This window comes from Strongylocentrotus purpuratus, unplaced genomic scaffold, assembly GCF_000002235.5.
Source record: "Strongylocentrotus purpuratus isolate Spur 01 unplaced genomic scaffold, Spur_5.0 spur5_scaffold_14, whole genome shotgun sequence".
NCBI lineage: Eukaryota > Metazoa > Echinodermata > Echinoidea > Camarodonta > Strongylocentrotidae > Strongylocentrotus > Strongylocentrotus purpuratus.
Window position 1 is genome coordinate 8,364,451 of NW_022145599.1, and position 144,179 is coordinate 8,508,629.

The 144,179-nt window shown below is 37.9% G+C and overlaps 6 protein-coding genes and 1 long non-coding RNA gene across 7 annotated transcripts in view; 3 read left to right on the forward strand and 4 right to left on the reverse strand.

Annotated features, from left to right (window-relative positions):
• Window positions 1-4,125: 4,125 nt before the first annotated feature.
• On the reverse strand, window positions 4,126-7,725 carry LOC105445998. Its single transcript, XR_973585.2, has 3 exons — window positions 7,474-7,725; window positions 6,286-6,722; window positions 4,126-4,453 (listed from the first exon to the last, which is right to left on the reverse strand). It is a non-coding gene; the product is annotated as an uncharacterized LOC105445998 (long non-coding RNA).
• Window positions 7,726-7,837: 112 nt separating this feature from the next.
• On the forward strand, window positions 7,838-11,383 carry LOC100891981. The gene is made up of 4 exons (XM_003727078.3): window positions 7,838-8,730; window positions 9,572-9,713; window positions 10,163-10,285; window positions 10,946-11,383. Exons 1-4 carry the CDS (start codon window positions 7,952-7,954, stop codon window positions 11,381-11,383), a joined length of 1,482 nt encoding a protein of 493 aa, XP_003727126.2. The 5' UTR covers window positions 7,838-7,951.
• A 3,936-nt stretch (window positions 11,384-15,319) lies between these two features.
• LOC577320 (charged multivesicular body protein 6) lies at window positions 15,320-21,023 on the reverse strand. The gene is made up of 7 exons (XM_777555.5): window positions 20,909-21,023; window positions 19,210-19,315; window positions 18,631-18,740; window positions 17,715-17,889; window positions 17,005-17,070; window positions 16,445-16,577; window positions 15,320-15,510 (listed from the first exon to the last, which is right to left on the reverse strand). The coding sequence occupies exons 2-7, from the start codon at window positions 19,270-19,272 to the stop codon at window positions 15,437-15,439; spliced, it is 621 nt and encodes a 206-aa protein (XP_782648.1). The 5' UTR covers window positions 19,273-19,315; window positions 20,909-21,023; the 3' UTR covers window positions 15,320-15,436.
• Window positions 21,024-24,769: 3,746 nt separating this feature from the next.
• Window positions 24,770-31,364, reverse strand: LOC765046 (cleavage and polyadenylation specificity factor subunit 4). Its single transcript, XM_030984122.1, has 7 exons — window positions 31,166-31,364; window positions 29,618-29,821; window positions 29,163-29,258; window positions 28,284-28,377; window positions 27,627-27,810; window positions 25,554-25,709; window positions 24,770-25,048 (listed from the first exon to the last, which is right to left on the reverse strand). Exons 1-7 carry the CDS (start codon window positions 31,266-31,268, stop codon window positions 24,917-24,919), a joined length of 969 nt encoding a protein of 322 aa, XP_030839982.1. The 5' UTR covers window positions 31,269-31,364; the 3' UTR covers window positions 24,770-24,916.
• A 3,296-nt stretch (window positions 31,365-34,660) lies between these two features.
• Window positions 34,661-42,299, forward strand: LOC580927 (protoheme IX farnesyltransferase, mitochondrial). Its single transcript, XM_030984123.1, has 7 exons — window positions 34,661-34,760; window positions 38,242-38,361; window positions 38,951-39,299; window positions 39,820-39,944; window positions 40,439-40,509; window positions 41,172-41,404; window positions 41,737-42,299. Exons 2-7 carry the CDS (start codon window positions 38,245-38,247, stop codon window positions 42,159-42,161), a joined length of 1,320 nt encoding a protein of 439 aa, XP_030839983.1. The 5' UTR covers window positions 34,661-34,760; window positions 38,242-38,244; the 3' UTR covers window positions 42,162-42,299.
• A 3,879-nt stretch (window positions 42,300-46,178) lies between these two features.
• LOC581088 (dynein beta chain, ciliary) lies at window positions 46,179-109,741 on the reverse strand. The gene is given in 68 exon segments (XM_030984125.1): window positions 46,179-47,159; window positions 47,743-47,925; window positions 49,041-49,283; window positions 50,122-50,241; window positions 50,659-50,939; window positions 52,065-52,203; window positions 52,851-53,127; window positions 53,347-53,540; window positions 54,204-54,326; window positions 55,088-55,258; window positions 57,536-57,841; window positions 58,102-58,306; window positions 59,115-59,473; window positions 59,990-60,102; window positions 60,771-60,966; window positions 61,454-61,735; window positions 62,055-62,198; window positions 62,870-63,130; window positions 64,006-64,239; window positions 65,229-65,390; window positions 65,951-66,217; window positions 66,881-67,043; window positions 67,767-67,960; window positions 68,539-68,700; window positions 69,207-69,446; window positions 70,073-70,240; window positions 70,735-70,835; window positions 71,522-71,726; window positions 75,274-75,447; window positions 75,973-76,121; window positions 76,706-76,839; window positions 77,575-77,723; window positions 78,767-78,894; window positions 79,597-79,729; window positions 80,161-80,526; window positions 81,012-81,150; window positions 81,722-81,879; window positions 82,481-82,585; window positions 83,200-83,356; window positions 84,159-84,451; window positions 85,771-86,004; window positions 86,906-87,058; window positions 87,985-88,111; window positions 88,863-88,954; window positions 90,052-90,276; window positions 91,060-91,305; window positions 91,966-92,367; window positions 92,901-92,987; window positions 93,429-93,545; window positions 94,517-94,739; window positions 95,322-95,491; window positions 96,044-96,298; window positions 97,432-97,578; window positions 98,066-98,251; window positions 98,895-99,395; window positions 99,696-99,822; window positions 100,332-100,400; window positions 101,997-102,011; window positions 103,314-103,548; window positions 103,551-103,578; window positions 104,126-104,242; window positions 104,608-104,775; window positions 105,242-105,475; window positions 105,961-106,172; window positions 106,715-107,004; window positions 107,319-107,512; window positions 109,049-109,312; window positions 109,314-109,741. Coding segments are annotated over 68 exon segments (13,398 nt in total). The 5' UTR covers window positions 109,398-109,741; the 3' UTR covers window positions 46,179-46,541.
• Window positions 109,742-137,430: 27,689 nt separating this feature from the next.
• LOC574758 (dexamethasone-induced Ras-related protein 1) overlaps window positions 137,431-144,179 on the forward strand; it is a 47,526-nt gene continuing 40,777 nt past the window's right edge. Inside the window, exon 1 of the mRNA XM_775142.5 lies at window positions 137,431-137,899. Within this exon, the coding sequence (XP_780235.3) occupies window positions 137,602-137,899 (298 nt within the window). The 5' untranslated portion in view covers window positions 137,431-137,601. The remainder of the gene's footprint in view (window positions 137,900-144,179) is intronic.

Sequence of the window (144,179 nt, forward strand, 5' to 3'; positions counted from 1 at the left end):
TACAATGGATGGAGAACTGGATAGAAGTCGATAGATATGATAATTTTGGAGCCAATAAAATACGAAGCACGGATTATGATGGTGGCTATATAGATCTTGTGAAATCATCTGCGGAGTTCATAAAACCTGAACAATATTTTAGTAATATCGGGAGTTTGTTGACACTGCTGTACATTCTCTATGGAAGCTGGAAGAAACCTTGTTTCATTGTCTTCCCTCAGTATATCAAATCTGTGCACAGTATGGGAGGAATGTCGCCCTCTACTGTCTAATATCGTATAGGTGGTCAGGTGAATTACAGCATGAAATCAACTGAAGTAGCTGATGAATTCTTTTTATATATATCTATATATATATATATATATATATATAAACATGTATATGTATAAATCACCTTTGATGTATAAAACAAAAATGATATTAAGAAAACAGAATTTGTTTCACAATTTTGGCGGAAAGAACCCAGATGTGTCAGCTTCTAAATGTAAATACATGAACACTGTACATACCTTATTTGGAGAAAAAATGAAAAAAACATTTTGTTTTTTGTGTGTAATTTATGCATTATAAGTGTCCATTTTTTCTATGTTGATAAAAACTGTTCATTGTCACTGGTACATTGTAATACAAAAAAGAGGATTAGTATGACATTATTGTTCATAATGTCATTTGTTTTATGTGTTTTTGTTAAAAATGACAAAATCCAATGCCGAGTTATAAAATAGATGATAAAGCATTGCAAAATCACAGACAGTTGTCATTGTGTCTTTTATTTTTCATTAAAAAATATGAAAATATCGTACAGGTGTGCACATTTATATGCAAAATATTTGCCAATTGAGACTCTTAATTTACTGAACACGTTTCACACACTGAATGCCAGTGCAGACAGGATACACACATTACATAGAATATTTTACAAAATATACCATACAGTGATTACATAAACTGGAAGTAAGCAACATCGTTTAAAGCCCCACTGCACTACATATAGCTACTTGCACCCTCTACATTGTATATATAGCAAACAATACCTAATCAGTGACCATTGGTCCCCCATGCTCCCCTTTTTATTTTTTTTAATTGAGAGCTGATTTGATGAGATAACCACCTGTCAGTGACCCTGCAGGGAGGTCTTATCCCTCTTGGCCAAACTAGTGCAGAGAGGCTTTTAATATTGGATGGGCAAATGGCAGAACAGACTAAAATCATGATTTTGGTACATTGTAATGAGAGGGGAGACAAAAGAGAGAGGGGGAGGAGCTCTAAATTGTTTATTTTTGTACAATGTACCAGTAAAGCAGACAACCATTCGATGAGTTGTATCATAGGCTCATATTTACAAAGAATTTACTCCACTGATATATCATATATATCAGGAGTGGCAATTGTCAAGCTCTCAATTTTAAATGAAATTATGGTAATCTTGTAACAAATTAGTGGGAAGAAAACAAAATCTAGTAATGACTTGAAAAGGATAAATTGATTTAGATACATGTATCTGTTTTTTCGTCTAATTACAGATTTATGGTTTGATAAAGAGGTTGACGCTCGTCGATCTATCACACAGTGGACTACTTGTAGTTACACATCAACCCACTTAAACCTAAAACAATGGCTTTTGCTTTATGAATACTGGCCAATGTTTTCCTTTTTCTTCATAATGTCTTAAATGTCCCATACATTTTTACACAGGTTTTCTACTATTCTAGTTCTATCCCCAAAGGAAATAACAGTTTTACATTTCATTTCAAAGGCAAGTTTATATCACAGTGCTAAAATGTTTGACATTTTATTTGGTTATATACCGGTATATACATGTACAATACATGAAATTGAGTAAAAAACATTAAATAGCAAAACATTTCATAAAGTTCTATAGAAAAATAGAGTAAGTGGAGTAAAGTTGTTCAGCTCTTTCAATTTTCCAAAAATATTATAAAGGAATACTCCTTTTCTTTTTTCAAACTGAACTCTTTGAAAGTATTCACATCTTAAGCACACACATATATGCTTTACAAACCGTAAAAAAACAGAAACTTTCTTGTAAACCATCACAATATTTGACCACACATGATCGAAGGTGGTCATCGTTTACCGGTTTACTATTGATTTCTTTTACTACCAGTAAATAACAAAAATTGGCAGTTGCTCCATAGTTTTGCCCCTAAGTGACAATTAGCTACTTAAACTAAATGAAAGAGAGACATGAAAGACAACTTTTCCCAACTACAGACAATCATAGTACTGCTCTTCACGGAAGAAGAAAAACAAATTGGCATACAGGTAGGGCTACTAGGCAGTTACAGCATCTTCAAATAAAAAATACTACTAAAATATTAGTTCCAGTAACAAGCTATTGCTGATTGTTTGAATTACTCTTTCCTGGGTGATAACTAATAAAGAGGTTCTACATTCTCTATCAAAGCCATTTTTATGCGCCATCATTTTCTGTGAGATTTTTGGAAGTTTGACCAAGCAAATATCTTGCCAGTTTCTGAAGTCAAATGTGCTTTTGACAACAACGTCTGCCAATCTAATAGTAGTGGAAATAACCAGGTTGAACAGATCTTGAATATGTATTGCATTTTTAGGGCACCACAAATTGTTTTCTTAGGTTCTGTGTTTCGTTTTACACTCTTATAAAAATCTGATTTGATCCAAATTCTTTAGAAATATAGCACTCTTAGCAATGGTTATGTGACGTCGTTGTTGTGGTCCTTTACATGTAGGTAATGAAACCTTTCCATTGGCATCTGTCTCCTGCAATCCGGTAGATTGTATTGAGAGGGTGGCCAGAGGGTGTAACCATGGTTACAGATAGCCATGTACATATCCTAGCGATGACCTATAGTGATGATGATGCAATGATGCATCAGCACTTCTAGCAGTGTTTATGAAACTTGAACCACCAGAATATTACGGTACTTGAAGCTAGTTGTGTTGGAAGAACTTCAGACCCATCCAGTTGAGGAAGTAGAAAAATGCTGCCACCGGCATGGCCAATGAAACAAGGATACCATAGTAGAGTAGGTCTGAATCCTCAAGAGAGAAAGACGGGTCAACTACTACATCCTGGAAAAATGAAATAAAGAAATAATAATAGTAAGTATAAAGTATATTTATTAAGCACATAATAAATTGAAAATTTCTCTATTCGCTTTACAATCATGACAAACTTGAATATATAAACAACATAAAAAATAACAAAGTAGATAAGCAAATAACAAAAAACATTCATAAGGAAGTAAACCAATTCACCTATAATTACACCGAAGTAAAAGTATTTGACATTACATATATGACTAATTCAACAAACAGACACCCATGCCATTATGTCCAACCAACCTCCTAACCAGCAAAAGGACAAACATGCAAAGCAGCTCTAGGAAACCCTCAAAAACAAATAAGTTTTCAGGGCTCTTCCAAAGCCGTTGAAGCTCGAAGCTGGTGAGGAAGTTGGTTCAACTAGTCATATTCAAATTAGAAATGTCATAAATTATATCAAGAATTAGGGTGCCACTGTACAATAAACCTATAAATGCCATTATTTTATTTATTCAGGACAGGAGGAAATTGTTCAGCACATTTCATACAAGTTTATGGGACAAGTTAAACTCGATCAAAAATTAAAATTACATGTAGGTGTCTAAATAAATAGGCCCTACATAAACATGTTAAAAAATTAAAATAGAAACAATTGATTTGTGCAATATCTTCCAACACAATTACTCTTAACAGCATTTATAACGATTCAATGCAGTATATTTATCACTTTACAGAGGTGACAAAAAAAAATACCATGATTTCTTTCTCATTTCTCTACAAGTTTACTACATTGATTGATTGAGCTAAAGAATGAAGTAAAACTAAAAGTTTAGTAGTCAAAAGACCACACACATCTAAATTGAGTCTGCTCTTCTACTTCTAAAATCACATCCCAATTAAAGTTGCTCTGTCCCTTATCATATTCTACACAATTTTTACTCACATCCATAACCAGCAAAGGGCGGTGTTCTAAGTGTTTTCATGTAGAACAAATGTGAATTCCTGCAGATCCAACAAAATTTCCAATAGATGGGACACACTGTAACAGAAAGCTAAAGATATCGATGTTTGAACGTAGAGGGATTCAACTAGGACAAAATTTTGATGTAGATGTCGCCGCTGCAAAAGGATGTGCCAGAAACGATTGACAAATTTCCGGACAAGGGTCATGACATATATCCTAGCGATGACCTACAATGATGATGATGCATCAGCACTCCTAGTAGTAATGATGAAACTTAAGCCACCAGAATATTACTTGAAGCTAGTTGTGTTTAAAGAACTTGATACCCATCCAGTTGAGAAAGTAGAAAAATGCTGCCACCGGCATGACCAATGAAATGAGGAAACCAAAAAAGAGTAGGTTTTGATCATACGCATTGAAAGACGGGTCAACTACTACATCCTGGAAAAATGAAATAAAGACATATATTGGCAAAAGTTTTAATACGGATTAGATATTTTTTCTTCCAGTTTTATGCCTTTCAGTTAGAGGTAAAAGACCAGTATTGGAAACGCCCCAATTTCAAAAAAATGAAATAATAATAATAATAGCCTAATAGTCCACTCCAAATTTTATTAAACCGAAACGGAAATTCTTTTTGCCCAATTGATCGTGACTAATACATGAAACTGCCTACTAATTGATATATTTGGTAAATTAGTTTATTCATTGGGACCAAATAGATAATATGCACATGTCGCGCATGTGTGCGTACTAGTCCCATATACATCTTTCTGTGTACAGTGCTTGTAACTTTACAAAGACTGGGCCAAATTTCTTATCATTTTGATGATTCCAGAACCTTGCAGTACACACCAATACTTATATGCTAGATGATCAACCTTTTCTGATTGATTCCACAACGTTTCTTTCACAATGCAATCGCATGACTGGTCTTTACCTTTAACTCGGCTTGTTTAATTTCTTTATTGAAAAGCTAGTCATATTCAAATTAGAAATGTCTTATCAATAATTTGGACGCCACTGCTATAAATGCTATTAATTTAATTGATCAGGAAAGGAGGTTATTGTTCAGAACATTTCATACAAAATACAAGATTATGGGACAAGTTTAAAGATAAACTTTAGTACTGGTAATGCCATTGCATTGTGAAAGAAAAGGTGTGGAAAGGATCAGAAACAGTTGATCATGTAGCATGTAAGTATTGGTGTGCACTGCAAGGTTCTGGAGTCATCAAAATCATAATAAATTTGACCGAATCTTGGTAAAGTAACAAGCACTCACATAGAAAGCTATATATGGGACAACACACATGGTGTCGGGGCTGGTACTACCTTGATTTCCTTGTCTTTCTATGCTCATTACTCAGCCAGTATACATTTTCTTCCAAAATTGTTTGGCACATGTCATTTATTTGTAATCTTGAACATTCAGTGTAAGTTTCGTTTGATTCTGTGAGAATTATTTTTTTTTTTTTACCAGTACTGGAGTTTATCTTTAACTCAATCAAAAATTAAAATTAAAATAAAAAAATAAAAAAATAATAACATAGGCACTAAATAAACATGATAGAATAGAAACAATATGCAATATCTTCCAACACAATTACTCTTAATAGCATTTATAACGTTTTAATGCATTATATTCATCACTTTACTGAGGTGACATAATACCATGATATCTTTCTCACTTCCCTTCAAGTTTACTAGTAAAAGTTTGGTACCGGTAATCAATGAAAAGACAACACACATCTCACTCCAGCAAAGCATGTAGATAGTCAATGCTAATGCGCATTGACCTCTAGCACTGCATGCTTGCTGTGAGGCAGGTATTATTAGACCTATACACATATATACACACCACACAATATTGCATAGACTGCACACAATCATGTCGATGCAGCTGTAAGCAAAGTTTGACACTTGACTTACAATTTGAATTTTTAAATTATTCTTTTTAACATCAGTAAGTTAAAAAAAATGTATTTTACTGCTATTTAGGTGTCATCAATTGTCACTAAAGTACCGATTTTGAGTGAAATCAGTTGAGTTTTGTACAGTGGTGTTTGAAATGTTGAGAATCAAAAGCACATCTTTTACCACACAGCCAGGATAGTGATGCTCCTATGTGTGACACATCTAACTAAGTTTTAACTCTAAATTCGAAGTCTCAAGCTTTTCTACTTCCAAAATAACATCCCAATTAAAGTAAAAAAAAATATGTGCACTTGCTCTGTCCCTTATCATATATATTCTACACAATTTTTACTCACATCCATAACCAGCAAAGGGCGGTGTTCTAAGTGTTTTCATGTAGAACAAATGTGAATTCCTGCAGATCCAACCAAATTTTCGATAGATGGGACACACTGAAACAGAAAGCTAATCAATGTCGATGTTTCAACGTAGAGGGATTCAACTAGGACAAAATTGTGATGTAGATGTCGCCGCTGCTTTATCTCAGGCTGTGCCAGAAACGATTGACAAATTTCTGGACGAGGGTCATATGATATATATATCCTAGCGAGTAGCGATGATGATGAAACTTAAGCCACCAGAATATTACTTGAAGCTAGTTGTGTTTGAAGAGCTTGATACCCATCCAGTTGAGAAAGTAGAAAAATGCTGCCACCGGAATGACCAAAATGAGGAAACCACAAAAGAGTAGGTTTTGATCATACGAAGTGAAAGACGGGTCAACTGCTACATCCTGGAAAAATGAAATAAAGATATAGAGTCTATATTGGCAAAAGTTTTAATATGGATTAGATATTTTTCTTCCAGTTTTATGCCTTTCAGTTAACTCGGCTCGTTTAATTTCTTTATTAAAAAGCTAGTCATATTCAAATCAGAAATGTCTTATCAATAATTTGGACGCCACTGTACAATAAACCTATAAATGCAATTTATTTAATTGATCAGGAAAGGAGGTTATTGTTCAGAACATTTCATACAAGATTATGCCTATGGGACAAGTTAAACTTAAACTCAATCAAAAATTAAAATTAGGCGACCTTAGTATCCCTGACTGACTCAGCAAAGTTTAAAGTAGCACTCCTTCCGAAATAAGTCCACTCTCTGCCACCACGACCTCCAGTTTAAATTCCACCAGGAATCTTTTGGAGGAACAACAACCAAGTACCAAGTAGGTGTCTAATTAGATAAATAAATAATAAAATAGGCCCTACATAAACAGCTATGTGTGAGTAAAAAATTTGGTAATCAATTAAAAAAAAACACCCATCATCTGATCTTCTTCTTCTTCGCTTCCTCCATCAATTCTATTCACTCACTACTCGGGCTTAAAGTTAAATTCTATTTCTAATTCTAACTCTAAAAGTTAGATCTAGTCTCTAGCTCTTCTACTTCCAAAATCACGTCCCAATTAAAAAGTAAAAACATATTTGCATTTGCTCTGTCTCTTATCGTATATTTTCTACACAAATAATAGGTCTACTCACATCCATAACCAACAAGACTTGTGCATTCCTGCAGCTCCAACACAAATATGGGGGACACTGATCTCTACGGAGATCAGTGACACTATAGTGATACAAAAAGCTCACTACCCTCCGACATCCAAAGACATCCAAAGGACCACGAACATTGACACCTTCAAACTCCAAGCAACCAACTTTTTCCGCAACCAAGACTCAAGCAATAAGAACTAAACAAGCACAGTGCGCACCCCTTCATTCCTCCTCGCTTGGTTCCTTACGCCATACGGAACGTTAAGGATTACTCCCGAAGCTAAGAAGAAGAAGAAAAAGCTAAACAATGTCGATGTTTGAACGTAGAGGGATTTTGGTCAGGCTGATACGTAAATAGCAGCACGGTACGGAACTCACAGAATAACTAGCCCTATCGGTTCGGCGTATAATTGGTCACACTGCCGCTGGTTACAACTGTGCAGTCGTTGTTCCAGTGTATAAGACGAACATGGGGAAACCTGGAAAATGTGTCGCTTGTGGCAAGAAATTTCAAACTAAAAATAAGGGATACAAGCGTTTTTCACTGAAGTCACAACTAGGACCAAGTTTTGGGGTAGATGTCGCCGCTGCTTTATCTCAGGCTCTGCCAGATATGATTGACAAATTTCCGGACGAGGGTCATGTTTGTGATTCCTGCTTTCGTCTCCTCAGGACTACACTCAGGCAAAGAGAGCAACTTTTGAAGACAGAAATAGAATGGGAGATGAGATTGAGGAGTGGTCCTCAAGGAAAGCATATGCCCAAATCAAGGGTGAGAGGCAAAACACGTAAAAATGAGAGCAGAACTAGCAAAAGGAAGTTGGAAGAAGTCCAGAATACCATGAATAACCCACAAGATTCAAACTCTCGCTCCGAACGAAGACGAAAACGTATGAAATTGGAGCCGACAGTGGCTGTTCTGTGCAAAAATGGTGGACATAAGAACTACATGAAGAAGTCCATAGCCTACCTCATGCAGTATAGATATCATAAAGCCTTTAGCATCATTATTGCAGAATCGGAAAGGGCAAAGAAAGCATTCATCGGAGTGATGGAGAAAGAGATCCGCAAGGAGGCGTTCTACTTTTGCAAGACGGCTGAGAAACTCTCACAAGAAACTGCAATCAAAAACTTTTCATGGAAGAAAAAGTTGAAGAAGATGGAGCTTGAAATGCCTACATTCTACTCCGCCTGCCATGCTGCCATGGATACAAGAAAAGGGACAGTCATGGCCGATTCTAGGACAAGGTATTGAGAGATCATTTGAGACATCAGTAGAGATGCACGGGCGATATTGGAGACTCCTCCAAGTCTTTCCTATTCGGGAGACTGTTGTCCAGATTTTTGGTAGCCCATTTGGGTGACAGTCTCCCATTTTATTTACCATGTTTTCATTTGCTGCAAAGAGATTAACTCATCTCAAATGGAATATGTGTGAGGCAGAATCCGGATGAAAAATTACCCCTCTTTCCCTTTCATAAGTTTTTGTTATGAATGATCCAGCCGATTCCACTCTTAAAACAAATGGGACTTTGCACTTGGTGAGGCCAATTCTCCGATATTGTTCAATTGGATGACAAAAACTTGCTCATATTTCAAAGTGTTTAGGAATCTCATATTTGATCTGATCTTTGATTTCTTAGGGTCTCTAAAACTTTGGATAATCCGATATATAGTAAATTCAAAAGTTGGCTTAAACTTGAACATTTATCAACAAATGGTTATGGAAGTATTGATGTTCGAATGTGATGCACACATCAGGTGAATAAAGGTCTAAATATAGTGAATCTTCAAGACAAGATACAATTCAAGTGGGTAAGGTAATATACTTCAGAACATAATGTTGAAACATTTTCATATAGTGATTTTCCATACCTGCAATCTAAAGTTGATTACCAAAACTAGAGTGCCTACAATGAGTAGACTACTCTATAAATAGTGGTGGTCTGTTGAATTTCTGATAAGATATATGTTGGCATTTCATTTAATCCATATCCAGCTATCTATGTCTTATGTATGCTGTTCAACTGAAAGAAAAAAAATACTCAAAGAAAATAACTTGGCAATTGTCTTGTTGTGCTATCATTAGTCCTTCTTCCAGAAAGAGGCTCATACGACCAAGGCTAGGACTGATGATGACTCTACCACTCTATGCGAGACGAGAGAGAAAGTTTGGCTTCGTGATGAACATCCTCTCACTCCTGTTCCACAGATACGGCAGTCATGAAAAGGTTTGTTGAAAAAGTATCATGTTTGTTTTGTAATAACATCAACATCGATTATAAAATGTAGTGAATTTAGAAACAAGAATTCTTTTTTGTACACGGTTATATTATATTGAAAAGGGTAAAATTGCAAGCAATTTTCACCAAAATTCTGTATCATATTGTAAAAAAGTTTGAAAATCAGAGGGATTATTATGAAAACTTGTTCTTTACATTATTTTATTGAAATTCTTTATATTTTTATAGCAAATTGAAACCTAAAGGAGTAGACATTGATGCTCATGAATACAAAATGTCTGAAAGCATTGTGGGAACAGTGTTTCATTTTTGATTTTGTTATGATGATTAACAATACATACATGTACCTCATACTAAGACAGAGTTGATATAAAATGAAATATATGACATCTCACTTCAATTTTACAAGTGTGAAAATGTTTTCTCTGTGTTTTTAGATGCTGAAGATCCTTAGACATCTAGGAGTGTGTCATAGGAACTCCCAGCCTCTGATTCGCAAGGTGGATGGCATGAAGGCTGAAGAGTGTGAGAAGCTCTTAGCATGGGCTGTCAAGAATCTGGTAAGGATAGGGCCAAAATAAGATACCATTGTAGTACAGTCAAACCTGCTTTAGTGGCCACCTGTCTACAAAGACCACATTTTTTGTTTCCCTTGAAAATGGTTTCTCATTGAAACATGTACTAAAGGAATCCGTCTACAAAGACCACCTGTCTACAAAGACCACTTTTTGTGTTTCCCTTGGGTGGTCACTATAGGCAGGTTTGACTATTTTTTTCCTCTTTAGGAGTCCGTGGGATGAGAAGAGAGCTTACAATTGCCGTCTCTCCCACATTCCAAATCCTTCATGTATGAAGAAAGTCAAATCGTGCTCTTTGTGACAAACAATTCTTTTTGCTTTTGTTAACTAAATTAGAAGCAGAATGTTTATGTTACAAAGAAAACAAGCACTATTCATTAACCTTTTGTTTTGTTGTGTAAAGGAGGATTCTTCTTGAAAATATTGTCAATAATTGAATTGAATAATAATCAGATACAGCGTAGTTGCAATTACATTTGGGATGAATTTCGGTGAAGAGCATACTGTAGTTTACATCAACATCTGGTGACTTCCAAATATACTTTAATTACAATTACAATAATATTAGATTGACTTAATTACATTTAGCACCTTGAGAAAGAAAATAAAACATAAGAAACTCCTTCTTTCTTTTTGTTCCAGGCTGAAGTTAAGAGCAGGGATGGCGTAGCACCCAAATCATCTCACAAGGGCAAGGTTGCCAAGGCACAGCTTCCTCCAACGGACTCTCACCACTCAGATGACTCGGACAGTGACGATGTCGAGAGCGATAATGAGAATACCATGGTCAATGATGACGATGATGATGGAGAAGATGATGACGATGATGATGATGATTCCAGTTTGTTGAATTTACTATCATCTGATGCATCAGACTCCGGGGAAGATGAGAATGATGGTGGTGATGGTAGTGAGGAGGATGAGGAGGAGGATGGCGGGGAGAGGGGGGTAGATGAGATTGAGGGGGAGGTGAGAGAAGAACAGGTGGAGGTGGAAGGCTGGGTGGATTTCATAGAAGGGGAAGAAGTTGAAATCCAAACTTTGGTGAATATCTCTAAAGCCTTGAAAGAGATGACATAAACATATGAATTTATATCTGCAACTGTGTGACAGAAGATTGTTGTGATGTAATTTATTTATTTTGGAATTCTATTGTAAGTCATGGATATTGATGAAACATTTCATTCTTTCATCACTGTTTTGAAAGTGCAGGGACAAGGGGTATTTGTCATCTTGGCCTTTTCCATTTTTATTTGTTTCTTCAGCTTTACCATATTGTTGGCGACAATAGTCAAATTACTGACTAATCGCCAATAAGCCAAAACACAACAACATGGTGATATAATGTTATAATGTTGCATGTAATGACACTGATGCTATTATTAAGAAATGGTCATGATAATGGTCATGATATTGGTAATGTTGATAATGAAGTTGTTTAGGATTATGATGGAGTGATAACGATGACGATGATAATGACGGACGGTGATGGTGATGATATTGATGATAACAAATATTTTTATTGGAATTTTTTGTAAAAGTTACGATCAATAATTTAATTTGCTCCATTTCTCATTGTAAAGTATCAAAATCATAAGTTCTTGAAAAAAAAGTAATATTGTCTTTACAGAACCAGAAGGGTGTTAATTCATATCATTGTACAACGTGTACACAGAATAATCCCTGCAAACCGTCGTTGCATTCCTTTTGAAAAAGAAGATGATGTAAAACTGTATGGGTAGGTTATAACAACAGACAATGATTAGTGCATTCACAGTGTGTGGGGAGGGGGGGGGGGGTCGGGGGTCAGACCATGCTCAAAATCAAGTTGTCTGAAATTAAGTTTTTAGCACATCAGAAGTACATCTGAATGCCTCGATGTACACTCGCATATCTTCCAAGTATATTGTACATGTTCCTCACAAGCCAATTCTGTTTTCCAGGATTTTATTATTGTGCTACTTCAAAATCCATGTATATGTGTTTGTAAATTAATATGAGGACAAAAATATATTGGTATTATTTTTTACAATAAATCTTTCTTCTTTGGGAAATATGTCTTGAAACCATTCTCTCTTATTGTAATAATGTTTTTGATTAATTTTAATTAGTGTATTTTGTTCTGAATAAGGAAATGGACAGAATGGACCAAATGACATTTCTCATAAGTCCCTTTCCTTGGATTTACGATACAAGAATCAAATATTGATGAATACTCTTCTTCTCAAGTTATGAATATGAACAAATATTACAGATGACAATAATGTAAGTGGTACAATTTATAATTTTAATTACCATTTAAACATGCATTTGCTATTTGCAGCTCTCTATTCAATCAGGAGTTAATACTCACTATATACAGTTTCATGCTGCTAATACATGAAATACACATAACCTACCAGTAAATAATATAATATAACACTTTGCGTGGTGTTTTACATAAAAACAGCAACATGTTTTAGGTTATATGTACGTCTTATAAAATTATGACAACATGATTCAATCACTTTAATGCGCAAGGAAAGAGTACCTTGCAAATAGAGGAATTGGGGAAATATGGAGATCCTTGACACTTTGACAAGTGCAGAAGTTCAAGAGAAGAATATGAAATTACATAATTTGATATTTCAATTCCACATTATTCATTCAATTATTTGTGTATAGCTAGAATATATAAAATCAATCTCCTAAAAACTTAACCTGGCATTCTTTGGAAAAATGCTTTAGGAGTATGAAAAAGAAATTCTATGCAAGTTTATATGCATGTGTTTACTAGCCTACTCGACAAGAAGTTATACCAATCACTTGGAATGTATTCAAAGTGCAATATCTCTTTGTAGAAGAAATATTTGAAGCTTATATTTTCAACGAAGTATCGCCACATGGAACCCCCTTACATCAACAGCAAAATATGTTTTGGTGGATGGTACACTATAAGTGTTTGCTATCATCAATGAACTTGAATACTTCTTTAATATGTAAATGGAAAACAGGATCACACCATTTGAGAACTATTAGTGATGATTATGTTAATGATATTTCTCTATTTATATCACTGTTAAAAATTAAAAATTATCTCCTGAAATCTATCTTTAGATTGCTGAGATGGGATATTAGTAACTAAATTTGCTGCAATATCGAAAACTGGAAGATGAGAAATCTTTTGAATTAACAAGCTTTAGTCAAATACCAAGAAATGAAAAACAAAACAAAAAGATACCATGTTAAATTCACAGGAAATTTTAAGGCTCCCAGACCTACCATCATTTCAGCAAAGTTCAAACTTAAATGTCAAAACAAAAACCATGTAGAGTCAAACCTGTCTATCATGGCCATCGAAGGGTAAGCAGTTGGCCTCTTCAGACAGGTTTCTACAGAACACATTTCTTTTAAGAGGGAGACCTTTTAGTTGCCCACAATAGACAGGTGACCTTTATAGAGAGGTGGCCACTGAGACGGGTTTGACTGTATGTCTACTAAACTGGGATCAAGAAAAAAGACTTACAACATAAAAGTAGATATTATTGCGAACATTTGATGAATATACAGTGTACTACAGACAGATGGGACTACGTGTAACAGGGAATTCAGAACAAATAAGCAGGAATGGTAAGCGTACACCTTTCAAATCACAAAAAAACACACAAAAAAAACAATGTATTCTAGATTTGGAGTTGGGGGGGGGTGGAAGAGTAAATTTAATATTACTTTGAGGACAGAGGTTTCAGAAAAATCTACTTTTCCCTGTCTAAATTTGTGTATATGGTACACTCCACCCTGTGACAATCGCTCTGCGGCCAATTTCCTACATTAACCAAATTCCTAACTTTACCATGGCTGCAGCACTACACCTAAACTTAACACTAAACCGAACCTAAAAGTGGCTAACACCTAATCTCCTAACCCTAGTCCTACTCCTATAACTCTTTGTTGAAATAAAGCAAGGGGCAATTGTCGCAGGAGCAAATGTCGCATCACTTCCTCGTAGCTAGAGGCAATCACTTTGTTTTCACTATCATTCAGGCGTAACCTCTTGGCCAGTATATCTTTGTGCACTCTTCTTCATACTACACTCATAAGAAACATTTTGCTGATACAGGTACAGGTGCATGTATGTTGCATGGGCACTGATGAACTTATCGCTACTCTTTCAATGTCCACTTGTTCACTGCATTTCTGATCAGGTCCAAAAATCATTATAAAGACTAAAGACTTGACTGTGGCTTGTCCTGGGCCAGTATTTAATTCAATACTTAGCATAAGTAAGAAATTTACTAAGTAAATGGCTAAGTTAAGTAATTGACTTATCTCGTATTCAAATCGCATTTTAGACTTATACTTACGTAAGACAAAATCTAAGTAAAATACTTACTGATAAGCATTGTGACGTCACATGGTCAATCAAAAGTAATGCGCAACTGATCGATGCATTGCAATAAATGCGCGCTGATATAATTGTGCGCAGGATATAATACTGCGTAAGAAAACCATATGCCTGCCAATCAAGGCCACCAAATAATTGGCTTAAGTCTGGTATGCAGTTGGCTTAGATTGAAAGTAAAATACTTAGCCAAAAGTGTGAATTGAATACCATAATTGGCTAAGTATTTTATCTAAGCCAAATACTAAGTAAAAAGCTTTAATTTTGTCCTTAAGTATTGAATTGAGTACGGGCCCTGGTGACTACTGAATTCTATTTCCCATAGACTTAATACAGAACCCATCTGGACCGCAAAGGCATTTAGTAATAATGTACAAACAGTGTGTTGAGACTGTGCACATCAGTTAACATAGAATATAACGTTTTGAACATTGACTTGAATGGTGTCATTGCCAAGATGTGACTTCAGGCATATAAATATTTTTTTCTTTGATGAATCACTTGCTTGGACCACCTGATCAGAGTAGAAAGAAAGTAAAGAACCTCCACTGGTTCGATTGAAACTGTTGCATCTTTCATAAAATCTGAATTCTCCATGTGTTCGAGCCTAAATACTCTCAAGCTCAATCATCGACAGGTAATGATGTCCTCTATGTTTGCTCACTTCCAGGCTGAAGGTCAATACTTGCTGATCGATGTATCCAGTTTAGCAAAAGATGAAAAGTTCTCCTACATTTATAAGATGAATATCATCATGACGCTGGCACCAGCTCTGGCTCTTTCCGTTCCCGTCTCTGTTCCTTCTCCCTCTGTTTTTCACTTTCATCTGAGCAAAATAAGGAAAGATTGGAGAGAGAACATATGTTGATTCACTGATTGGAGTGTACTCTTACAAATTTACTTTAATGTCTATGACGTATTGGAATATATTTAGAGCTCACATACATAGGTTACACTTATTTTCCCACCAATGTTGGGACATTAGGCCTAAAAAAAAAAAAGGTGTTGTATTGCCCTTAAGGTGCCAAAACATGGGTCAGTCGGTCGGTCGGAAATCTTTTTTTTCTTTTTTTCCCCGTCTTTGGGCTGATATTTCTCAGTTTACATCGCTTTAATATTTTTTTTGTCTAAAGAACAGAAAAAAAGACAAAAATGTTTTTATAAAAGCCGACCGTAGATTTCAAAATTGTTGGGTCTGTTGCAAAAGGCAATACAATATTTTTTTTTTAGGCCTTAGATCGAAACACAATATTACAACATACCATCTTCATTAAGAAGCTTACCAACATTTGACTTAGATTATTTCTCGTCCAAGTAGATAACTTTTTGCCTTGAAGGAAACCAATCATTTTTGCTTTCAATATAACTTCTGTAAACATAAATTGCAAGCGTCTACTTACTTGCTAAATGAAGGTAAAATTGATTTGTAGGTAGACTACAGGATACATCCACACAAATGCAACCAAATTTACTCTTAGAATGCTGGATTTTTTAAAAATAATTTATTACCGGTAATTAATTCATTTTTTAAAATTTATTCATTCATTTATTCATTTAACTTATTTATATTTTATTTTCTTGTATTATTATCATCATTTTTTTTTTTTTTTTTTTTTGGGGGGGGGGGGGGGGGTTGTCAGCTGACTTTATATAAACATACTTCCTCCAAACAAATAAATTGATGTGACTGGTCCCCTTAAAAACCATCTTATTCTCATTTCAGTAAATTCTATAACACACATTCTTTATGAATGACTCACCGATTTCAGGAAGTTCATCTTGAGGCACAGTAGGTAGGGTGACCTCTGCTTCACCTGTCATCTCTAGAAGCTCAGCCAGCACTGCTTCTTCATCCTCCTCGGTCAATCCACCGGCAAGCAACTCATCAATCTCCTATCATCCCAACAGAAAGAATGGTGAATACATAATAATACACGGTACTACAACTACACTTGCTCACAATATCAACATGTCATCAGGCAAGCAAAATATTCCATTTTGAAAGTAGGGAAACAAATCTGTTAAAAAGATCAGTTACCAAAGATGTAAAAGAAAAAATATTGAATTTTTGTTGAGAAATTTAATCTCATTGTTAATACAAAATAAATATAGATGACCAGCCATAGAAGAGCGAAATTTGTATTTATTTATTTAGACATGTACTATACTACTATATTGTTATAATGAATAACCTCATATCATTGAATACTCAGCTTATTCCTGATTTTGAAATATAAAACTACATAATTCCCTAAAATTGTTCATATTTGTAAATAACAGACGACAATAATTGACATTGACTTTCCATTGGTTTACTCACATTTTGATATTCAATGCCTTCCCTGGTATCATCCATGATCTTCTCTACATCGTCAAGAGACATCATCTGTGGTAAATCATACAAAACAATCATTGATCAATTACTATACTTCATGCTCCCAACTACAGTCAAACTTGTCTATAGCGACAGCACAAAGGAAACACAAAAAGTGGTCTTTGTAGACAGGTTCCTTTAGCACATGTTTCAATGAGAAACCATTTTCAAGGGTAACAAAAAATGTGGTCCTTGTAGACAGGTGGTCATTAAAGCAGGTTTGACTGTATCTACAAATAGAGAGTAACTGTAATCACACAGAACCCACCCGCATGAATTTTTTATCAAATCCATGTACCTCCAGAGTTTGGCTCATTATGGTAAACGTTAAACTTCTCACTATCTTGTTTCTTCTTTTCTCAAAATTTGATCATTAAAAGTAGCACATATGTGTTGATTAAGGAAGACTGGTGACTAAATGGTAATCTGATATATGATCCAGCCTATATTTCCTCAAAAATATAGGGTCGAGGTGAGGATTGTGATTGGATTTAAGGTCAAGTTTCGGGTTAAGACTAGAGATAGATATAGTGAAATGTCCAGGGTTGAAGTTGTGGAGCAATCGTCATTGAAGCATGTGTCATAGAAATGAATTATTTGGAGTTTTCAAAATTAGAAGATTTAAATATGGTTTAATCGATAGCATTATACTGTACCTGGTGCATTTTCTTCAGACAATCATTGCCAGTTTTGAGTCCATCAATGACCTGGTGCTCGATCTGGGCAAATTCTATCTCCGATGTCATCTTCTCCAGGTTGTCTAATTGACTGTCTGTCTTAGCGAGCAGCGATTCCTGATAGCGCTTCTTCTTCAGCAGCGACTTGGCTCTCCTTTTCATGAAAAATGCAAAGAATTACAAATTGGTGAAACACAACAAATCTCTTTGTTAATGACATAATATTGAATAATAAGGTTATAAAACAATTAGAAAAATAGACACTGAACAAGAGGGAAAAGTCTGATAAAAGATAAACATGATTACTCGATGAAAAAAATAACTCTTTTATTACATGTTCTATAACCAATACTTGTGGAGGAATAGAGGACAGCAGAACTTGTGAGAATCTGTCTACTTGACAGAAAAAAAGTAGCCATGAGGTAACAATTAATTATCACATTTTTGGCTTTCAGCAGCAACAACAAAAATAAAAGTACCTTGGTTTGTGAAATTTAATCACCCAACATTGAATATTTTATAACTAGCAACTGAAATTCTTGGGCAGTCATAAAGATCATATAGTAACTCTCAACACATTCAGTGAGTTGGTCTAGCAGTACTGTCAACGATGCAATTAGCTCTTTGTCTTTCTTTTAAACCGATTCCTTGGGACTTCTTGAAAGTGACATTAAAGGTTGGTCCTCAGACGTAAATTATCCTATATCATTGATATACCCCTGTTTCACAAAACTTGTTATCTATAACAAATGCTAAATTTCTACGCAAAATTTGCTCTCAGCCAATCAAATGCCATGATTTCAGTAGCTTACAACAGCTGTTGTAACTTGTTATTGATAACAAGTTTCACGAAATGGGGGCCAGGTTACACACATTCATCAGCTGCAATACTTACTCCTTCTTTCCCTCTTTGAGTAACTTCTTTGCCAGCTCTCTCTCTTTAACTAATGAGGCCTCGATCTTCCTCTGGTACATTTTCATTTTGTCACGTTGCTGCTTCAATTGCTGTTGATGAAGCAAGGTACAGACAAGAAGAAAGAGTAATATGAAGTAAACACCAGTACCTGTTTTCCATTACAGCAATATATTACCTAAATTGCCTCAGAAAAGAAATCAATTTACAAAATATTTACAACTTTTGTGTGAAGTACACATTATGTGTTCAGAAAATTAAACCATCTTGATTAATTTGTGCGTATTCATCATAAACACTTTCAATCAGGTAAAATATGCAACAAAAGACCCATATCCCCCCTCAAATATTGTTTAGTGTAACTTAGTTTTTATAACTACTGATCCCTTAAATATAGCAGTCTTTTAATTCACAATGTCAAGTTTAAAAAGGACCCACAAATTATGAGCATATTAGAGATAACTACAAGTTAGTTTCTTTTTCAACATCAAATCATGTACTTCAAATATCTATTTTTTTTAAGAGAGAGAGAGAGAGAGAGAGAAGAGTTTTCAAACTTACCAGTACAGCCTTATCCTGTTCAGTAACACGTGACTTTTTATTTCCTCCAAATAAATTGCCCATTGTGTTTGTGTATGTAAATCTCAGGTTTATCAGGAGAAACAAACTGTCAACAAAGAAAATATATCAATTATTATTTCTAGTAAAGTAGTCAACAATAGCATGCAAATAAAGGGGTTGGGCCCAAAGTTAAAGGGAGAAGAGGAGAAAATAGATACACTTAGATCACGATTAGGAGAACATTTTTTAATAACAGATGTTGAACCCACTAGTGCTGTAGTCGAATGTTTAACCGTCCGGTATCCGACCGCCCATGGACGGTTTCGTTTTCCCTTTTTTTTTTTTAAATTTTCGATTTATACCCTCCACCTGGCACTATGCCGGGCAATGTCTCCCAGCTCAGTAATCGGTGTGTTGACTCACCACTCGGAAACTAGAACAACACTCCAATTTGTCTGTCATCTTGGTTGAAAGTAATCTTTGTAATAGATCTCAATATGTAGTTTATACTAATAATTCATCCAATTTTTACACATGGCGTATCACAAGGTTCTATCCTAGGTCCTCTACTGTTTTTAATTTACATTAATGATCTTACAGCACACATTCTTCTAAAAACGACATTGTTACTTTTATTTTTGACAAGTTCACAAGCACAAAACGGCACCTTTAACTGCACCTCGCAGTTAAATGAAAGTCCTTCCCGCTTTTTCTTGCTTGCCGGCACACACACACACATTTAAAAAAAATTTTTTTTAATCGTTTAACCGAAAACCGTCCAGTTTTGACTGGCGGTAAAACGGAATTGGAGATATCCGTGATGTTACAGCACTAGAACCAACTGGTCATGACATATTATTTCAATCCTAAAATAATGAGAAAGAATGCATAATCAAATCTCAATGATCGATAGAGCTTATCTGAATCTTTTTCTTTCTTTCTTTCTTTTGTCGATTGTTGAAGTTTGGTGCCCCATCGTCCCCATCAAATAGATTTGCAAAGTTTGAACCTGAAACTAGAACTATATTTCGTTCTTTAACTGTTAACTTAAAAGTTCTTTCTAATCTAATTCAAAAGAATGATTTTAGTGTTACATAAATAAGCGCCAAATAAGCTTCATTCAATCAAAATGTCATTTTGAGTTTTGTGATCCACAAGATCATGAAGATCTAGGCCTAAATCTACTTCATCTAGATTCTAACCTACTTTTCTTCTTCAGTAGCAGTACAGGCCACCGTCAGGTGTATTGTCGTACTGTTGAGGTGCAGTGCAGATGTGTGTACAATGTCTGATAACTCTAGGTACAGTTGACGGAGTGCGAGTAAAAACAGCTACCATTTTAGCAGGGCATAACCAATTCACTACACCTCGGCAATTAGGACTAGATCTATACATGTAAATTTTATCTTCATTCATTCTTAACCTTGTAAATTGCAAAGTAGTGATCACAATCAGATAACTGTAAAGCTCGCATCTAGCATCTCGATATCTCCCTGTCAAATACAAACAACATAGCATGTAGCAATAACAACTTACACGAAAACGATGGGGTGGGACAATATAACAAAAGAAATCACTTTAATATGTTCGACATTTTTCTTTTGAGGTACAAATCAAGTTTCATTCTTTTTCTACATGATCATGCCTCGAATACATTTTTAAAATATATTAAATAATACATCAATTCGGGGTTACTGACCTATTTGATTGTTGTTATGTTAGCAGTGCAGTGATCTGAGAGGCCACACCTCTTTTTCTTTTGCTTGGCTCGTATCAGATTAGTTGTCAATCACCGATTGCATAATGCGTTAAATATAGGTTGGGCGCCTATCTACTGACATATGATGTGAATTTTGGTGACCGATGTGACTGGCATGACTGATAAAATGAACTTGATATAATGTTTGTATTTACAAAATCTGTAATTTTGTTGTTATGTAGGCCTAGGCGTACGTGATCGACATCTCGTTCTCTATATCTCACAAACTATTTTGTTGTCTGTCTCCATGATGCCGTAGTATTGCATGCCCAGTATGTGATGCTCCCGCACCCCCCCCCCCCCCCTATGTATCATCCCCATTTTTGTTCTCTTTCTCTCTCTCTCTCTCTCTCTCTCTCTCTCTCTCTCTCTCTCTCTCTCTCTCTCTCTCTCTCTCTCTCTCTCTCTCTCTCTTCTCTCTCTCTCTCTCTCTCCCTCACTCTCTCTCTCTCTCTCTCCCTTTCTCTTTCTCTTTCACATCTCCTAAAATCGACTCTACTGCATGTTAATGGGAGATTTCTGTGTTCAGAAAGTAGTACTAGCATCTTGAAATATTGATATAATTATGCTAGACAGGGGCACTGGCATTTATTTGTTTAACATTACCTGTGGGCATAATGTATAGATGATTAGATATAAAATCATAATGTCATCATCAATAATACAGCAAATTCTCATATCTTACATGCTAAACAAATTTTTAATTTTCTCATGAATTTATTAAAAAAAATACAAGGTAAAAACATGTTTGTTTTCTTCTTTGAAATAGGACAATCTAGAAAACAAATCTAAGCAACTTCTTCTGTTTATTTTAATTGTTATTTTTCTTCGTTTCAGAACATCGTTTGCTTACACCTGTGACAAATCAACGAGCGATAATTGGGGGACACAATCATTAAAATAATACGTTCATTTTTCAAAACATGATTTTTGCCTCCTGCCCCCTTCTAAAAAATGGTACAGGATAAATAGATTTAGAATTAAGATACTTGTAATAAACAGCAGAACGTGTAACTAAGAACTCACAAGCGCCAAAACCATTATAAACTTCTTACCTATTACATATTTGTGATTGAGCAGACTCGTTAAAAAGAACAAAGGGAGCAAATGAACTTTTATTATAAAATGTTTTATTTCGTTATTTACAATATAAATACAGAAATTTCTTTTTCCTGCTAAATTCCTTACAAGGATCCACATAATTGTTTTGGAAAGCTTGAAACCACAGTTTACTTTGGAACTATCACAAAGATCTAAATACAAGAATTATTAATTCTGATGTAAGTTGCATCATTCTCAAATACATGTTTGCTTTGCAAGGCTATTACGGAATTAAAATAATTCATTATTTTAGTGGAATGCCAATAATTCAAACTTGTCAATCTAATATTTTACTCGGATATACCTTTCATTAAAATGGTTTAGGTAAAAGAAGTTCTACATTCTTATAATGGGTATGATAATATGATTGTCTTAGATATGAATATCAGGAATATAGCTGTAAACTGTAAATGCATAGCAAGGTACTATTGACTTGAACGCTGGTGACAAAGCAGTTTATGGACTACTACATTGTATTTCAAACAATTTCAAAAACTAGGACACATGAACCGATCACATCAACATGTGACCAAAAGGTACTGAATAGTTTCACAATATCCCCCCCTCCCATTGATGTATACATATCTAAATTTACTTGCTCAGAACATGGAACTTGAGCAAATGATATTTGTGTATAAATTAAAATAATGGATGAAGTAACCAAAAATTGTCATATAACTCACAAAAATAGGTTGATTATATCCATTTTAAATAATGTTGCAGAGTATTTGGAACACCGAGAAACATCACAATGCACGTAGGGCAACTGAAGTGTCAATATTGAAACAAAATTAATTGAATTATTCTTCCACAATGCCAACAGTTTCCATTAAACACATTGATGGTCACATAGAAACTAAACAAAATAAAACCAATATCAAGTATTTGACTGCATAAGACATTAAAGCCCCGCTGCACTACTTATAGCTACTTGTGCCCTCGTTATAGCAAACAATGCCTTATCGTTGACCATTGGTCCCCCATGATCCCCTTTTTCTTAAGTTAGTTGAGAGCTTATTTGATGAGATAACCACCTGTCAGTGACCATGCAGGGAGGTATAATCCCTCCTGGCCAAACTAGTGCGGTGAGGCTTAAATGCCAAATAACTCCCACATTTCGGAACTGAAGCGTCATGCTATTTGATTTAACTGGAGGCTCTTGGAACTAAACTTTTTTCACAAAACGTAATGAAAGCTACTTTTGTTCCTTTGCAAAACCCAATACATTTATATTTATGTTGCATTTGGCTAGAGGCAACTAAGACATCATTCATCAGCAGTGATAGATCAACTTGCGCATACAATCAGATAACAAGGTTGAGCTGCCATTACAAGAATGTTGTTTTTTGAAGATTCTTCAAAAATACATCTTCCTGAAAATAAATCACAGTACATTTAAAGCTTGTGTGCTTCTTGTGGTAAATAACAGTTCAAGCTTGTATGCTTCTTGAGGCAAATACATGTTTATAATTTTGTCAAAACAAATTATTTGCCCTTTAATATTTAGTATCATTTCACAAGAATATACCTTTGCATCCTATAAGTTTCATGTATTCATCTCATATTGCCTAAAATAGGGAGGATTCATTTTGCATTGAAACCCTTCAAGACCGGTACACTCTAGAACAATTAGAATCTATTGGATAGGGAGGCGTGAATGGCTAGAGAGATCTGGGCCCCATTTCACATAACTTGTCATCAGTGACAAATGACAGTTTTTGTTATAAGCTAGTGTAAATCGTTGCTTCTGATTGGTTATCAGCAGATTTGTCACTGATTTTTGTCATTTGTCAATGAAACTAGATGGAATTCGACTGCGCGCAGTCGAAGATGATACCTCCGTCATAGAACAATTTTACAAACCAAAACAGAAGAAATTTTTCGAATTCAAGTTCATTTGTAATCCATTGACAGGTTCTCAGAATATCGTGATTACAAGCAATTTCTCATATACATATATGACCCTTTGATCTTTGACCTCATGACCCTAAAATCTACTTAGTTCATTGGCTCTGCAAGATGTCCTGAGTAATCCATCTGTCAGTTCTAATGAGAATGCGTTCACAACCTATTTTTGCATACATAATGAGCCCATGACCTTTGACCTTTGACCTTATGAACCAAGAATCTACTCAGTTCATTGGCTCTGCAAGTAACATACATGACCTAATTTTGGCAGGAATCCATCAATCGGTTCTTGAGAAAACGCAATCATAAGCTGTTTTTGCATACATAATATGCGCTGTGGCCTTTGACCTTTGACCTCGTGACCCCAAAATCTACTAAGTTCATTGGCTCTGCAAGTAACATACATGACCTAAGTTTGGCAGCAATCCATCTATCGGTTCTTGAGATAACGCGATCACGAGCTGTTTTTGCATACATAATGAGCCCTGTGACCTTTAACCTCGTGACCCCAAAATCTAATCAGTTCATTGGCTCTGCAAGATACATACATGACCAAAGTTTGGCAGGAATCCATCAATCGGTTCTTCAGATAACGCGATCACGAGCTGTTTTTGCATACCTAATGAGCCCTGTGACTTTTGACCTTTGACCTCATGACCCCAAAATCTAATCAGTTCATCGGCTCTGCAAGATACATACATGACCAAAGTTTGGCAGGAAGCCATCAATCAGTTCTTCAGATAACGCGATCACAAGAACGGGACGTACGTACGTACATACAGACGTACGTACAGACGTACGTTCGGATGGACGGACGGACAACCGAAAACATAATGCCTCCGGCTACTTCGTAACGTAGGCATAAAAAGGTTTGTGAAACGGGTCCCTGTAGAGAGTTGTAGCAGGAATCAGACAGGGTAGTGCTTGGTTGAGAGGTCATCACTGAGGATGTTGTTGTTGTTGTTGTTGTGGTGGTGGTGGTGCTGCGCTCTGGTTACCTGGTAATGCATTGCTCAGGAATGCTAAATGACCCTTCGGGCAATGGTTGGCAAAATGACCCTTCTCTCCACACTGTCAGGAATTAAGCCAAAAATAACTGATTAGAATGACAACATTAGGCCCATTTACACTTCCTAAACGCCATTTTGAAAAATGGTCGTTTTAGGGGTTTACTCTTTACACTATTGGAAAAACACATGAAAAAACATTGAAATTTGCTCATAAAGTCAAACCTGCTTTAGTGACCACCTGTCTACAAAGGCCACATTTGTCGTTTCCCTTGAAAATGATTTCTCATTGAATCATGTACTAAAGGAACCTGTCTACAAAGGCCACTTTTTGTGTTTCCCTTTGGTGGTTGCTATAGACAGGTTTGACTGTAGCAGTTTTAGGCGAGAGGAGAGTCAGGTGAGCAAAAATCAGTTTCTTGCCAAAGTTTGCTCTTACACTGCGAAAAATCAGTGAGTCTTCAGCAAGCGTTTGAAAAAACAACACTCAGGAGGTGTTTTTTGTTGTGTCTCACTTCATTTGTAAAATCATTTTCTCAACTCGGAGATGAAAATTGAAAATTTCTCACCTTATAGCAAGTGATGTGGTCATACGTCCTTTGACCTCCTTGATGACCTCCTCGACCTCCGTGCCTCGGTTGAAATGGTGCATTTGTCTCTTTGTTCTGTTGAGTGGATTGAGAGTTGATGTCAGAGTTACCTAGAACACGGATCCCTTGTTGCTGCTGGAAAACAGAAATTAGAAAAAAACATTACGATGATAGCTTAAATGAGTGTAAGCAGTGCACTGGAACATTTCAATAAGTATTGTATTGTATTGTATTGTATTTATTTTCCAATCATATTAAAAAAACAAATAACATATGACATAAAACGAAATGAAACATAACAGAATTAAAAAAATAAATTACATGTGTATATAGATTGCTTAAAAATGATTGGCTGGATTGCCCGTTCAGTGTCATAAAAATATATGACACTGTTCTTCCTGGGGGTCCAGGTACAATTAAAAAAAACATTACGTAAATAGAAATTTTAAAAATAATGCACAAGCTGCTGAGTATAACACTTGCATGTCCTCTTTCGTGTTAACCAATGAAACAAAACAATTAAAAGCAAGAAAAGGCTATACATTTACAATTGCTGAGATTTGCGGATAATTAACCCGCTATGCGCGAATCAGTAAGAGGAACGACTGCAAGAAAGAGAGATAGAGAGAGAGAGAGAGAGAGAGAGAGAAAGGGAGAAAGAGAAATGGAGAAGAACTCTCTTGCAAAGCGTGTGGAAGGCACATGTAACGCCTGGCGCGTCCGGGGAAAGAAATCAAAGCAATTGAATAGGTGAATGAACAAGTACAAAATATGCTACCTTATTCACGGATCCCGGACGCGCCCAGCATAACACCATGTAATTCCAAACCCCACGCGAGAGACCCGCCCACTGTGTTGTCTAATTCTCCATCCGACAATCGATCCTCAACTATAAACGTCAATAAACGATTTTCCCTATGAGGCCAAAATTTATACACACGCCATCATCAAACGCTAATTAAAAATGCCATACGCACACCTGACAACAAACTATAGCACCCCAATAGAAGGTACGCAGTGCTTGTTGCCAGCCGGGACAAGTTAAAAAGCTTATCCCAGCTAGCAACGCAAATGAATGCAATTCGCATTCCGACCATTGTGATGCGGCCGCTCGCTATCAGGTGATTACATAGCTTGTCCTAGGGCAGGCATGAGTAAACTTGACCACAAGAGGAAAACGGTGTATTGCCACGTACCAAGCAAAACAAACCCACAAATTTGAGCATTCAGCCATCGTGCAGTAAAAAGAAAGACGAGGCAAAAAATACCATACACTTTCGGGCTACACGAAAGAAAAAGCATCAATAGTTTCAAACAGCAGCTTGATTTACACAATTATGTTTACATACACAAGTAGAACTTAAATACATGTCTACCCTAATTACTAGTAATGTGTCCCCCCCCCCCCCCCCCCCCCCCCCCCCCCCCCCCCCCCCCCACAGCTAAGTGTAACTTCTGGCAAGGCATAATACCACTGAAAGTCTAGGCAAGATCAATTACCTAAGCAATCATTACCTAAAACCACTGCAAGTTCAACATTTTCCATCAAATCAGCAACATCACAATGAATGATGCAATGATCCTGCTATGAAATATGTAGATGATTTGATTTTGGTCTGCAAAAATGTTTCCTTTTTGTATATATTGCAAGAACAATAAATTGAATCCTAAATGTGAATGACTTCACACACATTGATGAATACCATGATATTGACTTAAACTGGCTTGAAATGACGATGAGAGCTAGAAAGAGCAAAGAATGATGATAAAGAAAAATAGATGAAAGAAAAAGAACCTACAAAGTACAAAAAAGCAAGCTCGTGTAGCATAATGAACAAAAAAAAAGACATGGAAGAAGGATAAAAGGGAAGAAAAGAATATTAAAGAGAATGAAGATAAGGAAAAATGAATAGAAGGAAAATAAAACTTTTTATTAAATAGAGGAAACCAAATACAGGTACAGGTATTGAGAGCCAAGAGGGATGTCAATACTGTGTCTGACAACAGAATATACATGTATAAGGGATACAGCTAACCATTGACTCCACTCACCCTTTCTGCAGCTTGTTTCTGGCTGAAGGACATCGGTGGTGCAGCGGTATTATAGGGCTGGACAGGGTTCTTCTTGGGACAATTAATAGCTTTATGACCTGGCTCACCGCAACTGTGACAGTTCCATACCTTCTTCTGACCTATTTCCTTCATATCACCGGGCATTGGTAGGTCGAAGGTTGGACTAGGAGAGAAGTTTGGAATACAACACAATTTTCAAACTCTGATCTTTGTGAATGCAAGAAAAAAAAATCCAGGAAAATCATGCTCTGATAAATAAGCAATATCATCAACTCTACGGTCTACAGATTCTTCTTTGAAAGCTTAGCCAGAACATGTACTGCTAGTCTCTCACCTCCAGTAAAACTTTGGCAAAATGTTAATGAATCATTTTATACTCTGGTATTATATCAAATGAAAGTTTCTTTCTTTTAAATGTAATAGAAGGAACATTGCTTGGTTTGAAAAGAATTCCTGCATTATACTAGGTACATCTTTCCATTTATTTGAATGAAGTATTATGTTAATTGATTCAAAGACAATCACAAGGCAGCCTTTAAAAATGTAACAAATATATAATTCCTTTGAATCCATTTAAAAATATAATATATAATATAATATAATACAATATAATATAATATAACATATAATACTCACTGTACATATTTGCAGTTCGCACCATCGGGACAGAAACCAAGGAGGTAGTTAGGACAGTAAACTCTTCTCACATGGCGATTCTTACAATGAGGACCTGGAAAGTAGATGTTAAAAATATGGGAAGCAAGGCGAAATTACAAATCTGAGATACCATTGAAGAAAATACTGTTATCCTGGGTTGAAGGTCCACTGCACTTTTTGCATCTGCACATGCAGTCAGTTGGGGTGATCTTACGGAGGACTTCCCTTTTAGAGGTCCAGATGACATGGCACCATCACGTACCATAGTACACATTTCCAGCATTATTACAAAGCCCCTACTTGATTTTACACATGAAAGGTGATTAGGGGTACACCACTTCCGGGGTAACTAGTGCAATCAGCTTGAATTGTCAGTTCTCATATAAGGATTTAGATCGATGGAGCACCCCACAGGTCTGTCATTCTGGACTGCTGTGGGACACTATTGGCTGGACTTAAATGACATCGCTGAGTTCTCACCTCAGAGATAGCGTGATCAGGGGAGTGTTTCACAAAGACTAAGATCGATTTTAAGTTAGACTTAACTCTGGCAGGCCGTTCATGCCACTAGTTGCTCTCACCGTTACTCTCTTAATGATGATCTTTAGATTATATTTTTTCCTACAATAATAAACTATAAAACAATGTAAATTCTGTAGATTTGTGACCACGATTGGTACGTCCCTTGAGAAACCAATGCCAGTAAATGATGAGAGAAAATAGTGGCATGAACAGCCTGCCAAGGTTAAGTCCAACTTAAAGTCAATCTTAGTCTTTGTGAAACACTCCCCTGGCGTGCTCTGGAGCGCGCTATCACTTGTAAGGAGGACAAGGTCTAGGATGTGAAGATAAATTTACCATGTTTACAGAAGCCCCTGTCATACCAAGGACAATCCTTCCTCTTTGTATCAGGATCAATGTGAAGGAATGGACAATCTTTGTTGCTGCACATACCTGAATACAATGAAAATAAGAAAGATAACCAGTTTCTGTGTCACTTCATTTTCAATCTATGTCCAATAACTGATGGGTACGAGCAAGTACTTTTACCTAATGATATGTTACACTTCGAGATTAATGTCTGTACTAAATGGTAGTTTATCATTGAAACGGTAAACATCTAGTGTAGATATTTCTGGATTATCACACGCTTGTCACTAAAACTTCCATTTAAGGGAATATGTAGAGACTTTCTATCCATAAATACCACAATTTTCTCTTGAAAGACCGTCTACATGTTAGACTGCAAATGTATCTTTAACAAAAAATTCATGCTCTAATACTCTACATTTTGAAAAGAACACCCAACTTACCGAATTTGGCAAAAAAGAAACACTCAGGCATCTTCGTCATGTCAAACTGGTGGAGAAATTCACACTCGTCGCCTTTCTTGCACAAGCCTCTCAGCCAATGCTTGCACACGACGGCCTTGTCTCCCTTGACATGTCTGAACGGACACAGAGCTGCTTTTATACAAGAATGATTCTTGTAGTACTGGCATACTGCAGAGTTGGACTCTGTAAAACACAAAAATTACAACATTAAAATTTAAATAAATGTCATTCATTTTAACAAGCATAGAGTAAAGTACCCGGTAATCGGTCAGCTCCGGTTTTCGGCCAATTGGTTGGATACATGGTAAAATCACTTTAAAATACATTGCATAATAGCATAACACATATCCCACACATACCATACTATGCCAGTGTCACTGAAGAACCACATTTGCAATGAAAAATATATCCTAAAATATCACATTTTAGCGATGTAATCGGCGGTCCCGCTACCCAAATCTGAAAAATCGAGTTTCTTACGCGTGTATGTAAGAAATATGGGTACCATAAAATGAGCTTTATTTCAAGTATTTTTCAGATATAGAGCCCGATTTTGTGCTGGTCGCAAGCTCAAAAGTATCTCATCGCATGTATTAAATCAATGCAGCCGCACACCGCGACGCACACACGATATGTCTGTCTAATTCAGATTCCAACTTCCGATCACCGCTGTGCCTGTATTCGGCCAGGCGAGCACCCGGGAGCTCCGGCGTGGGATACCTGCTCCGCCCGCTTGTGCTATACATCAGCGCAGAAACGCACGGCGCGCGCGAGCGCTTCCTATTGACTTTGTACATGCGGCCGTAAACTGAAACGCTCGGCCGATAACCGGCTCCAAAACAGTGAAAATTGAAATGAATATTGTCATGGCAATTCGTGATTTTTTTTTGGGATTCTTTTTTTGTTTAAATAATAATAATATTTGCTTCATGATTTGAACAAGAAATGATAATAAATAGGAAGTAAAGAGTCCAATAAATAGGATTTTGTCTTAAGTGGCCGAAAACCGGGTACTTTACTCTACAAATTGTTCTCTCCGTATCTTCACATTTTAATATCTTTAAAAAAAACGTAAGTGGGGTGAATATTATTTGGGCGCTAGTGTAGCAAGGTATCCAAAATATAGCCTACTAAAACAGACCTCAAATTCTAGACCCCAAATTTCGTGTTTATCATTATCTCTAGGGTTAGGGTTAGGGTTAGGGTTAGGGTTAGGGTTAGGGTTCTAGGGTTAGGGTTAGGGTTACGGTTACGGTTCTAGGGTTAGGGTTAGGGTTAGGGTAATGATGACCACAAAATTTGGGGTCTGTTTTAGTAGGCTATATTTTGGATACCTTGCTACACTAGCGCCATTATTTGTTTATATATCCATAGAAAAGGCAAAATAATAGGGAAAATACTGACATACGGTCTTGACTAATTCATTTCATTAGAATTGAATAGGGCCTAGCTAGGGGCCGTACGCTCGACATCGATATAAACGAATGGGACCGAAGTAAACATTCTGGGCCTGGGAGCCCGACTTACTGTCCATGCCAGAAAAGGGAAGTGGTAAGGTCCCAAGCTGCATGTTAATCTGCATCTCCACCTCAAAATGTACATTTTCAACGTTAGCTACAATAGCCTGCATGATTGTGGATGAAATCAACAATTTCTGAAGTTCAGATCCAATTTCTCTTCTCTAACAAACACAGACACAGATTTTATCGAAGAATAGCAATCCAAGTCGTCCCTGCGACTGAATTAAAAAAGGCCAGCAAAATTTCGACCGCACTGAAAATAACAAACTATCGTTGTAAATTATTGTGTGATCCCAATTAATTCATAATAATTTAAGAGCAAATGGGCATTCACTACTCATGCACTTGATTCAATTTTCAATTAATATTTGTGAAAGTGTGCAAAGAAAATAGGCCCACTCTTTGGTAATAAGTGCTCTTTCCCCTTCTGATAAGTGCCACTCCTCACCTCTGATAAGTGCCCCCTTTTATTTCGTCCTGTACGTGCCACTTTTTTCTTTCTGATAAGTGCCCTTTTCCTTCTGAAAAGTGCCCTTTTCCTTCTGATAATTGCCCTTTTCTTTCTGATAAATGCCCCTTTTTCTTATAACAAGACCCTTGCACCTTCCCTTCTCAAATTATGCACCTTCTGATTAAAATCTCATATGCGAGCCCCTTTTCCTTTGACAAGTGCCCATTTTCCTTTGTAATAAGTGCCCCTTTCCATTCTCACAAGTGCACCTATTCATCTCAGGTGAATGCCCCTTTTCAGGTACAAGAAGTGCCCCTTACCATCTGTAATAATTGCCCCTTCATCTCTTATAATTGTCTCTTTTCAAATGTCCCTTATATTTCGACAAGTGCCTTTTTTCCTTTTCAATGATTAGATCGTTTTTAAAACCCCGTCAGGATTGTTCTTCCTTTTGTATAAGATGTAATTTTTTTGCACTGCGACCTCACAAATCTTTAAAAATTTACTCGCTTCACTCGCTCGCAAATTAATATTCAGGCCAACACAAGTGATCGACTGCAAAAAGAGAAATAAACATTGAAATCATCCTGATAATGTAATCACAATGTAAGGTAGGCTAACGTGGGAATATACCAATGTCTAAAAGTGGTATATTTTCGCTTTGAGATTTCCCTTTGAAGGTGCCCCTTTTTTCTCTCAAGAAAGTGCCTTTTTTGTTGCTGCCCCCCCCCCCCCCACACACACACACTTTGTAAGACGCTCCGCCGCCCCTGGCAAGGGGTCAAATCTAATAAGTTAAATGGGGCGATTATTTCGGAACTGCTCCCAAGATAATTTATTGGAAAATATTGTCAGTTCTTTGTGTATTCGTATTTTCTGAATACTTAATAGGATGTATAGCACGAGAAACAGGTGCATAGGCAGGGTTTTTTTCAAAGGGGGGGGTTAAAATTTGAAAATCGTGACTCAGCCAGCTGCTGAATAAGCGGGGGGGGGGGGGGGGAGGGGGGTAAGAGCACTTTTTTCCCCCTGAACATTTGATCGATCGATATTTCGTTCCGTCGGGGGGGGGGGGGGTTAGGTCACCAACCCCCCCCCCCTCCCCACCCTGCGTACGCGCCTGACTAGATATAATAGATCGTATTCATTTTTTAGCACTTTTTTTTCCCCCTGAATATTTGACGGATCGATATTTCGTTCCGTCGGGGGGGGGGGGGGGTAAGGTCACCCCCCTTCCCCCCCACCCACCCTGCGTACGCGCCTGACTAGATATATACTAGATCTTATTTATTTCATGTTGATGTCAATGTGAATGACATCTCCACTTTTGTCTGTTTTAATTCAAAAGCTGTGTCGGCAGGCGCGCCGGAAGCAGTTTGGGATTGGGGGGGGGGGGGGCAAACATTCCAGGGGGCTCACCTTCCAGGGGCAGTGACGTAATGAAAAAAAAACGTTCGGAAGGGGGGGGGGGGCAGACGAAAAATCTGCATCACCACCAGTCTTACACGTTACATGCAGGTCCCGCGGAACGTTTTAAAGTGGAGTATTAACGATCAGGTAGTGCGTAAATTGGCGTGGGGTCCAGGGCATGAGCCTCGGCAGGGGGTCGAGGGGCTAAGTCCCCGGAAGCTCAGCTTGTTTTTAGGCATTTACTATACGGTTAAATGAGCAACCATGGGCTCTCTTTAAGGCCATTGAAGTGTTCCAGGGAGGGGAGAGCCCCCAGAAGCTCAGAGGTTTTAATATTTAATTACGGTCGGATGAGCATCCAGGGGCCGCCTTAGGGCCCTTGGTGGGGTCCAGGGGGCAGAGCCCCCGGAAGCTCAGGGGTTTTAGGTATTTAATTACGGTCAGATGAGCATCCAGGGGCCCGCCATAGGGACCTTGGTGGGGTCCAGGGGGCAGAGCCCCCGGACGCTCAGGGGTTTTAGGTATTTAATTACGGTCAGATGAGCATCCAGGGGCCCACCTTAGAGCCCTTGGTGGGGTCCAGGGAGGCATAACCCCCGGAAGCTCGGGGCTTTTAGGCATTTAATTACGGTCAGATGATATTTTTTATACCTTATTTGTGACATTGGCAGGTCACTTATTTTTTTCTCCGTCTTTCTTTCTTTTTCTCTTTAACATACTTTTTCAAAAAGTGAGTGGGAGGGGGGGGGGGGGGGGGAAGGGCTCGAGCCCAGTCACTCTGCAGACCATGACATTAAGGCTTCTAAATATTTAAGCGTATTTTTCGCCCGACTGTAATTTGGGAATTTCTTATTTTCCAACAAACGCATAAACGCATATGACTTACCAAAAAAAGGAGAAAAAATACCGGAAAATCATGTCATAACAGCAACATTTGTAAATTACTGGTATCGAATAAGAAATACACCCCCCATCAGTACGCCAGCGTTCAGGGGCTCATGTCTTCTCACCCTTATAACAAACAAAAACAGAAACGCTTTCCCATTCTCACACAATATGTCCACGATATGCGCGTATATAAAGACCTCCATTGATAAATATCGTATAGGTGGCATGCGCAATGTTTATGAAATTTAATTCCTGTGAACTTTCCTTTTCTTTGAATGGAATTGTATATGTGATTTAATTCAGGTTTTTATTATTTTCAATCTTGTGGGTTAAAAATACAAACCATGTTTACTCCTTTACTGCTTCTTTTTTTTTTTTTGGAGGGGGGGGGGGCGGTTTTTTTTTTTTGGGGGGGGGGGCAAAAATGCGTTTTGCCCCCCCCCCCCACTTTTTTGTTTGGGGGGAACTGCCCATCCCCCCCCCCCCCCCCACACTTCCGGCGCCTATGTGTGTCGGTTATGAGCTTGTATATAATTTCCATTTATTTTCATCAGTTATCAAATTTCAAGTATATATTTTTATTTCAATTTAACTAACTTCACTTCTAAATTGCTTTCCAAAAAAAAAGGCATCGAGTTACTAGAAATTCGGGACCGAGCAGTCGCTACCGAGCTGTATCTTACGAGTTGTGTAAGATCTGGAGACACGAGATTTTTGCCGTAAATCTCGAGTCTTGCAAATATATTATGTTACGAGATTATTCGCAAGATTGATCCAATGGAAATTGTGTAACGCACGTAACGCGTAACGAGGATGGATCTTTCAACTTAGTTCTTGGAAACCTACACAATTCGTAAGTTTGTCATCATTGTATTTCTTATAAATATATATGAAAATATAGAATTAGATTATTGTGGTGTGGTCTTCAGTGTGTATTAACAGTTCAAGTTCAAGCGAAAGCCAAAACGAGAAAACTTTGCCTTTGCTTTTGTCTTTTTTTTTAAAGGATCGCGAAGGCTTAGCCCGGCCCAGCGGAGCTCTGTCGGCCTCTCCCAGGCCAGAGCTTTCGGGCACTATTTCCGCGGAGCTCCGTCGAGTTCCGACATGGCGGAGATATTCTTGATTTAGAGTAAAAATGCATTTGTAGGCCAGCATAGCACTTAGTGCTGTAGCCCGGAAGGCTTACCGGGTTCCAACCCGCCGGGTTGAGCATTTCGGGCCGGACCAGTTCCGGGCCGAACTGTAGCCAGAATTAGATCAACTCGGTAACAAAAACCCGGCAGTAAAAAAGAGTTTTTAAATAGCTCATTGTTCGTTATCTACTTATCTTTCATCACCATAAAACCTGTCAAAAGTAACTGTAAACAAAATTTATACAGCATGATGGCTCGATCTTTTACATATGTTGACCTGTCTTTGCAATAGACACAGCACACATAGATTTTGTGTTGTGTGTTCAAGTGTCTACATGTATATGTATCTCCCTAGCCCTGGCCCTGCCTGCAAGTGATGTGACTGATCAGCTTACTGTACTGACCAATCAGAAAGTTTCCCCCGAGTGGGCGGAGAGTGAAACCAGCATAAATTAAAGTTCAGTGATTGCTGGCACAGTAGAACAGACGATTCATAAATTATGAAGTTTGTTGACCTAGCTGATAGACGAGTGAATGGCAAATTTACATAATGTGTATGAGAGTGGGTATGTGAAAATTTGTTTATGCCTGAGGTGGAGGCTGAGCTGAGATGAAGGCGGCAGAGAGTTAAATTAAAGAGTAATTCCATCACCAAAATACTTCCTGACAAGCGGATTCAATTAGCAAACAAGATAATTATTGGGGTCCATTCTCTCTCTTATTTTCTCTCTGCCTTAATTCTCAACCAAAATTGAACAAAAAGATTTAGCCCAGATTAGAAGAAAAAAGAAGAAAAAAATGATAAGATTGTGAAATGTTGATAGTCTTTAGAGATGAGAAGGAAAAGGTTATCTTCATCATCATTCTTCCTTCCATCTTTATCTTTTTCAATTCTATTTATTCATCTTCCGAATGTGTTATAAACCTTCCCCCCCCCCCTCAAATCAATTTGATCTTCTTTCTTAAAAAAAAAAAAAAAGTACAGAATTATTTACGTAATGTAGTTTTTCTCACGTTTCCTTTTCTTTCTTAAGTTTCTTTCATTGTGTCTCTCGATCCCCCCCCAAAAAAAATTCATTCACATCTGATATATCTCTTTCACTATCATGTCACAGAAATTTAGAATACAAAACATTCCCTGTCAAAGATTAATGCATGCCAGACAGCTTGGGCCCAGCTGGGTGTAACATTACACCGCGGTTTCTTTGAACAGGGTTCAAAGGTTCAAAGGTTCAACAAGCAGCCTTTGTCCTGCTATGCGCAAATTCCAAAATATATGCAAATATCAGTTAAGCTATATCATGTGCTACATTGTGATTATTGTTTTTAATTGGCAGACAAACTGACCAATCATAGTAGAGCATGTTGTATGGGCACTCTGACAGGGAAATGAGCTATTTTTAGGATGCCTACATACATGTACATGTAGCTAGCGTTATGCTTCATCTTTTTAGGGAGTGGATTAAGGGTGATAATTTATGCTGACCTGGGACTTATATCTGGACTCACAGACAGCATGATAAACAAAATGAAGCGATGTGCCCTCCATTCAGGACAAGGTCGGTAGATCACACAAGATGTGTTTGTAGTAGCTTTCAAATAGAATCTAGTCAATATTATTTCAGTCCAACTCTCACCGGGTTACCGGACCTTTCCGGGTCCCGTTAAGAAATTTGGAAAATTGCCGGGTCGGGCCGGGTCCGGGTTTTGGGTTCCGAGCTACAGCACTAATAGCACTAATCATCATATTCAGCGCGCAGCGGGGCAACACCGACACAGAAATTCTTTAATAAAACTGACATCTTCACCAAACTCAGATGGGAGGAATTAGGAATCAAATTTCATTAACTTAAGAAGTTCAGGGACCCGTTCCTAGAAACCGTCATTATCTAAATTCTTGACTATCCCATTGAAATGCATGTTCATTCTATAATACACTTTTCAATGGGATAGTCAAGAAGTTAGACTTATGACGGTTTCTAGGAACGGGCCCCTGGTGAAGTTCTGCAATTTCTAAATTCTGGTTTTCATTTTTTTTTCTCACTGTAAGTGTAAATAGACTACTCAGACAGTAGGGGCGCTGGTCCGCATAAACAAGGATAACCTCGTAAACAGGGACAAATTTTCACAGCCTTTTTTTCAGCAGCGCTCTGCAGGTTTTTGGTTCCTGAACCGGGCGCTGGCGATGCGAAAAACAGATTCTGTGTAAGAAAATAACCCCAGTTCACCATCTACTTTTATGTGGTGTCCGTCTTCCTGAGGATTTATAGCTCATAATGTGAAAGTCTCTGTACAAATTCAATGTAAAATGCATCAAGAAAATCATTGCGGAATCCGTTTTTCGCATCGCCAACGGAACGCCCAGATCGATAATGTGAAACGTCTGCGAAAAAGCGGACGATCCTTATTCCCGGACAAGCACCCCCTACTGCCAATCAAGTAAAAACTTTAAAAGTTTGTCCCAGACCATGATCACCCTGGTCATTCATTCATGTTTCAACTTCAAAGTCATAATGTAGATTATGATATTGATATCACCCAGCCTTAATTGGCACCCATACTCGGACTCCTGCGTGATGTGAAGAGGCAGGTAAACAGAACCTGAAATGAGTCAGAAATCATCCCTTCCCGCACATGACGAACATTGCACAGTGGCCGTGGAATTCTCCTTTCTTCTCATAAAATAAAAGGAACTTTGAAATAAGTATAAAATGCAAGATTTTGCGACCGAAGTGATAGGCCTGTCCTGTGCATACCTATACCTTTCACTAGACCAAAAATTTCAGTCTCTGATATCGCAGTTGTTCCGCTGAGATTACATCTGGCTCCTCTGACCGCCTCTGACAAATGTCAATTTTATCAAAGAAATTTATCAAAGAATGACCCATACCAGACGGTTATTTCTGTCTAACCTTGCTCATGTTCCTGATGAAAATGAGATGATATGTGATTTACAAGACAAAAGTGTTTATCTCTGCGAAGAGGTTGGACATGGCGGGAAACAAAAGTAACAACGTATATACAAAGTGGCCAATGTCACATTGCCAATTTGATGCAGACTTTACAGCAGTAGCGATTGGTATAGTGTAAATAGTGCACCCCCATAAATTAATGGGTACCCTAAATTAACACGTTGGATTGATTGTGCAGTAAGATCTAGCTCTTAAATGTAAAAGCCTCTTATATAATCATCCTCTTTAGGCTATGGCTGTTCGGCAGCTGAACATGAAGCTGGCCTCAGCTCTTGGAACTCATATACGCAGAGGGAAACTAATAAACAAAAGTGGTCTTCTGTCCCCTGTGTCTTCATGTCTATTTCAGGTAAGTTATGAGGACTGCTGCTAATGGAATATTTGGGAAACTGACTTAAATCCATTCTGAAATTGTTTATCAATTCTGGGTATTTGCACTAGCAAAATAACAATCTTTTTTTTTCCATTGCAGATTAAACTGTATTTAGCTGTAAATTATATTCACTGAAAATAACAACTTTTTTGGAATTGTGGTCTGAACTACTTTCTTGATTTCCTTAATTCCTTATCTTACTTTGCTCAAGACTCTATTTCCTAGCTATTGCTATTGCTACTATTCCCTACCAAAAACAGTCTGGCAGAATCTCATTTGTATTTTTTAACAGACAGTGTGTGTTTTGTTGAATGAGATTTACCATCATGATCAGACATCAACATTATTGAAATGTTCTAAAAAGATAAAACATTTTATTAACATATTATATGTTGTATTCAATTTCATGCTAAATCTTTGAAGAATAATGTATAAACAGTGTCACTTTAGCCTTATAGGGATCCCACCCATTTGTTTGTAAGGAGAACATTTTGAATGTGTATTATCATCATTTATTTCATCATATTTATTTTTGTTCCCAACATCTTGACATGGCATGATGCAGTGTCAAGCCCTTCACAAATCGTCCACATCGAGCAGCCATTATCAGAAGCAACAGCTCCAACATGCAACCACTGCAGCAGCAACAGCACCAGCAACAAAACCACACCTTAAAGACTCTGAATCCTCTCAAGAGGTTCTCAAGCCTCAGTCTGGACTTAATGAGAGGGTAGAGAAAGCCATACAGAGCACGGTGGACCAGGTTTCACCATGTCCTATTGAACCCAAAGATGGGAACAAAGCGGAGGGCATAGAGGTAGGAGTGGAAGAGGAGGTGAGGTGGAGGGAACAGACTGTCAAGCTCTCGGAGCTATCTTCAATCTATATGCAACTATCCAAGAGCAGGTTGACTAGTAAGTATCTTTTCTACTCGTTTTTGTTTGTGATAATCAATAGCTTAGATAGTGCTATAATGTTGTTATATCATCTGTTTGAAATCCTATGAGCAATGTTTGTTTAAATGATTTAAAAACCAAACAATTACTTTTAGCATGAATTTGTCCGTATTGAATTTAATCTAACAACCATATTAACTTGTGTGAGACTAGGTTGATCTACCAACTACAGTGCATGCAAAATATTGCCAGACATAAGATGAAGAGATTGTTGGGCCAATCTAATGGACGAGTTAACCATTAAGATGTAAAAAAAATTGATACTGATCGTTGAAATGTAATTCATACCTTTTGAATGCTAGCTATAAACAAAAAATCTTGAATGAAATACACGTTTCTTTTACTTTCACATTCCATCAAAAGTAGGTTGAGTAAAATTGATATCGAACCCCAAATCAGTGAAGGCATGGGGCAAGTGCATGAATATGATGTATTGTTCTCATCCAGGCTATTTTCTTTCTTGAATGTTTTTAATTAGGTCTGGTAGTAATATCTGCCCTAGCTGGCTATGGCATGGCTCCTGGAGTCTTTGATATTACTACGTGTGCATTGATGGGACTAGGGACATTTCTTACCTCATGTTCAGCGAATACAGTCAACCAGGTAAAACAATCAATTAAACGTCATTTTTGTTTGTTTTTGAATTTTTTTTTTTTTTTTTTTGTGGGGGGGGGGGGGTGATTTTCTTTCTTTTTTTGTTCACACATTTCTTGACACTAAGAAGGAAATGTTAAACTTCCAATATCATTTTGATAAGAATGAAATGTAGTTGTTAGAAAGGAGGAGCACTGTAATATATTGGTGGAAGCCTTTGACTTTGATCCTGGTATCGATTCTTGCTCGGTGTTTATATCCTTGGACAATATGTTTAATCCACACCATCCCTCTTGACCCACTGTGGTATAGAATGGGTACATGACAATACGGAGATAATCACAGTTACATGGCCCTCTGGAAGATCACAGTTTTTATTCTGATGTGGCTTCCATGGGTAATTAAGTCATGCTCTTACTATTAAATACAAATCATCTGCATATAGGTACAGACACAAAGTAGTTACTGATTCAGTGTTTTCTTGTTAATCTGATTTCTTTCAGTTTTGCGAAGTGCCATATGATTCTCAGATGGCCAGGACAAGGAATCGGGTACTAGTTAGAGGATTGATCAGGTATGTTGCTGTGGTCTAGGACTTAAAGTGAGAAAAAAGATGTGAAGCTCACTTGGGAAAGTATGATCAAATGATACCAAGTAATCATTTTTTTTAATTTTTATTATTATTCCATGTAATTTAATTACTAAGAATACTTGTTGCTTTCAGCTTGGATGATACACTCTGTTAGGAATGATAAATACACAAGTCATATAATGTAGCTTGATATCATTTCAATCACTACAGACCCCATTGATATATACGACCTTTGTTAATTTGATGCATTGAAATAGCAAATTTTGAATGTGATGTTATTGAGATTGATCTGGCCCTGTGTTATAAAGAGTTGCGATTGATCCAAATCAATGGCAAGTCCTCTGACCAAGCACAATTTTGCAGTCCTTTATCTCTTATGTTCATAGTTGCCATTGATATCATTTGCAAAGAAAATTGTGATTAAACATAGTTTTGTATAAGACGGGGTTCTAATTTGATCTGAAATATACTAAGAAAATTGGCTTACAAATGAAAAGTAATCATATTTCTTATAAAATAGATGATTACATTACATCTCACAAAATTCAGCTGTCATTTCAGATTCAGGTTTCATCTTTGATGTAATGAATCACACTATCAGCCAACTTGTAAATTTTATTTTCATTTTTCATTTTTCTTTGCAGTCCTCTTCATGCATTCACCTTTGCATCCGTAGTGGGCGTTTCAGGTGTAGCACTACTCGCCACTACAGTGAACCCACTGTCAGCAGCAGTAGCAGCATCCTCCTGGGCCCTGTATGTCCTAGTCTACACCCCAATGAAGCGCTACAGTATAGTCAATACATGGGTTGGTGCGGTGGTCGGGGCTCTTCCTCCAGTCATTGGTTGGGCTGCATGCTGTGGTTCATTAGGACCTGGTAAGCCTTTCATCTCATTCTTACTGGATTATGCCTAAATTTACTCCAGCAACGTTGTTCCACAATCTACTTCTAATATAATACCTCACTTCAACTCTCGAGGCTATATCTAATTGCAACCCAAACCGTAATCATGTATTTTTTGACAACAAATAAAGTTTTGAGGAATTGAAAACAGAGCAAATGCCCATCTTTAGCCATTAAATGTGGTTTGTGTATGTTAATCCACAGGGAATTATACCATCGGATGGAAAACATTGATTACTACTTAAACTTACTTGAGTTTTAAATATTATTAATCATGTTGTGTTAATGCATTTAATTCTTCCCAGGTGCTCTGCTGATGGCTGGCTATCTCTACAGCTGGCAGTTTCCTCACTTCAATGCTCTCAGCTGGAACCTCCGCAGTGACTACTCCCGGGGTGGCTACCGCATGATGGCCACCACGGACCCTGGACTGTGCCGGCGGGTTGCCCTGCGTCACTGCTTTGGCTTGATAGGCCTATGCACCCTGGCCCCCATCTTTGACCTCACCACCTGGACCTTCGCTGTGGACTCTTTACCCCTCAACCTCTGGTTGACGTACCTGGGATATAAGTTCTACAGGGATGCGGACAGCAAGTCGGCGAGACAGCTCTTCAAGTTTACACTTCTCCATCTACCTCTCTTGATGCTTCTGCTGTTGATCAGCAAGAAGGAATTGCACGATTGGGACAAGAATCCTGCTCTTCCCGAAGGCTTGCATAAAGTTGCTTGATGACGATTGTCCACTGTGATGTCCCAATGGACAATCTGGAGTTGAGGAACATTGGCTTGGTGGTGTCAGTGACATGATCCACATCAAAACCCTGTCCTTACAGCACTGTGCCTTTGAGGAAAGAATTGTCTTTCGTGGATCTGCCGGTCTTCGCTGGAGTGATGTGTCATCTTCAATCTTTGGCTGTTTGTTTAAATCCAGCCAGTGAATGAATTTGCTGGATTTTACTTTGGTAATGGTATACACTACCCACCGAGGACAAGGCTGCAATTGTCTGTTATGCCCTGATGGAGAATCCTACACCCTCACAGACACCCCCACCGAGGCACTGAAAATGCAGTCTATGCGCTCATTCAACTCTATTAATAACAGAAGGATATTGCATTGTTGCAGTTGGTGCTTCATAGACTGCATTGTGAAATGGCTTCTCATTCAAGTGCCTGTGCTGTTTTTGCAAGTGTTTAAAAACGTTTCCTGCCCTAGTCTCTCCCCAAAGCCCTAGTACAGCCAACTTATTTTATGGTACCCTGTTCATCTTTGTTTGAAGATGAAAAAAGTAATAGTTTACCAAATGTCATGGTTCCATTCCTGTGCATCAATCTAAATGTTTATTTCATTCACTATTTATCTCAAATTCATATGAAATTCACATCAACTTGGTACTAAATGTAGTTTGGCTGACATGAAAAATATTTTCTTGTCACATGCCAAGTATTCAATGCTATGGAAGGCATTACCCCTGTATAAAAGCCCATTCACATATGCCATGGTGAACCGCTTTGGTTTACCACAACATTTTTAATATTTTGTTTACACACTTATACTAAATGAATGGCTAGTGGGGATGAAAGAAGTATCTGCACCCAATAAAGGTCCTACAATGTACATATACTCAAATATCTGTGTGTTCTAAGATACAAAAATGTGAAGTGCAAAATCCCTGCAACAAACCGCCACGCTTTCAGCAGCCATTTGTGGACAAGCCTTGAGGCTTAATTTCTTTGCTTTTCATCCCATCTCCCCATTGTTTGATTTTCTACCTCGTAATGAAGGAAATACTGTCCCCTTTTATAACCTTCAATTATTTATTTATTTTTTTAAATGAATGTTTATGTTCAAGACCCACGGCCCAATATTTAGTGTATACGACCCACTCACGTGAATTATGTACTATTTCGATATTGGATCCTCAAATTGGTGTACTGTTGTCAAATGATGTCATGCCAACTTGCCAAGCAAGTTTTCATTGATTATAGGAAATGCATTTTAGTAAAAAATAAACATAGTTAATCAAATGAAGGTCATTTTGTTTGATGTGTGCAATACAGAACGGGGATTTGCTTTTGATGATACAGTGTAAAATAAGGAAAGAAATGATGTATTATTTTTTATATGATTTATGCTTTGTTTTATCAAGTTTTGTGCTGCATGTGTCCTCTATTATTTAAAGCATAAGTGTTTTAGTGTTACTTTATTCTTTTAAATTTTAGTGAGAATTGAGAGCTTAACCTGAAATAGGGCCACACAGATTTTCACCTTCTTCTCTTAAGTGATACAATATATAGCATACTTTACCATTCTCATCAAAGTGTGTGAAAAGCTACAAGTATTTCATGGATGTTTTCATAATGCAATTTTGTGAGCTTTGATTTGTATTCTTTTCTGAAACCAAATAACTACTTCCTGTGCACGTTCTTAATATATAATAATAAATAATCGGGAGCACCAGGAGTGTGAAATCTGACAGATATGAACGCTATACAAGAACCCAATATTATTATTATTACTATACTATCATCGGATCTTAACTTTGTTCCAAGAACTCGATTTAGTGTACTGTATGAACTGTATGTTTTTAATGAATAGTTTAGGTGATGAAATATCCCGAGCCGTGCCATATTGCTACTAGACATGCAATCTTATGAATATAATGGTAAAAATCCTCTCAAACCTAAATAAATTCTATTAATGAAAATGTGTAAGGTATCATCATTATTTGATCACTTATATCTTCCATTTGATTTTGGAATGAAGTACTTGACGTGATACTTGTACATTTGATCAGGAAAACATGATATATGTATATACAAATTTTTTGAAATAAATGAACGTTGTTCCTGAACTTTAATGGAACATACTTCTATGAAGAAAATATGTTGACATTGATTTATCATTGACTGCACTTTGAGTTATATCTCTCGTATTACATCAATGAAATTTCTATCATGCACGCACACAGAAACTAAATTGTCATCTAAGTTTTATCAACTTCTATTGTAGTTACACAGAATTACCAATAAATGAGAACAAAACTGAGCCAAAATAATTTTTTTTTTATTTAAATGTTTATTTCATTCACAATTTAACAAACAAAACAGAAATTGATAGTATAAATAGATTCACATTTCTTTTTTTAATGCATGCATAAGCCAAATTTCAGAATATGGGAGAAAGACAGATTGTAGGAAGGCACAAAATAGTGGAAGAGGTGTGAATAGACATCACCAAAGAACGAGTGAGTGAGTGAGGGGGGGGGGGGGGGGGGGGGGGGAGTGAATACCAGTAGGCTCAGCACTGGAAATTTTATCAACTTTCACTAGCACAACACATCGAAATATAGATTACATATGGTTTTGAAATAATACATGTATTGCTGAAATCGTCTGTCTTTAGGGAAATCATTGGTGGAAAAGCAAGTTGTTTATAAAAACAAAGATATTCTGAAGTTTAAAATATGAAGCAGAAAACCTTTAAACTAATTTAATATTTCACCCGCCAATGCAAAAGCTTTTCAGAGGCGTGCCAGACATAGCAACATAATGGTAGGCAAAATATATTCCATCTATGTCATGCATAGCAGGTGAATTAAATAGTTGGTAACCAGTTTTGGAGAGAAATATTTACAGATCGAAGTATGTTGGCTAACGGGTCTATAGTACCAGATCTGTGGATGTATATTATATATGCAACTTGGTATGCTGACATCTCAGCTTATTGATATTCATGAGTGAATTGTTTAAATGTCATGGACCAACCAGGTCACAAGAAGTGTCTGGGGATATAATCTATTATTTCCTGTAGTGTACCATCATATTTATGCTTGCAACTCCTGCCTCTAATAAAAACAACTTGTTTTTCCACTCCTAAATTTCATTTGAATACTAACAGTACGCTTGTGAACATAAATACAAATATATATAATATGAACAAAATGTTCAATTCAAAAGAAGTGTTAGTGTCAAACAATCACTCATTTTTTTCTTTTTCAAAGACAGCAATCAAAATTAAATATATCATATACTCTCTATAGAACTATATATACTCATTTTTTGGTTGTTGAACATTTGGACAATGTCGAGTCTGATTTTTGAGTCCACATATTGATATAATAATTTTTTAAATATAAATCAGGAATAGAATACTAACTCAGTGAGTGAATGCCTGAAAAGAAGCAAAACAGTATGATAACTTCACATTCATTTTGCTCTGAATTAATCCTGGTGGGGTAAAAAAATGTTGATAAAATGAGAAATGCATAGAACAGTCAATACAAAAGGCACATTCATTGGAAATATATTCAAGGTGTTTCTTCAAATTTTGAGTAGAGACATATATCAACTGGATGGCAATTTCAATGGAATGTTAGATATACAGATGAGAAAATGGCAATGTAGAATATCTGAAAACATTACTAATGTGTACATAATATTCTGGACGGATATGTAGAATACAGTATTATATTGAACCAAATGCTTTCTTTTCATTTGAAATCGCCGAGCAAAGTACCACTCCTGTATCAAGGTTCTGCAAAAATATATACACACATTTTAATGGTTGTGAAAAGTTCAATAAAAAGGTGCTGTTTTCTTCAGATAAATTTTCACACTTGAAAACTGCAACTGTTTTAAAGCTCTCCACATCAAATATTATGTGAAATAAGTGCAAGCTCTTTACATGAAATTCAGTTTACAAATTTGATTTTACTATGTTTTTTATGTAAAGCAGAATTATGATGAGGGACTTAAACACCAGCTTGGTGGCATGCTGACATATCCTCGACTTAAAAGCCATGAGACACACAGTTCTAGGATAAGGTTGAAACAAGCTCATCTCTTATAAAATAGAACCCTTTCCCCCCTTTCTTTTGTTGAATCACATGTTACAAGACAAACTTTTCAGTATGATAGCCATTAGCTAATAAATCTGATAACATATCAGGAATGGGAAACCGGAAGAGAAGTGGAATATTATGGGATCCAAACCCATGTATGTACTGATATTAAAGTGGTATGCAAAACGGTACATGTAGACTGCTTGTAGAAATCTGCTTATGCCTACGAGCATTGGTATAGAGCCTACCAAGGGTATGGCTACGGTTGTTTAGACCTGGAGCAGCAAGGCCACACCGGCTAGAGTCCACTTTGCAGCCTTCTCCTTGGACTTGAGGTTGAAGGTCCAGACGAAGGTTGGGCCACGTTGCTTGGTCTTGTAGACCGGACACTCGTAGATGTTCCTGGTGTCCTGCTTGTCCACAGGGATGGCCTTGATGAAGATGACGGGCATGTTGGGTGCCAGCTCCTTCAGCCTGGCGTCGGCGATCATGTTGGTCTGCGTGTCCCAGCGCGCTCCCTCCATGAAGAGGCCATGCACGTAGGAACCCTCCCTGGGGGCGCTGCTAAAGTCTTCCTTGTTCTTCTTGGTGACGTCACACTGGAGGCACATCTTGTCCAGAGGCCACTCGTTCTTCCTGGCCATGGACTGCATGATGGCGGTCAGGAAACTCTGGGGGTTGAAGAAGCCGCCCAGCCAGACCACGTTGGGGAGGGCAAAGTCGGCGGTCCATTGCTCCAGCTCCTTGATACGTTGGAGCAGATCAACGTACCAGATGCTGAGACCAAAGAGACTTGGGTAGGCTCTCTTGACCCAGGTTGCTGGGATCTGGTCCAGGAAGAGGGCATTACTCAGTTCCTCCATCTCTGTTGTGATGGTCAACTCTCCCTGGAGGGTGCAAACAGAATCAGAAAATAGAAATTGAGCTCATTTACATTATATGGTAAATATGGGAGTCCCATGGTAACATATTTCAAAGTAGTTCAAGGCAACAGTAAATATCACATGATATGGCATTTTCCAATTTGTGGTTTTCATGGGTGGATAAAGCAGGGTCACATTTAGCCTGGATTGGTTAAAAAAACACATGAATATAGGCCTGACTTAATATCGTAGGGTCACATTTAGATAAAAGTCCTGGTGACAAATGCTTCAGAATTTACATCATCAATTACAGGTTTCATGTTGCAGACCGTCCATAGGGGTAATGTTGGGGTAAGGGTTGCAAGCTAGGTCTAGGACCAGGAATAGGTCCCTGTTTGTCCCAAGTTGAAGTTAGTGTAGGATATTGAGTATACAGAGTACAGACTTCAAATGTCACTGTGGCATATATGTCATACAACCGCTTCATAGCTTGAGGCAAATGTCCTATCTCGGTACACGACTTCACACTACAAGGATTGAACTTTGACCAAAGTCTGTCTGGTTGACAGCTGTAGAGAAAGGAGAGATGAGAGAGGGAGAGACATACCTTGAGACCCAGATCCAGTTCTTTGAGGGAGCGTCTAATCTCTGAAGTGAGCGTGTTCATGCGTTCACACTCCTGGAAGGCTACCACCACGTACGGCGTACGGTCCTCCACCTTGCCCATGATCTCCATCATGTTGAACTCCTCCGGAAGCTTCTCTAGGATCTCATCCAACAGGGACTTGATCTACAAACATGAAAGGAAACACTTATAAAAATATTCCGCTCTTGTAAATTGCGTATCACATTATAACGTCGTAACACAATGGCAAGAAACAACGAAGGTACTTTGAACCACAAAAGGCCGGTGCATGTATGTACAGGGGAATATGGGGTTTCTCAACACAAGTACCCTTATATTTTCTTTCCCATTTAGATTTACGATTAGATACACAATGGATAATATTCCGCTCTTGTAAATTGCGTATCACATTATAACGTCGTAACACAATGGCAAGAAACAAGAAAAAGTACTTTGAACCACAAAAGGCCGGTGCATGTATGTACAGGGGAATATGGGGTTTCTCAACACAAGTACCCTTATATTTTCTTTCCCATTTGGATTTAAGATTATATACACAATGGATAATATTCCGCTCTTGTAAATTGCGTATCACATTATAACGTCGTAACACAATGGCAAGAAACAAGAAAAAGTACTTTGAACCACAAAAGGCCGGTGTATGTATGTACAGGGGAATGTGGGATTTCTCAACACAAGTACCCTTATATTTTCTTTCCTATTTAGATTTAAGATTTAGATACACAATGGATAGATGACGAGGAGTGGAAAAGAACTTGATACAACAAGAGACAGAAAGACAAAGGAAATGAAATTAGTTCATTGCCTATGGGAATCTTTGGCTCCTGTATTACAGCCTACAGGAATTAGAGAATTCAGGATGTAACGTCCCCTTGAGCCTATAGAAACAGCGATGCCTCTCATAGCAGTCAATATATCTATACTATCATAGCGAAATCCTTTCATTAAATCAAATATAGCTATAATATATATGTATATCATATTCAAACCCTCTGTCTTTCAATATTTGTGTAATATATTGTCATGTTATAAATCACAATTTTTGTTTAGATTCTTGTCTTCTTGACCAGGTGTGGGAAGGAAGGCCTGTGGGCCATGGTTATTTACTTGTCCTATACCTTCCCAGGCCACCAGGTCGGGTGCACAAGTGTCTCGGAAATCATTGGCATATTATGTTTACTCATTTATGTTTTCTTTGTGTTTGTTTACATGTATTGCCAAGTGCAAAATAAACAATAATACTAAATCAATTGACTAACCTTCTCCTCCCTACTGGATCCTCCTCCTCCTCCACCACCGGCATCTCTTGGTTGGAGCTCCAGGACAATCTTGAAGAGGTTGTCTGACTCGGTGGTCAGGAAGCCAATCTCAGCGTTGGGATGCAGTCCATAGAGGTAGGGGCTTTCAGGGGGTAGGATCTCATCTATGTACTGATGGTAACCCTTGTAGTCTGAGTTGGGTGGTACAGGGAATCCTGGCGCTAGGTACAGATCACCATCAAGCTGTCCAAAGTAGGGGGGCGGGAAGAGAATGAGATTTGTGAAATTGTTTTCTTATCTGAAGATTCCACTACAAATTATTCATGCATATTTAGGGATTATCCAGGTAGAAGTCTTGATTTTCAAGTCTTCATGCTGCCACCAAGGTTTATCAACATCATACACAATATTCTTTTGTTAACAAGTCACATTTCTTGCCCTAGCTGTGTGGTCATATTTTTAGACATCCATGATTTAGATGTTCAAAGCTGACAAAGAGGAAAAATCCATCGGAGACCAGGGCCCCGTCTTACAAAGAGTTACGATTGATCCAAATCAATTGCAAGTGCTCTAATCAATCGCAAGTTTGCAGTCTCCTATCTCTTATGTACATAGTTGCGATTGATATCAACTCTTTGTAAGACAGGGATCTGGTATTTCTGAGGTTACTTTACATGGCCTTTGCCACTCCTTTCAAAGATGGTGTCTTACAGTTCTTTGAAGAAAAACATTTAATCTTACATGAAACTGATTAGGCAATAAGCCTGAGGGCATACACATGCAGGTCAAATTTTCACTGACTTCAGGATCTGGACCCAAACGGTGAAACTCTACAAACTACTAAACCAACCACAAGAAATTTGTTTCATTACTATAACCAATATTACAGAGCTGCCAACCTTGTGCGACCCAAACAGGAACCATGATGGGGGAAAAAAAAGGAATTTTTAGCGGTATGTAAAAAAAAAAAAAAAAATTATTAAAAAAAAAAAAACATTTCTTGAAGAAAAAACGTAATGGTTGGCAGCTCTGATATTCTATACACAATTCCAAAGTGGGCTTGCATGGTTGCTTTGCTTACCATCTCGGGTGACATGTACTCTTCTAGATAGGTCCTACACAGTCTCCTATCCCAATCATCAGTGATGTGACCACCGTACATGATCTCTCCAAAGAGATAACGCAGATCTTGCCATGGAACCTAAACAAACAGACAGAGACATATAATAATAATTTGAATACATTGGTAAATAATGTTAAGTTAACATATTGATTGAAGGACCATTGTGATTCAAAAAGAGTAACGATATCATTTATGCATTCTTTTGAATTCACAAGTCTTTGCAAACGAGTGATGAAATACTCTAGATGAACTTAACGAAATATAACAAATGCACAACAACAAAAACAGAACAAAATGAAACAAAACAAAACAGAATGAAAGAAATGAAGACAAAATAAGAGAGATAAATATTTATATATTAAGACATGATTTTGACTTTTTTTTTTCTTCTTCAATTGGTGTTTTGTTGTTAATATCAATTGGGAAAATTGATGAAAAATCATGAAGGAAAAAAATAACAGGGGAAGAAAAAAAAAGCTAGGAGGATGCACGTACCTTGGAATTGGCTTCCAAGTAGTTGTAGAGAACGTTGACGGAGATGGTAAGATCTCCGGTGTTGAACGGGTAGCTCCTGTTCCAGCCCTGGGGCCCAAACTTCTGCCTCTCACACACCACGGCATGGAAGTAGCAGAGGGCAAAGAGGATGACCTTGAACTCGGCCTCGCGGGCGCACATCTCCAGCGTGTCCTGGTTGAAGTTGTAGAGCGACTTATGCAGGTTGGCAAACATACCCGTAGGAGGCTCGTTGGTGATCTTGATGGATGACTCCAGGATACCTACAAGACCAAAAGAAGGGGGAGGGGTAATTTACAGAGGGTGTTCGATGTTGTGTGCACTTAAGCCCCTCTGCACTACTTTTAACTACTTGCGCCCTCTATATAGCAAACAATGGCTAATCGGTGCCTGTTGGTCCACCATGATCCTCTTTTTCTTATGTTAAGTGAGAGCTGATTTGATGAGATAACCACCTATCAGTGACCTTGCAGGGAGGTCTAGTTCCCCCCTGGCCAAACTAGTGCAGAGGAGCTTTAACATCTTCCCTAAGGAAGTCACACTAAATGATGCAACTTCATTATTGAAAGTACGAGATAAAGAATAGCGAGGCAACATGAGGTGGTTCCAGTACCTGGTAAATATAATTAGAATGATAAGGCCTAAACAAAAAAGATGTTTTATTGCCCTTTGTGACCGACCCAAAAATCTTTAAATCTACGGTCGGCTTGCTAAAAAAGTTTTTTTTGGTTTTGTTACTGTACGTTTTTTAGAGAAAAAAATATCAGAGCATTAAAAACTGAAAAATATCAGCTAAAACAGGGAAGAAAAAAAAAAAGATTTCAGGCAATCCAACATCTTTTTTTTTAGGCCCAAGGAGTCTACTTTTAATACATCTTCAAGTTGGTGCACTCCTGCCTCTTGCATATAAATGCATAATATATGATATCATCTGAAATCTCCAATACAAATGCTCACAAATGAACTCATTCCTGTTGATGTTTATCTGCTATTGCTCATAACCAAAACAAGATCATAGCAAAAGTAAGAGTTCACGTTAAACTGTGTAGGGGTCTGCATACATGAGTCTCCTGATAAAATGTCTAAATTTGTGAGTCCAGACTTATATTTAGGGTGCCCATGTGTCTGGGTCCCCATTAGTGTCATTTAATGCATGCAGTTACTAATTGTTGATTTCTTTTCATTTATTTGACTACATCATTCTTGTTGACATGATCAGGGGCCCGTTTCACAAAACTTGTCATCAGTGACAAATGACAGACTTTGTTATAAGCTACTGAACTCCTTGCTTCTGATTGGTTATCAGCAGATTTGTCACTGATTTTTGTCATTTGTCATTGAAAAAAAGGCTCTGTGAAACAGGTCCCTGGTAGAGATGTGAACTATACCTTGAGGGATGATATGCGACTCTGGTGTACCGGCTGGTTCAGCACTCATGTATACACGGTAGCTCGCATGACTGCCGATACCGTACTGCTCCAGCTTCTTCTCAAGGGTACTCAGCCACTTGGCTACCAAGTGAATGTTCTGTCAAAGAGAAAAATAAATGGTTGTAATGATCAGGAGCTACACAGTGTTGAACGGAACAAGTGGAAAGTATCAAGAAATGAGAAACCAGCTTGTGTAGAGAAAATGTGCTTCATCACAAAACATTGAAAACCTCACACATCTTCGAAGGTAGGACTACCATTTGGCTGTGGTTGAGTAGAACATGAAGACTAAACAAGATAATGAATAAGTCACACAGCCAAACTGACCGACTCTTTTCAATCCAGGGTAGTATAATTCTTGTTCAATAAGTTGTTGATCAGGGCCGCGTCTTACAAAGAGTTGCGATTGATCCAAATCAATCGAAAGTTTGCAGTCTCCTATCTCTTATGTACATAGTTGCGATTGATATCAACTCTTTGTAAAAGAGGGCCCTGGCGAGATATTTGCAGGTGTGCTCCTGGAGCTCTCCACCTATTCAAGCCTTCAAATCTTGCAATTTAGAAAGTACCCTTTTTATCATAATGACTAAGCATTTGGCAATTTCATCATTTTGACCGTCCGATCTCTCCCCCCCCCCCCCCCCCCCCCCCCCGATATAACTGATTGGGATAGGGATTTTCCACTGCATACCAAGCACTTTAAGATGCCATCCCTGGTTCAAGCTAAATGCAAAAAGAACTCACCTGGAGGATAACCCAGTGACCTTCCTTGGCAGCTAGATCCATGTTCTGCTCCGCAACGATCTCCTGCCCCTGGCCCAGAGACACATTGTGGAAGTTGTTGTCGTCGAAGGTGAATCCCAGCTTCTTACCCAGGGCTTCCACATCCTTCAGGGGATCCACACCGGGAGACAGGATGAAGAAGATGGGCGTGGCCGGGTCAGACTCCTCGTAAGACTTGGCAAACTCTACCTGCCGACCCTCCACGTACTTGGAGCCCAGTTTCTCCTCAATAAAGTTCCTGCAAGATAAAAGATGAAGCAGAGATATATCAGCTGCTTCTTACAGGGAGTGTAGCATGGCAAATACTGGTTAACGCCATCTTCGACTTCTTCTGGACAACTGCACGTAAACGAATGGACTTGATTAACGGTCAGCGCGCGCTAGTGTTTGCAAAACAGACCCAAGTTATCCTCATGCTTCGGTTTTGCACGTATAAAGCACACGGGGGACTACATACCTGACAGCATAACTCATACGATCTGCTCTCAAGGCACGCATCATGCAAAGCTTCTGCAGGGCGGACTTGTTCTTCCATTCCTGGGGGAACTTCTCCTTCTCTGGACACTCACTCTCTACAAACTTCTTCCATCGCTTGGCTGAACCCTCGATGTCTCGGTCCAAGTTGCGGAAATCTTCCATCGCAGAGAGGGACTATATATATGAGGAATAGAAGAAATCAAATCATCCATCAACATTTTTATTCGCAGCTTACAATCATTACTATTTAAAATTTGATTGGGTTTCAAAGTTCTGAAAGTCAAGTGCATGATAATCCTTGGCTTCTTTTGCAGCATTAACATCCCCAATACAGTGACTATAAGATGGTTACCATTACAGCATAAACAGTTTTCAAGGAATTCCCTTCCATCAGGTATATAGTAACAACATTTGTGGCGAGAGGAACAACTGTAGATTCAATTCTTCACCTGAAGATGCATGCACCTGGTAGTGATGCAGTTTTTGACCTCCTAATGAAATTCAGGTGATGATCACCATCACATCACAGCATACCGACAAACACAATGAAGATGAAATAAAAATCCATATGGTTTTAACCCTGTTGTAGCTCAGAGATCAAGACCAAGTAAAGATGTATTTAAAGCCCCACTGGTACTACTTGTAGCTACTTGCTCCCTCTACATAGAAAGCAATGCCTAAGCGGTGCCCGTTGGTCCCCCATGATCCTCTTTTTCTTATGTTAATTGAGGGCCGAGTTGATGAAATAGCCACCTGTCAGTGACCATGCTGGGTGGTCTAATCCCTCCTGGCCAAACTGGTACAGACAGGCTTTAAATGACTTGAACATGTTCTTACCTTGATTGCTCCCCAGGCAATGTTAGTGAGGAAGTCTACAGGGCTAGTCAGCCCAGCAATGATAGGGAAACGGAGCAGGAAGTCCAGTTCATTCTGGGCAATCTCCTTCTTCATCAGCAGAACCTGAATTTCAAACGGACAAGAAATAGCCTCAATTAATGCTATAAAAAGTTTGGTCAATGAAAAGACAACTTCCGAGTGTGTCGAGAAGGTAGTCAAACAGGTTTCATTAGACAAAGCATCAATTCTTTATTCATAACTTTTTCAAAGGGTACTAGCTGCTTTGAAATACTGTTAAATCAAGTAATCTTTAATCAATGGCTTCTTACTACTTACAAGGCATAATACCATAAGGAAAGAGTAAATGCAGGAAAACAAAAAGATGGAAAAGATATTATTGAACTAGAAACAGATAGTAGCTCTCAAGGGTTTGCAAAATACATAGAGAGATTGCCGAAGTTTTCAAAATATCAATAGTGATGTCCCAAATATTAAGAAGCTAATATGTGATACGGTGTGATGACGATGGTGATCTTTACACCAACTTCTTTAACACCACGCTGACTAAAGTCATTCCAGGGGGGGGGGGGGGGTTTCACAAAGACTAAGACTAACTTTAAGTTGGACTTAACTATGGCAGGCCGTTCATACCATTGTTTGCTCTCACTATTTACTGGCATTGGTCTCTCAAATCATAGTCACAAATCTATATTTGTTGATAATTCATTAATGAAGGAAAAAATATCATCTAAAGATCATTTGAGAGACCATTGGTGAGAGCAACCAGCGGCATAAATGGCCTGCCATTGTTAAGTCCAACTTAAAGTTAATCTTAGTCTTTGTGTAACACCCTCAGATGTTCTTCTCTTTATTAATTAACTCACCTGGAATGCAACCTGGGTTGTGAAGATCAGCTTGTCAGCCTCAAAGAGACCTCGAGTGGTGTAGATGAAGACAGAGTATGTGATGCAATCGATGAGACTGTTCACACGTTCCTTGACGTCTTCACATGGCTCTGCTCCTGCTATGGACAGACTGAACACAGTGTTGAAAGCCTGGTAAGGAAGAAAATACCCAAAAAAATTATCAAGATTGTCAAATACCATTATTGTTTGTTACTTGGTCTAAAATGAATACTTGTAAAACCAGAAAGTTTCGTGTGAAAAAGAGCAAAAGAGTAAAATTTCATCCCATGACATGAATGAATCATAAAGGACACAAAAGTGAAATTCTTAACAATTCTGTAAGACATTGTCTTGCTAAGCCTTTCTGGTTGTACAGTAAAATTTGTAGGAAAATGATGGATGGATGCAGAGCCTAACTTTCACCTATCAATTTGGCATGTATAACCTAAATTGTAAGTGATATTCCTCTCACTTAATTTGTCTGTCTGTAAGCTGTTAAAGATAAAGTTGAGTTCTGGTCATGCGATTGCATTGTGAAATAAAAGGTGTGGAATGGATAAAAAAAAGTTGATCATGTAAATGTTGGTGTGTACTGTAAGGTTCTGCCAAGTCATCAAAATCATAATATATTTGGCCCAGTCTTGGTAAAGTAACAAGCACTGTACACAGAAAGATGTATATGGGACTACACAAACGGTGTCCGGGCTACAATATTACCGTGATTTCCTTATCTTTCTATGCTCATTTCTCAGCCAGTATACATTTTCTACCAAAATTGCTTGGAAAATGACATTTATTGTAATCTTGAACATTCAGTGTAAGTTCTGTTTGATTCTGTGAGAAGTCATTTTCTTTTTTTATGCCTCCGTTACGAAGTAGCCGGAGGCATTATGTTTTCGGGTTGTCCGTCCGTACGTCCCGTTCTCGTGATCGCGTTATCTGAAGAACCGATTGATGGATTCCTGCCAAACTTTGGTCATGTATGTATCTTGCAGAGCCGATGAACTGATTAGATTTTGGGGTCACGAGGTCAAAGGTCAAAGGTCACAGGGCTCATTATGTATGCAAAAACAGCTCATGATCGCGTTATCTGAAGAACCGATTGATGGATTCCTGCCAAACTTAGGTCATGTATGTATCTTGCAGAGACGATGAACTGATTAGATTTTGGGGTCACGGGGTCAAAGGTCAAAGGTCACAGGGCTCATTATGTATGCTGAAACAGCTCGTGATCGAGTTTTCTCAAGAACCTAGGTCATGTATGTTACTTGCAGAGCCGATGAACTGATTAAATTTTGGGGTCATGAGGTCAAGGTCAAAGGTCATGCGGCTCATTATGCATGCAAAAATAGCTTGTGATCGCATTATCATTAGAACAGATTGATGGATTCCTCCCAAACTTAGATCATGTAGGTATCTTGCAGAGCCAATGAACTGAGTAGATTCTTGGGTCATGAGGTCAAAGGTCAAAGGTCATGGGCTCATTATGTATGCAAAAATAGCTTGTGAACGCATTCTCATTAGAACTGACAGATGGATTACTATTTAACTCTGGACATCTTGCAGAGCCAATGAACTGAGTAGATGTTAGGGTCATGTGGTCAAAGATCAAAGGGTCATATATTTATATGAGAAATTGCTTGTAATCACGATATTCTGAGAACCTGTTAATGGATTACAATTGAACTTGAATTTGAACAATTTCTTCTGTTTTGGTTTGTAAAATTGCTCTATGACGGAGGCATCATTTCGACTGCGCGCAGTCGAAGTTCCATCTAGTTTTACCAGAACTCTAGTTTATCTTTAATGTCCTTCTTGAAGAAAGAAAGAACAAGCAGTCAATTATTTGATCATCAGCTTCAGATTTTCACATCAATTTGTTGCAGTAAGAGCTGGCTAAGAACAATGAAATCAGTTGATTTAAGGTGATACTAATCAAAGATACAGGAGAGAAGAGACGTCCCTGTACAACTGTTGTTCCATTTGCAAGATTCCACTTATTCTCATTTCTATAATATCCCTTGGATAGCTGATACACTGATTCTAGCCCACTATGAATATAGGGAAAATGAAGCCATCATCTGCAACAGGGGGTGTTTCACAAAGATCTTAAGTTGAACTTATCTCTTAGTTGGACTTAACAATTATGGAAAACCGTTAGCATCATTATAACAAAACAATTATATAAAAGGCACAAAATGTTGATTCAAATCATTCATACATTATATTGTCTTTGGAGATTTCATGTTCTTGATGTGGAATTTATGAAAAATCTAAAAATATTTTGTTTTGGGGTATATTTCATTATAAGGCTACAAATGGCTCTCCATAGTATTTAAGTCCAAATTAGAGTTAAGTTTGACTTAGAATCTTTGTGAAACACCTCCCTGGTTGATAAGATGGACACTAAAGGAAATGTCAACTCACCTTGAGTGAGAACTGATAGATGGGATTAATCTTATTCAGATCATTGAGGATGAAGTAGAGGAGAGAAGCCCTAGCAGCAGCAGGACGATACAGCTCTCGAGCCTCGTTGATCTTGATCTCAGTGATCTTTGCCTCTTCCACCTTGACCGAGATCTCAGCGGCAGTTCTCTTGGTGGTCTCCAGGTTCTCCACCAGGGCCGTGTCACCCAGGAAGTTGCCCTCGGCGGAGGACAAGCGGGAGAGCAGGTTGTCCTCAAGCTCCTTCAGGATGATCTTGAAGTCGTTCTGTTGCTTGGTCAGGTCAGACTGCACACAAAAGAAAACACAAGAATTAATTACACAGAATTCATGACTGAATGGACACCTCATAGAAACTCTCAAGTCTGATTTCATCCTGCTACTCTGCTAATGAGTAGAACAACATCGGACAAATGACAAAAATCAGTGAAAAATCTGCTGATAACCAATCAGAATCAAGGATTTCAGTAGCTTATAACAAAAATTGTCATTTGTCACTGATGACAAGTTTTGTGAAATACCCCCCAGATGTTCAACTTTGAACCTACCTTGAGTTTCTCTAGATCAGGCCTCTCCTGGGCTACCACATTGGCCAGGAGCTGGTCCTCTAGACCGTCCCTGGTCACAGTGAAGTTAATGAGGGTAGTCTGGGCCTGCATCTCAGGCTTGTAATGAGGGTTACCCAGCTTGGTCTGGAGGATCAGCCGGAAGTCAGGGTTGTACTCCACTTCCTTGTCACCAATCTTGATGTACCTGAAGCAGAAGAATTGGAAAAAGGTAAAGCAATTTTAGAAGAGAACATTTTTCATGAAAGTCATGAAAGTGTACCTGTAACACTCATGTTGCATTTTTAACTAGATATATCATTATGTACAGAAGGAATTACGGCTACTCTTTGTTAGATCTGGAGGTAGTTTCACAATGCCTTTTTTTCAATGACAAATGACTAAAATCAGTTACAAATCTGCTGGTAACCAATCAGAAGCAAGGATTTCAGTAGTTTATAACAAAAACTGTCGTTTGTCACTGATGACAAGTTTTGTGAAACCACCCCTCCCTGATAATAAACATAAAAATCGCCATAAAAAGGTTCTGTGAAGATTCACTGGAGACTAGTCAGAGTACTATTCTATGCCCCCTAAAGAATTTTTGTCATCTGTGACTTGCTTTTTTTGTGTGTGTGTGTTACTCAAGGTAGGTATTGTTGAGGGCCATCAGAAAGAGCAAAATTAAACCCTAAAACTTCTTTGTCAACATTTCTCAAATGTCATCAACAACACTTTGATTAGATTACAATGATCATGAATCTGACAACCAGGGGGGCGTTTCACAAAATTTGTCATCAGTGACAAATGACAGTTTTTGTTATAAGCTACCGAAATCCTGGCTTCTGATTGGTTATCAGCAAATTTGTGTCATTTGTCATTTGTCATTGAAAAAAGGCTTTGTGAAACGAGCCCCTGGATTGATATCTCATTATCATTTTTGTCTTAAAAGTAACACAACATATTTCTTGAGTTAAGGTATAATAAATCTGACTCTGGTGCATGGTACTCCTTACCTTCCTTTCTTGATGGTGTTCCTACCCAGCACTGGATCCAGCACGGGATCAATCGACTCCTCCATGTTCTCAATCAGCACGGTATCACCGGACGAGATGGCGTTCTCTATCGTGTCCAGGTAGCCGCGCTGTCCGATACGGATCACGCGCAAATCGTCGCCGTATTTCTGCTTGATCCACTTGATCCCCTGGAGCTGCGGGTCGATCATGAGCGGCCAGCGCTGGCAGTTGGACAGGATGGTGGCGTTCTCAGTCGACATGCGGTCACTGGGTAGACCTTCGTTGTTCCAGACAGCGATGTCCGCATCGTCTGTCAGCATGCTGAGTACGTCAAGGCCTTCCGTGATGGGAATCGGGTCCTGGGTAGGTCAAGATGACAGTAAAGGTAACATTTCAAATTCTTTATCTTTTAAATATGCAATCCATTAGGGTGGCAAGCGGATGGAATGAATTGCATTTTATACTTCTTCTATCTTCAAGTTGTGGCTTGTTGTATGTGACCTGAAAAATACATAAAGATTTGTATGTGCGCACAGAGGGGGGTTGGGAGGGAGGGTGAAATAGGAAGTATAAGGTCTTGTTCAAATATGATGCAGCAAAACCGCTTGTATCTTTTAAAAGATGACATGAAGTGTCATGTACGTCATATTTATGTATCATTTTACACAGAGCTCACTGAATACACAGTTGCCATTCATTCACACGTTTTTTTTAAAATGTGGCTGTTTACCATTTCATATCTAAACGAGCCTTAAAAGGGTATTCCATGAGCATTCATCGAAAGAATTTTGAATCGCGAACCAAAATCGTAATCCTCCTCTCCTTATAAAAATTCTGTTTACACTCATTCACAATGACTTTAATAGAGAACGTACCTTCTGCGATTTGAGGAAAGGAAGCCACATGCGGTCTTGAAGGTCTAAACGATAGTTCTTGGTGAAGCAACCGATGTACGACACAAAGGCAGTAATCAGGAGAACATCACCGGCTATAAAGAAACACAGTTATTGGTAAATTGATGGTGGTGGATCCAATTAAAAATAAAACAAAATAAACCTGTGAGAATGTTATTCTATCTCCTAGTTACCCTCTCTGCTATATCCAATTTGAGACCTACACTAATTGGCAGCTGCTTAAAAATGGCTACTTCACATCCCAAAGCTTTAAGTTTGTTGTCCACATAGGTGATTGTCATTGACTGTATAAATACTCTCTTTCTACTTGACAATATTGATCGTGTTGGTTAAAAGCACTGGAGTGCAAGAATACTATGTACCCATTCATATCTGCCTTTAATGCACACTGACATCCTCCTCCCATAAGCACGCAAATAAGAGACAAAAATCTACCGCTATGACCATACATCTATGAATACCACAAGTTTTTCTTCCATTTCAGCACTCTTTCTCCAAAAATCCCCAAAGTACACCGGTACATTAAGGTTCATCAATCTACAGAGACTTATTTAACGTGTCTGTACAAGGCCCCATTTCACAAAATTTGTCATCAGTGACGAATGACAGTTTTTGTTATAAGCTACTGAAATCCTTGCTTCTGATTGGTTATCTGCAGACTTGTCAATGATTTTTGTCATTTGTCATTGAAAAAAAGGCTTTGTGAAACGTGTCCCTGGTAGGACTGTAGCTGGATACTTACGCAGGGTCTTCTCCTGAATCTTGAAGTTCGCCACCGCCTCGCCCCATCTGACGTTCTCAGAGGCCAGACCTCCCACCAGCCTGTTGGCCAGGGTGATGGTGCGGGAGGTGGATTCGGCTTCCTGCTGACACTTGAGCTTGTCGGAGGTAGCCTTCTCAAACGAAGCAGTCAGTTCTGCAAGGTTGGCATCCAGTTCCTGTCAAATACAAATTTCATAATAATAATAATAATAATTCCGCTTTTATATAGCGCTTATTACATCTATGATGTCTCTAAGCGCTTTACAGATATACTATTACCCCAAATATTGGATTCAATACTTGCCTGCACACACTGTGTGCACAATCTTCACTCCCTATGGAGCATTCCAGATGAAGCTCATTATTTATAAGACACCCACGTGATCCATCATTACATGAAATTCAAGGTCTCATCATTTTTTTTTCTTCTTCGAATCTTCCAGACCTTTTCAGATACAGAAGACATACCAGAGGCTGCACAGCATTAGAGAAACATTTTAAAGTTAATTGTCTCAGGGTTGCTTATTTGTATTGGAGCTTTGTATCCTTAAGAAAAGGCACTTTGTACATCCAATCCCTAACATGTTTTCTCAGATAAGGAACATCCTTTGTATGAATTTCTGAGCAGCTAGTTGCAAGATGACAAGGAGTTGAAATACTTACAGCAATCTTGGCTTTGATGATAACCAGCTTGTCCTGGGCTGCCTTCAGTTCATCGTTGGCCTTCTGCAGGGCAATTCTCTTGGGTTCCACATCACAGTAGACATTGTAGAACTTGACAATGTTGACGACCCACGAGCACAGACCACCGGCAGCGAGAGATTTGCCCTTGATGAACTCTGGCTCAAACTCCGGATCGTTGAGGTATTCCTTGATGGCCTTCTGGCAGTTCTCGTGGATGTTCTCCTTGTCGTAATTGATGAGGGCATCCAGGAAAGCATCAACCTGGATATCAAAAGAACATCATTTATAGTGTGTCAGCGATGCTTACTTTACCCGACTGCTAAGAAAACAATTATATGCTTTAGAACAGCAAGCAGGGGACTTATGGCTTTGACTCCTATCTAAGGGCTTGGTAATTAATTAAGAATGCCATACTAAATGGAAGGAGTGCATCCACTTGGTTTCGAACCTAGAACCTCATGGTTACGAGACTAATGCTCTTATCAATGACATACCACTGATTATTATCATTTATTTATTTTGTGGTGGGTGGGGGGGGGGAAGAAAGTGGGACGTATAGGAGTAGAGTATTGGATCTTACCTTGTTCATAACAATTTTGGCTGCTTTCCAGCTCCTGTCCTTGGGTACCTTGCCGTTAGGTGCAAGAAGAACCATCACAGCAGCCGCCACCTTCAATACAGCAGGGGGTGGTGAACCGAAGGACTTCAACTCTGTGATGTTAGTCTGTCAGAAGAGTCACAAAAGATCAAAACAAACGTTTAAAGACCGTCAATACTAATGGGCCAGAAGGGATTAGACCACACAGCGAGGTCACTGACAGGTGGCTATCTCATTAACTCAGCTCTCAACTAACATAAGAAAAAGAGGATCACGGGGGACCAACAGGCACCGATTGGGGAAGTTTTCTATATAGAGGGAGCAAGTAGCTACAAGTAGGACAGTGGGGCTTTAAATGACAAGAACTTTGCTCATTCACACTGCATCAAGGGAGATGGCCCACAGAAGACATGAAAGAAAGTGACCTATTTCCCAATCATCTTATTTTGTTCGATGCATTGTTAATCATATTTTTAAAACTCAATATGCACTGCTGGGTTTCCCATTGCCTTTAAATGCCTTTAAAAACCTAGGAGATAAAGAAGTGAAAGTGTTCTTCTTCTTCTTCAAATATCTACGAATATAAAAAAGCTACATGTTCAAAAAGTTATGGAAAACTATGGAAATGAAATAAAACTATATGTCACAGAAGTTTGGGAGCTAAACAGTTTTACTCATCATAAAATGCAACATGATAGCTATTTTTTCATAACTGCAGGAGGAAGCTTTTATCAAGGTTTTACACATAGGCTCATAACATCACAGTGATAACAATGGCACTGGCCTTATGATAATACCTTATTGAGAGTATTAAGAGCTTCTTGAGCAGCTAAGAGAGCTGGTTCGGCCTTGGCCAGATCCTCTGTACAGTCTTTGGCCTTCTTGGACACCTCGTCGTTGATGATAGCAACCTTCTTCTCTTCGTCATCGGCGATGGCCTTCTCCTTGGATACTTTCTCCGTCTCCACACCTACCACCTGGATGAGTTTGTCCGCATCCTCGTTTTTCTGGGCTAACTCGACCTCCTGAGAGGCTAGCTTGGCCTTCAGGTCATCCACCTGAACAGAGAAATTAATGGAAAAGAGAATCAAATGAGTGTCAAGCTTGGGATATCACTTTTGAAGCCCATCTGCACTAGTTTGGCCAGGAGGGATTAGACCTCCCTGCAAGGTTACTGACAGGTGGTTATCTCATCAAATCAGCTCTCAATTAACATAAGAAAAAGGGGACCATGGGGGACCAATGGTCACCGATTAGGCATTGTTTGCTATATAGAGGGCGCAAAAAAATCTCTATTGCCTTCATTCTGATGTTTTTGGGGATTCTAAAACCACTAAGAAAATATTTAGACTACGGTAATAGTTTGCTGTATAATATATCAAATTCCTAGATAAAATGAAATCCTAGCATTCCAGAACTATGCGGTAAAATCACAAACTAAGAATTGCTCTCACATAACCCCCGTCTTAAAGCATTTAAATTGGCTCTTAGTCCAAATCACACATAAACGGCAAAATATTGCTACTGACCTATCAGTGCCTTTGTTTAATGGCCCCAGAATATCTAAGTGCATCCTTGATAAAGTATGCACCGGCCCTCACCCAGTCTGAGATCAGCTCGGAAAAACCTCTTGAAGTGTCCAGTTCTTAAGAGTTTTACAGGGAGCGGTTATTTACTTAAGCTGCCCCAGCAATTTGGAACACTGTCCCATCTCATATGAAGGAAACTTTTAAAAGTTAAGTTAAGACTTTCCTAGCTACAGGCTTGTGTATACAGCATTTTGACCAAGTAACAGTCGGGCATTTACAGCACATGTTCCTCACTTTCACATCTTTCTTCCTAAGCGCCTAGAAACGCTATGTCGGTAATATGTGCTAGCGGAGCACTGTTAGTATTATCAATTTTTTTCTTCAAAATAGAGATGCGCACGTACCTGTTGTGCTGTGCTCTGCAGTTTGGTGAGACCATTTTCCAGGCGCTCCATCTTGGCGGTCAGCTCTTTGGACTTCATGGCCAGTAAGGATTCGTAAAGCTTGATCTGTTCCAGAAAACTCTTGGGTGTGGTGTAGTTGTAACGTCTCTCGTTGGTCAGGTACTGCTTGCTACTCTCGTTGACACTCACGTGAACGAAAGACATGAATTCAGCAATGGAGCCTTTAATGTCACCCTGTGTATACACAGAAATATTATCATTGAGTATCTGGTGTGACCTTGTGCATGGAAGGGAAAAACAAACTTAATTCCTGTTATCCTCGGGTTGCTCCCTCCTGATATTGGGATGTGCAGGTGGACGTGGATTCTTAAGAAATGAAGATAGAGAAAGTCTTTCTGGGAGGCACATTATATCTACAGAAGTACTATGTCTTTTGGAAATGGTAGTTTTGTTTTTTCCATTTCTACATTTGAAATAACCAAGTTGAAAACTATTGTGTCATATAGTGAGAGAGTAAAAAATCTGGCAAACACTGCCTGAATAGGGATTCTCTGTGCATTGTACCAATAAATATCACCTCAAAAATGTTATACAGTATAGGCTTGCAGTTGCACCATGTGAGAGAAAGAGAGGGAGGATTGAGGAGTCCTGAAAAGGACTCTCTCTAATCTTTCTTGAAAAAATGTAATGTAGATTATTATTGTAGAGAACAGTTTAAGTGTACAAATGACATTAGAAAAAACCCTAGCATTCTATGGGTTGGTGGGTGAAGAAAAATAAGAATAACATTTTATTCCAAAAGCAAGCGCATATGGGTGCAACTAGTCTACTCATATGTTACTCATTGAGAGCATAATAAACTTGCAACATCTCTTCCGAGAAGAAATACTTATATCTCACATCTTGAATACAGTATCATGACATGGAACCCCTAAAGATTAGTTTAGATATGAATCAACAAAAAAATGCCATGATTTTGTTTAAAGTGCAAGTGCTAGGCAACTGCGCGCAACTGAAGTCCTGGGCATATTCACCAAGCTCTGTGTTTAAAGATACAGAACTCTGAAGCGTATTACACCGTATGTCATCATTAAAATTTAAATTTAAAAAATCAACAACAACAAAAATCAAAATATTTGCAAAGTCATATCTGAGCAAGGCTTTACACACAGGGCAAAATATATGTCACCGATTGGCAACGGCAGACCACGTAGGGCACTAACCTTGAGCAGCTCGACCTCCTCCAAGAACCTCATACTGACAGACACCAAGGCTTCCTGTGGCCATTCATGGAACCAATCGATGGAAGTACAGTTGACCACGGCGGGGAACTTACGACTCCTGACTCTCAGGGTGGTACCCACAGGGGAGAAACACAGCACAGTCTGTGTGGAGGAAAGAATAGCAGAATAATTAATACCATGATGAAAGATGTTCTCTGTAACAACAGGAAGGTGTGATGATATAAGGGGTGTCTACATGAAATGGATTACAGTAAGGTAACAGTCATCATCAGCTCTATGTTTCATTATTACAGTCAAACCTGTCTATAGCGACCGCCCGAGGGAAACATGAAAAGTGGTTTTGTATAGACAGGTTCCTTTAGCACATGTTTCAATGAGAAACCATTTTCAAGGGAAACAAGAAATGTGGTCTTTGTATCTCTCACTCCTCATCATAATTGTCATCATCACCATCAATTTCATGATAGTAATAAATACAGCATTTATAGTACCCCATCCATTTAGTAAAAGTTTAGAAGAGCATCATCATCTCCCCAGAGAGTGGAGAATGTGCATACATTGTGCGCGGGTAAGCCTGAATCCAATGACCCGGGTAATAATATATCTGTAAAGCACTTAGGCACACCGTTGTATCAATGTATTGGGCGCTATATAAAAGCGGAATATTATTATCATCATCATCACCACCACTCGATTCTCACCTTTAGATTTCTCCTCAACCGATCAATAAAGAATCTCCAGCAGTTTTCTCGGGTATCTTGGAGACCCTGACCCTTGACCTCATTCCTCACACCTCCGATGATGTTCTCAACTTCATCATCTGGAAAGAGGTCTGGGATCTCTCCCGAGGCCAGGAGATCGTTGATCAGGACCAGGAACTTCTCATCAGAGACCTGGGCATCCGTCATCAGGAAGGTGGTGCCAATATTTTTAAGACCAGCCTTCATACAGACAGTTGCAAGATCAAGCTGCCAAATAAAATAAATAGAAATTAATAACCCAAGTAAATCAATAGCAGGTCCAGTTATTAATTGTTATCGTTTTTTATGGTTACACCAGATTTCCATATGTTTTACATGTATTCTAAAATCCATCAAGATCCTGATACATGTATATTCACATACATGCCAACATTTGAAAATCAGACATCTGTACAAATTATGCTATTTAAAAAAAAAAGAAGAACAATCCTAACTCTCCTATTCAATACTACAGACAAATTTGTACAGGAAGAGGAACACCTGCATTAAAATGATAATTATCTTCTCCCAAAAAGAGGAATGTTCCTCTTTAATCTGAATAGTTGGCATGTATGTATTCACTGGTAGTAAATTTCTAAACTATTTCAAACTTCATCTAATGATTTTTCTAGCAAGAATTTCTTGTGTTTAATGAAAGAAAACACATACAAACAAGTGGCACTGTTCAATATAGTTGCATTCCTTCATCATTTTACTATGCCTATTCTCTATAATATATGAGATGAAAAAGGCGCCAAATTCACCTAAAATAAAATGCTCAAGAGGCACTAGTGCAAAACAACACTTTAAAAAATTCACCTCTGCTACACAAGAGAAATAGATACACAAAGGAAAACACAAATACATCTAGGCTATTGGTCTTCTGCTAACCTTGAGATCAGGAATACCGTAGCCTTTACGCAGGGTGATCTGGAACACCTCAAGACTGCTGATGTAAGATGCCAGACGGGCCAGCGACTGTTTACCGCTACCACCAACACCAACAAGCAGGGCATTACCGCGAGGTGATTCCAGGATACGGTTGATACGACACCTACAACAGACATGATAGGGATTGTTAGATCGGTACAGATACTTTGATGGCAAAATGACAACTTATCATTTCGTGCATACACACACGTGGATAGCCATTTTCGTTGTTTCCAGCCCTCCACATATATTCCTACAAACAAACAAATTGTCATACTCAATAAATCTTTGGATTTTAACTTTCATATTCTGATCTTGATTATAACTACCTTTCTCACCCGCAATTCCTTTTTTTTAATATAAAGATTGCGAATCCAGATACAAGGGATTCAAGAAATGATCTTGAAGGTATTGCAAACAGAGATCTAGAATGCAACGCCTGACCAGACAGACTAAAATAGTGATCCGACACATCCGAGCAACATTTGCCCCGGACTTTATTTCATCAAAGATAAATGGTTAGGGTTGGGTTTCTGATTGGATTTCTAAATTAGGTTTAGAGCTGGGATTAGGGGAGGGTGTATTAATTATCATCAAAACAAAAATAACGCTAGATGATCAAGCATTTGCTTGTGCAGCCCCAAAGTCAGGAAATCACCATCTGTGAATATCTTTAAATCAAAACTGAAAACACATCTTTTCAATTAACTGTAAATCTAAGCATATCAGGAGCTCTCGTAGCGCAGTAGAATATATACTTAATGTTGGATAGTTTCTGCACTCTATAAAGGTATTATTATTATTATCCATGAATGAAGTTAGGAATGCCCAAGAACAAGAAGCTTACACATGCTGCATGGCGTCTTCAAAGAGCACCAGGTTCATGACTGCGTTGATCTCATTGTAGGTGTCCAAGGCCTCGACCAGGATCTTGTTCAGCTCTGGCCAGGTAGGAACGGCCATGTACTTGGGCTCTCCAATACCGGTAGCAAAATGGCAGTGGATGTTGGGCTTGACCCTTAAGGCTTCTTCATCAACATCCTGAAGGAAAGACAAGACCACAAGCATTTTTCTAAGACTTACTGTTACTGTTATTAAGGTAGGGTATATTGAGTGTGCGTTGCATTCAATTTCAAGAACTGTAATACAATAATACAGTGAAACCTGCCTCAGTGACCACGTGTATCGAAAGGTCACTTATATATGAAGTGGGCATTGCACCGTTTGGGAACCGGTGTCCCGATATCAGCTAGCAGGATCTGCCGCTTGCCTCTATAAATAGCGCATTTCATCAGCGTACATACAGAGTTGCGTACATACAGAGTTACACATATAAGTCTAGGTTCAGTCTGTACTGTTTGCGGTAGGCTAAACTTCTCGGAAGAACTTGGCAACATTGTTGATTTAGTTCTATTATTTTGTCCCTTTTATACATTAAAACTATCCTAACCATCCATTACAAGGAAATTTACATCCTTATTGTAAATTTTGTTGGCTTTTTAAATTCAACTGACTGACAATATTTGCTATATTCAACTCAAAGAACTCCTTGGCATATTCAGCGACGACCTTCTCGTCTCAATCAAATTCAAATGATTTACGCAATGTGCAATACTCACCTCAAAGAACTTCTTGGCAAATTCAAATGTGAGCTTCTCAAAGCCCTCAATGTCCTGGTCGTTGATCATCTTATCTCCGTACACCCTCTGGCATTCGTGCATCCACAGGCGAATAAGGTCTATAGGTGCCTTCAGCAACTCAGGCCCAGAGTACAAGAGTCCCTGCAGATGGAAGAAAGTCATTGACAGCATAGGAGTTTGTTAGTGGACCTTTTTTTTTCCAGAGACACACTAATATTGTTCAAGTAATTTGGTCTGCTCCCTTTGGCTTCGACACAATTTCACTTTTTATATGGTTTTAACTGTTAAAGCTACATGGGTATTAAAGATGTGAGAGTCAAAAATGCATACAGTTATGAAATCTTATGCAAAAATCACAAGATTCATGGATATGAGGATTTTTGTGAAACTAAGAAAATGTTGTCCAGTACCCATAATATGGTTCTTCAATAATTTCAGTACTAACTCTGTATTTCTACCAATATAATTGTCCCTTCAATAAACATAAACAAGAACAGGATTGAATCTTATTCTTTCACTCTCTCTTCATTTTGACTTTATTTGGTTTTGATTTCAGCTACTGGATGAGATGCAACTCCAAAATAAATTGCACCTGCATTTTGAAAACATAACGCTGTAAAGCTAATCTCCAATGCCCCAAGACTTACCTGGAAGACATTGGACAAGTCCCTCAGGTTGAAGACATAATGGAACTTGACGGCGGTGGGCAGGAAGGACTGGGCCACTTTCTTGTGCAGGTCAAGGGTCGCTGACACCACGGTCATGGAGAGCTTCTGGAGGGCGTTGGACACGCTTATGTTTGCCAGATGCTGGCTCAAGATGCTGTTGTAGATCGTAGCCAGGGCATCCTGGCCAGGGAAACTCAGCGCAAACACGCAGAAGTGACGCTGTCAAGAGAACAGAGGTCAAAGGTCACTGGTTTAAATTCACGTTTGAGCTTAAATTTGACACACAGAAGTGACGCTGTCAAGAGAACAGATGTCAAAGGTCACTGGTTTAAATTCACGTTTGAGGTTAAATTTGACACACAGAAGTGACGCTGTCAAGAGAACAGAGGTCAAAGGTCACTGGTTTAAATTCACGAATGATGTTAAATTAGAATGAATATCTATCTCAACTTGACATGGTGAACTTAATTTGAGATGTATTCAAGGAAAGCTTGATATCTTTGTTGTTTTTTGCAGGAAATCATATGGAAAGAGAATGAATTGTGAATTTGCACTTTTTTGTTTTGTTTAATATGTAATTGTTTATCAGTCTATTTTGTTTGTTATAGCGCTTAGAAACTTCGTAAGTAACGTTTTTATTATATTATATATTATTATTCATTCCTTAATCTACAAGTTTACATTCAAGATGATAAAATATCTCATTGTTTCATTTCAAGAAGTCTTATATCTCCAAGGTTCACCCAAGTGCGAGTGCCCCCAATGCATCCCACATGAGGGTAATTCTCCCCCAAAGTCTCAATACTCCGTTCCAATGCAAAGACCATGGATGTTTCCATGCATACCTGTAACCTGGAGTTGATGGTGAAGCTACCAGACGTGGGGTTCATGCAGGACACATACTGGCACTTGTGGATCTCCTTGAGGGTGAGCTTGGTGCGGTCGTACCAATGGTGGTAGTCCATGTGCTGACGGATCATGGTGTGGGGTTGCACTGTACCGTATGTATCAACCTGTGTAACAAACAACAGATATGTCAAAGGTCAAGAGGTTACTTGTACTTATAAAGACAAAGTAAAAAATGTTACTACAAAACAAAGTCACATTAAAAACATCAGCAAGAATATGCGCACGTTCAACAAGGTATATCAGTCCTTCCTTTCCGTCACATTTCTTACCTATAAATTCCTTGGCTTTCATTCCTTTGCTATAAACTTGTTTAGCAATTAAGGCTATTAACATTTTTGGAAGGGTTGTTTGAATCATTAACATATAATAAGATGAAAATTTCCAATGAAACATCTCAGATATATAAAAGTTGAAAATCACTTCTTTTTAAAATAAATTCTATAGACTGACATAGAGACTGGACCGTTAAAACTCAGTAGTTTGTGAAAAGTCTTCAGTATCATTCTATACTTTCAGTCTCAATTATTAAACGCAGTACTTCTTAGCAGCTCTGCTATGATACCAAAAGATACAGTAGAAGGGTGCTTTGTTTACATACCTCAGGCATGTTCATATCGTCGATGAAGTAGATAAGTTTCTTGGTTCCAGGGGGACCATAGTTCCTACCAGCCTTCTTCTCAAGAGGTTTCTCCAACACACCTGTTAAAACATTCAAAGGAACGATAAAGTATGGCTTACAGAGATTTAAATTACATCTTTCAAAATATAGGGTTGATTGCATGGCTGTGCATCATTGTATAAGTCCATCCTATTCACTATTCACTATTCACTATTCAATACAGTTCAATTCAATTCAATTCAATTCAATTCAATTCAATTCAGTTCAATTACAGTTCAATACAGTTCAATTGTTTCACTGCTAGTGGAGGTGTCATGGTATAGTGGTTCATTCACTTGACTCTCAAATCATACCAGCTTGGGGGGGGGGGGGGGGTCAAATCCCAGCCCAGCACTAATGTCATTTGGCAAGACGTTAGTTAATCCGCATTTGCCATTCTCCACCCAGGTGTAAATGGGGACCTGGCAATTGTTGGGGTAATGATAATGGCAGGGCCCTCAGTAAGAACAGCATTGATGCTGATGAGGCTTCTCTGTATAAACCAAATTATCACTAGTAGTAGTAGTAGTAGTAGTAGTAGTATTCTCGAAACAAAAATAAAAATAAAAAGAGAAAGAGAGAGAGAGAGAGAGAGAAACCCATTGAATGGAAATTAGAAAGGGAATATAATTGCTGAAAATAAAGACCTGCTATTTATAGTCTGCAATAATAAATAACATAGAGCAATCACAAGTAAGTTCGCTACCTTCATGACCAAATTACTTACGCTGCAACATTTCTGAGGTGGTGTAGTAGTTGAAAGGTACATTGGCCACCATGCTCTCGTCGCCAAGGTTGGCTAGCTTGTCTCCGACCAACACACTCTTGCCAAGACCAGCATTTCCAACCAGCATGACTGGACGTCCTCTCTCCATCAACATATCCATGAAGTAACGGACCCTAGTTGTCTCGTTGGTATGTACTAGAACAGCCTGGTGAGGGCAAGAAGGGCGCGAGAACATGTAGATGTTAACATAAGGCCTTTCTTCATTTTCATTGAGCAGTTACATCGTCACTATTGTAGTGTCATTTTATGCATGCAGTATCATTTACAACACTTGATAGATTTCGATGCATAAATATTTCGTCATGGTAATGAAATTAGGGGAACTACAGGCATATTTCTCTATCAAGTACTACAATAAGATATGCAGACTATACCATATCAATATCTTATTTCAATGGGCCTTTCAAATATCAATTTTGTTTGTATGGCGTGGGTGTTTGAATGCATACCACTAAAGATATGATTTATGTTAACAATGGCTAATAGATTATTCTTAGTGAGCCCTATTTGATCTAGTTTTATATCAACAAATGAGATTACAGATACTTCACGACATATTACCTATGTCAGCTATCTTATTATCATTAGAAGCTATTTTAAAAAGAACTTTGCTATAAATCTATCACACAAATCATACGTTTTCCACATTATATCACTTCTTTATAGATCTGACACGGAATTGTGCAAACGATCAGAGACGGAAGTTCTATAATGCTAACAACAGTGAATAACCAACTAATTTTCTAATAATATAAAACTGATACAAATACAATAGACAGAGACTAACATATAGACACAATCTACATCTTATTGTCGTAGTGCAATATGTATATTGGAATGGTGACAAAATTAACCATGAATTCAAGTGTACACTGAATGCTGTGAAATCATAAAGGGAAAATGTATTTTACTAGAATTGTCATGCAGATCTGTTCTTCATCTTTTTTTCCCCCTTTTTTAAAATTCATGTTATCATGTAGATCTTAGTAGCTATTGTACATTCAACTAAAACTAAACTGTGCATGAACCATTCAGCATGAGTTCACATTAGGATAATATCATTATTACATCTAGAACTTAAACTCTAAAACATTATTGGCATGGTGTTTGTGGAATCATTCTAAAGTGCCAAAACTAGTGTCAAAAATTGTCCTAATTTGAGTGCTTATTGGTAGTTTTTCTGCATTGATACACATGAGAGAAGCTATACATAAAATCTCCCAGTGTGATGTGTTCTACATACTCCTACATTCACTGTGATCATGTATGGATACATATTTGGTTATATGTGTGTGTGTTGAATAGAGACTGTGTATATAGAGACTCTAAGGTATACATTACTTTGATACTTGTTATTTTTGAAACTCCTTTTTTCTTCAATTAATAAGAAAAGGAAAGAATACACGAACGAGATAACAAAAAAAATGAACTAAATGACAAACTTCAAAGCATAACATATGTGAGCAAGTTGTAAATGTAAATTATTTGAATGTGCTGGGTTTGCCTGTTCTTTTGATTGATTACGAGCCCAGAGGGACTGAATGAAATAGAGACATTTTTTAAACATCTAAGCTTGATAAATTGTGTGTAAATGTCTCCACATTCCTTAAATATCATAAATGACTTAACCCTTACTGTACTGGGGGGGGGGGCCTGGGAGGCCCCCCCCTCGACATTTTCGGAGTTTGCGCCGCAACCGCTTGGAATTTTGAATTGTCGTTTCATGACTTTTTTCCCTCAAGTCTCACGCACATTTTGATACCATTTTCGTCGAAATCGGATATACCTGTAAGGCGTTACATAACAATTAGTATGCGCATGTCATCAAAAAAAAAAAAAAAAAAAAAAATTGCATCAAAATTTGCATAAATTATCATTATTAATTACATTAAATTAACTTTTTTGAGTTAAAAAAGAAGTTTCATATGAATAATGAGTTTCAACATTCAAAAAGTGGAGTTTGAAACGTTTTCTGTAAAATGCATAAAATTAGCATTTTTGCATAATTAATTAGGCTAACGACAAAAATTTGCATATTCGGAAAAAACTAATTATACCATCTTGTTCCTTACGTAAATATCTACAAACGTGCAAATTTTCGTGTTCATCGGACAATCGACGGCCGAGATCATAGGGGGGGGGCCTCCCAGGCCCCCCCCCAGTCAGTGGGTGCTCAAAATAGCCCAGTACAGTAAGGGTTAATGGAATTGCGATCTGGATATATAACCAAGTGTATTTTGAAAATGGGTATAATGTGTTTGACATAAAGATGGATAATAGAAGCTACAAATGTAAGTATAATAAAGTAGAATTCCAGGAAATGTTATTCTATCAGGGGGGCATACATTTTTTGTCAACAACTATCCTTCACATCGAGTCCTTCTTTATCTCAAACATATTTTTATAAATGGGAATATTAGCATGTAAAGAGGTATGATTCGATGGATAACCTGGTAATTAGTAAGAAATTAATGATTTACAAGAAATGCATCTACAATCTGCTTTCAAGTAAATACAGAAATATAATTTGATCTCATTTAAACATGTGATGAAATGCTTGTCATAAATATTTATGTATGATGTTATCCACGATTTTGAATCTGACTAAAGATTTATTTAAACAATTTTTTTTAAACAAATTAAAAACTAGATGGAATTCGACTGCGCGCAGTCGAAAATGATGCCTCCGTCATAGAGCAATTTTACAAACCAAAACAGAAGAAATTTTTCGAATTCAAGTTCAATTGTAATCCATTGACAGGTTCTCAGAATATCGTGATTACAAGCAATTTCTCATATACATATATGACCCTTTGATCTTTGACCTCATGACCCTAAAATCTACTCAGTTCATTGGCTCTGCAAGATGTCCTGAGTTAAATAGTAATCCATCTGTCAGTTCTAATGAGAATGCGTTCACAAGCTATTTTTGCATACATAATGAGCCCATGACCTTTGACTTTTGACCTTATGAACCAAGAATCTACTCAGTTCATTGGCTCTGCAAGTAACATACATGACCTAATTTTGGCAGGAATCCATCAATCGCTTCTTGAGATAACGCGGTCACGAGCTGTTTTTGCATACATAATGTGTGCTTTGGCCTTTGACCTTTGACCTCATGACCCCTAAATCTAATCAGTTCATCGGCTCTGCAAGTAACATACATGACCTAAGTTTGGCAGCAATCCATCAATCGGTTCTTGAGATAACGCGATCACGAGCTGTTTTCGCATACATAATGAGCCCTGTGACCTTTGACCTTTAACCTCGTGACCCCAAAATCTAATCAGTTCATTGGCTCTGCAAGTAACATACATGACCTAAGTTTGGCAGGAATCCATCAATCGGTTCTTCAGATAACGCGATCACGAGCTGTTTTTGCATACCTAATGAGCCCTGTGACCTTTGACCTTTGACCTTGTGACCCCAAAATCTAATCAGTTCATCGGCTCTGCAAGATACATACATTACTAAAGTTTGGCAGGAATCCATCAATCGGTTCTTCAGATAACGCGATCACAAGAACGGGACGTATGTACAGACGTACGGACGGACGGACAACCCGAAAACATAATGCCTCCGGCTACTTCGTAACGGAGGCATAAAAATTAAGAAATCTCTTATAATAATTAGATTAGAGGCGTTGCTGGATGGAAGTGAGTAGTTATGAATCTGATTCTGATTGTTACCTGCAAGGGAATGTCTGGGTCCAGCTCGAAGGCCGGTACCCTTTCGCTCCAGGGAAGGAACTTCTTGGACTCCTGGTCGATGTAATAGTCAAAGACAGTGCCCTGGTTGGGGAACTTGATGGTCTTGAATTCAGTGATCCACCACTTGCTGAACTCTGCACGATAGTCCACAAGCTATGGGTGTGTAAGAGTAAGAGAGAGAGAAAGAGGGGATACATGTTATAAATAGTTCTGAAGGATATGCTCACATCTCCCGAGACTGAAACGCCAAAGGATAAGACACGTAAGAGCAAAAACAGAAATAATGACAAGAGCTTTAGAAAGAGTATCACAGAAGATCTGGAAAATAAAAGGCCTATCATTAAAGGAACTTATGGTGCAATTATATAATTTTGATTAAATAATGACCTGAAAAGTATTATCCTCATGTTATTTCCCTTGGTATCAATAGCTTGTAAACCTAAATACCACCATTGCCTTTTAATACATGTTTTAATTAGAGATACTGGTCACAGGAAGAAAACAAATATGTGATCCTTAAAGACAAGTGGTCTTTCTAAACACATGGTCGCTTAAACAAGTTCGACTGTGTACCGTCAGTTTAGATCCAGAAGGGTCTTAACTCATATGTTTCAACATAAAGCAAACATCTTTCTGGCTCTAGACACATGGTATATCTTTCAAAGCAATATAACGCACCTGATCTTGGAACATGGAGCCTCCAAAGGCCCAGATACTGGCAAAGACGAAGTAGAGTTCATAGAGCTCCTTGGGGCAGTCTACTGGTGTGTTCTCTGGTGTGAGCAGACACTCAAGCAGGTAACACAACATCTGAACCATACTCTGCTCTGTAAGGTTTAATCAAATCAAAACAACAAAGGTTAAAAACATTCAAATAAATAAGATTGAAAGTTAATGGAGTGACTAACAGCGGCCCCTCTATCACCCTCTCTATAGTCTTTGATGATGTTCTGACATTGGTACTCTGCCTTCTTTCATAGGGCAAATACATTTGTATGGTTTATGAAGTGCCTGAATGTACTGGGCTAAACCAAGTCCTAACTTGAGAGATCACACTCCAACCTTTTCAGCATGATATTCAAAATCAAGATGAAAAGTATGTTTCACAAAGAACACCTCCACTTATTTAAACTTGTTTCAATTGTTACTAACATGGATTAATTGGCATGTTTTACCTTCAACAAGGCTTCCCTTACTCTTGATTTCCAGCTTGGTTCACTGCAGCAGTATGAAATTTCATCGAATTCCAATACAACTATCACATTTTTTTTTTAAATACCAATCAGAAAAAGTCATGCATGAAACCAAATGCACCCCATACTCTCTTTTTTTATATCCATAGTATTTCTAGCATGTGAAACTTTGTTTTAAAGGCAGCTTTTGTTTGCTGTTTGTTGTTGTCATTGGTTACCTGGGATAGGGATGATCTTCTTGAAGCGAATCCTGAGGGTATCCAGGAGAGTTGGAAGGTACTTGTCAAACAGGATGGTCAGGTTGGCCCTCTCAGACTGCACCTCGCGGGTATCAATCCAACTTGTCACAATCCTAGTAATCAATAAAAACCATGACAACCAATTCAAAACAATTCAAAACTTATCTTAAGACACATTTATTCAAAATTGCTTTTGATGATTAACTTACTCTGTTCACATTGATGTATATTTCATATGTATTGTAATCTGTAGTTTTTTTGTTTTTTGTTTTTTTTAAATATGTAATTGTTTAACATTGTATTTTGTTTGTTATAGCGCCTAGAGAGTTCGATGGTAAGCGCTTTATAAGCACCATTTTTATTATTATTATGGAATGCTCAGTTTAGTTTTCCACCAGGCGGAATATATATAATTGCAATTTCCCCAACCAAGGCCATGAATACCATTTGTGTGCACAAAAGCGGGAAATGTAAATTTTGTTGCGTGAGTATTTTTGGAAGTATGCAAAAAGGAACTGTACTTCCAGACATTCAGACCATTCTCAAGAAATCTTGTTGAAAATGAGCAAAATATAAAATGTATCATATACTGTTATAGATAAAATAAAACACATGAAAAGAGTCACAGAAACGAAAGCCCATATATACAATCCCAAACAATCCATAATGGAAAATCATAGTAGAGAGATTCCCTGAAGTCCAACTCACAAATAAAATATTTTTGACTATTATCCAACACAAAAATGTTGAGAAACATTCAAAGAACTTATAAAATGGTGAAATATATGGCATAAACAGTACAAGGCCTCCGCGGTGACCCACAAGAGAAGGTGTGATTATATACTTACGGATTCCAGCCCAGATCAGAGGGGTTAATGTAGAGGATACCAGCCCTGGACACAGTAGCGGGGGTAGCCGTCTTCAAGTGACTAATCTCAAAGAGGAGGCGCATGGAAGGGGTCAGTGGGATACGTTCGTTACTGGCCAGGGTCAACACCTGTAAGGTCAAAGGACAATGTAGATTCATCATCTAATAACTGTAATAGCCTTTAAAAAAAAGATGTTGTACTGCCCTTTAGGTGCCAAAACATGGGTCGGTCGGTCGGAAATCTTCTTTTTTTTTCCCTCCATCTTTTGGCTGATTTTTCTCAGTTTTAAATGCTGTAATATTTTTTTTTCTCTAAAAAACGGCAACCCCAAAAAAACTTTTTTAAACAGCCGACTGTAGATTTCAAAATTTTGGGGTCGGTCGTTAAGAGCAATACAACTTCTTTTTATTTTAGGCCTAATAGTGAATTTTCTACACTCCTATCTGTCAAAGCAATGATTACCAAGAATCAGAAGTGACTGCAACAGATACAACTTGATATTTTTATTAAAGACAATAGATCTATAGGTAACATTTTCTTTCTTTACTCCCTGGTGCAGTTCTTAGGGTTTGAATCTTCCTCCATTGCCTATACTTTGGTATTTTGACTACAGTTGCCTCTCTTGACCCACATGCAATAACTAGGTAACTGGTAAAATTCTTTGAAAAGTAATTACAATTTTGTGTCATGTTTGCTAGAGAGACACATAATGGCACTGATGTCTGCACATAGAGACAACACACCCTTCCAAAAAATTTCAGTAAGCAATTATTACAATTTCACAGGTCAACTTCAGAAATGAAAATGGACAATCTTTATTTCCCTCTAAATTCAAGTACGGCGTTAATGATTCCACCTATTTAACTCTTATCATGCCACAGGTCTAATCCCCATTGTGCCAAGCCCCAAATCCCCCCGTGCCAAGTTTATTTTGAGATAATCTGATTAACGCGATGGTTCTATGAATAGCGTGTACGAAACACACAGCACAGTACAATGAGCATGAACAGTAACTGGTATTACAAATGCGTGCAAGCATGCACAAAGCAGCGAAGCAATGGCTTGCTTGCATGTACAAAGCACTATAACGGTAGCGTGCATGCAGCCTTATGGCAGGATATGAGACTCATATCAGGAAGAGACTTAAGCAGTCCTGAGGCTAAGGGCATACCTTGTTGTCATCCATGACAGTGTTGAGGGATTCAATCCACATGGGATCAATGTCTCCGTCCAGTACAATCCACTTGGGTCCGTCGTGGGTGATGTTGCTCATGTCACGCATGATGACAGAGAACAGACCTGTCACAAAATAGATGATGCAATATGTGAACCAACCCTTATGTAGGATGAACAAGAATGGAGGTCCACAAGACTTGTGAAGCAACTTAGAATTTGGTTCATATCAATATCAAAGTGAGGCATGAACTCCCCCCCCCCCTTACATCCATGAAAATTGTAAAGAGATGTGGCTGGAATGGTCCCCAGGGAGTGGAGAATGTGCATACATTGTGTACAGGTAAGCCTGAATCAGATGACCAGGGTAATAATATATATATATCTGTAAAGCGCTTTGAGAGGGCCTATTCAGTTTCGGCTAAGATTGATGACATTGGTGTAACATCAAGTAAAATGTTCCCTCTGTTCACTTCTTTCATACAATCTTTGATAGATGCGAGCAAAGCTTCCGGTTACACCATGTATTCTTTCGAGACCCAGATCTTTGGGTCTCCAAGTCTTTCGTACCCAAGAAAACTAAAAACTCCGAATAAGACCGTTGTTATGAGCAGTGCACCTATGATGTAAATATGATATATGTATTGAGTTTTGTAATCCAAGGGACATCAGAGCCTGAGCTTGCAGATACCAAGGCAGTAGAGGACATCATTTTTATCATCATGTTAACATGCAAGAAAACTTTATAATATCCAATGAAATTTAAAAACACAGAGAAATAACACGGCCACTAAAATACTCCACAAACACGTGATTGATTCGACCCACCATCTTTCCATTCTCTGGTGGCTGGGTTGATGATTCCAAAGAGTTCATCATTGGTGACAGCTTTAGGATTCAGGTCAACCAGTACTGGCTTCCTCTTCATGTTAGCATAGGTCTTGTTCAATACTTTCAGCACCTGCGAAAGGTAGGTAAACACCTGATTACAGTATTCATGCAGATGGACAATAACTGAATCACCTTGAACTTTTTTTATTTAAAAAGTATTTTTTAATGCAAAAATGACATTAGAAATGACCTGGAATTTTTGGCGATAATAGACAATATTTGTAACATTATCTATGAAGTTACTACTCCATATTGCTCATATGGAAGATTACATTATACTAGTTGTGATGATATTTTTTATTGCATGACTTGATAAGCACATGGCTAATCATCCCCATAGCATCAATATCTAATTTCAGATTTAAAGTGCTAATATTTTCTAATTGTTATCCTCTGATATTAAGAATGAAGACAAACAAACAAATATAAACATAACACAATATTGGTTTACATCTTTTGATAATGATAAGGTACTAGTAATCTAAAAATACAGCTCCTTACCTGACTCTTGCCAGTACCAGCGTTGCCAATGACGAAGACAGAATGCCTGACAGCCAACAACTCTTCCAGCTGTACGATCTTCAGGACAAAGTTATCTTCGGCCTGCAGCTTCAGGTCAAGGGTCGACTGCTTCACGACCTTCTCAAAGTCCAAGTCCCTTCGGCGAGGGACGTCCAGGGCGGGGAAGAGATCTCCAATGAGACCCAGGAAGATGGGCGTGTCATCCGAGACGATCTTGGGCACGTTGAAGTCGCGCAGGGCTCGCATCAGAACCTGGTCTTCGGGACGTTGCGGGTCACCACGCTTGAGTGAACCAGCCACCACCAGCACGGACTTGATGGCACGCAGACCCCAATCATAATGATCCTATTCAAAGATTAAAATGATGCATATTTCAATGAAATTAATATATAACTTGCCCAAATTTGAAGTTTTTGAACACAACATGTCTTCTTTTTTTTTTTTCTTCCTACTGATTTCTTCTCTCTCTTAATTCATTGTGAAGAATTTTGCTCTGATACCTGCTGCCTAAAATATAAATGTTACCATTTTGGCGTGAAAGGGATCTAACCAGTCAATGAAATTAATGTGTCTCATATAACAACACTCCAACACATTTTTTAATGAGCAATGTGTAATTTAAAATGTGTTCAATTGACCTATGCTTTATGTACTGTATATGCCTTGTAACCATGTGAAAAAAGAAATTCCATTTAATGTGGACAATAAAACAAATCAATCAATCAATCAATCATGTGACAGTTTTAATTAAGGGCCTTTCTTGGTCAAAACCATTATAATATGCATACAAGATCTGCTTTGACTTTCATTGTATTTGAAGATGTAATTACCTGTTTGGAGAGCAGTTCTTTACATAGTGTGTAGAGTGTGATGAACTTCCTAGCCAGGAGACGGGCATCTAAGAAACCCTCAGCCACCAACATGATTTCACAAATCAGTTCAAAATCAGGTACAACCATAGCGCAGGGTCTGTGGAAGGGAGAAAAGAATGATATTTTGCAAGTTATTAAAATCTGGAAAATGAATATCTCGTCAACCCTGAATTAACAGAGAGGAAAGATTGAGAACAAGATTTACATGATATATAATATATTCATATCCATGTTTAAATTATCACATTATTCATCAAATTTTGAATCTCCCTCCTACTATTCAAATATCTAAAACGTGGCCTTCAGCCTAGGTAATACAGAACTCCAAGTTAACGATGATTACATATTAGAGGTGTTTTGGTCTAGCGGGTAAGTCACCTGATTATGAACCATAAGGTGCAGGTTCCAAACCCCTGCCACAGCACTTACATCTTTCAGCAAGACAGTAACCTACTTTTGCCACACTCAACCTATGAGGTAAATGAATACCTGGTAGGATTATTCCTTGAAATGCACTGTGCGCTAGTATCGGTTGCTGGAGCTAAAGCCTAGGTAATAATTTCCAAAGCTCTTTGGGAATGCATAGGGACGTTATATTATGACATGACATGCATTAATAGTTTGTTTTTTTAATTTAAAAAAAAAATAAAAAAAAATAAGACAGGTACCTAAAGAGAGCCTTGAGGTTCTCCGGGAGCTCAGTACGGCCAGCATAACCAGGGTTCATGGTGATGAAGATACCGACTGACGTGATGAGAGAGATCTCTTCTCCCATGAAGTTGAAGCGTTCCTTCTTGTCCCTGATGGCATCTTGCACGCATTTTACCTAGAATGTTCAGGAAATAGAAGATTAATCCAGCTTTAGACTTTTTAACTTGATTGACATTTTTGTCATTTTCCTGCACAGCACACTTCAAACAATCATATGGACTACAGAATCTCACATTTTTTTTGGCCATCTCTACTGCATGATTGATCTTTTTGATAAAACAGTCCAGTGTCAACTTCTTAAACCCCATCTAGTCTTCTCATTTCTTCCATTCTCTTCCTATTCTTCCTTCTCAGCCTATTCCACTTCCTTTTCACGGATCCTTGTCAACCATTTTTTTTAAACAATTTTTTTTTACAGATAATTTTTTTTTATTTTTTTTTATTTGTATGTTTTATTACATTAGAACTAATATCAAAATATTTAGAAGTCATCAATAATGATTGGTAATTGTCAACAGATTTTTGGCGATATGATCAGATCATCTTTTGCAACGTACGTCTCTCCCCAATTATGACTTACCAACCAGAATCGCACATCCACAAATCTGCTCTTGCATGGAAGCCCTATCCAGTCAATTTCATCCCAACATATAGCGTTTTAAAAGCGGTATATTTCTTACCAACATGTAGCGTTTTAAAAACGTTATATTTCTTACCTGCACAGCTACGACAGACAATACTTCTACAGAGATCCTGTTGAACTCATCGAAGCATCCCCAGGCTCCGGTCTGTGCCAATCCCTTGTAGATGTTACCACAGGACTAAAACAGAGAAAGACAAGACAGGCATGAAATGTCAGTCAACAAACCATGACCTCCATAAACTGAAAGACTGTTTCCAGTGGCTGCTAACATTGATAAACTTTTATTTCAATTCCTTGTATGATACAGCAAAGTGGTGTTCTTAAAATGTTGTTTAGTTTACATGAGCAAATTTAATAAATTGCACAGATTTGATGCATTATTCTCTCAAATGCATTACTATAATGGAAAATCCTTAAAGAAGCATGTACATCTTGTAACTTATTATTATTACAGCTGCTCTGCCAGATTTTGAACAAACATGGGTAGCATCAAACAAAATTCAATTTGGTAACAGCTAAACCATTTCCAAAGTCAAGTTGTCCTATTAAGGAGGAAAAATATTACCTGTAATCTAAACATTCAGGCTCTTTTATGAAAAACATGAGAGTGTAAAAGATAAAAACCTAGCCAACTCTGCAGTGAGTCTGGGTGGAAAATGATTGAATAGTGAAATTTAGTTCATCTGAGTTTCATAGGGTCCTACATGAGTGAGTTATAAAGTACTTTTGGAACAGAATTACTCCCTCATTTTAGTTATCAAGAAGCTCTTAGAACATGAATGTCATACTGACCTTGTAGTCCATCTGCTCGGAGCAGTTGAACACATAGACCATGATACCCAAGGCACGACCAAGATCTTTAGTGGTTTCGGTCTTTCCTGTTCCGGCAGGACCAGCAGGAGCGCCACTCATCACAAGATGGAGAGATTGTGTCAGGGTGATGTAGCATCTGTTATCAAAGAAGATTTAGAATTTATAGTTGTACTTGACAAACCATGATACCATGCTGCACTTGCTGTACACTTTATTTCTAGATACTTTGAATTCGCTAGCTGGAGTCTCTCTGTCAAATCCATGTTTCTAACCCCATTGTGCATTAATTACATGAAGAAAGACCTTAAGCTACACAATGCTTAATTTATATACACTCTACGCATCCAAAGACAAATGTGTGGGTCCTGGAAAAGATTGGAACAGACCATCAGAAGGGGAATCATGGAAAGAAAACTTAACTATTTTGGGCACATTGTTAGGAGATCTGAAGGTATTGAGAAGCAAATACTGCAAGGAGCAGCCGAAGGAAAACGGGGTAGAGGTCGTCCACCAATATCTTGGACTGATGATATTAAGAAAGTGTCTGGACAAGGAATGAAAGGTGCAACACAAATGGCAGGTGAAAGAGTTGCATGGCATGCTCTCGTGAAGGCCACAGCAGCGCTTTACAGCGCCACCTGAAGTTGATGATGATGATGATGCATCCACATAGTCAACAGTTATTATCATCATGGGCTACATTGGATTCTGAAGTGGAATATGGTCATGCTACAAATGATTTCAAAATATGAATGAACTGCATAAGACATGGGGAGAGACGGGAAAAATATAGTGCTTTGCTTTCAAACACATCCTTGACGAAAAAAGTGGATAATATACACAAGCTTATATTAAAGAGAATCTATGGTGATTGAAAATCTGGGGAATGTTTTTGAAAGTGGGAAATCATCCTAGAAGTATAGAGTGAAATTGCATACCTGTCAGTAAGAGGAGTGATAACAAGACGAGGGGTGTTTCCCAGGTACTCATAGGAGTACAAGAACTGGGCGTCACAGATGTTTGCATAGCAGTGCCTGTTGTCGTCGGCCCACCTATGTCTGAGCTGGCTGAGCCACTGGAAGGATTGGGCACTGTCAATCTTCTTGAGTACCATCATGGCCACAACGTCACGAGCGTGCACATCGATGGTACAGATGGTCATGATCTTTTGACGTTCACCGCTGGTTAGCTTGCCGATCAGCAGTCCGATGAGCGTGTTCAGTTGTAGGATCTGTTTGTTTTTATATCAGAGGAATATCAGATTTTTCATGTTTAAATCAGAAAGGATATATGATATTTTAAAGCCTGTCTGCACTACTTTGGCCAGGGGGATTAGACCTCCCTGCAAGGTCACTGATAGGTGCATGTTATCTCATCAAATCAGCTCTCAATTAACATAAGAAAAAGAGGATCATGGGGGACTAACAGGCACCGATTAGGCATTGTTTGCTATATAGAGGGCGCAAGTAACTATAAGTAGTGCAGTGGGGCTTTAAGGGTCAGGTAATGAATGACAAGAGGATGAAGAATTAGTTTAATATGGGATCACAATGTGCCTTTATTATGCAACCCAATTATCCAGCATCATTATTGTAACAAAATGAATCAAACTGCTTACTTTAATGTAAAAAGAACAAGTCATTGATACTGTCAAATACAAGATCTTCTGTTAACCTCTGTAAACCTAGGAGTCACTCTCAAACTCTCTTAGAGGCTGTTCACACCGCAATGAGATAGCGCGGTCTATCGTAGCACCCCCTTTTTTTCTAGCGCGCGCTAGAGCGCGCTCTCTCTCGTGGACCACCCCCAAGAGGTGCTCCAGTGGCACCCCGTTTTGGCTCGCCGTGGCTCGCTGTTGGGCGGACTGAAACGACGTTGTACCTTCCAAACCGCAGAGATAGCGCGGTCTAGCGCGCGCTATCTCTGCCAGTGTGAACAGCCTCTTAGACTCCTGTTAGTGCCAAGCGCTGGTATCAACCTCTTCTGTAACACAAAATTGTTGTTCACTTATCGATGAAAACATTTCAAGGGTGAAATTTGACTTGCAGTACTTTGTTTCCTTGTTTAAATTAGGGATTAAAGTTCTCCCATGGACATATATTCCAGAATGAAGTTATAAGTACTTGATTCAGGAAGAAAGAAGTAGACATTCAAATTCAAAACTCATTATTCACCACTTCAATACGCCATTTTCATAATGTATCCAAATTTAATGCATAAATCTTTGTGAAGTGCCTCAATAAACATTATTTCATTCACCTGGTAATAATAATAGTATTTCAATAATCAGAATTCACACTGCATATATGAAGTGTTGCTAGGTAGGTCAAGCCATAATGTTTGTCCTACCTGGCAACAATTAATGTATGCAGTTCAGATTCTGTCTATTGAAATACATTTATTCTTATCAGGTGAATGAAATAATTTTTATTGAGGCACTTTACAAAGACTTATGCATTAAATTTGGTTACATTACGAAAATGGCCTATTCGGGTGGGATTTGCTGGTGGTGTTACTTATAAATTATTATTCAAAAAAAAAAAAATTAACCTGTTTTTTGTTGTAGTCCTTCATGGAGTTCTCGTGACCTTCTTCCAGCCTGGCGAAGGTGATGTTGACCTCTGTAGTCCACCAGATCTGCGTGATAGCCAGGGCAACCTGGGCAGGGTAGTCAGACAGCCACTGCTCACGAGGCTTCTCCTCGTACGTCACCGCTCCATCCGCAAACTGAGAGCGAACGGTAGATCTCATGGCATCCATGACTCGGTTCAGCCACACCTCCACCTAGTGTTTACAGCATGGAAGATAATGAGTGTTACAGTTGGGTCAAATGTGATTTTGAAATTTAGATAATTACAGATTTCCCAAAACAGTACAATGAAGAAATACTCCTGTGACATCATAAAAATCTATTTTTGGGAATTTTTCAATTTTTTCTTCATTTTCCGAAAGAGCATGAAAAATAATGTCCAAATGTCAAAAACCAATCGAATATGTGAAGTATTGGCTGAGATATAGGAACTCAGTTTTATATTGCTCTGGCTCATAACATTATGAGCCACTTCGATCACCACTCTATAAAGGAATGATACCATCCTGTTGTGTTTTACAACAGTAATCAGATTATGGAACACGATGCCCAGCAGTGCAAAGTTAGAATTCAGTATGATTATAAGACTTCCTTTGTTGATTTATACAACCTATCCACTCCCTGAATGTTGTGTGCACCGTACTCAACCAAACAGTATTGCACAATAGATGCACACAGGCTAACCTTTGGCTGGTAGATAATCGGTATGATAAAGTTGTTCGCATGTATCGTTTGTATACCATACATTCACCAAGTAGACCAGGGGGGTGTTTCACAAAGATCCTAAGTTGAACTTATCTCTAATTTGGACTTAACAATTATGGAAAGCCATTATCATCTATGAAAATATTTTGTAAAATTTATTTTAAAAGGCATAAAATATTGATTTAAATCATTCATATTTTCTATTATCAAGGAGATTTCATGTTCTTAATGTGGAATTTATAAAAAGTTTAAAATATTTGAATTTTCACTTATGAATATCTTAATTTAGGGCTACAAATGGTTCTCCATAATTTTTAAGTCCAACCTTGAGTTAAGTTCGACTTAGGATCTTTGTGAAACACCCCCCTAAGATCACAGAATTGAACTGACCTGTCCTGTACACTCGCATTCTTTATCGAAGTCCACATATTCCCCTTCCTTACTGTACATGCCAAGAGCTATCTTGGTGTCTTCGCCTTCATCGTCCTGCTTGAACTTGAGCTTAGCCATGTTATCAAACAGCTTAGACAGATGGCGTTGAACCTGAAAAAATCATAGAAACAACAATTAAAACATGTGAAACTTGCACAACTGAAAGCGAGTTGACTGAAATAAACTAGTAGTTCTCATGACGAAAACTCGTCGTTTAAAATTGAAACCTCCATTTGACTTTCACTACTCCTAGAGCTAAGCCTAAAGTATACACACTAGCGCTATACAATGTAATCCCCCTGCCCAGACCTTGACGGGGTGATAGAGAGGGAGAGAGAGATAAGCATGATAGAGGTAGAGAGGAAGGGAGAAAGAGTGCTAATTTTCACAGTTAAAATTGCTGTTATATCGCACATTCTGGGTCATTTTGCTTCGTTCGAACTTTCATTATGGTCTTCATCTAAATTATAAGTGACTTGTGGACATGAAAATATCTTAAAACAAGTAAAAAATATATTTCCTACTGCTTATTTCCTTTCAGGCAGAGCCCCAGTAAAAGTATGTTTATACTATTACGTAAGATGATGAAGAGTACAGATGCGAAGAGCTGCAAGGCTCTGTCAAATTTTTAAGGAGAGAACGAAAGTGGGGTCGTGAAACCCCACCTGATTTAAATTGGTTCCTGTGTTATAGTGGTGGGGTATAGTTTTACCGAGAGCCTTTCGTAATGTTGCTTTTACCTGTGCTAGGAGTTTGCTGTTGATATGACCAGGAATACAGCAGTCATGATTCTAATAAATGCAAATCAAAACCTATTCTACCAACTCTATCTCACTTGAATGAATTATTTTGTCTTCTTCTCTAAACCTGTCAAGTGTGAAATATAAGAACTTGTTTATGCTTCAATTTATCCTAAATATCTCATAAAATTGGTTTGAATTTGGTTATCCACATCTCTGTATCTTAATGAATATTATCAATGCAACTGTGTCTTATCTGAGAGTTTGATTTTTTATAGTTAAAACTAAAATCTTTACCTCCGTTGGGTTGTTGCCTTGGGACAGGATATCCAGAAGATCAGCAGATGAGACGAAGTAGAAGCGAGGGAACGCCAATCGCTTGGTCTCAAGGTACTCGGCAAGAGCCTTCTCACAAATAACCAAGCTAAAAAAACAGAGAAAGAAGAACAACTGAATGAATGTTCTATTTATACATAACTTAAAGGTATAGACCAGTTTTGGAAACGCCCCCCCCCCCCCCCTCTCAAAAAATGAAATGGAAGCTCTTATTACCAATCATGTGAAAGAATATGTTTTGACTAATACGTGATGATACCGCCTACTAATTGATATATTTGGTAAATTATTATATCTATCGATTCTGATCGATTCCACAACCTTTCTTTCACAATCCAATCGCATGACCAGAACTAGTCTTTATCTTTAAATTCAAACTATTTTTTTTTAAATTGGCCACTGCATTCAGTAGACAAGAATATTAAGCAATGTCTCAGTCATGTTTCTCTTGTTTAATAGTCAATCGGATGTAACAACATGTTTCATACAATTATCTAACCATCTAAAACCCATAGGGACTGAACAGTGAAATGCACTATGCAAGATTCATTTTTGATTACCGGTACTATTATTATTATCGTTATTACAGGGGTAATAGTGAGCACTAAAAAAAAAAAAAAAAAAAAATTTTAAAAAAATTCCCCTCAACTACTAACCCCCCCCCCCCTTTTTGAGTAAGAAAAATGGGGGAAATTAGGGTAAATAAGGGAAAGATCACGAAAATAGGGTTAAAATCTGGAAGAAGAAAGAAAAAAAATCAGGTAAAAAATCAATTGAGAAACCGATTTTAAATTGGGTAATGTGACTGAATTTAGCAAGAACTTTTCTCATGAACTTACTCCGACTGGAGGGATTCCAGTCTTTCATAAAGCCTTGGTTTATTGGTAGCCTCTACCACATTGGGCGTCTTCTCCACCTCTCCAGCAAGTTCCTATACATCAAACAAAACAAAGATATTAGTCAAATCATGACAATTAATATCATTCAAAGTAAATCAGTTAAGCTGGATTCATTTTGGTTTAGTATATACTATAGGAAAGTAGCTCTATTCTGCTTCTAGCCTGCTAACACACATATTGCTTGAGGTGACGATTCTCCTCAGCCTCATACAAATCCATCAAACAGTTATTTGACCTGGACCCTGGTACACAAAACTTACCATTGATGGAAACTAGCATGGAAACCTTGATTTTTATTGGCTGTTGAGCCCTGTTACCATCAATGGTAAGTTTTATGCAATGGGCCCCTGTGCTTCATTTCTGAAGCATCATGATAATCTCAAAGATAAAGCAGATTTCTGGTCATGCAATTAATTGCAATTTGACAGAAACGGTGTGGAAGTGATTGCAAAGGTTGATCATGTAGCAGATAAGCATTGGTGTACACTGTGGGGTTTTGGAATCATCCAAATAATAAGAAATTGACTCAGTCTTGCTAAGAGTCAATCACACAGAAATGAGTATATGGGGACTAAACAAACACGTGGCATGAAAAATTTTAGCTGTTTAATACTCGTCACATTTTGAAAATGATGGCATTTGAAGAACCATCCTTTTTAGAGGACATTTTTACTATGATACCCTCCCACACTAACATAAAAAGAATGAAAAAGCACACAAAGTGATTTTCATTTTTCTTTCCCAGAACTCAATTCACCCTCTCTTTAAATTACTGCAATTCAAAACCAGTAGCTATCTGAAACATGGCCTGATAGTATTATATCCGTAGAGGTAGAGGTGCTGTGGTCTAGTGGATAAGTCGTTGGACTAAGTTGTTTGAGTCCCGCCACTGCACTTATCTCCTTTGGCAAGATATTAATCTACATTTGCCACTCTCCACCCAGGTGTTGAATGGGTACTGGTAGGAAGGAATTCCTTTAATGCTGTGAGCGCTGAAATCAGCTGCCTAGCAGAGCTGGGGTAACAGTTGGAGCGCCTTGAGCACCATGCATGGTGGATATGTGCGCTATATAAATATCCAATAGTATTATTATTATTATTATATCCCTCTCTTGACCACCATTCTCACCTTAAAGTCGGTATCGATATTGTCAAAGCGTTTAGAATCTTCCGGCAGCTGGTTACGGATGTCCTCTGAGCCAATGAAGATACTCTCAAGATGAGACCAGGTACGTTGCACCTCAAACCAGATGGAGATGACAGAGTCGGTGGTAGACAGCTTCTTCTGCCAGCCAGACACCTCCTCCAGGAAGTGGGCGATGTGTTTGGAGGTCATCAGGTTCTGCAGTTGGACCTGGATTTGTGAAAAAAGTGAGAAGACTTTATGTTAGCCAAGACTTAAAGAGAAGGTTGAGTTCTGAGAAGAGGTGAAAAATGATTTGTAAGCGTTATCATTGTATTATGCAAGTGTGGAAGAACATCAGATAAAAAATGTTCCCTTAAATGCCTCAATATTCTAAATATGGCATGTAAAACATAAAAATCAGGATAGATTTTTATGCCACATATTTGTCTAGTCCCATATACATCTTTCTGTGCTTGGAACTTGACCAAGACTGGGCCAAATTTCTAATCATTTTGATGATTCCAGAACCTTGCAGTACACACCAATACTTATATGCTAGATGATCAACATTTCTTGATTGATTCCACAACATTTCTTGTGTGTGGCTTATACTCTTCCATGTGAATTCAGATTACCATAACAGGCAGCAGTAAACAGTATCATGCATCATTATCTATATAAGTGTATTCAATATCTTTAGCGCAGTACCCAGATGACTGACCAATATTGTTTTCGTATTGCTTGATCATCCGGGAACTTCAACTATCGATGTCGATATCATGGCGATATCACACAAAAACAAAGCCATATTTTGTTATTTCGCTGGTCAGACTAATATATGTAGATAATAATAATAATATTGTATGGCTATGTTTTCATGTGATACAAGAATAAATTGCTCTCCCTAAGACAATATAAGACCTGTCAGTGAGTCATCCAATATTGTCATAGCTCGAGCAATATATTCCTGTATCACACTCAAAGCCATCCAATATTATATAAGTATCTTACCTGGTTGTCCTCAAGGGTCTCAATCAACTCCTCGTTGGACTTGAGCAGAGAGATACCGGTACGGGAATGTGGCTCGTAATCAAAGTCCATGGAGGACCAGGTGGTGTTGAGTTCCTTCAGGACCTTCTCCATAGCCATCTCCTTGACGGCCTTGTCCACAATGTTGCGCACCTCGTCCTCAAAGTTGTGCAGGTTGAGAGCCAGGAGGTCGGACAGGGTCGTCTCTCTGTCCATGGTGAACCTGACCTGTAACCCAACAGTCAGAAATATGAAATACAATGAATTGTTAAATGCTGCTTATAAGTATCGGCTTGCATGGTGATGTAGATATACAGTAGGCTTATGATTGCACCATGTGAGAGAGGGGGGAGGATTGGGGAGTCCTGAAAATAAAGGACTGTTGGTAATTTTTCTTTCTCGAGTATGTCTAGTCCTAAAAAGGACTGTTGGTAATCTTTTAGCTTGTAGTTCTAAAGAGAAATATAGCGCCGGTTGGAGAGGATGGGTAGAAGGAGGGGCTCTACGTTGTTTTACAATAACTTTAGACAAAGGACAGCTCTCTCAAAACGGCAAGCTCTGAGATTTTGCACAGAAACATTAATCCAAGTGGTAGTAATTATCTATTTCAAGAAAAAGGCTACACAACGTTGTAGAAATCAAGTACTCACCCTGACTTTTTCAAAGAGTTACAGCAGATTTCTATTCATCTGAATCAATTCAGAAATACTTGTATATCCTTATCTGAAACTGGGGTCATTTTTTTTCTCTCCAGGAAACAATCTAGAAATGCATTTGGGATGGCTTAATGAAACATTTCTTGGTAGCAAGCCAGTTAAAACTACTAGTAGTAACCCTTACTTTGAAAACTAGTTATGCTTATGGATAATACTCATAAAGGTACTTTACCTTGGTAGCAGCCATAAGTTGTTGCCAATGCCTCTCCCTGATGGCTGGGTTCTGCAGCTCACTAACGGCCCTCAGCGACGTCAGCATGTTCTTGACAGTGCCATCCAGACCGTTGTAGGCGTCCCAGGCCCTCATCTCCTTGTCCAAGGTACGGATGTCTTTGGCAAACTTCTTGCAGTCCATCTCCATCTGCTCTACGTTGATGTCCAGCCAGGATGTGGTCTTCCAGTCCTCGATGCTCGACCTTACGATCCCGATCAGATCCCAGAGAGCCTTGAGGAGACGTACCTCCCGTCGGCAGGCCTTCAGCTGCTTGTATTCGGGCATGTTGACCTCAAAGAGACCAGCAGAGTCCTGGAGTGAGGTCATTTGCCCTTCCATCTGGTAAATCTCGCTATGACACTGTAAAACACAGCAAATGGTTATTGAGTAAGAATGCATGTTTTACGTTTATGTTAATCTAAGTCACAATCTACTGTCATCTTAGTAATACAGTCAAACCTGCTTTTTTAGTGACCACCTGTCTACAAAGGCCACATTATTTGTCCCCCTTGAAAATGGTTTCTCATTGAAACATGTACTAAAGGAACCTGTCTACAAAGACCACCTATCCATAAAGACCAATTTTTGTGTTTCCCTTGGGCGGTCGCTATAGACTGGTTTAACTGTACAACAATTTCTTTCTTGTCAAAGCAAGCATTTACTGATCATAGCAGTTTATCAGTGTTTTTTTTCCAATGCACATGATCCCCTTCTCACAAAGGGGTGGTTGAAGGGTCTGCGTAGACAGATTAACCATTGACAGTCTATTTTATCTGTCCTAATAATCTAAATAATCATAAATCATCCAAAGAAAATGGTGAGATGCTACTTTTGTTTTTTCCTTCCAAGCCAAGATATTCAAAAATTCATTGCTATGATTACAAAAATATTACCTTATCCAAGCACTGGTATGGTCCCTCAAAAGCGAAGATGAAGGGAGCTTCTTTCCTGAACCTTTCTCTGAACTCATGCTGTCTCACCTGTTAATACAATAAAATAATGCACAATAGTTTACAGCATTAGTCTGTATTCATCTAAATGTCTCTTTTTTTGTCTTATTTTAAATCTCAAATATTCATAATTGTCTCTCAATTCATAAAGAAGCTAGTGTGAACTACATTCGTTTAACATGAAAATGTTTTAATCACTGCAGCTTAGTTTCATGAAATTTTTTTTGTTTTGTTGGAGTAATCTGTGTGTACTGGGTTTAATGCATTCTCTGAATTATTAATCTCTTTCATATTCAAATTCATCTCATTAAAGGGACTTGTCACCATTTATGATCACACTGAAAGAAAATATACGAGAACCTCGTAAAATATCTACCGGTACTATCAAAACTAAAAACTGTTGCACATGATTATTACTACATTCTGAAAGTTTACAAGATTTTCTACGGCAATGAAAGGAGAGGAACATACGTCGAATGATGTGCACTTCCTGCGGATGATCGCGACCTCATTAGCCTGGAGCGGGGCGACCTGTTGCTTGACAGTGATGGCAATCTTCTTGCTGTTGTTCCATTGTTCTGGTAGCTCCTACAAAGAGAAATGAAAGAAGGGCATTCAATATTTATTTATTTATTTATTTTAAAATATTTATACAGGATGACAATATCAGCCAAAGCTGTTCTTCACAGATATCTGAGTAGGTCTCTCTGAGCCGTTGTGATAAGGTCTATTAGCTACAAAAATAAGACTTCTATGTTTTAATTGTTTGGATTATAATTGATAATTATTGAAATAAACAGTAAAGGATAATCATAATTAATAATAATACATTTAACATAAATAATAATATAGAAAATATAGAAAATAATGTATAACATAAAAACAAATAAATAATGATAAATAATAAATGATGAATACATTTTTTTAAATTGTGTTCAATATTTCTTCTCTTACATAAGCATCTGCATACACGGAGGAAAATAATCAGTCCATCAATATCAATCAAAATGCACCTTGGTTAAACTAATAAAATCAGACATGGTCAGACCTTGCATTGAAAAGCAAACAAAACTAGCAAAAAAGTTTAACAAAATGAACATCAGGTTCATTGCAAGAGTCATGTACATAACGTATTAAATATGAAAACGTAACAATAACATATTGTACATACACACCCAAGACTGTCATGGAATCAACGTCAGATTTAATTCAAGAGTCCCCTAAACAACCAATTACTATATGTAAATGTAACAATGTCATACTGTAATACTCTGTACTTCATTTCTATAGGCAACACCAGAGAGTACTGGATTGATCTCAAGTTTTCTTTCTTTGAAAGTCTATGTGATCATAATACAGTCAAACCTGTCTATAGGGACCGCCCAAGGGAAACACAAAAGGTGGTCTTTGTAGACAGGTTCCTTCAGTGCATGTTTGAATGAGAAACCATTTTCAAGGGAAACAAAAAATGTGGTCTTTGTAGACAGGTGGTCACTAAAGCAGGTTTGACTGTATCTTAACTTCTCCCCTCCATTTTACCCTTCGATATATATCCATACCTGGAGCTGCATGTGCACTTCCTCGGACATCTCCTGGTCGTAGGTCTTGAGGAGTTCAATGGTTTGTTTGATCGGTTCAAACATCTCATCGGTAGCTACCTGTCTCTCCTTGACAGCCATCAAGTGACCCATGCATTCTACCAGACCGTTGTAGTCGCCTTCGTCTACCGACTTGGTCAAGCCACTGTTTCCTACCTTGATGAACTCTTGCAGCTCACTCAAGCTGTTGAGAGAAATAGAGAGTGATCCATGGTAACACCTTGACCTGGTAGCTCCTAATCCATATTGGCACCATAAAGAATCATTCTTGTTTTTATTTGTGTGGTTTTACTGTTGATGCTTCTAAAGTAGGGGCCAATTTTTCCATCATAATTATGTTATTTCATGCAACAAAATGAAATCTACAACTTTCTCTATTATAAAATCCATTCAGTGTGATGGACTTAAAATTGAAATCGTTTTCCAACTGTCTATCGCTGGGACATCCCCCCCCCCCCTTCCAAAAAAAAAAAAATCCCTCATTCTTAAATCTCATACAATTGCAATTGATGTTTTTGGGAGAGCTAGCTGTTGAGAATTTCACCCATTCAAATGTGGAATTTTTAACCTTTTGACCCCCCAAAATGCCTTTCTTTATCATTTTTTCAATCAAGTACATTAATTTTCCTCCTGTAGATAACAAATATTTTGAGAAAGTATAATTGCTTCAAACTCTGTACCCTCATTCTCCTTTGATATCTGACTATTACATGACTCGTTCTCATTTATCAACTCTTTCCTTCTTTAACATCGTGGTTTTTTTTACCTGTTGGTGACATGATCAATGAGATGCTGTTTGAACATGAAGCTCCACTTCTTGATGATGTTGAGCAGCGCTGCCTTGAAGGGTTTAGAATCCACTCGGAACCAAGCATCAAAGACCTGTTCTTGCTCAATCTCATCCGCTTCACTGTAGATCTTCTCATACGTATCAACCTATAACATCAAGAAAACATGCATAATTTTTTGAACAAAATTATTTAAAGGCACTTGCCACAGTGCATCAAATAGGACTAATATGATTCTGTTACCATGCCCATGTCTCTGATACTTATAATTCCTGGTCTCAAATTGTATCAAAGTGACTGTAAGATTACCACAGAGACCTATTTGTAATAACCATCAATGTCGGATCATGGTCTCGCACTCTGAATAGAACATTATGATGACCTTTGAACCTTCCGACTCATCAACCAAAATAGATGATTCTCAATTCTTTGTTCGTGTTTTAAAATACAATTGAAAGTATAAATATTACACAAAATTGTATTCCTATAACCGTAAAAGCAGTAAGTGCAATCCAAATAAAGCGTTGCTGTTCATGACCCCTGAACGAAGTCATAATGAAGAATGATACCAAAGAAATCTCAAAAGCCAACATACTGTACACAGGTAGAAGGAAAGATAGAAACCACTTAATTCACTGACTGAGAGGCATTATGCAATTTGTGGTATAGAAATATCTTATTATTGTTATTTATTACTGACCTGTTCCTTGAACTGGTCCAAAGTCGGTGGGCATTCTGGGACGCCATCCTCAGCATGAGCCTCTATCTCTTCCGTGGTGAGGACGTGGTTGTAGAGCAGGAACTGACGCATGAACTCCTTGCGGTCGTCCACGTACAGGTAGGCATAGTTGTCGAACGAGTTGCGGTATTCCTGGGCCTTGGTCATGATGGTCTGGACGCGGTCCATCAGGTCGTTGCGAAGCTCAGAGAGATCATCCATACCCTCAAGATCAGCCTGTCCAAAAAACAATTCATATTAGAGAGTCACATACCAATAAAACCTCAATCAGTTCCGAGATCAATATCAATACCAATATAAGATCATTCTGTCCAAATACAATGCATATCAGAGAGTCACGTACCATTAAAAAACCTCAGTCGCTTCCGAGATGATCTCGTAAATAATGAAAGCAGAGTGTAATGTATCAAATATGAAAAAGAAGGACGACTTCAAAACATGAACTAGATTTGTGAGGTATGTCACTTGCCTATATATCTAAATCTGAACTAATGAAATTACACATGAGCATTCATTAAAAAAATTGAGTAGGGTATAAGTCGAATCTGAAAAGCTACGAAATGCTAGAATTGTACATTGTATTTTCAAAGGTAAACTAGATGGAATTTAGACTGCGCGCAGTCGAAAATGATGCCTCCGCCATAGAGCAATTTAAACAAGTTTGGAGTTTAAATCTCCAGTGGTTCTTGAGATATCATGATAACAATCTCAATGTATGGAATTTCATAAGTTGACCTCTGTGACCCTTGACCTTTGACCTACGTGCTCCAAAATCTAATCAGATTGTCTTCCTAGGGTGATACACACTATCATTAAGTTTGAAGTTTAACTCTCCAGTGGTTCTTGAGATATCATGATAACAATCTCAATGTATGGAATTTCATAAGTTGACCTCTGTGACCCTTGACCTTTGACCTACGTGCTCCAAAATCTAATCAGATCGTCTTCCTATGGTGATACATACTATCCTTAAGTTTGAAGTTTAAATCTCAAATGGTTCTTGAGATATCGCGCTAACAAACTCAATACAAGGAATTTCATAAGTTGACCTCTGTGACCTGTGACCTTTGACCTACGTACTCCAAAATCTAATCAGATCGTCTTCCTATGGTGATAAATACTATTCCCGAGTCTTAAGTTTAAATCTTAAATGGTTCTTGAGATATTGTGATAACGGTCAAACGGGACGGACGTACGGACGGACAACCCGAAAACATGATGCCTCCGGCACCACCTTCGGTGGCGGAGGCATAACAATTAGAATCTTTAATGTCTAATGTCCATGATCTGTTTGTTCTGCTCCAAGAAACCAAAAGATTGCCAATGCAGAAGTAAAATAGAACGTTTACCTGATAATGTTCTTGACCGTTGTGTTCAGCTAATCTACTGACTAGCGAAGCCATCTTGTAGGCGTCACTAATCAGCATCTCTACCACATCATAGAAGCCATCTGCGACACCATAGTCTAAGGATGGGTTGAAGATCATGTCTGGCACCTGCAACAAGAGGAGAAATTAAAATTAGTCTGAGGAATGACCCTATAAAAACAGTGGCCTGAAGCCTGTAACTCATCTTTAAGATGAATCCACTGTCCTTTGACATTCCATAGCCAAAGTACCATTTTAAAATGTCCTCCTAACCTTCCAGCTGATATATATTTCAAGTTAATTCAATTTCAGTAACAATAAAATTCAGCTTAGTGAATTGTAGGGTATTGTGTCATGCAGGCATTGGTATAGCTTCAAAAATGCATTTGAGTTTTGTATTTGACCAAATAATGTCTATTTGAAGATTTACCGTTGTAACGAGGAAAGACAATCTGTGCATATTCTGCAAAACTGCAACGTGAACATAGACTTGCTCTATCTGTTCATTTACGTGCTGTGTATTTTGAAGTATTTGTAACAAAAGTGTACCAAAAGACACATTCTTTCTCTGATCTCTGATAGGATATCCATGAATTCCTGGAAAAGGATCACATACCTGGAGTTCAAGGCGTGCTTCAAAGAGTGGGGCGGCACAGTGCCTTGGGTCAGTGTTCTCAAGCAGGTAAGTCAGGGTGCAATGGATACAGTTGAAGAAGCCATCGATCACCATGTCATCTACGTAATCAACGTATGCCTTCCAGATGTCACTGCCAGCTTCTGCTTTGAACAAACCAAGATTTTCCTGCAAGACAAGAAAGAAAAGATTGGAAAGAAATATTATTTTGTAGAGGTGTCGTGGTCGAATGGATATGTCACCGGACTGTGGATCACAAGGTCTGCTGTTTGAGTCTCGCCGCGGCACTAATGTCCTTTGGCAAGACATTAATAATCTACAATTGCCACACTCGACTTAGGTGAGGTAAATGGGTACCTGGCAGGAATTAATTCCTTGAAATGCTAGAGCACCATAATGGCAGCCATTCTAAAGTCGGGGTATTAATTTCCAAAGCTCTTTGGAAGCGCATAAAGACATTATAAAATGATATGGCTATACAAGAACCGAATATCATCATTAGTATTATTATTATTAGGAAGGTATTCAAAATTTCATAATGAGCTACATAGTCTATGTGTGATTTGTCTTGAAAAATGACATCAATCTGTTGAGTATAGAAAAAAAGTGAAACCAAGGAAAACAATGGAGCAAGAATGAAACCTTCAGATTGAAAAGTAAAACAACTAGAAATACTTTCAGCTTGTTCAAATCAGAGAATTATAATGGAATGTACACTCCCAATCAATGCAAGTAATTAACTAAGCTGTGTATTTTCATGAAGCTCAACAAGAAATTATACTGATATTCACAAGAGGGAGAGAGGTTTTACCTTTATGAGTGAATGGATCTTCTCTCCGGCTGTTGTAATCTCTGCATATCTTTTCTTCAGCTTGTCCTGCCTATCATCCAGGGACAGGAGACTCTCCTTCTTCAGCTCCTTGCGTTCAAACAGTGGCTGCTTGGTCCATTCCGCCATGATCTTCTTGATGCCATCCACGTTGTCCTTGGCCTGTTGCACCCGCTTCTCAAGGTCATGCACCTGGTCCCTGGTCTCCTGGATGTACTCCCAGACTGAATCCGAGGTCCAATTCAGGTCTCCTTCAGCTTCCTTCAGTCTTGTGTCAAGGTTAGCAAGCTGGCCTTCGATGAGAGGGAACTCCACCTCCAGGACGGTGTTTCGTACCTTGTTGTACCAGGCCTGAGTCAGGTCCAGGTTGGCCACGTACTTGCGCAGGGTTTCGTGTTTCTCGTAGATTGCAGCTGCACTCTCAGGGATGGTCTCCTCGCTGCGGATCTGGAGGTACTTGACCTCACGCAGGACAGACACCAACTACAAGAAGAGCATCCAAATAGAAGGACATAGTTTATTTAAATATAAAGCCATAATCATCTACTTACGTGTTCTCTTATTCAAAACAGCAGGAAATAATAATGACATAAATATACCATTAAATGTCTTGATTGGAGGACAAAATGTCATTTAACTGGACAAAATTTCATTGAACTTTGTCTTAACAGGATTTTTATACTGCTATGTTATGTACTAAACCAACGGTTCTTTGAAGACTATTCACCTTTAAATTGTTCTAATAACATGGTTTTACAGAGCTAACATCATGCACATACATACCTTGGGGTCAAAGTTAATCTTGATCAACTTGGTGGCTTCATCCCTTGTAATCAGAGCCTGGTCAAGGTTGGTCTTGCACACTGCATCCACTCCCTTCGTCCAGTTTTCATAGACCTTCTGCTCATACCTGTCAAGCCACATCAAAAGCATTTGTTCACATTAAATGACTCACTCAACATTTTGCATCAAACAACTCCCCTAAAATTTGGACGGGAGGAATGAAAAACATTCAGTGCATTTATCAAATACAAAGCTGCTACATTAAGCATAAATAAGATGGTCCATAGTTATCAAAGTTACTCAAGCTTGGGTATGAAGAGGGCAGCACACGGACGTACGCACAGGAGCGTAATACCCGTTGGCTCAGTGTTAAGTAGTGATCGCCAAGTTGCCTATTTCACGAACGACTACTATACCCACGTATGAACATCTTTAAAGCTACAATTTTATAATAGGCATCAATCTCGATCAAACCTTTCACCCAAATGGCTAATCATTTTTCTTGTCCATGTTTCATTGTCCAAAAGTCCCGAATTCACCAATGCATTTATCTGCAAAACGCTTAATGTCCCGCTATCATGAGTCTGTTCATCGAATATACTTTGTCTTTTCTGAACATTAAGGAGAAACACTTACTTGTTAAGGAGATTAATCATTTCCTCATACTTCTGGAAAACCACCGTAGCGTCTTCTGACTGCAAAATCCTGTGGCAAAGAATAAACTTTGTGTTACAACATGTAGTAGTGAATCCACAATATTCATTCACTGCAAAGGAAATGTAACTGACAAACTATGCGTACTGGCAATGTCTTGAACTTCACTTCAGTAGAATTGCAGACTGCAATCTTCACATCAAAGCAACCACAATGCATCATCAAATCTCTTTATTCAGAGACTCAATAGATGGCTTCTATATATTTAAGCAGCAATCAAACGTCTATTCACCAACAAACTTGGAGAAATCCACAAATATCACCTTTTCCATGCGTTACATTTTTTTTCTTCAATTTTTTTTTTTTTTTGTCAATTACACTTCACAAATCACATCTCACTGCATTTTTTTTTTCTTCCTGGAAATTCATAAGGAGATCCTGTTTGGTTAAAAAATGTGCATTAAAAACAAAATCCTAATTTCATACATTGTATGTGCGGAAGCTAAAAAGTCAACCTCAATTATTTAACATATGTTTGGGCTACATACTATATTTAAGTGTTTTATGTCTATATTTAGTGTGCGGTTCTGTGGTAATATTATCATCATACGTTCAGTGCACCTCTTACCAAACTTTATATTTTCAATAAGCTTCAAGAAATAATGATCTATGACAAAATTTGGGAACAGAATACAAAGGTAAAGGTGGTGGGGGGGGGGGGTGGATAATCATAAATAACTGTCACTATTGTCCAAATATATAACAAGGGCTGATTCAAATATCATATTTCATAGTACACCTTGACCTGGAAAGTCAAACATGCCTTTGCCAAATATTAGGCCAGTAATATCTTTCCAATTTTTCTTTAAAGAACTTACACTTTTCTGATCAATAATGATAAAGTTAAACTAAGGGTAATAAGATTATTTGTACAAGCCAAAGCAATGTTGTTTTATTGAAACTGGAACCTGTTAAACTTGACTTCTCAACTCATCATACTTGTCAAACTTTTATTTTAAATTGGGGGAGGGGAGGGGGGTGTATTGGGGGAAAGGATCATCATGGTATTATTTTGTTATCGTGCATTTTTTACAAAACTTGATTTACAGTATGCTACAACTTTGTTTCACTGGCTAGTGATTCTCGTTGACTCTAATAATCCCAGATATCAAGGTAAAAAAAGAAAATAGTTATTTTCAAAGGACTCAGGAAAGGTCATAATCACATTTCTAATATGCATTTGTGCTTGAACCATAAACTGTGATTAAAATAATTGTGAATATGAACACATTCACAAAGGAAAAATGATAATGTAAAGTTTACACGTAAATATGAACAGTAACCACATATAAACCGTAAAAGAAAAAAAATACAAATAAACTAGAATTGTTCAGTTACGTTCTCGGCACTACAACTTGTGCAGACCACGTAACTTACAAAATAGTATAAGTCCCATAAACAAAGAAAAATTTCACATGAACACCATTAATAAATTATGCCAAATATCTAAAAAATGTGTTGAAGAGGAACAAAGCAGATTAGGGGATAATAAAGTGGTGTTATTAGAACATTTTTAAAAACAAAAGTCTGTTAGTCTGAAACAAAATGTGCAAGCAACAAGAACACCATTCTTTGTGAAATATTTACCTCCTGACACCAGTCCTGCATACAACCAACATACCACAATGAGATAGAGGTTATAGAGATATAGAGATTAACGATAGAAAAACACAGAATAGTTGACATAACTTTGCGAACAATGTTTCATATCAGCCTGGATTGGATATGGATGCATTAGCAAACATGATTGATACAAATTTATAAGCATACTTTTGATTATCTGAGCTTAGTTCTCTTAAAACCACAGAGGCAAGCATTTGGTGAACATATAACAAATTATTCTAAGATTCATCCAAAATTAAGCTACCTTTGGTTATTATCTGAGCCAAGTTCTTATTTACAAGCCACAATATATTAACACCTATGCATGAATTTGTAAATATGTGTCAATAGTTTAGTGTTTTGGACACTTCAAAATACCCCACACTTAGTAAGATATTTTATTGTGGTAAGTTTGCATAAAATTTATCCTCTGTAAATATTATCCAAAACGACCGTTGTCACATCAAACAGTTTGCTTCCAGTGAGTGTATGGATTAGCCATGTTATTTCACATGCACTCCTGTATTTATGCTAAATTAGAAGCAGTGAAATGAGAAAAGAAACATGTATTGTCATGGAATGAAGTATACAAGAAATTAAAATACAGTAAGAACTTCTTATAATTAAATCCTTTTTTGGTCAATTAATTAGCACAGACATAAAGACTGAAGAGGATTATATATGTCATGCTTGAAATAGAATTAAGAAGTAAAAGATGTTTATGGTACAGAAAAATGAATCATGTAATGATTGCACACAGTTCGTACTCCAGTTTTGAGAAAGTTTGAAAGTGACAAGATGGGATGGAGTTGGACTGTAGGATTCACAATCTTCATGATATCTCTACAACAGGGGGTTGTCTCACAAAGACTAAGATCAACTTTAAGTTGGACTTAACTATGGCAGGCCATTCATGCCACTGTTTGCTCTCCCCATGTAATGACATTGGTCTCTCAAAGGACGTACAAATCATGGTCACAACTCTACAGAATTTACATTTTCGATAATTCATTATTAAAGTAAAAAATATTAGCTAAAGATCAAAATGCTGAGAGTAAACAGTGGCATGAATAGCCTGCCATGGTTAAGTCTAACTTAAAGTCGCTCTTAGTCTTTCTGAAACACCCCCAAGATGAATATACTTTAAATGAATCATGAATCACTATGGATGGGATGTACTGAATGGGGCATATAAAGATAATTGAGCAAAAGTTAGATGGCCAGTAAGCTACAATTTCATGATAGGCATCGATCTTGAACAAAACCATAAGAGGAGGAACTTGGGTTGCAAAATCAACTTACGGATGCTCCATGTGTTTCAAGCTGCCCATGGGCTTGCTGATGCGGTCCCGTAACTGGGCTGACCACTTGAGCTGACCGGCGACGTCGGGCATGTTCTTATTGAGCGGGGCATTCCCAGCGGCCTCCTCCATCCTCATGTGCTCGTCGTAGATGTCCTTGGACTGGTCAAGCTCCTGGTCGTAGAGCATCAGCACATCGGGGTATTTGGACTCAAAGTCATTCCTAATGACTGGCCGTCAAGCAGTGGACCATAGCAATCCAACATCTACAGTAGAAGGGGACAAAAATGCTTTGATGACAAATTTGATAATGTGAAGTATGAAATTCAGCTGTGTTAAAAATGTTTAGCAGCTCAAAACAGAAAAGCAGGTCTAGAGTGAACAATGAATGATATAGAATTAAAAAATATTTTTTATTTTGGTATACATTTTCAAACATTGTTACATCAAACATGATCGTTATCCCCATTCATTCGATCTTTAGATAAATTGAACATTTTAGATTAATTGTCAATTTGGATGATTTTACATGTAGAAAAGTTTATTTTCTTGGACTGAAGATGAATACAAACTTCTCTTTGAAAGAGGATCATCCAGAGTGGATGCAGGGTGTGCAGAGATGAGTATAAAGAAATCGGACCCATACAAATTTCAAAATAATCTCTGTTTCAGGGACTAAGTACCAAGAGTGAATCACATCATTCAGATGAATAAATTATCTTTCCTACTCTAAATAAATATACCTTTGGATGCTTCTTGGTGCATCCACAATGTAAGCTACTTGTATACACCACAAGACTTATTTTTACTTACCTTGAAGCAAGCTTCTAATCCACAGCAATCATCGAATCCTTGACACAAGATGGATCCAAGTCTCCTGTCCAGGTCAAAGACCTTCTTCTCAAACTCTTCATAGTCATCCAAGAACTCCTGCACAGTGGAGAATGGGTATACATGTTTGAAAGCCAAGCTAACATACATTATGTGCATTATGTGCAAATATGAACAATGCCAAAGTAACAGGAGACCAAGGTCATAATAAATATCTGATTCTATATGGATGATAGCAATCAGAGAAAGTATAACACTAAATTGTATTATGGATACCTTTTAAAACTTTGATTAATAAACCAATAACGACTTGTCAGCCAGATGAAGTGTTCCAGAGTAAATGTGAAATGTCTTAAGCTGAAACCGAGCAAGTCCAGTTAACTTGCTTATAACATTTGATGTCCTTAATCTACTCCCTGGATGATTGGGGACATTCATAGACACTAATGATCGACTATTCCTACCTGACACTGAGGGTCCAGCCCATCATAGGGTCTCTCGGTGAAGACCTTGGCACACTCCATGAACTCTTCAAAGATCTTCTCCACCTGTTGACTGAGCATCCTTCCCTTCATGCTTCCCATCTCAGTCTTCTCCAGCTTGCTGAACTCCACGTTGGTCTCGAACAAGCTCTATTAAGGTACAAGTGCAAGAAAGGATAGATTTGAAGAAAAAAACAGGATAGACGGCTGCATGGCCGAGCTCTGGTCAGAAATGTTGGCCCAAATTCACATACAGTAGGTTTACTACTCTTGTGCAGGTTTAATCCATGCATCAAGAAAAACTCCCTTTTGTGATTACATTTACATCTATTTTTTTAAAATAATGATTGAATCAATGATTTCTAACAAATTTCAAATTATGTATGAATTCACAGTTGCAATTTCAAATGAGGCAAGCAGAACTTTAAATAATAGCAACATATTCCAGTATTTGCTTTGAATTTATACGCATACATATATGAAATATAAAAGTAGAGGCCAGGCTATTCCTTTGTCCAAGTGGTGTTCTCGATTTCAGCCATCACTTAAAAATGAAAGGTGATTTTCCTAACTCCTACAGGTAAAGTGCCGTACTTGCTGCACTCCTGCATCTTACCTGGATGGTCTCGATGCGGCGAGTGAAATTGTCCATGCGGGTGAAGACCAGAGGCGAGGCAAACTCCCATCCTTTGACTTCCTGGCCCTCCTTGAAGTAGTCCTTCAGCTTGGCCCGGTGTTCATCGTACATTTCCCGCCAGCTCTTGAGGACACTCAGAGCACCGCGGACCTTCTCCAGAGACTCCTCCGGTTCCAGCTTGAAGATCTCGTTGGGGTCCAGGAAGGTGCGACACTGAAATCAGTCAACATCAAATACACTCATTATGAGTTCTATCAATGGCTTAGGGTATTCATGGTAATGAATTTGACACTTAAATGGTATTCAGAAAGGATGTTTTTTATTGTTGCTTTATGAATTCTATGAGTGTCTATCAAAAAATTTTGAGGTGTGTCATGCACTTCCTTTACAATACATTGTTCAATTTCAACTATAATTTTTAATCATCCAATCACGTTGAAAGGTAACTGGAAATTCCTTCATCAGATCATTTGCTGTGAAATAAATAGAAGTACTTTTTTGGCGCTGGTTTGGCACTGTAAATTTCCACAAAAAAATTAAAAAATAAAATAACCCTACATGTACATGTACAAATCATTGCGATTTGTGAGATTTTAGACCAACATAAAAATGCGCACCAGATTTTTTACAGAATCTTAATATATGAGGATTGTTTGGTGATACCACACCATTCTACCGGTATGCTATTATTGTCTCACCAGGTCGATGAGCAGGTTGCATATCTCCTGGAGGAGAACAATGACTCTGGGGGCAGTGTTGTAGTAGTCCGAGTTGCTCCAGATGAGACAGACTGTGTGCAGGATGGGAGCAAGCCGAGGAATCATGTCGGGGAAGTCCAACTCATCCAAGCTTTCCACCTGGTAGATCAGTGGCTTCAGGTAGCAGTTGATATCCTGGGCCTCCGTCAAAGCTGAAGCGTGGACAGAAAAAAAGATGATGCTTAGAATCTCAACGTATGAAATGATATTGTTGCATCACAGTACAATGCTATATATATATATATATATATATATATATATATATATGTATGATCAAAGTACTTTTCAAAACTTGAAATTGCAATTAATTTCCTAGTTGTTTGCAAAGATGATAATTGTTATGTCGTCTACTTTAGTGGGCTAACAAATAAATGATTTAGCATAGAAAGATTTACACCTTATTAATTGGCAGATCTGTAAAAGCTTTAAAAGGAGAGAGAGACAGAGAGGGGGAGGGAGCCGATTACTCTGAATCTGCTCAAGATTCAAGACAACTGAAAATTAAAAACTTGGGACATCTAGAGGATTTAAGTTCAAATTCCTGAAGATAAATTTATCTCTACTTCGTTAGTCTCTTTCTGCATGCCACAACCCCACTGATAACAATATCCAACACTCTGCATGTCTGTTCATCTTTTAAGTGACTACATGAGAGCCAGAGACCATCATCTTCTACAGTGGTTTTATTTATTACCTGCTTCCACATCTCTTTCAATGTTGTTGAATGATGGCAGGTAGCTGCTCTGGGTCCTCTCCAAGAGCTCCTTCATCTTGCGCACCTTGGGGTCACGAAGCTGTTGGAAGATGCAGTCCAAGTTCTCACACTTTGCCTTCCAGAAGTTGATCTCGACCATGGGGCCAGGGTTAAGCCCCTCAAGGAGTGGCTGAGCCGAGTCCCTCTTGAGCACATCTCGGATCTGATGGGTCCAGTCGATGATCACAGACTCGATGGCGTGAACCAGACTGCGATCGTAGGAGTCGTCCCTGTAAAAGGTAAACAATGAAGTATGCATGCTTACAATGGTTGTTGTAGAAGAACAGGATGAAATCATTTTTTGTACTGATCTTAAAAATGCCTTCATCAAAATATTTGCAAATGATCCAAATACCGGTAGTAAATATGAGCTGCAATGTCTTTTGCACAAAAAGTAAAAACTAAATGAAAATTTAATTTCTTCCTTTCTTAAATTGAATTGATAACATTATTCAAATAAGAACTGGAATGCGCAGCAAACTCCCCAGGTAGGATTTTCATACCCTTAAAAAATTTGAATTTTAGAACACACAAACAAGCTTACTTTTCCTCTGAATCAGCTGCGGTTTCCACTTTCTCTGAGCCTACTGGAAGCGGTAGCAATGTTTTGCCTTTGACCTGGCCGGCAACAACGTAGACACTGCTCTTGAGGTTGTGAACATGGCGAAGGACATCCTGTGAAACTACTACAGGCCACTGTTCATGATTCCTTGGGTTGGCCAGCAACGGAACCAAAATCTGAAGAAAAAACAAAAATTATTTAGCCCACCGATTGCGTATGACCATGAGTATGATCAACTTACCAAAACAGAAAAAGGGAGGGGGGAATCGATTTGAAGAATATTGTTAACCTTGGCTTTGGCTCTGTCAATTTGAAGGTTCTTTCTTTTCTGATTTTTTTTTTTTTTAATTATCAGATTTGGAAAAATATTCTTCAGTTAAAATCTGGGCCCTGGTCCCTGACTGAATTTGAAAACCTCTTTACTAATAGAAGTTAGAGTCTGTCTCTTGAAAAACGTCTGAAAATAAAGATTTTTTTTTTATTTTTAATTTTTTTTATGGGTCTGCTTGTTGAAAACCCGTTAAAAAAGATTGCATTCCACACACTCCCCTTCCCCTTATGAGCGACAGGGCCCAGGCCAGGACGAGCAAAGTGAACGAGAATATTTTTGAGATACATGTAGCGAACTCAGGTCACGCACAAACCAGTCTAGAGTTCTAGACCTAGAGTAGTGGCTCTGGTCTGCGGCCGATCGGCGGGAACTGCCGATTCTATTTTTATTGGAATACTCACAGAATACTTCAATACCCTCAATAAAGAGTCCATATACTTACTTATTAAATAGAAGTCACAAATAACCTAACTGACCCACAGCGTGGTCAGCATTGACCACGTTTCGAAATGCTTCGAGTTCCCCGTTTTGCGGGCACGCATTACCGGTTTGCGGCACGCGTACGTCACAAAGCTTTATGCGCTACGTCACGATGAAAGCATGTACCAAATTACTATGGGTAACCCAAATTCTCATGTTTATCTGTTTGCTACGGTAAATTTGTCAAGTTTTAAACAATTTCACCTTTTCCTCGAATGGATCATCCCATCCGGGGGTAAGTACTACTAGAAACTATCGGGTCATAGCGGGTACACACATCAGCACACATACCATCATACACGATCCCGCATGTTATGTGTGTATTAACACCCCCCGCCGCAAACCAGAAAAAAACACGTAATTACGTGCCGGTTTGCGGCCACCCCATGCAACTGGCCATGCGGTGGCACAATCAAAATATCTGCGATAGGAGACAGACCACAGCCATCATACTTCCACAAAAAACATCAAATTTCACCTCCAATCGGACAAATATCGGACAAATAGAGCTACAATATTGATCTAGTCATGCCTCGATCTCTTAACTTAAAAGTTAGCACCTGCTGGAATTTTCATCGGCGACTGGTGCCGTAGATTTCCGACATCGCTGACGGATACTCCGTACCGACAGAAGCACCTGCTACGGACGTTTTCGGCAAAGCAGAACTTACCGTGGAATCCACGGTAGGTTTCAATGATTATTATCGAGTCATATTCATTTTTTTTTAAAACAAATAGATCTACCCCTGGCCGCAAACCGGGCGATGCCGCAAACCAGAGACTCTACTCTAGTCTATGCATTATTTCTTAACAACATGACGTTGAACTTGAGTCTGAATGATGAAGTCGATAAGTCCTGACTGATCGACTGGCAACTTGACTTTTTATTTTTGTAACTCACCTCATCTACCAAAGCAGACAGTTGCTCGAGTGGCGTGTACGACAGGTCTCCATACACAAGAGTTTTTTTGATATTGTCCTTCCCGACAGGATCACGTCCTTTCTTGATGAAATAGATTGCTTTTGTACTTTTGAGAGCTGATGGAAACTCGTAGGACGGCGTGATCAAACCGGCAGGGTTGACTGTGAAAACCAGTTGTGAATTGTCTGCCTTTTCCAGGAACTCCAACATCAAAATCTTGTTCTCTTCTACATTTATGCATTTTTGCCCACTTATCTGGCTTCAGTTTGTAGCTTTTGAGGATGTATTCTGATATGAAACCAAGTCTTGGGTCCACAACATCCCCCATGGTGAAAGTTTATTCGAATATTCGAAGTCACAAAATGCGAAAGTCGCTCAACAGAACAAGGCTCTGCGCGCTGCGGTAACGACTTCAATTCACCAAAGTCCAAACACACACAAATCAATCAATTAATTATTGTTCCAGCACTGGCGAAGCCCAAACCATGTTTGATAATGTCCTTTAATCATAAACACGTATGATTATCAAATATCTAACAAATTGTATTAACTTATACATAAATAAAACAAAATATTTATCTGGTTAGATGAGCTCCATTCCTTTCATTTCTTTCCCGGGCATCATAAATCTTATCCCTCGAGCTCCTTCGTCGCCGAGACATCCATTTATTAGCGGCGATCCAATATGGCGTAATAGTTTCGCGTTGCCATGGAGGTGGGAACGCATGCGCAGCATGCATGTGCACACAATCTCGGATCAACCGTAAACAAAAATAGTCGCTCGGCAGAATGATCACGAGGAAAACTAGCTTGTGCAGCGAACGCCTATTAGACACATATATTTTTTTAAACATTGAGTAAACAAATTTGAAACAGAACTAGCTTTTTGGGTTTTTAAAATATTTTTTTACAAAGAATGTACATTGTGTATGGACAAGGGAGATTGGGGTAGAGGGATAACGGAAGACAGAAGGGGGGGGGGGGGGCGAAAGACTGGGGTTTACTTTCTCTGAGTGAAAAGTATAGCCATCATTGTGCCTACAACAAATGGGGTGATTAACTCTGCCAGTTTCAAAATTCGAATTTTGATAGAAAAATTACTGTAATTTGCTGAGTAGGACCCTAATGACGATTTTTCCACCGTACTTTTAGAAAATTTTTTCAATTAAGAAAGGCATTTAGGCCTTATATGTTGCCGGGGGGCCCAGGGGAATACTCAGATTGGTGTGGACTGGGGTGTGCGCTCAATCCTCGAAACCCCTACCCCATTAGGAGAAGTTTTTCCCGAAAAAAAAAATGTCCACAATTGTCGGGTGTTTATCGGAAAAATTTGAAAATTTTTGCAAATTTTAAAAAAACGGACCAATTTTAATGGTATTTTTGTTAAAAGTGGGACTTATGTTTAGGTTTTTTGTGAAAAAGTCACCCATTAGAACGGGACACCCCGTACAGCGCGTACGCGGGGGGGGGGGGTTGTTTATGTGTATGTTAATTGGCAAACCCCCTCCCCCCTCCCCCCTTGAGAAAAAAAATCATGTCAAATCACGTGATTTTTACCTTTTTTGGGGGTTGGGCCCCCCCCTGGCGCTCAAGGGGGGGGGGGGGGTGCAAATTGAAATTTTTTTGAGGATCAAAAAAAAAAAAAAATGTGCTCACTAACCCCCCCCCCCCCCCCCCCCCCCCCCCACTGAGCGAATTTTTGGCCGGCGCGTTTTTCAAATTTTCGGGAGCAACAAAAAAAAAAAAAAAAAAAAAAAATTGTGCTCTGTACCCCCCCCCCCCCCCCCCCCCCCCCACTTCCCCACTGACCGACTTTTCGGCCGGCGCGATTTTCAAATTTTCGGGAGCAAAAAAAAAAAAAAGTTGGGCCCCCTCCCCTAAGAAATCCTGGATCCGCGCCTGAACCCCCCCCCCCCCTTTTGAGTTTTTTTTAATTTTATTTTTTATTAAAAAAAAAAAAAATTATGCCATTGGCTGACCTAAAAAAGGTGACCTTACCCCCCCCCCCCCAACGGAACAAAATGTCAAAAATTTCGAGACAAAAAAAAAAAAGTGTCCTCTTACCCCCCCCCCCCCCCCCCCCCCCCCCCCCCCCCCCCGCGCGCGCTTACTCAGCGGCTGGCTGAGTCGTTGCGAAATTTTTGGCCCGATTTTGAACCCCCCCCCCCTTGAAAAAATCCTGCGTACGCCTCTGTCCCCGTATGTCCTAATATGTGAGTATACCCCCCCCCCTAGTTTTGAGACTTTCACCCTGCAAATCCCCTCAATGGGTAACTTTGTCTCAGATTCTCATGCTGCAATGATAATTATGGCCCTTTAGGTCAGCCAAGAACCCCATGATTTTACAAGCCGATCGCCTATCTGATTATCAAGATATTTGTGATTGGAAATCGAAATCAAATTTTGCGTTTTCCTAACGGTTTCCATAACACTACAGTCTATTGGGGAAAACGAGTATGGTAAAACCGGTCACTCAAAGATTTTTACTTTTTTGAGGCACTTCTTAATCATTTTGAAAGGCAATTTTTTTTTTAGGGCTTCAATATTACACCATATCACAGGCACAGATTTTATAGGGCAGTGCATCTCAGATTTAACATTGTTAAGCGATGCCTTTAAAAGGAGAGTTAAGGAAAGTTGAGACAGTGAGCTTTCAGAATACCGTCCCTGCATCATGATGGTAATTTGGGAGATTTATCATTCTTCGTATGTCAGTTCAGAAGAATATCATCTATAAATAGCTTCTCCATCACACTGATTCACCCCCTCTCTATCTCTCTGAGAATAGAATTTTGTTTCTGGTCATAATTATAATACCAGTGTGCAGCTGCAACCGTCTAATCTATATTAACTCATTTCTCTTGATCTCATAATTCCAACATACTTTCCCCCTTGCAACTGGCATAGTAATTTGAGACAGAAATATAAGTTGAAACAAATTAACATTATAACGTCACTCGATCGCCTCTTCTACTTATATATATTTTTTTCATTTTCATCATTATTTTTTTTAAATGATTCTTTATAAATTGTTATATTTATATAATTATATGTCTTTCTGATTTATTTCTCCTTGTTTTATTTTATAGGTCTCTTTTATACAGATGTAATAATGTCGCAAAGAATAATAAAGCCAAGAAGAGAAATTTCATGCTTTAAATCCAGCATTTTTTATTAAGAAAGGGTTATATCTTAATTTGTGTCATTATCAACTAATAAAGACGTTATATAACGTCGGAAATTTGTAACCTTATCAAATCTTGGATTATTAAAATGTGACGTTTCTTCTTTTACATTTATTTTTTGGCGTCATTATCTTTGCATGCCAATCTTGCAATGCACGCTAATATTCATTTCACTGATTATAGGGTTGTTTGGTATTGGGAAGTTTTAAGTAAAATGTTTATCTTTAGCAAGCAGAAGGCTTACTAGTTTTACTGCGTTTTAGATACAGTTACCTGAAGAAGAAGGAAAAATCAATTATAGTCCAGGCATGCGCGAAAGCTCAGTGGTAGAGCAGTGGTTTCGTAACCGGGAGCTCCCGGGTTCGAACCCAAGTCGATGCGCTTGTGCCTTTTGGTAAGGCATTAATCCTCATTACCAAGTCCTTTGGAAATGACTTAAAGCAGTCAGTCCCCTGGTTGCTTAATTATAAGCATACACATGCTTTTTCAGGAGTCAGGTAAATCAAACAAACCGACAAAAAAACAACAAAGTATGAGTGCTTCAGGATCTCCATTTTATGAACATGCACTATTTCCATGCCGATGTATGAAATATCCAATAGTCTTTTATAAAAAGAATGGATTGAAGTTTATATACATCATAATTGAAACTTTTTGTTCTGGTACTTTTCCGCTGATATGACACTTTTTTACGAAGAAAATAAATGTTAGTTTGAATTAAATCGAATTGACTGATGGATTTTTTATTTGCTTTTCGAGTGATTATGATAATTTAATATCCAAAAGCAAACAGACAGTATAATAATCTTTTGATTCAAAGTACAATATGATTAGAACAACAGAGAAATATCTGCAGGGCCACTTTCGACAACAAAACGCATGCTTTCAAGCAAAACTTCCAATTATTACCTAATAAAGATTTTGATTCGCCCGTGAGAATTTAAAATGTCTTTTCCCATCGGATAAGACTTAGAGAAATGCACTTGTGATTGTATCTTGCAAAGGAGTAAGATGCTTTGCAGAAAGGAGCTTAGATTACCTAATTTATTTCATCAACAAAATCCCTCATGCAATATTGAGTTTTCGTATAAGAACCGAGGTTTTTTCCCAATTGGAATCAGGGGAATTGTATGGAATAAAAGAAAAACAATCATCGTTCCGTAAAAAGCCGCGGTAAAGTTTTAAACAACGCTTCTTAAATGCAGGATTTTCTCACTTGCAATGCCTTGAGGTTTATAAAATAACTATGATATACACCACTACCTTTTTATACTCTCCATTGTTTATAAAAACTTAAAAGAATCTCTATTTAAAAAAAAAACAATATTTATTCAATATTATTACTGGTGGAAAGTAAAATATGCGCCTTGAGCATTTAATTTAAGTGGATTTCGCGCCTTACAAATCTTATCTATAATCATAAATTCATAATTATTATTGTTATCGTTATTCTTATTATTATTTTCATGATTATTATCAATATCATCATTATTAATATCATTAATATTATCATTACTAGTATTGTTATTATTATTATTATAATCATTAATCATCATCATCATCATTACTAAATAGTTTATTAAAATATTTACAGAAAACTGCTCAAAATTTCCCGAATTACACTGCTAAGTTTGTTTTGGATTAAATTTCTGTATAAACCCATTATGATACATACATAAACATAAAAATAAACATAAACAAACAATTTTTTATTTAAAAGAAGAAGACTAGATTGCTTTATTCAGAGCCATGTTCATCCTAGAGGTCTTCGGAAAAAGAAAATTAAAAAAAACGCTCATCCTAAACGGACAAACCTGTATTAACTAGAAACAAACCATGGGCGTCAAACCAAATCAGACCGGGGGGGGGGGGACACAAGTTCAGACAGGGCGGCGCCAGGTTATTTTATAAGGGGGGCGAATGGGCGCGCCACGCAGGGAGGGGGGTGGTCTGAGGGGATGTGCCCCCTCAGAAGTTGATTTTTGTTTTTAAATTGATGCATAAATGGCTCAATTTGGTGCATTCTTTTGCTAAATTAGAACAAAAAACAGTAGAACACAGGGGGTGTCTGAGCCCCTCTCAGAAGTTGAAGATTTTTGTTTAAATTGATGGATAGATGGCTTGATTTGGGGCATACTTTTTGCAAAATTAAAAAGAAAACAGTCTTAAGTTCAACTAACAAGAAACAAGAACGCAGGGGGTGTCTGAGCCCCCCTCAGAAGTTGAAGATTTTTTTTTAAATTGATGGATAGATGGCTCGAATTGGTGCATACTTTTTGCCAAATTAAAAAGAAAACAGTAGAACGCAGGGGGTGTCTGAGGGGGGTGGGGTGGCCCCCCTCAGAAGTTGAAGATTTTTGTTTAAATTGATGGATAGATGGCTTGATTTGGGGCATACTTTTTGCCAAATTAAAAAGAAAACAGTCTTAAGTTCAACTAACAAGAAACAAGAACGCAGGGGGTGTCTGAGTCCCCCTCAGAAGTTGAAGAATTTTTTTGAAATCGATGGATAGATGGCTCGAATTGGTGCTTACTTTTTGCCAAATTAAAAAGAAAACAGTAGAACGCAGGGGGTGTCTGAACCCCCTTAGAAGTTGAAGATTCTTTTTAAAATTGATGGATAGATGGCTTGATTTGGGGCATACTTTTTGCCAAATTAAAAAGAAAACAGTAGAACGCAGGGGGTGTCTGAACCCCCCTTAGAAGTTGAAGATTTGTTTTTAAATTGATGGATAGATGGCTCGAATTGGTGCATACTTTTTGCCAAATTAAAAAGAAAACAGTAGAACGCAGGGGTGTCTGAGGGGGGTGGGGTGTGACCCCTCAGAAGTTGAAGATTTTTGTTTAAATTGATGGAAAGATGGCTTGATTTGGGGCATACTTTTTGCCAAATTTAAAAGAAAACAGTCTTAAGTTCAACTAACAAGGAACAAGAACGCAGGGGTTGTCTGAGGGGGGGGGGGGGGGAGTGCCCCCTCAGAAGTTGACGATTTTTGTTTAAATTGATGGATAGATGGCTTGATTTTGGGCTTAATTTTTGCCAAATTAAAAAGAAAACAGTCTTAAGTTCAACTAACAGGAACAAGAACGCAACGGAGGGGGGGGGGGGGTAGATAGACGAATTTGTCGTTTCCATTATCAGCCATAGTTCAAGTTTGGAAGATACAAGGGATTAATTTGATTTTTTTCAGTTGGTGAAAGGATTTTCATCGTAAACCAATGTTTGAACTTCCGGTAATGTGAATGTAATATGAATGACACTTCTAGTTCTATTAATAAAATCTGATCGCCTGATTTGGCTTGATTTTTCTCAACACAGAGAGAAAGAGAGGAAGAAAGAAAAAAGAAGAAGAAGATTTTAACCCCGAATCATGGGGGGGGGGGACATTTCGCCACCTGAAAATTCGTGGGGGGACGTGGCCCCCCGTCCCCCCCCCCCCCCAGGATTGACGCCTATGAAACAAACACACCCTTTGGTAAATTGCATAGCTGACAACACAACAGATTTAATCAGAGTGAGTATGACAATTACGATGACATAAACTTCAAGCGACCTAGGTAACTGGCAGATTAATAAATCACAGTGGATTACGAGCCAAAGGATTTATAACTAACGTATAAACAAACGGTTATTCTTCGCAATAATATTTGCTTCAAAATACCGTGTGATATTAATGTCAAAGTGACATAAAAATGACTTATGTTTCAAAATATACAGTTAACAACAACGTTCATACCCTTACCACGTTTTTTTGTTTGTAAAGGTATGTGAAAAACTGATTTTCCCTAAAATTATGTTTCTTTAGAATGTGACATAATTATTAATTATGTCATTATTGTAAGCTTATATCTAAAATAATTTAACAAAAGCCCTAATTCAACAAGTCCACCTTTCATTATTCAGTTACCCAAAACACAAAAACATCAAATTTACAAGTGGTATGAATAATTTAGTTGATGACTGACTATGTTCAAAGTGCACGTCACTCTATACAGCAGGCATTGAAACTGCAAATTACGATCAATGTTTTCCTTTCGTTATCACATTCTCTCAACATCCTTACAGACAAAATGCACTGCAGCTATAATATGTAATGAATTTTCTAAAAATGTTCAAGCTTTCCAAATCTTCACCCGCAAAAAAGAGTGAAATGTAGATTCCGCCTTTTTTCACTGACAAAAGAGGAATTTTATTCGCTACCTGAGAGATGAACAATAATTATACGAAACAAATCAACATTCTTTAGTTTGACAATACAAGAGTGAAACTTTCTTTTCTCTCCCAATCCCAACTACACAGCTTCCTTTTGTAATGGTGCACATTGCTTTCATTGGTTAAGGTCTTTCTAATTTATCATAATGTTATGTCGTCTGCAAGTATACGAAGTATACCTCCACCTTTAAAAGAACATACTCAGCGAAAGTGCGTCACATTATCAAATTCAAGTTCGGAGAGAGAAGTAGAAAGAAAAAAAGGAAAGAGAATTCCACACCTGGCGAGGTATGTTGAGGAGGTCAAATTTGATCATTTTCTTTCGAAAATATGATAACGTGACTTAAGGGGTGGCTTAATGAAATTATCGATCAATAATTACGTCGAGTATCGGACGCGAAGTGACTGTGGGACAAAGTCGATATGTCGAGTTCTGCCTGACAATAGCCGTGTAGAGGAAGGAACAAAAAGCATTTCCAACAGCAGATTGCATTAGTGGCAGGCATGAAAACATTGCATTGGTGATGGAAACGAGATGATGTTCTGGCGTCTGGCGTGATTGTGTGTATGTTACTTTGAAATGTTAATGTAACAGTATATAAACTAGATAAAGTAGATGATTCGACTATCAATTTCCCAGACATTGTACTTTTGTTTACTTATGTTACATTTTCTCCTCTTTTCTAACAACTATGTTTTATTCTGATTCTGCATCTACTTATACACCATAGTCAACATTGCAGTGGAGTTTATAGATATTGACAAATAGAGAAAGAGGCGTACATTAATTTTATCGGCAGCCTCTTGTGTTTTAAAATGCATTCAATTTTTTTCCCCCTGTCCCTTAAAGCTGAGGAGGGGCAAACGTCAGCTTCACCCAATGCTTTTTTTTGGGGGGGGGGGGGAGGGAGTCTCAGAAAGAAAGAAAAAAAGGGGAGGTAATCATACTTGCACATAATAGAGATAAACAAAGAGACAGACAGACAGACAGACAGAGACAAGTGGTAAAAAGAGAAAGGGAGAGAGAGAGTGTGTGTGTAAAGAAGAGAGAGAGAGAGAGAGAGTGGGGGGGGGGGGTGGCCAATGAAATAGTATAGGAACACTTTGAGATGTATACCCAGACGTAATTATCAGAGTGCCATTTCTTGTATGAAACAGGACCTATATCCAAAACAACCGTTTCGTTTTTGTTGTAACTGTAAACGTGCATCACTTTCTTTTAATACGCACGCTTGAAAGTGCATTTTCAATTTTTTTTGTTTACCCTTTATTTTTTTCTTCAAACAATTGCTTTTTGTGAATGTCACTATGCCTCAAGACCATTCTCACATGAATAGAGAGGGGAGAGAAGTATGGGAAAGTGGAATGTGAGATAGATAGAGAAAGACAGAGAGTTGGAGATAGGTAAATAAAAAAATATAAACAAAGGGAGAGAGGGCAGGGGAAGGGCTTGTCAAAACTCCACTTAATTTATTTTGGATGCCAATTTCTGGTGAGATAGCTTCCTCTGCTACGCCTCTTGCTTCAATCACATTATTGTCTATCACTCTGAGCGGGGTTTCTGATTCGTCGTCTGGCGCCCTAAATTCATTCGACTTTTTTCTTTCTCAGACTGCATGTTTTGCGATGGAATGTTTCGGGTTGATTAGTGAGTGCGTGACTGACTGACTGGACTGGACGCACTCGCCACTGCGCCCGCCCGGCGCGCTCGTTCACGTCCACGATGTCTGTGTATTTGGCATGGGCATGTATGGTGTCTGCTAATTCCCGGTGTTTGTGTTGCGAGCAAGTCAGGCGTAATGTTACACCTTCATCAGAGGGGATTAGATCGAGAGGTTCAGTCTCAATGACGTACTCAAGTGCATGCGGAAATTGACTGAAGAGAGCGTATCAATTTAGTCTCCAGTGTCCCGTCCGTACAGTGGCCCATCTCGGATAAATTGTGTGAGGTCGAGTGAACGAGTTCGGGAAACTATTTCGTGGCGCCGGTAAGTTTATCTTACGCACTGTTTGATGCCTAGATGATCATAACACTCGAATTCAGAATTTGCTATTGGGAGAGTATAATGCGTTTATGGTATTATTTTGTGTGTGAGGGTTAGTGTATAATTATGTGGGTGTGTGTGTGTGGATAGTTACAATATCATTCTTTGAATTCATTTGAAGAATTAGATGAGTAATGTAGAGGAGTAAATGATAACAGTATACAATGTTATCGGTTACAATGATGGAGGTAATAATGATGATGAAGATGTTATTACTGCTACTACCATGATTACTACTTCTACTTCTACTGCTGTTAATGATAATACACTGTAATAATAATACTAATGACAGAGTTTTTTTTTTCGATTTTATTTTTGATTTGTTTTCTTTTGTTTGTTCGATTGGTTTTTGTCTTCTTCGAAATATTATAACAGGATGTAAATATTACCAAGGAAGTTCTTCATTTGAAACGAAATTGATGGTAAAATGCAAACACGACTAGGATTTTTATTTTACACTGTACTTCTTCACCAAAGATAATTCAAATCTATTTGATAACCTTGAAAAGCCGATATTAACATGGTTGTATCTGTATTAGAGATGGCAAAGGCCAATGTGTTGTAGCCTACGTGTATCCACCCTTATAGTTTCAACAATTATAGCTCAACGCAGTACTATATAGTATTAGTATCACTTATTCTATTTACATAGTTTGCATTCTCACCCAATGTCATTTCTTATGAATTTAACTTGATTTAATTTGATTTTCATTTATTTTCATTGCCAAACATAAAACAAAACGATAATTCTTGTTGATATTTGCAGGGTATGGTTGTCAATCAGTTTGAACAAACTTACAATAAATATATGTACAACATGAATTGGATCATAGAGAAATTGCACAATTCGATTTTCTATTTAAAGTGCCAAACACTTGTACACAAAACAAGACAAGAAAAAAAAAAGGAAAAATGTTTAGAAATGCAGAGTTTGACATTGAAGCCAAAGGCCTCTAAATTGGAGGCCCCTGGGCAAAAGAACAAACGAATAAATTGAAATCATAGCCGCAATCAATATTTTAATAATGTATAAATAGATATCGAGCCCAGTGAATAACTATCACTGATGTACCATACAATGGCTGTTTTACTTTTCATCACGTGATCTAATGTGCAGTCAGGCATTTCTTTTTCTCCAAAATTCACGTCTCGTTTATATAGTATATTTTCATATTTTTACGAAAAGAATAATAACATGATTACACAAAAACAAAAGTACTTTGATACAATCTGTAAAATGAAATTACTATTACTAATGATAATTATGGTTAAAAATGTGAGGATTCGTTTAAAATATGAAGTAACCTATCAAATGCTGAACTTGTTGATCTAAATTCCTTTAAAGTGCAACTTTTGTATGATTCATTCAATTTTGAGTTATACTTATTACTTGTTTAGATATTCCCTTTTTTGTATTTGTGGAATTATTTCGTATTTGAATCTTAGCAAACCGATTAAGGGGGATAAATTTGTTATTCGTTTTCCCAACACCAGCATATCACATCACATCGACCTGAAGTCCTCGAGTTTGTTGACCTCAACCTCATTATACATTTTGACGTTGGTTATGTGAGCCCCCCCCCCCCCTCTTTTCACAACCCATAATTTCCTGATAGTTTCCGGTTGAAGACTGGAGACTAGTAATTGATTAAATTTGCTTACTAGGTGAATCTATCCGGCAGCTACAAATCTATAACCAGAACGCAACGTATTAGTTTAACAATGATACATTAGGCAATTTGATTACGTAACGGCAGGCCGATATGTCACAACACTTGACCGGATAATTGGAATAATGAACGTGGTCTTACTTACGTGTTTCCCCATCTGTCATTTTTTGTTGTTGCCTAAAAGGGTCGTAAAGGTCATTATTATTGATACTGATGTCTTCTTATGACAGTATAGTAATTTGTCTTGACTTTGATTAGATTAAAATAATTCAAAAACACAAACCGACTCTCCCGATAAAGAGTGATACATCGTATATGACCCGCTTTAATAAACAGCAATAATTCAAAATAAATTATTATTTTATATATTTAAAATTTATAAACAGCAATAATGTGATATGCAAAATCGGAGAATGTATCTTTGGCTTTGTGCTTAGTATTTTATCAGTATTTTTCATCGTTTCATCATGCATCGTTTCATCTACCGATAAAGATTTTTTTTAATTTTTGTATTTAACATTTTAATTTGTGGTATATGTTCTGGGAATAAGACAAAGTTTTTAAAGATGTAGAATGGAGATTCTCAGCATCGTGGGTTCCCTCTTTCTTTTTGAAGAGGTAGTTATTAAAACAATAAACCTTCTTAATGAAACAAAATAATCACAAGCTTATCACCGATGCCCGTGTTTATTTGCTAGTATTTCATTCCCCAATATATATATCTGAGGTATGCCTTAATCTCCCAATGATTGCAGCCCTAAAATAATATCTTGAAAGGATAATGGGCAAAGAAATAGTCACCTATGGCAAATTGTATATTTGACAAAACAGAACACTATAGGACACTACCACTGGAAAATTTGAATTCACAAAAAAAAAATTGAGGTTCAAAACCACATATCTGCATGTATGCGAGAAAATTACAGAATCATCATGATACAACCGTTTTATTAACAGCGGGAAAAAGTGTAGAAAAACTTTCATGAAATCAATATTTCATATACAAATTAAACATTTGGTATAAATGGTTTAAGTAAAAACTGTAACTGGAGACATTTTGTGGTAGAGAAGAAATTTGTCTTACAATAAATTGCGTCAAAAAGGGTGGGTGCGGTGAAAAAAACTTACGTAAATCTATCCTCCAGACATGTTGGCGGTAAATTTAGGGAATTTCCCTGATAGGTATTAGCAAATGGTGAAGATGGATAATCTTAGAGTGCCTGAAAGCTAAAATAACACGAATTACTTCGCAGGTACAACAGACACATGTATAATGAAGTGGTTTAAAGTCTGATCGATTGGTTTATAAAAATGGCTTGCACGCATCTGCACAAAATGCCAAAGTTGGCAAAATAAATATTTTCTTTTTGTTATCTTATTCAGACGCTTAGATAACGTAGAAGCAAAAATATATAGAGTATACTTTCTTTTATAATTACCAATGAAGGTTCAATAACCGTGCGATGTTGTATTACCTGTTAATATAGGTGTGAGGGTAAGAAGTGAACGATTAATTAGAACGAAGGATTACAAGATGGGCACATAAATATGAACATATGGCTCGAATAGTCACCGCAAATGAATAAACAGAGAAGAGAACAAGAGCGATATATTTTCAAACATAAATAGTAAACTATAAACATTCATGTGAGAGCGAAACAAAGGAAATACAGGGGAAATTTTAATACAAAAATAAAATACTAATAGTGAGGCAATTTTAAAATATGGGAAGAGATTGCCGTGTATGAAGAATGTCGATGCGTAGTGTCAGAAATTATAAGCGTACTTTTGGGTTAACAGTTCTAATTCACAGTCCCAAATGATAAATCAAGTTAACCTCAGCCTACTGTCCCTTTAATATCGTGTTTGAAGTCAAGTCCATTAAGACAGGGGGTGTGTATAGAAGACGATCACACATCGAGTATCGACGGTCAGTTATTTTAGGTTGTTATGTCGTGTGCTTGCCCCCGTTCTCTCTCTCTCTTTCTCCCCTTTCTCAGTGAAGACTGATGCGTAAATGTAGTATTGATAGCCCTGCAATAAAATAAAAAAATCATCGCTAATCTCACAAAGGAGGAATAAAAACGAACATCAAATAAACGCTAATAAGTATGACATATTGCGGTAGCGAAGAAATTTGTTTTACAATTGCTTTAAAAAGGGGCGGGGTGGGTATAGAAAACTTACGTAAATACATCCCCCAGACATGTTGGTGGTGAACTTAGGGAATTTACCTGATAGCTATTAGCAAATGGTGAAGATGGATAATCTTAGAGTGCCTGAAAGCCAAGATAACACGAATCGCTTCCCAGGTACATCATACATAATGAAGTGGCTAAAGTCTGATCGATCTGTTTATAAGCTTTGCATGCACGCATCTGCACAAAATGCCAAAGTTGGCAAAAATAAATCTTTCCTATTTTTCATTTTATGCAGACGCTTAGATAGATGCGAAAATAGACAGAGTCTATTTTCATTTATAATTACCCATGAAAGTCCAATTACCGTGCGATATGACATGCCCTGACAGATGTGAGGGTAAAAAGTGAATGATTAACCAGAACGAAGGATTACAAAATGAGTACATATTAAATAAAAAAATATATGGCTCGAATAGGGACAGGAAAGAAATCAACAGAGAAGAGCATAAGAGCGATATATTTTCAAGCATACAAACATTCATATTAGAGCGAAACAAAGGAACTACAGGGGAAATTTTAAAAGAGCAACAGAAAGTAGGGTAATTTTGAAATATAGGAAGAGATTGCCGTTTATAGATTGAAAAAAAAATGTAGTGTCGATTTGTAGTGTTAGAAATTATAAGCGTACTCTTTGGTTGACAGTAGTAAATCACCTTCCATAATGAAAAATCAAGTTAACCTCAGTCTGCTGTCCCTTTAATATCGTGATTGAAGTGAACTCCATTAAGACAGGGGGCGTGTGTAGAAGACGATCACATATCGAGTATCGACAGTCAGTTATTTTAGATTGTTATGTCGTCTGCTCGCCCCCGTTCTCTCTCTCTCTCTCTCTCTCTCTCTCTCTCTCTCCCTCCCCTCTATGCCCCCCTCTGTCTCTTTCTACCCCTCTCTCTTTCTATCTATCTGTCTCCCCTCTCCTGTTCTATCTCATCCTCTATTTATCTTGAAAGTGCACGTGAATGCAAGGCACTATAAAGTATTGATGACTCGCAATTGCAAGATATATAATGTATATATATATACAAAAACGACTAATAAATAAAATATTCACTGAGGGCATGTACGATTCGATTTCATTTTTTGCTGCAATACACCATGTATGTATCAAGATCGTCCGCAAGTCAGAAATATTTATTTATATTTAAGTAATGTCAGATTTCAGATCTCCTCCCAATATACCCACAGGAAAGGTAGGGAAAAGACCACAAATTTGCATGACTGCCTCTATTATTCAAATACTACTTGGTTGTTTTCCTAACAATTTCAAATGCGGTTTGTTTCAGAAAATGCAAAGAGAGCAAATATTACACATTACAAAATCACAAAATACAAATTCTATAAAGGAAGCATTCAAGAATAAATACCTCGGTGAAGTTCCTTATTATTTATACTGCTTTGGGGCCGATGGGAAAACGTATATAGCTGTCTAGACAATCTCAAAGGCATTATAAACCACCTGCATGCTTGGGTTGGACTTTGGTAAAGTTCATCGTACTGATGGAGAAACTGAAGCATATTAAAGGAAATGTTTTTTAAGGGAAATGCTTATCAAAGAAATGTTTATTAATAGAAATGTTTATTAAAGGAAATGTTTATTAATTAATATGGTTCGATAAAATCGACTAAGTTATTAAAATAATGGCGATAGGGGAGAGGGGAAGATGAGTAGTAGAGGAAAGTTATAGAGGTAGAAAAGAGAGAGGGAGAGAGGGCGTTGGGGGTATGAGAGATAAAGACAGATAGTGAAAAAAGCATATATATTAACGGGAGAAATAAAGATAAGAGAAAGTCAGATAAAACTTAAAGAAGGCGTGATAAATGGAACCACCCTCCAAAAAAATCACTACAGACCCTTAAAAAAACCAGATAACTCGTTGGTGACATTGCATAAGGAGCAATAAAACCTCAGGCATGTTTCAAACGATTCGGTGGTGTCGTGGTATAGTGGTTCCTTCACTTAACTCACAATCAGAGAGTTGAGGGTTCGATTGCAGCCTGACACTAACGTCCTTTGGCAAGATATTAATCCACATTTACCACTTTATACCCAGGGGTAAATGGGTAGCTTGCAATTGCTATAGGTAATATTGATTGCAGGGCCCGCATAATGAGTAGGATATGGCTACCTTGGTTAAATAAGACCCAATTATTATGATTCATCAAAACAGTTTATCATTTGTTTTGACACACAGATCTTGCATGTTTTCTGAAAATAGAGAACTTGAATATTCGACTTTGCCTCTTAAGCTACCTTTTCCCTAAGGAGATTCATTATGCACCTGCAGAAACATTTGTTTTGGAATTCTCTGAGATAAGTAGAGATTTAATGCGACGGAACACTTGCATGGTTATATGCTGTCTTCATGCATTCTTCATAATCTTCATGTTTGGTATGCGTTGTAAAGCTAACGTAAGTACAGATACGAGGACAAAATCTACATTTCTATTCATCCAAGGGATATGTTGTATTAAAGATTTTCATATTCTAAATATTTTGAAATGGTAACATAGCAACGGATACGTGAGCACATTTATTGTATCGGATACCTATTTCTTAAGTAAAAATTGTAATCTCCCACGATAACTGTAATGAATATTTTGTCAGAATCCCAACTGTCTTGAATGCATGTTTTAATGGAAATATCTTTATCAATAGGGTAAAATGTGCAGTTTCCTTTATGGTGAGCTCTTTTTTTTTTTTTACTGAATCAACAGAATTAAAACTGGAATGCAAATTTTACGTAATTCGACGGAAAAAATAACCTTGTTGGTTATGCCTTCTTGTTCATTGTGTAACATGATACTTCAATATCAACAGGATTTTAAAACAAGCAATGGGATAGAAACGATATGTTGGATTCGCTTCTAACTTGTCACAATAAGATTCAATTATTATATGGTCCCTCATAACTATATATGTAAATTATACTGATGTACTAATACCCATGCCAATGTGATATAAATAATGATTAAAGAGACATTTTGTTCTTAAAACAATATCCTTAGTTTTCTGCCCATGCAAATATGTCGTAATCCGATTTTTGTTTTTAATTGGATATTATTGCAACGCTCATTAACGTACGACCCTGAATAAACAATTATACTCCATAAAAATAAAGACAAGTTTTGGGAGAAAAAACCCACAAACAACCAAATACTGTAATATAAAGTTAAATTCCACTGCTTAATTTTAAGTTCAGAAATCAAACAAAACTGCAGATGGACGAAAATTTTGGACAGCAGGCTTAAATGATAAATATTGTCAGTTTTACAATACCATTTATTATCAACCCGTTGACGTATGTGCACTCGAGCAGATAAATACTCTATTAAAAATCGACCGTTGCACTATTATGATGATGATTGAGTCATCTAGGCCAGTGTCATAAAAATATTTCTGAAATAGAAAGAGCCTGTATAGAACGTAAATCTTTAACCAAGAATTTGGAATAAATTATAATGAATTGTTATAATGCCATCTTAGAGCAAGGAGAAAAACTCGCATTTCACACCGCAATCAACGAAGTTGCTATTCAGTTTTCAGTATCAATTTCAGTTTATTTTTTTCATTTCCAACAGAACAGTTATTATGACAAGAAATCAGATATACAATTCAACATTCAATAATATAATACATTTTACATGGTTTGAAGTTGTGAAATAGAAAGTATACATAATTATTCAGTATAATGGGTTTTTTAATTCTTGCACAGGTATATGAGATCAGAACTCCCTTTTTGGTTTAAACAGCCACTCGTGAAAGTTTCCAAAGCTATTCCCAGGCCCATTAATACAAGGAGTCGTCGTCCTACACCTCTACCAGTAGTTTCTTAGATTGACGACGTGGCGTCATCGCAAGTGACGAATTGGAGCGGAGCGTGACTCTGGTGCTAGCGGGTGGACATAAATGGTTTGCGACACATGGATGCAGGGATTAGCAGCCAATTTAGAATTCGTCGGGCTTAGATAGCAATTAAGTGATAAATGCCTGCCTGGGTTGGTAGGGACCTTGCTGTTCGCTTGCCGGCATTATAACATCTAGAGCTGCTATGACTGTGACTGTAATAACTGTGCCAGTCGAGGAGTTGGTGGCTTTATGACGCGGTCACGTTTTTGTCGGCGCGGGATGCAAAGCGGCAAAACATTCGGATCATACAATATTATTGTCACTGGATTGTAATCGGTGATATATTTATCGCAGTTCTCACTTAAGGTATGGATGGTGAGTAAACATCATTGGTATAGTAGTTAATTTTTCATGAATGATATAGTGTTACATTTATAAGCAAATTCAAAATAGACTTTCTTTTTAAAGGCAATTTCTATATCTTGTCAATCCTTCTTGAATAACTCTATCTAGAATCATTTCAAATCCCATGCGAATTTATTCTGTGCAATCTCACTAAATATTGAATTTGAGATATAAAACAAAAATCATCCTCTTATTTGTATATCTACCCAACATTGAAATAAGTGAAAGGAAACAGTAGCCATATTTTAAAAACTTTCAAACGGTCATTCCATATCTACCTAAGATTGTATTTTTCAATTTAAAATCTGACCAATTTAAGGGAATACGCTAACTACATGAACTTTCATACTCTTCTGACCAAGTAACGTCCATTTAAGGAAGCTGTAATATTACTTTTGAATGGTTTGTCAATTAAACTGACGATGGACGATGTGTTGCGCGAGAAAGGCTGAAACAGGCTACGGACCCTCATTAACCGCTAAACATGTTACTACTTTGTTGAATTTCGTTGATATTTAAGACAGTTAGCCTTGGCCTGACATCTGTCAAATTGTCATGTCATATTGACATCGAGTCTTGTCTATTAATATTGTCTACCAAAGTCCAGAAGACATATAATAACATTTGTTGTATCATGTGTAGGTTTTACTATGTGATCATATTTTCACTGTCAATAGCAAAATATCATGCCCTCTAAATCGAACAAAAGCTGTACTCAATAGGCTATTTTCTTAATGCAACCAAATATATAGATATTGCAAACATTAGAAGTTGCGAAGTAGGACAAACATTATGGCTTGCCTTACCTAACAACACGTAATTTATGTAACTTGCATTCTGATTATTGAAATACAATTATTCGTAACAGGTGAATGAAATAATACGGATCGAGGCACTTAAGTATAAATTTGTTTACATTATGAAAATGGCCCATTGATATCATGAAAGGGAAGGTCACTGCGTGCGATAACTTGCATTTCTAAAATCCATCTATCAATCCTGATCAAGTACCCAGTTTTAACGATGCCAACCATTTTTTTAGAGGAATACAAGGCTCAGTTTGCTGTGTTTATAAATGGGTGACATTCAATCCTTCGTTTGACGTGTGGTATACATTTACTCTTACATATTTTTTCTCTCCCTCCAATGTAGCTGTACGTAATCTTATAAATGAATTTGTCTTACAATTGTTATGTTTGTAGAATGATGTATCATTTTGATAATTTCTTCCATTAATGTAGAATAACGTTCATTGTGTTATAATTTTTCTTTAAAATAAAGTGGCAATATCCAGGTGCATGTTATTGATATAACGACTATTGTTACAGAGCGTCGGTTTGGGGTTCTTATTCTTAAACTTGTAAAAATAATGAAGTCGAGTTCTGGTGAAAAAAAAATTCTTAAAGAAATTTGGACGGGTTGATTATTACACGCAATCCATGATGTTTGATATGAACTATACATAATCTTCTTTCTCAAGCGCTTCCAGACATTTTTTGTTACTATGTAATGACATTACCAGATCTCAACTTCATCTTTAACAGTAGGGAACGCAGACAATGTTAAGAGCGCGCGGTCGATATTGGTACTCAGATGACTTGTTCGATCTAGAGCATGCACTGTCGAAGGTCAATCGAACATTCACAAGTAGGTCTACTGGGTCACGAAGTGCATTCATTCAGAAACATTCGAACTCTCTATAGAAACTTTTCAATGGTCGATGCTAGACGATGGCTAAAAGGAAGCGATGAGTACTACATAGTGAAAAAAAAACATCGTACCAATGTAACATGAGATGGATAGCTTCTTAAATGCTTTCATATTTTAAGTATGTTAGGTTTCTTATACCATTAATAATTTGACATCTCTATGTAAGCTATTCCATAGACGATGGTGAAACGAAGCGCTGACTATTCTGTCAAGGTAAAGCATGATTTTTAGAGCTATACGCCATCTTTGCTATGGACACATTGTGAAAGAATGCTCATACCAATGTAATACGAGATGGAATGCTTCTTGCTTGCTTTCGTATTTTAAGTATGTTAGGTTTCTTATGCCATCAAGAATTTGAAATCTCTATGTAAACTATTCCATGACCAATATACTAGGCGATGGGGGCACTAAAGGAAGCGCTGACTATGTTGTTAAGGTAAAAACATGATTTCAGAGCTACTCCATCTTTGCTATGGACACATTGTGAAAGAATGCTCATACCAATGTAATACGAGATGGAATGCATTGCTTTCGTATCTTAAGTATGTTAGCTTTCTAATACCATGAATAATTTGAAATATCTATGTAAACTATTCCATGGCCAATGCTAGACGATGGGGAAAGAAAGCGCTGACTTTGTTTACAAGGTTAAACATAATTTCAGAGCTACTCCATTTTTGCCATGGAAACATTGTGAAAGAATGCTCATACCAATGTAATACGAGATGAAGTACTTCTTGATTTGCTTTCCTAGTTTATGTATGTTAGCTTTCTAATACCATGAAGAATTTGAAATCTCTATATAAATGATTCCATGGCTAATACTAGACGATGGCGAAAGAAAGCGCTGACTTTGTTTACAAGGTTAAACATAATTTCAGAGCTACTCCATTTTTGCCATGGAAACATTGTGAAAGAATGCTCATACCAATATAATACGAGATGAAGTACTTCTTGATTTGCTTTCCTAGTTTAAGTATGTTAGCTTTCTAATACCATGAAGAATTTGAAATCTCTATATAAATGATTCCATGGCTAATACTAGACGATGGCGAAAGTATGCGCTGTCTATGTTGTCAAGGTTAAACATAATTTTAGATCTACGCTATCTTCGCTATGGATACATTGTGAAAGAATGCTCATGCCAAAGTAATACGAGATGGATTGCGCCTTGGCTGCTTTCGTATTCTAAGTATGTCAGCTTTCTTATACCATGAAGAATTTGAAATCTTTATGTAAGCTATTCCATGGCTAATACTAGACGATGGGGAAAGGGAGTGGTGACTATGTTTTCTATGTTTGCTATAGACACATTGTGATATAGAATGAAAAGGATTGCCTCTTGACTGCTTTCGTTGCTCAATTTTATATTTTTTTAAACAAGACTTCATCAACATTATCATTATGATAATATAGATACACTTACTTTTTGTGTTTTTACTGTTAGTGGATAAATCCAAAACATCTGTGATATAACATTGAACGTGTCTATCGTGTACATATATCGCAATATTACGTTTAATCAAATTTAGTTATCTTAAATTATCTTTAATTTATGATATTAACATCCCGATTGCAATCAACAGAAGATGTGAACTCATTATGAAGTAGAAACAGCAGAGGAGGAATGTATGATTTTCTGAATTATTTCATTTCCAGATAGCAAGAGTTTGCTGCTGAATATAACATAAATACGACCATGCAGACGTCAGCGGAGACAATGATAATATTCGAAATTGCATAAGACAGTGTAATCTGAGAGAACACTTGACTTTCCTTTTCATTAGCTAAGTTTTTCCACTGTTCTTAATTTAATTTCGGAGAATTGTACTTTGAACAACCGGTCAAAATATACTTACATAGTGCATATGTTTCAATAATACATAATCCTATTTATTATCCATGAGACTAGATCATTGTTTTTGTTATCATCAGACCAGAATGAAAACCCTTTAAAATTAACAAACTCTTAAAGAAAACAAAACAACAAAATAAACACAACCAAGAATTTAGAAAAGAGGAACAATCAGGAAAATGGGCTATTGTTGGTTCAACTTCTCTTTCTTTTACAGGGGAGGAGGGAGTGTATGCATATGTACATGTATGTATGGTGTGTGTATGTGTGTGTGTGTGTGTGTGTGGGTGGGTGGGTGTAGGTGTGTATATGTCTTCTTTTTTTTAAAGTGGAAGTTGTCTTGTTTTGTACTATGCTTATAATTTTTACATAATTCACGGGTAGGCCCAACCATAAGTTATACCAGTGTTTCCCTTTTGTTTAAAGAACAGTTGGTTGGTAGTAATCCTTATCCTTTTCACTTTTGGGGGTCTTTTTTGGCCAATTTAAGCACTCATGTTCAAATTTGTACATCTTATTCCTTTCCTCCGGTGTTTATAATGGGAACAGACCGGAGAAGTATGTCATGAACCCATCAGTGAGATAGAGTCATGATAGATCAGTAGCCTGATCCTCTGCTTTTACGGCTGGTTGCCCCGCACATCACACCGGTAATGCACAGCTGGTGCATTATGGAAATAACCACGTGCTCTCCTGACAAAGAGTATGTCCACACCAATTTTTATTTACCATGTTCTGATGAGCTTTGGCGCCCAGGTGCCGTCGTCCATATACGATGCATGCCGTGTTTCTTAGCACGCCAACATATCTCACAAAGCGATGCTAATAACTACAACACTGTCTGGCTGTCCAAATGATGTGCAATATCTCGTCGTGCTTGGCATCTCACCCATTAATGAAAACCAAAAACTGAATGTGTAAGGTTAAGTGAACTAGGGATAGCCGAAGCCGAAACATCCCAGTATACCGACCCATGAGACCGACATCCCATGGATCGACGGCCGACGAGACTGACAGTCCGTGAGATCGACAAAGTTATCCGAAGGCCCGAAGGACCGAATGTTAGTCTCGGGGTCTTTCGGTTTCGTTGGCTGTCGGTGTCTTGGATAAACATTGGTATGGACGAGGTGTAATGAGCCTGGATGAGAGGAAGATGGAGAGTGACTGAGGAAAGCGAGACACGTTAAGAGGTTGGTCAATAAACTTCGAGAGCGCTCCTGCATGATTCGACAACCAAAACAAATGAACTTCCTTTGACGATTATTATCGTCTCTACTTATTCTTAACTGATGTTCATGAAAAGAGCTTTTAGAATACGAAAATTTCTTTATAAAATCAAGTTTCTTATTTGACTTGCTTCGTAAGGAAAAACACTAAAATGTTAATACCCTCCTACATCTATCGTCTCAAAGTGCGTCGTTTCTTCCATATTTCTATTCCCGTACATGAAGAGAGAGGGATGGTTTGCGCAGTTGGTATTTCATTTAAATGTTCTTAGGCGCGCTTCCGATTATTTCAACAAACAACTACAAACCAATTTTTTTTAAATCTGTAACCATAGCGACAGAGGACCTAAATGCTTGAAAAGTGTAACTATGGCATCCAGAATCTGTCAGAAGATGCACTTTCCTGCTAATTTTGTATGCATGTATACGTGAATTTATCTTGATTTAACATGCAAATTGGATAGTCTTTGCACTTTCCAATTTTACAAATATACACTGTACACAAGGCCCTATGTTTCTTTCCATTAAAACTTATTTCATAAACTTGTTCTCGTGAATTAAAAACTCAAACTTTCACAATTCTTTGAATTGACCTAGGTTAAAGAAACGTCAATAGGCGCTGGTCGATGTAGCACTTCGAGTGGCCGAACAGGAATACATACAACCTGCGTTCAGTAAATATACAGTGTGAGTCATAAAAAGGGGAACCAAGATTCATCCCTTAATATCGATGCAGTCGATACAGTCTTAGTCCAAAATATTCTCATTGTAGCCTATAATGTAATCCTTGATGCCACACCTTGATAAATAAACTCCAGTAGCAATTTTCATAAGTTATATCAAACTTGCCTCTACAAAAGTTTTGAATGAAATTGGTTGAACAAGGATTGGTTGAAGAGTCTCCATTCCAAATGTCATACACGGGCACACGATGAAAGCAACTCCGGAACAATTCCAAATGGCATACACGGACACAGTCATGATGAAAGCAATTCTGGAATTCGTTTTTCCAAAACTTAGTCAAAGAAGTGTTGGCATGCTTTTTGAGAGTGGCCACTTCTCTTTCATACTTGATCACATTTTGGAAAGCAACCAGGCATTAAATGAAAGAAGAAATTATCAACTGTTATACTCTTATTATAGCAACTATACCTGGTTTTCAAGATATTTGGGCTTGAATGCGGGGTTGTTTTTTATTGACTCACATTGTAAATTACGCTGTCGCCTCTGACGTTAGTTAAGGGCAAGTGTGGATGTAGGTAAAATGGATTCTTTGTCCAAATAGCGAACAGGTTGATTGATAGACGAACTGATGTGTGGACGGCTGAAGGTGTCCCGACATCGAGTTACGTCACTGTTATCATCTCTCTTCTGTGGACCCATTGGTTGAATTAGAGGGGAGAGAGATGTATTTAACCCCTGCTATGAGCATGTTTGTCAGTGTAAGCCTTTTAAAAAGGGGGAATGCACTAAACTTGACCCTATAAAATTGAACCTAAAATGAGGGATTTATCACTTTTGGAGCCTCTCTTGTTCCGTCGTAAAATGCACCGGACGTGGTACGAATGGGTCGGTGATAGCAAACGTCAAGAGAATTAAAGAAACAGTCACTTTTTCTTGAAACGGTGAAGCAGGTATACAAATAATTTATGTTTAGCATCTCTTGAGGTGGGAAGCAGGCAATGAAAAAAAAAAAGGTCTTCGACGTATCGTCGAGAAAGATAGAAAGGGGGCGGTTGGAAGATTAAGGAGTAAAGGAATCACTCTCTAATTTATTGTCGCCTTTTAAAACATCTACGTTCATGTTGTCGGTAAGTGTGCCCATTTTCTAAGTCAAATTTAACTTGTATGGGAGGAAACCTTGTACAAGAATGGCATTTCGATTTTCCTCCATTGGATTTTTTTTTTAAAGAGAAGGTTCATTGATCTTAAAAACTAACTTTGTTGTCATTATTGCAAAGGTAAAACTTTGATTGGACAAGGTTATCAAAATGCAATGTTTGGAAACATTCGAAGTAATGATTATTAACAATTACAAAACGCTTAGATACAGCCCCGGCATAGCACCTGAAAAGCTCTCCGATCGCTGCTGAGATTATGTGACGTCACATGTTGAACATGATGTGCACACGCAGACGATGTCCCATGACATCTCACACAATTTCAGTGCCTGTTTTGTCATATTTTCTTCAGTTATTTCTCTTACTTCACTACCCTCAGGCGAAATGTTTAATCTATTGCCTCACTCTAAAACCCGTGCATGGTATTATTTTGATGAAAAATGCAAGGATTAAAAAAAAAGGGAATCCGTCACTTGTAAACAAAATAGACGCCATTGTATTTTCGGCTGCATACACCGCGGTATATTCGGCGTTTCAAGAGGGAACAAATGACGTCCATGCTATCATTCCGGAGGTTTTTTTAATTTGAAAGTGTGGTTTCTTTGATTGTTCATTAACCCCTATCCTGTGCATTTACCCCCCAAAAATAGTTATCAGAATGGGGGTCATATAACTTTTTGAATGGTGTAAAATTCCATCACATTTATATACACTTAGCTCATTATAATTTGAGAAATAATAGCACTGCAATTATGTTCATTCTTTATGTGATGTCGTCTGCTTGGTCAGGGTTGGTTCATATTGTGACGGCATTAAAACATCGTTATTTTTCCGGCGAATCTCTCGCATATCCCAGCTGCTATGGAGGTTGTTTTATTTTGTATTTTTATAAATCACCCGATATGTAGTTGACCTAAAACGTGTATGATGGCCATCTGTTAGCTTACCAGTTTTTAATGATACGTTAATTGCCATGTTTGTGATTTTCTTTGAACAGGCACTTTAAAGAACACTTGTGAATTCTTCTTCTGTGCTTGTAAGAAGTTTTGCTTCGCTGGCGGCAAGAACTTCGTCCGACACGCCCACGAGATCCCGAGGGGGGAAATGGGGATGGTAAGCACTGTCACTCGTTTATAAGGCAGAACAGGATATTTGACAGATATCATTTTTGAGCAATGTGACACCAGGGGGGAAGAAAACAGGACTCATGGCTGTTCAGCTTTGATACCTCCTTACAGCCATTGTCACAACTTCTTCGAGCGTGATCTGAATTAGTCCACCTACATTCTCAGACACCACCGAGTCGAAGTCGAAGTAGAAAGGGTTGAAACTGATACCTCTGACATGGAAGTCGTGGTTATCCATGAGAAGACACGGACGAAGAAACTTTAAGATTTCAAGATATTAACATTCATGACATTATGCATACACGGTTGTTCGATTCAAATAAAATAAGTCACGGAGCCGGTTCTCATTTGTTTACGCACCAGACTGCGGTTAATGGCACCCGAGATTACGTGGAGCAAATGTAGATTTACATTTGCTTCATTCAAAAAGCATATCGGATACGTCGGGGAAGTGGGTGTGATGGAAACGGGTTAAATAAAGTCGTAATAACATAGCGCGACAAAGGTGTCAGATACTGATTTATTTATTCTTGTTTTTCATGCCGGCGGTACAAACTAGGTAGGCTTTCTTGGTTTGCATACGTGACAAGATGCATGAGTTATAACGATTGACTAAAACATTCAGGTCGTTTGTCAGAAATACGATAATATTTTATGGCTTTAAGATACATTATCGGCACCAGTCCTGAGATTTTTGCAGGAGGACCTTTCAAACATCTCGGACACCGCCAGGCCAACTGTCCACACATGCTCTTAACCAGACACTTGACGATCGGATTTCGGTCTTGTTCATTAAGTATGTGTGTGCGTGTGTGATTGTGTGGGATGTATGTGTGTGTGTGTGGGTGTATACGGTGTTTGAGTGTGTATATTGGGCCTTCTTTTTTTTTACAGACGCGTACATGAATATTTACGTATGTGACCGAATTTCAACGTCACCAGCACCGGCGTCACCATCTGAAGACGTGACTCAGTATCAAACCTGGCTCCAATCAGAGTCAGTTTTTAGGCTAATTAAGGCAGAGAGTCGAACCGTACCTCGGACATTACCGCTATAAGCCAACTCACATCTCCCTTGGTGTGACTTGAGCGTTAGTCTAATATCATCGTTATATGAACGCCTTAAAGTATCCACCATACACCAGCCTTCGGTCATTACGAAGTGGACTCGATGAATACCGAACAGCCGAAGGAAGAGTGTCGGTAGAATCCTTTGCAAATATACATGCAATGCCAATCCTATTTTCCTTTACCGATATGGACAAGCTCTTCAGAAAAACCTCTGTATTCTTAGAAATTCGTCCAGACCCCATCCTCGTGGTATTAATACATGTGTGTCTCAGAAGAGTTTATGAGTACCGTGGACTTTAGACTTGATATATATATATATATTTATCATGTTAATGATTCACACATTAGCGAGGCATGCAATAATTTCGACTGTAAGGGAGGGCTCAAGTCATTGACACTAAATTAGAATACTCGAAGGTATTCTTAGCTCATTATCTAAACAAAATTGGAAAATTCATGAAATTCTTGTGTAGCGTCGTATATAGCCCTGTTTCCAACGACTTGGCTAGCAATTTCTACTTGATGAGGAGCTGCTCATGTTGTTAAAAGTAATACAACTGTACTTGTTGTGGTACATTTCGTAAATGTTGTTTCTAACAGGTATAAGAACATACTGCAATCACTGTGTACCATTAAAGAAGCTTTGGTTCATAACTTGCTCCAAATAGATAAGTCATTACACTAAGCATTCTGCGTGAAATATCAAACGAAACACGTCTTAACAAGACATGGCAATGAAAGAGGAGGGAAAGAGCGAGGGAAGTAGTTGAGGTGATGGAGAGATTTACGGCCAAGAATAACACCAGTGGACAATCTTTACATCCATCCTCTACTTAGTACAAACACAGCAGTCGTACGCTATGTACTTAGGCGGTTATTTCCCGAGTAGCTATTAACTAAGTGTATAGACACAACGTAAAACAGTAGCACTACGCAAACGAACATTCCCCCTCCATTTTGCTCAGAAGAAGTTCATTCACATATTCTATATTTTAAAGATACTTTCTTCTGTTTTTTCTTTCTCTCCGTCTCTTCCTTTTGTCTGGCTCGGTTTCCTTTAATGAGATGGGTGACTTTGTATATAATGAGCAATCTCGCCAACGCATAGGCGCCATGTAATGATCCTAAATTTATTTATGACGAAACCTGAGTATTATACACCAGAAGGCGACAGCAGCATTAAACATAACCATAGACGATTTAATCCAAGGGGGCTATTGGATCGCAGCGTCGCAGCCCAAGACATTTTAAATAACCGATATTCAGGCCACCGCCACTTCAAAATTAAGCGGTGTGGCGTCTATCTTTTGATGACGAAATAATATTCTCCATGTAACAAAATGTAAATTTAATTTGGCTCACTTACTTCACTCGCTCGCAAGATCAGGAACCAGGAAGTTCGTATTTGGTCAAAAGACGACAGCCCCTGGTGAAATTATGCCCCTATCATCAATTCAACTACAAGAAGAACAAAATGAGAGAAAGCACTGTTGTTGTTTTATGACCCTACATTCATTTATTTCCTACTTTCAGTTTTAAAAGAAGATAATCTTTGTGATTATCAACGTCTGTATTATATCTAAATTAAAAAATAAACCTTATCGGTCGGTTGGTTGAATTGAAACCCTGTGTCCTCCATCTTTAATCCAGAGATACGTGAGTTCCCTGGCTATACCTTGTACTCGTACCATATTATTATGTAACCCACTATCCAAGTGTGTGTACGACCATCCATCTGTACACCCTTCAAAGTGAGGTTAGGACTTGTTAATCACTTGTTAATTGTACTTTTTGCGAAGTGAACAAACACACAAACGTATTAGTAGTATTACGATCACACTTCGCCTTTGTCTTGTAAATTCCTTCCCTTTTCTGTCATGTTATGTATTTATTATTTTATACACTCAAATTGCTCAAATTCGGCTCAAATTGTTGTTTTTTCTGACGATTCCTTTTGCAGGATGCCCCATGATGGGTGATCTGAACCCATAGGGATACATCGCTTCGTCCAGGGGTGATTGCAACTTCGGCAAACCACCCATGAATGAATTCTTCTACTACACAAAAGACGCATGACCACACCTATTGCACACGATCAGGATTATTACTATAGGAATAAAGCACAAACTCCAGATGGTCTCCACAAACATGGAGCAGACAATGGTTATGAGTACGAGTATCCTGGAATCGGAACTCAACACTCCCGCCAAAAATTGCTATCGTCTCGTCATCTTCGGATCGTCCAAAGTGGGTAAGACATCCATCGTGAAGCGATTCCTGACGGGCGAGTTTATCGAGCAGTACACGCCGACGATCGAAGACTTTCACCGCAAGATCTACAAGATTCGAGGGGAGGTTTATCGATTGGATATTCTCGATACTTCGGGGAACAACCCTTTCCCTGCGATGAACCGGCTATCGATACTCACAGGTGAGTCATAATCAAATCGTCTGTCAAAGTCCTTTTCATCTAATCAGTCTTTAATCATCATTTTACAATAAATACCCCAAAAATTGTTGGGTAAAGGCGTATAGCTTTACACAATAGTGCATGTTTGTTAGGGTAATATCTTACCCAGAACTGGTAAGCTTTAACCCTTTATGGTATTTTATGCAATGTTGGGTTAATGTTTACCCATCGGAAAACCATGCTCTCTTTTTACCCGATTCGTTTTAGAGTGTGCGCTCGTAGAGACCTTCAATAACTTAAATCACGGGCCATCTCTATTCCGTACCAAACCTTCCCTATGTCATATTACATTATTTGACATTGTCCTGTTGGCACATTTTCTAAAGGTGGCGACGCACAACTCGAAACGAACGTTGGTTGTTTTTCGCAATCGTGTTTGTTGCTATTCATTTCTTTTGTGATTTTCTTTTTATGAAACATAACAGCTTGAATATTATTAGCTTACATAAGGATACTGTGGTATTGGTTGAATCTTGATTATTCATAAGAAGTATCTATACAACTTGATGAAAGAGAGTCTATTTTCTTGATCGTGTTATCACATTGATTCGCTCGGACTGCCTCCCCCCCCCCCCCCCCCCCCCACCTCTTGAAAAAGTTAGGCTATGCCGTGTTCAATATGCCCGTGTAGGCGGTTTTTAAGTGCAAAGACGTTATGTATTTCTTCGCATGCTATTAGGGACTTTTAGATTTACGTGGACTGATACGTGTGACGTCCATTCAAGGCAGTGCATTAAAAGGACGTCGACTGTAGCAATCCCCATTGTCTTCGTGCGAATCTAAAGTCCCTATTAAGACAAGGAATGAACAAGTTCCCGCCTTTCTCTTGTTATTCTATTGAAGTCTTCCCACCTTCAAAGAAGGACAATGAACCATGTAATTGACTTCAAACGTCAGACCTATCTCTCCTAATGAAACAAAAACAGCCTCAAGATCAACCGATTGTCGCGCTCAGACGATGAGAAACGGAAACACACTCAATGGAAAACAACGGATAGGGGCAGCATCGTAATATGATACAAGCTCGACATGAGATGCCCTTGCCACAGGGAGACACAACCAATGTTTTAATTATTCGCTTTTATTAACACCTTCAGGTTTTAAACTGAAGATATAGTCTGATGTAATAATCGGTCATGAGTACCGTACATCTTTTGCTTTATTCGATCCCCTGGTGTGATATTAATTTGCTCTACTTCTTTCTTCGAGTCCTTTTTTTTCTACCTCACTGCATGCGTCATAATATTTTATACTTTCTATGCGGGTTTTGAGTATGACCAGGAATCATAGGCTCGGAAGCTGATGTAGCATTTTATATTGAAGCTAACGAATTTTGAAATACGACGTTTCCACAAGAACTCGAAAAATAATTTGATATCATAACTGTATTACCCCAAATACGAGTCGAACTGACGACGTCTGAAATACCTATCAAACTATAACAAACGAAAAAAACAAAGACGACAACGTCACTTCAACGTTACTTTATCTAAAGCTTTAAGATCATGACGAATGCTTGCTTCTTAATTGCATCATCAAAGAAACTTGTTAGAAGTTCTTCTTTCTGTCCTGAATGATTAAATATAATAGTAAATTTGAAGCTTCTTTTCACTGGTTCAATTGTGAAATTTTAAATTTATAAAATAATTGTAGATATGACTACATCTTTCTTTAAACAACACACCCACAAATATTCAAAAGCACCGACACAGCGGTGAGTGCATGGGACTATATGCGGCCTATTGGACACCGCATCGCATCAAAGTTCTGTTCAAAGTTGTAAACTAGTTTGTAGTCTTTGTGAAAAGTCTGAGATTATTCAAGAGCATTATTTTGTGTATGACAATTCTACTTTGCCATTCTCTCACATATAGGTTCAAGAATAATGAGAAAACACGCATATTATTTTACACATTTAATAGAACTCAACTTCCTCTTTAACAATACATTTCCCCGGAAGCTCGGACAGGATATGTGTGGCGGATTTTGTCTGTATTGAAATCCCGATCCCTCAAGCATTAGTCATTTCCTTTTGTCCACCACGAATATTACATGTCATTTGTTCTCCAAGGAAATATCAGATGACAGAAATACAATCCGGAAAATGCGACTCACATTTTCAATGAAAATGTTCGAAAAGCCCCCGTGGTAAAGTAAATATTTTTAACAAAACTCGGATGGTGTTCCGTTCCATGCCCCGGACGAAAAGTTGTTTTATGATCATCCTCGAAGTCGAGATTATTGATTTCATTTCGAGTTATTATTTTCAGAAACACTTGTTTTTATCGAAGTTGCTTTGACATTTTTGTCTTTTTAAGGTATGTGAAATTATTTCTTCCACTGTAAACGTATACTGATTGATATCAACAGTTTCATATCTTACGCTGATTTCATTGTTTGTTCTTTATCAACATGTGTCGTTGGATTTATGGAAACAATATGATCCGAGAGCTATTTTAAGCATGCAAAACATGAAGCAAGAAACTATGAATTGATGATCTTCAAATTTAAGGTGTTACTCTTTCAAAGTCTGCGTTTATCATCTCCGATATGAGTTTGTAACGATTAGATACCTCTTACTCTTTCTTTTTCATCAAGTATTTTATGTCAATGATAACGCAGGTTTATCATCACCAGCAATCTTACATATTACTCTAAAGCATGGAAACGTTCGTAGAATCGTAATCGGGATTTCATCTCTACCACTGCATGCGAAACTTTATTGCGTTGAGGCCGTAGTGTATTGGGACGCAATATTATGAACGGAAGCTGCCAGCTTCTATTGAACGAACACCACACATGCCCAAGAAGAATTTTAGATATATTTAGAGCATTGTATGAGGAGCTGGTTTGTAGGACTGTGGAGAAAATAAGACAAATATCTGCAAAGGGAGGGGGTGGTATGCTCAATACACTCCCCAGTGATCCTCAGTAGGACAGAACGTGATATTTCCTCTAAACAGAGACGGCAAACTATTGTTGGCCAAGATAAAGTGGTTGTACTCAAATAGTCTGCTGATTCGGGCCCGCTGATCTAAGCTTTTAACTGAGTAGGGGTTCTCTGTAAAAGAACCATATAACTGTTCATTCGGGCGAGTCCTGATCATGGTCATGGATACTTTAAATTCCAAGTAGCCGCTTTTCATTCTCAATCTATTATTCAGCAAACGAGGAGCAGGAAAGAAGCCTAAATCTGAAAATCGCACATGTTTTGTGTGAGGTTATTTCACGCTTTGCGCATCCAGTAATCATTGGGACCGTTCAAGTCGTCCGCCGACGAAATCATTGCCACCTAGTGGTTTTATCGGGCAACATTACCCATCAAACACAGACCCACATATTTACACACACGCACACGCACGCGCTTCTATTCCCACATTGGGTAATATCTTTAGATACAAGGTATCTAAGCATTTAATTTCGAAATTATTGTGATAGTGTGCTTAATTATGCTTTTTATTTATTATGTATCAATTCGTTATGATTTTGGGCCGGAAATTTGAATATGCCTGACGAATGTTATAATTTATTAGATCTATAATAGCTGGGATCAATGTCAACAAAGGCAAAAATGTATTTAATTGCTCGATATTGATACCCTCTCTTGTATTTATGTGTGAAATGATCTTTTGTGGAATTTAATGACATCTTTGTATGACCGATTATTTATTTACTTTGATAACTTGTTGCTAGTACCATCTGTATATTCCCAGGACAATGCTGTCGGATAAAGCTGTTGTCTGTTTGATGATTTTGCTTGTTTGTAATGATATGTACCCGCTGTCTATTTTACAATTGTACTTCGTTATCTTTATGATGTAATCGCAGACACATGTACAGCCCAATTGATGTAACTTTCTCTTTATAAGTGAACATGCCTTCCTATACTTAATTCTCTCCTCTCTTCCTTTCACTATTTTTTCTTTCCTATCAACGTTCTGTTATATACAATGTAATTTTCATAATAATGTCTATAATGTTCTTTCGGTAACTGTGTTAATTTATTATGGGCGTTCCCAACTCAAGCTACGCTTTCCGGGTTTTCGCCTCCTTCCGTATCTGAATTAATTACTGTATACTCTATGTTGAAATAATTGTTCCATATATCATGTATATATACATTGTGTTTTATATTGTGCTGTTGAGAAGGAAATAAATGTTAATAAATACAAATACAAAATACAAACTTAAGGAAACTAATATTTCAATATTATCATATTTCAATTAAATACATTAACGTATGGAATACAGAATGAATAGGACTTGCCCTCATCACATTCTGTTATGAAGTGTCCATGCTATGAGATAAAAATGTTCGAACTGTCAGACTAAATTCATCATCCCTCTGGACGACTGCGAAGAATGGCGTAAGGACAAGCACGTTGACCCTCAGCGATGTGTGGTAACTCGAGAAATCACCTCTAAAGAATTGGAAAAGTAAGCGAAACAGTACCACCACGCCGGCCATCCATTCCCTAGTCGACATGTATCAGTTTATGAACTGCGTCCTTAGGTGACCATTCGGCATCATTTAAATGAGTAGATTCAACATCTTCAAACTTCGCCCCAAAGTGAGAAATCACCAGTCTCACGATCAACGTAGATTGGTATTGATTTAAGGAGACGTCAATCAAAACGGGAGGGCTGCATGGTGTTCGAATTGGATTGCAAAATTGCATTTCATCGTATTCCTTTGGTGTTTAGTTTACATGGAGAAATTGTCAATGAGAAATGGAGCAATGGAAAGAATCCCATTGTAAAATAAAACCTTTGATTATCCTCACTTGATAACGAATTGGAGTGTAAAGTGTATTATTTTGTATTTCTTTGGACTGGCTCTCAAGTAGAAAGCTATAAATATGTAAGAAGAAAAAAAATTTCATTTCAAAATAAAGCCTGTAATCACCCGACTTAGAATAATTTTAGAGTACAAGAGTTTATAACCAAAAATCCTTTTCCTAATAGACCTCCTTCAAACAATCCTGTAGACACTTAATATCGTACTTTCAGAGGGGAATAAGATTTAATGACAAATTCATTTTGTATATTTCATTTCAAAACTGAAAGTTTTCCTCTAGTAAATGTCATAGGGAGGCTCATCCCAGTGGCGGATCCAGGGGGACGGCGGGGGGGGGGGGCCGGGCCCCCCTTGAGAAAAAAAATAATGTAAAAACACGTGATTTTTACCTTTTGGGGGGTTGGGCCCCCCCCCCTGGCGCTCAAGGGGGGGGGGGTGCAATTTTTTAAATTTTCGAGGACCCCCCCCCCCCCAAAAAAAAAAATGTGCTCACTACCCCCCCCCCCCCCCCCCCCCCCCCCCCCCACTGAGCGATTTTCAAATTTTCGGGAGCAAAATAAAAAAAAGTTGGGCCCCCTCCCCTAAGAAATCTTGGATCCGCGCCTGGCTTATCTGTACAAATCTTGCTTAAATCTCCACATCATTGGAAATCGCCTCTAGCGTTGTTACTCTAATGAGATAACACGCACTTATTGCGGTTTAAATATTTCTTATTCCGCACGATATATCTCATTAATTATGCACACAGCGAGCAGATGATAAATAGCATTCTTAGCAACTCCATTGGCATACTTTTCCAATCCTTTTCAAAAGGACCCGGGGAAGCGTTGTAATGTGAATCAACGCTTGTATATTGTATGAGCAAATGATGATACATGTAAGCACAAGAATTACTGCAAAACTGCATTTGCGGTTTGGTGTTTCGAGAAAATTTCGCACAATGCAGTCATGTGTATGACACTTTGCAAACTAGAATGATCTCGTATTTCATTTTTTATTATTTTCTTAGATATACACGCATTCAAAACAGGTTCAATTACCTGAATGAAGATATTGTGGTAATTTTCTGATTTCTGTTCTTGTAGTTATACGGGAACAGGAAAACGCTACACGGCATCTCATAATCGCATTGAGACATACTTGAAATGTGGCATTGATTTGAAGAAAAATGATATGCGATATTATTATGCACACTTTTTTCTTGTGCATAATGTAATACACACTCATCGGGTGAATGTACTTTTATTGACAATGTTATGCACAAGAACGTACTATATCATCATCATCATCATCATCATTGTTATTAGTAATATTTTATATTGTGTGATAGTAGAATTGTTTTTTTTTCCGCCTTGTATTTTTCTGTGATTCCTGACAGTAGCCTAGTTAGGCTTCAATTTTTTTACATGATTTCTTTTGTTTAATAAAAAAAAAATGTAAAGT

Bases quoted from the DNA above. Each gene is read 5' to 3' on its own strand.
- LOC765046 (XM_030984122.1), bottom strand. From the start codon at position 31,268: ATGCAGGCTATTGTAGCTAACGTTGAAAATGTACATTTTGAGGTGGAG. The intron at 27,811-28,283 runs GTGAGTATTATA...CTTCTCTCCTAG, and splicing joins GCGAACTGCAAATATGTACA to TCCAACCTTCGACCTACCAA. The intron at 25,710-27,626 runs GTGAGTGGAGTC...TCTGTTTTCCAG, and splicing joins AGAAACAAGCTGCAGAAAGG to CAGCAACAAGGGATCCGTGT.
- LOC580927 (XM_030984123.1), top strand. From the start codon at position 38,245: ATGGCTGTTCGGCAGCTGAACATGAAGCTGGCCTCAGCTCTTGGAACT. The intron at 39,300-39,819 runs GTAAGTATCTTT...GTTTTTAATTAG, and splicing joins ATCCAAGAGCAGGTTGACTA to GTCTGGTAGTAATATCTGCC. The intron at 41,405-41,736 runs GTAAGCCTTTCA...AATTCTTCCCAG, and splicing joins CTGTGGTTCATTAGGACCTG to GTGCTCTGCTGATGGCTGGC.
- LOC577320 (XM_777555.5), bottom strand. From the start codon at position 19,272: ATGGGCAATTTATTTGGAGGAAATAAAAAGTCACGTGTTACTGAACAG. The intron at 18,741-19,209 runs GTAAGTTTGAAA...CTTCATCAACAG, and splicing joins AACAGGATAAGGCTGTACTG to CAATTGAAGCAGCAACGTGA. The intron at 16,578-17,004 runs GTGAGTAAACCA...TTGGGATGATAG, and splicing joins AAGGCATTGAATATCAAAAT to GAGATTGATGAGTTGCTTGC.
- LOC100891981 (XM_003727078.3), top strand. From the start codon at position 7,952: ATGGGGAAACCTGGAAAATGTGTCGCTTGTGGCAAGAAATTTCAAACT. The intron at 9,714-10,162 runs GTTTGTTGAAAA...CTGTGTTTTTAG, and splicing joins GATACGGCAGTCATGAAAAG to ATGCTGAAGATCCTTAGACA. The intron at 10,286-10,945 runs GTAAGGATAGGG...TTTTTGTTCCAG, and splicing joins CATGGGCTGTCAAGAATCTG to GCTGAAGTTAAGAGCAGGGA.